At 46.4% G+C, this 140,031-nt stretch overlaps 3 protein-coding genes across 5 annotated transcripts; 1 reads left to right on the top strand and 2 right to left on the bottom strand.

Annotated features, from left to right (window-relative positions):
* Positions 1 to 25,330: 25,330 nt before the first annotated feature.
* On the top strand, positions 25,331 to 101,243 carry pask (PAS domain containing serine/threonine kinase). Of its 2 annotated transcripts, XM_038816986.1 has the most exons (20): positions 25,331 to 25,459; positions 27,382 to 27,643; positions 29,367 to 29,578; positions 31,044 to 31,214; positions 32,437 to 32,577; positions 33,958 to 34,092; positions 37,814 to 37,955; positions 43,671 to 43,858; positions 52,147 to 52,318; positions 54,645 to 54,737; positions 56,821 to 56,989; positions 63,595 to 64,904; positions 74,882 to 75,054; positions 76,708 to 76,875; positions 78,213 to 78,338; positions 81,076 to 81,210; positions 82,412 to 82,611; positions 83,635 to 83,768; positions 93,612 to 93,755; positions 98,204 to 101,243. In XM_038816986.1, exons 2-20 carry the CDS (start codon positions 27,427 to 27,429, stop codon positions 98,446 to 98,448), a joined length of 4,275 nt encoding a protein of 1,424 aa, XP_038672914.1. In that variant the 5' UTR covers positions 25,331 to 25,459; positions 27,382 to 27,426; the 3' UTR covers positions 98,449 to 101,243. The 2 variants fall into 2 exon arrangements, with proteins under 2 accessions (XP_038672914.1, XP_038672915.1); XM_038816987.1 differs by lacking the exon at positions 54,645 to 54,737.
* A 4,155-nt stretch (positions 101,244 to 105,398) lies between these two features.
* On the bottom strand, positions 105,399 to 117,546 carry mterf4 (mitochondrial transcription termination factor 4). Of its 2 annotated transcripts, none has more exons than XM_038816989.1 (4): positions 117,465 to 117,546; positions 116,174 to 116,693; positions 110,002 to 110,186; positions 105,399 to 106,441 (listed from the first exon to the last, which is right to left on the bottom strand). In XM_038816989.1, the coding sequence occupies exons 1-4, from the start codon at positions 117,495 to 117,497 to the stop codon at positions 106,073 to 106,075; spliced, it is 1,107 nt and encodes a 368-aa protein (XP_038672917.1). In that variant the 5' UTR covers positions 117,498 to 117,546; the 3' UTR covers positions 105,399 to 106,072. The 2 variants fall into 2 exon arrangements, with proteins under 2 accessions (XP_038672917.1, XP_038672916.1); XM_038816988.1 differs by lacking the exon at positions 117,465 to 117,546 and adding an exon at positions 117,301 to 117,383.
* Positions 117,547 to 123,059: 5,513 nt separating this feature from the next.
* Positions 123,060 to 137,511, bottom strand: LOC119975775 (E3 ubiquitin-protein ligase TRIM11-like). The gene is made up of 6 exons (XM_038815617.1): positions 136,890 to 137,511; positions 133,680 to 133,775; positions 131,728 to 131,961; positions 128,274 to 128,296; positions 126,511 to 126,629; positions 123,060 to 124,649 (listed from the first exon to the last, which is right to left on the bottom strand). Exons 1-6 carry the CDS (start codon positions 137,457 to 137,459, stop codon positions 124,111 to 124,113), a joined length of 1,581 nt encoding a protein of 526 aa, XP_038671545.1. The 5' UTR covers positions 137,460 to 137,511; the 3' UTR covers positions 123,060 to 124,110.
* Positions 137,512 to 140,031: the final 2,520 nt, after the last annotated feature.

Here is a 140,031-nt window from a genome sequence, read left to right as displayed (position 1 = left end):
CCCCCCCCCCGTCTATCTTGCCCGGAACAAATCTATGATTATTCCGTATCCGGGTCCAAACTGAGGCCCCGTTCTCCTGCCTATGCCTTCTCCATTGACCCCAGACCCTCAGCTCCGCCGTCACCACCGGGCTTGTGGTGTATCGTGCCGGCGAGAACGGCAGCGGTGCCGTTACTAGTGCCCCTGGGCTGGTGCCTTTGCATGACGCCGCCTCTAGCCGCCCCCACGCCAACCCCTCCTCCATTACCCATTTCCTAATCATGGCTACATTAGCCGCCCAGTAGTAGCTACAGAAGTTCGGAAGCGCCAACCCCCCGACCGTCATTTTCACGGTCTGCACCCTTCCCTCCAGGGAAAGCGGGAGCATGTCCCACCTTTTAAAGTCTTCCTCCATCTGCTTTACAAGCCGAGACAGATTGAGCCTGTGTAGGGCATCCCAGTCCCTGGCCACCTGTATACCTAAATAACAAAAGCTCCTCTCCACCATCTTGAGCGGGAGCTCTCCCAGTCTCTACTCCTGACCCCTAGCCTGAATTACAAACAACTCACTTTTCCCCACGTTCAACTTGTACCCCAAAGTCTCTTAGGATCGCATGAACTCCCCCATCCCCTCTAGCAGGTCCGAGATGTACAATAGCAGGTTGTCTGTGTAGAGCGAAACCCGGTGCTCCCCCCCCCCCCCCCCCCCCCCCCCCCCCCACACCCCCCCCGGACCAGCCCCCTCCGTCCCTTGAACTCCTCAGCGCTCTGGCCAACGGCTCAATTACCAGGGCAAATAATAGCGGGGATAGGGGGCACCCCTGCCTCGTCCCTCGGTGCAGCCTAAAATACTCCGACCCCATCCGGTTCGTGGACACGTTCGCTACGGGGGCCTGATACAGTAGCTTGACCCACCCTATGAATCCTCACCAAATCCAAACCTACCTCGCGCTTCCCAGAGGTACTCCCATTCCACCTGGCCAAAGGCTTTCTCTGCATCCATTGCAGCCATTACTTCTGCATCCCCTCCTTCTGAGGGCATCATGATAATGTTTAGGAGCCTCCTCACATTTGCGTTCAATTGCCTGCCCTTGAATCATCAACCCTCATCAATCACTCCCGGGACACAGTCCTCTATTCTAGTAGCCAAAATTGTAGCAAGCAGTTTGGCATCTACGTTCAGGAGCGATATCGGCCTGTAGGACCCACATTGAAGCAGATCCTTCTCCCTCCTCAGGATGAGCGAGATAGAAGCCTGCAACATCATGGGGGGGAGGGTTCCTCTCTCCTTAGCCTCGTTAAAGGTTCTTAGCAGGAGTGGGCTCAGCAGCTCCGAGAATTTCTTGTAGAATTCTATAGGAAAGCCGTCCGGTCCCGGGGCCTTGCCCGACTGCATACTATCTAGGCCCTTAACTATCTCCTCCAACTCAATCGGGGCCCCCAGTCCCTCCACCAGGTCCTTGTCCACCCTTGGGAACCTCAATTGGTTCATAAATTGCTTCATCCCTTTCCCTCCCACCGGGGGCTCTGACACGTACAGTTTACAATAAAACTCCCTGAAGACTTTGTTGATCTTCTCTGGGCCCAAGACCGTGTTACCTACCTTATCCCTAACTCCCCCAATCTCCATGGCCGCCTCTCTCCTGCAAAGTTGGTGCACCAGCATTCTACTTGCTTTCTCCCCATAGTCGTAGACTGCCCCTTTCACCTTCCTCAGCTGTGCCTCCGCCTTCCCAGTGGTCAGCAGATCAAACTCCGCCTGCAAACAAATAAGAAATTGAACAGACATGAAGTGCATCTTCTGTGTGAAGGTCCAGGTTAACGCAAATTAAAATGACTCCCTCTGGGCGGCACAGTGGCACAGTGGTTAGCAGTGCTGCCTATGGTGCTGAGGATCCAGGTTTGGTCCCGGCCCTGGGTCACTGTTTGTGTGGAGTTTCCCACTCCATCACATTCTCCCCATGTCTGCATGGTTTTCACCCCCACAACCCAAATAAGTGCAGACTAGATGGATTGGCCACGCTAAATTGCCCATTTATTAGAAAAATATAATTGGGTACTCTAAATTTATCAAGGGGAAAAAAGTTAAAGTGACTTCCTAGAGGGGATCCCAAGCCCCGAGAGTCTTGCCTGAATGTACCGGCCAGAAGATCCAAACCATCTGGTGACTTCAGCACTCTGCATCCTGGGAAGATAGCTGGCTACAATGACCTCGATATCAGCACAAGGACACTTATCTCTCTTTCTTCCATTTTAACCCCTCTCATTTTACCCCTTTTCCTTTCCCTTCTGTGTGCGTGTCTGTCTTGTATATGTTTTGGTTGAAGATGGGATGATAAAGGGCGAGGGGTTAAGTAATAGATTAGCTGGCCATTATTCTATGATAATCATTGCATTTCTTATCTCTATTGATGTTACAAATAAACAGTTTTTGGTGTTTCACTTATAAATCTGGTGCCTGGAGCAGCACGGTGGCGCAGTGGGTTAGCCCTGTTGCCTCACGGCGCCGAGGTCCCAGGTTTGATCCCGGCTCTGGGTCACTGTCCATGTGGAGTTTGCACATTCTCCCCGTGTTTGCGTGGGTTTCGCCCTCGCAACCCAAAGATGTGCAGGGTAGGTGGATTGGCCACACTAAATTGCCCCTTAATTGGAAAAATGAATTGGGTACTCTAAATTTTTATTTTTTTTAATCTGGTACCTGTAAGTCACTGGAGCAGACAAGGTTCAAAGGTCTCAGGAACTATATATGAATTATTGGTTAATTCACTTATGTTGGGACTCCAGGGTCTGTGGGGCTAGAATTGACCATGCCCGAGCCCAGGGTGTGTAACAACAGTTCAAGAATAGAACCTGGAATCTTTTGATCTGAATAATTCACTAAAACACATGGCGGTAAACTTTTTTTGTATAAATTTAGAGTACACAATTATTATGTTTTCCCAATTAAGAGGCAGTTTAGCGTGCGCAATCCACCTAACCTGCACATAGAATCATAGAATTTACAGTGCAGAAGGGAGGCCATTTGGCCCATCGGGTCTGCACCGGCCCTTTGAAAGAGCACCCTACCTAAGCCCACACCTCCACCCTATTCCCGTAACCCAGTAACCCCACACAATCTTTTTGTACACTAAGGGCAATTTATCATGGGCCAATCCACCTAACCTGCACAACTTTGGGCTGTGTGAGGAAACCAGAGCACCCGGAGGAAACCCACGCAGACACGGGGAGAAAGTCCAAACTCCACACAGACAGTGACCCAAGCCGGGAATCGAACCTGGGACCCTGGAGCTGTGACGCAACTGTGGTAACCACTGTGCTGCTGTGCCCTCACATCTTTGGGTTGTGGGGGTGAAACCCACGCAGACACGGGGAGAATGTGCAAACTCCACATGGACAGTGACCCAGAGCCGGGATTCAAACCCAGGTCCTCAGTGCTGCAGTCCCAGTGCTAACCACTGCGCCATGTGCCGCCCCCACATGGGGGTAAACTTACCCAGAAAATGCTATGAAAGAAGTTAACACATAAACAAATGTCTTTGGGTATCAAGAACCCAAGAATATTTACCAGAAGCAGAGTATGTCTGTATAGAGAATTTGGGTCATCAATCTTAATATGCCACTCAGAGATCAGTATAATGGACACTAAATGGTTGTTTGATGCAAAAATAATCAGGGACATTTACTGCAATTTTTAAAAATGCAGACATTCATAGAAATCAATTAGAAATGTAATAAATCAAACTTCCAAAATGCATAACTCTGACAGGTTCTTAACTGATACGTACCCCTGGGAAGCTCCTAAACGCAGTGTGGAAAAAAGCTTCCAAGCAGATGGGTCACCAAGACTGTGATGCTGTTTGCATTAATAGAATGGTTCAAAGTAGATTCCTCATCCAATTCACATTGAATTAGCATTATCATAGAATTTACAGTGCAGAAGGAGGCCATTCGGCCCATCGAGTCTGCACCAGCTCTTGGAAAGAGGACCCTACCCAAGGTCAACACCTCCACCCTATCCCTATAACCCAGTAACCCCACCCAACACTAAGGGCAATTTTGGACACTAAGGGCAATTTATCATGGCCAATCTACCTAACCTGCACATCCTTGGACTGTGGGAGGAAACCGGAGCACCGGGAGGAAACCTACGCACACACGGGGAGGATGTGCAGACTCCGCATAGACGGTGACCCAAGCCGGAATCAAACCTGGGACCCTGGAGCTGTGAAGCAATTGTGCTATCCACAATGCTACCGTGCTGCCCCAAATGAAATGCTTATGGATACAGCTGAAAGAGAAGGTGATATTAACTACCTTATATGATAATCTCTGCATCCTCCACATGACACTCGTCCATAATAAGGAAAATATGAAAGCAATATTTGCTTTAATGTACAGAAAATGGCAGCATTGGGAGACCAGTGAAACCCATCAGCCTCTGCATTAAGTGCAAGCACTTTACCCGTATGAACAAGATGGGAGAAGAGGAACTGAACTATTGATATGTTTGGAAACCCTTTTGATGCTGTGACATTACAACTGCCTGGATGAAATATGGGGAGATGGTGTTGGCGTGGTATTGTCACTGGTCCCAGGCTAATCCTCTGGGGACAAGGATACCACCATGGTAGCTGGTGCATTCAAATTAAATTAATAAATCTGGAATATATAGCTAGCCTTGGTAATGGTGACCCGTGGAACTATCATCAATTGTTGTAAAATTTCATCTGGCTCACTAATGTTCTTTAGAGAAGATAATCCGCCATCTGGCCGGGTCTGGCCTGGATATGACTCCAAACCCACAGAATATGGTTGCTTCTTAGCTGCCCTCTAAAATAACCCAGCAAGCCACTCAAAGGAAATTAGGGATGGGAAACAAAAAGACTTGCCCACACCGCATGAAAGAAGAAAAACAGGTTTTGCTCACAAGATGTGTTCTAAGAGTACATTATCACCGGAGCAAGGCCTCAACAGAGTGCCTCAGGCAGGTAATGCACTTCCTGGGTATAACTAAGCCCCAGTGCCTCTTGAGGCTTAAACTTTCAAACCAGGCAGACGTTTGCAGACTCCTGGGGCAAGCCCTCCTTCCAAGGGGGCCAGGAACTCGCCAGCCATGATGAAAGTCACCAGACTCCTTGTTACGGTCGCCAGATCAGATCATTGGACTAGAACCGCAACGTTTTTTGACCACTTTTCACCCGTCTCTCTAACCTTACCTAACATAATGGCACACTACTGCTCTCACCACTAATCCCACATAGAATCCCTACAGTGCAGAAGGAGGCCCTTCGGCCCATCGAGTCTGTACCGGCCATTTGAAAGACCACCCTACATAGATCCAATCCCCGCCCTATCCCTGTAACTCCACCTGACCTTTGGACACTAAGGGACAATTTATCATGGCCAATCCACCTAATCTGCACATCTTTGCACTGTGGCAGGAAATATTACCACCTTTTCCAACAATGTTCCTTCCAAACCACATATCTCCTTATCTCTCACCATCAAAGACTGACTTGCTCCTGTATCCTATAAAATCTTAATCTCCTTACCTACGCCACATTGTACACATGAGTAAACTTAACCCTCACACTTTAAATCCTTAAAAAGTTCTTGCATCTGCTTATCCACCAGCCTCTGAACAGGTTGTACACTCTGTTACACCTCTTCTACTGGGACAATGATTTTTCCTGCCCCTTTAATTACCCCACAGGCTTATCCTGTTTTACCAAGTCTGTCTTCCCAGTATTTTTCTTAAGCCACCAACACTGACTTCACGTGTCCAACTTTATTACAATGAAAACACTTAAGTTTTCTTATTACTCCACCACTATCATTGGTTTCCTTCTTACACTGAGGCACACTCTCCTTAACATCACTAACTACAGCTCCTCTGCATGGACCCCCTGTCAATTTCTAATTTCCCCAGTTTATGTCCTTCACAGATTGAAATTGATGTTGAACACCAAATTTCATTTTGTGAACTGTGGTGAATGTATAATATAAATTCACACTGTGTATCACTGTGTCCCTGTGGGCTCCATCTGTGAGCCGTTGCGCGGCTCTGCCCACAGCGGGAGATGAGGAACATGTACAGGGCTCCACCCATGGCTCCGCCCATGGTCCCTCCCACAACCGGAAGTATAAAGTGCTGCGGTCTTGCGAGCCTGCCTTCAGTTCAACTAGTCGCAGGCAGGCTCAGTTGTAAGTCGATTAAAGCCACAGTTTACTCCTACTCGTGTCCTTGAGTGAATTGATGGTCGCATCATGAACCAATTCAAAATTGTCAGCGATTTCTGTGGCCTCTCTAGTCATTTTAACTCTTTGCTGTTCCACAGGAGCTCTGACTTCTGTGGGAATTGAATTTTAAAATTCTTCCAAAATAATGATTTCCCTACTAAGCTTTTGACAAGGAAGTATTTTTTCTTCCTCTAGACCTTCATCAGCTACTGCCTTTAACTTCAACCTTTTAAGTCATTGCTCTCCATGCAGTGCCAGTTTCTAAAGTTCAGATTCTCTCTTTTTTTTATGCCAAACATGTTCAACATAGTTCAACGGTAGCATTGTGGATAGCACAATCGCTTCACAGCTCCAGGGTCCCAGGTTTGATTCCGGCTTGGGTCACTGTCTGTGCGAACTCTGCACATCCTCCCCGTGTGTGCGTGGGTTTCCTCCGGGTGCTCCGGTTTCCTCCCACAGTCCAAAGATGTGCAAGTTAGGTGGATTGGACATGATAAATTGCCCTTAGTGTTCAAAATTGCCCTTAGTGTTGGGTAGGGTTACTGGGTTATGGGGTTATGGAGATAGGGTGCACGTGTTGACCTTGGGTAGGGTGCTCTTTTCAGGAGCCGGTGCAGACTCGATGGGCCGAACGGCCTCCTTCTGTACTGTAAATTCTATGATCTATGAACCTTAACCTCCAACAGAGTATACAGTTTGTATATTTTTCCCCATTTACTCCCACTCCTCCCCCCAACGATAAATAGCTCCTCAAATAAAGTAATAAATGGCCTCCACCATACCTCAAAGGCCTCCTCCGACCCCCTTATCGAAAATTTGATTTTCTCTAATCTGTAAAACCCGTACAAGTCTCCAAACCAAGCCGCAATCCCCGTTGGCGTAGCCGGCCTCCTATTCAAAGGTATCCGTCACCGGGCAATCAGAGAGACAAAGGCCACGCCATTGGCCTCCTTCCCCTCCAGCAGTTCCAGCAGCTCTGACACCCCAAAGATCCATAGGGTCCAGCTTCATCTCAAACACTACAATCCTCGATAGGTTCCTAAACGCCGCCTCCTAAAAGTTCTCCATCTCACACTCCCAAAACAGATGGGCATAGTTCGCTGGCCCCCTGCCACACCTCTCACGCCTGCCCACTACCTCCGAGAGAAACCCACTCATCCGGATTTGTATTTCTGGAAGATAGGAATAAGCTATAACTTTAAGCTTAAGTTTTAGCTTTATGTTTAAGCTTAATTTATATTTCTGTACTTGTTCATTAAGGAAGGGGTTCTGTTTTTTCTTTAAAAAGGTTGCTTGTTTAACTGTTTAAGACTGGAGGTTTGTTTGAAGACCTGCATTTGAATGAGGTTTTATAATCGTTTTTGTGAGGGCCACAAAGAATCCAGTATGAGTTTGTCGATTCAAACAGAAAGTAACTTTATTTACAATTGTATATACACAGCAGCAGTAGTACACCACTGCTTCTCACTCTAGCTGGTGCCATACTGGCCAACTCTTTTTAGGTGTAACTGCTAATGATTTCACCCCCCCCCCCCCCCCCCCCCCCCCCCCTTGTTGGAGGAGCTTACACTCCACCAGAGCAGCTCACACTCTGAGGTGTTGGAGGGGAATCTGTCTCTGAGCTCCAGCTGCTTCTGGCTGTAACCCTGCTCCCTGACCTGGTGTTTTGTTCTGTATGCTGGCTGCCTTTTCTAGACTTTGAAGCCTGGACTATGGCAAGGGTGAATGGTGCTCCTCCGGATGGAGGAGAAGTTGCTCGTAGGGGAAAGAGAGGTTGGAATTGCCTGCCTGCAGTTGCCATGCCCGGGACTCGCACTTGTTACTGACTGCCTTTCTGCTTACTGGCTGGGAGTGGAGCATGGGTGGATTTTGGTTGCCCTGCTGTTGGGTTGAAAATGGAGGAGAATGGACTTGTTTTTGCAGTTTTGGACCGGATAGTGTCTGGAGACCGGATATGAGAACTATGAAAGCAGCAGAGCAATTGCCCAATTAATTATGTGTACCGGTAGCATGGTGGCGCAGTAGGTTAGCCCCGTTGCCTCACGGCGCTGAGGTCCCAGGTTCGATCCTGGCTCTGGGTCACTGTCCGTGTGGAGTTTGCACATTCTCCCCGTGTTTGTGTGGGTTTCGTCCCCACAACCCAAAGATGTGCAGGTAGGTGGATTGGCCACACTAAATTGCCTCTTAATTGGAAAAAATTAATTGGGTACTCTAAACGTGTACTGTTTGTATTGATGTTGATTTTGTTTTATTGTTGGGGGATTGTATGGTTATTATTGTACTTTTGTTGTGTATTGTTATTTTGGGCCTCTCTCTCTATCTCTTCAACCGCTTGCTGCCTTTCCTTTTTGGGGCTGTTGCTGGAGTCGGGGGAGGGTGGGGGAGGGGAGTGTGCATTGGCTTGAGTGCTGGCGGCTTTGCCTTGAACTTAATTGTTTATTGCTTTTCTTGTGATTGCTCTGTATTTTGTCTTGTTTCTTTTTTGTAAAGGGAGTTCTCTCCCTCTCTCATTTGCCATGCCCCGTATCGGTGTGTTCTTTTCCGTTGGACTGTGCCGCTCATTTGGGTGCCTTTCCACCAATGTAGGGCTACCTTTGGGGAAGAGGGGGGGGGGGGGGCACAGAGGTGGCCATATGTTGGCTTTGCAGCTGGTGGTTTGTTTACAGGAACTGTTTTGGATTGAATTGTGCCTCCTCTGGGGAGGGGAGGGTATGTTTTCACTCTCTCTCTCTCACACCATGCTGTGTACCGGTGTGTCCTTTTCCCGTGGTCTGTGCTGCTAGTTTTGGCGCCTCTCCGCTGATTTGAGGCTACCATTGGGGCTGGGGGAGGGGGGGGGGGAACGGGCGGTGGTGGTCAGGTGGTGGTGGTGTGTGCTGGCTTGCGAGCTGGTGATTTTGTATTTTTGTGGTGTCTCGCAAATGCTTTTCACATATTTCTGATTTTCATGACTGTTTTTAGCATGTTGATGATTCTTTTGTAGTCTTGAGTTGTCAATAAACTTAAAATATTTCATGGGCTAGGCAATAGTCCCCAGCCAATAGGATTTAGGCAGGTTATAACAATCCTTGGTGGAGCCATGTTATAAAGGGGCCAGTGGCTTAGAGAAGTTAGAAAAAACACAAAAGTAGGTAAAATTGTGTGTTGCCAAGCACAGAAGGCTGACAGAGATAGAGACAAAAATAGAACAATAGTTTTAGTTCTGTTGGAAGCAGGTTCTCAGAAGAGCAGGACACAGGAGAGGGAACTGCAGAAAGCAGATTTCCTAAAAGAATAGGGAGTTGGACAAAAAAAGCCCAGGATGATACTGAAGTCAAAGAACAAGAGCAGGAAGCTGACTAAGATCCTGTTCAGCGAAGTTAAAGCAAGGAGCAGAGGAAAATAGACTCTGAATTAAAGAGAGAAAGCTGCAAGGAGCAGAATCAAGGCAAAATGGGCTTGCGAGAAGCCAGAAGATCCAGGAATCAGCTTTTTGGTGACTGTTTATTGTGAGCCTGTGAATCAGTAAGGTTGATAAGTCGCTTTAGTCCCAGATGACCATAGGCTGCTTTCTCCTTTGAGGGAGAGGGCTGACTGGTGCTTTGACCTAAGGATTACCAGGCCTCAGGTGAGGGACAAGGTTGAGGTGGGACTTCATGAGTAACCTCAGCCAGCACACAAATAGAACCCGCGCTGCTGGCCTTGTTCTGCATCACAAACAACTGTCTACCGCACTGAACTAAACCACACCCCCGAGCAGCTGTGTTCTGTTGGCACAGCTGAGTATCTGAGAGTGTGCATGGAAGGCGATGCTTGAATGTACATGGTGATCTAGGGGAGAGGAATATTAGGAGAAGTTGAAACCCTGGAGGTGGATCCTTGTTGAAGATGTCCAAGTGAAAATGTACTTTGGAAGGAAATTACTCGGTAAATTCTTTGCGAATGGAGGTTGGAATCTGAAGTTAAAAGACAGAGCTTCTATAAGACCAGTTGGCTCTGACAGTAATACGCCTCTGGGGAATTTTGATGAGAAATTCATAGAAGTAGCTTTTGGATGGTATCTGTCACCTGATTTCAGAGTGTGGTGCGTCTGACCACAGTTGCTGATTGGTTCACATGGACTGTACCTACTGTGAACATTAGAGTATAAAATAGATTTTGTAACTCACGTAATTCTTACAAATCTGTACATATCTGTAAAAGTTGTTGGTTTAGCACAGAGCTAAATCGCTGGCTTTGAAAGCAGACCAAGGCAGGCCAGCAGCATGGTTCAATTCCCGTACTAGCCACCCCGAACAGGCGCCGGAATGTGGCAACTAGTGGCTTTTCACAGTAACTTCATTTGAAGCCTACTTGTGACAATAAATGATTTTCATTTCATTTCAAGTGTATTTGGCGTGAGGGAGTAGAGTAATTTAATTCATCTTTGCTAGTTCAATAAATGATCATTCTTTTGTTAAAACCTCATTAGCTGACTCCTGTGATTATGTTCAGTAGCCGCCCTCCATGTTTCTGAGCAAAAATAAAAGTTTTGATCAAGCCATCTGACTTATCTAATACTAAAAGAAGCTGGGATTATAAGAACAATCCTTCTCAATGACACCGTTTGCTCCTATTTTACTCTCATTCTGCCATGTTCCTCTAGGTTGAAGGCTGTTTGGCAGGCGACAGCTGGAAATGGGGGTAACTGGACAATAGAGCTTTGAAATAAAGTTTAAGATCCACAAACAATAAAAGTTGTTGTAGTGTGTTAGTTACAGTTCAGAAAGTCTTTTTTTTTCTGGAGTAGGGGAGAGTTATAGAAGAAGGAAATCTAGGAGTACAGGTTCATAGGTCCTTGAAAATGGAGTCACAGGTGGACAGGGTGGCGAAGAAGGTATTTGGCATGCTTGGTTTCATTGGTCAGAACATTAAATTCAGGGGTTGGGACGTCTCAAAAGCTGGTACCCACGTCCTAACTCACCACCCCATCACCCATGTCCTTGCTGACCTACTCATTAATCTATGCTGGCTTCCGGTTAAGCAACATCTTAATTTCAAAATTCCCATCCTTATTATCATGGCTCTCGTCGCTCTTCATCTCTGTTAATCTCCTTCAGACCAACAATGCTTTGCTAATTATGGCCTCTTGGGCATCCCTGATTTTAGTCACTGCTCCTTTCAGCTACCTGAACTGAGGATTTCCCTACCTGAGCCTCTTTAAGATAGTTTTCTCTTTTAAGACACTCCTTAAAACCTACCTCTTTGACCAAGCTTTTGGCAATATGCCAAATGTCACCTTATGTGGCTGGATGCTATGATGGCTATCTAAAGAAAGGATGCTTTATTATATGTTAAAGATTCTATACAAGTTGGCAGGGTGTGGTTAGTGGAGTCATACAGTTTTACGGCACAGCAAGAGGCCCATCATGTTTGCGCTGGCTATGAAGCACCTATCCATTCTAATCCTATTATCCAGCACTTGATCCATAGCCTTGTCCAAAGGCGGACTTACACGTTATAAAAAATGTACTTTTTTCAAATATGTGTAAAAACAGCAACATATAAAATACACACTCCATACAATCCTAGTCCACAGTTTGTACAAGTTTTCCCCTTTTATTCCCTCCATCCTCCTCTCCCCTCCACCCCTCCCCACGTTGAAAAATTCCTTAAACAGTGTCATGAACAACACCCATGCATCTCGAAGCCCTCCACTGACCCCGTCAACTCTAAACATTAATCTTCTCCAACCAGAGAAAGCCGTACATGTTCTCCGGCCAAGCTCCAATTTAACAGGATCCTTCGCTAGGCAATCAGATGGCTCCTCTCGCACTGCTACCTCATGGCGCCGAGGACCCCGGTTCGATCCTGGCCCCGGGTCATTGGTCGGATGGAGTTTATACATTCTCCCAGTCTCATCCCCACAACCCAAAGATTTTCAGGGTAGATGGATTTTTCATGCTAAATTGCCCCTTAATTGGAATTTATTTTTAAAGAAACGGCTCCTCTCTTCAATCCCCCCATCCCTCCACCTTTCACACCATCTAGGCACGACGATGCCTGACTGCCCAGGTTTGACCATCTGCAGCCCCTACCCCACCTCGCTCCCGTTCACTAGTCAAATCCAGTTTGCTAGTGAGGTGGTCCCGCCCAAGCCCCCACTCCCCACATCCACAATAAAGGAACTGCCTTTATTGAATCAAGCTGAGTCTGGCGCATGTTGCGGTCGAGTTGACTCTGTTCAACGCGTGCGCTCATAAGCCATCCTCCATCTCACCACCAAGTTCCTCCTCTCACTTACGCTTCAGCTCTTCGGTCTGCGTCTCCTCCGCCTCCATGGGTTCTTTGTAGATGTCCGAGATGCTCCCCTCTCCCACCCATCTCCTAGACACTACCCTATCCTGGATCCCCTTTAGTGGCTGGAGTGGGAAGGATGATACCTGCCTGCGCAGAAAGTCCTGCACCTATAAATATCTAAATTTGTTCCCCCTTGCCAACCCAAACTTCTCCTCCAGCGCTCTCTAGCTAGGGAAGCTCCCCTCTAAAAACAAGGACCCCATCCTCTCAATTCCCGCCCTTCGCCATACTCGGAACCTCCCCATCCAAGCTCCCCGGGGCAAACCGGTGATTGTCACATATTGGGGATCAGACCGATGCTCCCACTGCTCCAGCGTACCTCCTCCACTGACCCCAGATTTTTCAGGGCCGCCACCACCACGATGCTGGTGGAGTACCTCGCTGGCGGGAACGGCAGAGGTGCCGTTATCAATGGCCCCAGACTGGTGCCCCTACTCAAGGCTGCCTCCATCTGGTCCCAAACCGACCCCGCCCCCACCACCCACTTCCTTATCATGGATATGTTAGCCACCCAGTAATAATTACTGAAATTTGGCAGTGCAAGCCCCCCCCCTCCCCCCCGGTTCCGTTTGAGCATCACCGTCGTCACTCGTGGGGACTTACCTGCCCACACAAAGCCTAGGATGATTTTATTAACCCTCTTAAAAAAGGACCCCAGGATGAAAATTGGGAGACACTGAAGTACGGACAGAAATCTCGGTAGGACCGTCACTTTGACCGTCTGCACTCTCCCAGCTAATGACAGTGGGAGCACATCCCATCTCCGAAACTCACCCCTTATCTGTTCAACCAACCGGAACAATTTCAACTTGTGTAACCGGCCCCAGTTGCGCGCCACTTGTATCCCTAAGTAACTGAAACTGTCCCCTACCAACCTAAATGGCAACTCCCTCAGCCGGAACCCTCCTGACCCCTCGCCTGGACTACAAACATCTCACTCTTTGTCAAATTCAGTTTATACCCCAAAAACCGGGCAAATTGCCCCAAAATCACCATAATTTTGTCCATCCCTGCCCCTGGATCCGATACGTATAAGAGCAGGTCGTCTGCATACAGCGAGGCTCTATGTTCCACAATGTCCCCCCCCCCAATCAGCCCCTTCCAGCCCCTTGAAGCTCTCAGAGCAATTGCCAGCGGCTCTATAGCTAACGCAAACAACAGTGGGGTACCCGGTACAGTCTGAAATAATCCGAGGTCGTCCTATTCGTCCTTACACTAGCCTCCGTGCCTGGTACAACAGCCTGTTGATAAAGCCCTTATCGAACCCAAATCGTCCCAGCACCTCCCATAGATAGTCCCATTCCACCTGGTCGAATGCCTTTTCCGCATCCATTGCCACAACTACCTCAGCCTCCCTACTCTCCGAGGGCATCATGATCACATTGAGCAGCTGTGGTAGTATGACTAGGGGTATTACGGTACCTGGGAGTGTGAGCTGCCAGTGATGCAGAGTACTCGCTGCCCATTGGCCCAGGTATGTCATGTGCCTCTCAGCCGATTGGCTGAGAGGTAGGTAGCTCCGCCTACGAGGCGGGGTATAAGAACCCATGTTTCGCGGCAGCCAGCCATTCTTCTGTACGTCTGCTGCCGGGTCTTGCGTATCAAAGCCTATCGTTCGGACTTCATCTACGTTTTGTGTCCATTGATTGTGCATCAATTGAATACGCAAGATTTTAAAGGATGGAGCTTCGCATCAAGCCGGAGTGTCTTCGACACAGCCCGCACGCAGCAAATGCAACAGCAGCATTTAAGCACTGGCTGGCTTGCTCCAATAGTTACCTGAGCACAGCAGAAAACGTCCCGACGAGGGAGCAGAAATTGCACATCCTCCACTCGTACGTTGGCAGCGCCGTGCACACGCTCATTGAGGACACGACAGACTACGACGCAGCTATGGACTTACTTAAAGGACATTTCATACGGCTGGTGAACCAGGTCTACGCTTGGCACTTACTAGCCACAAGGCAGCAGATACCTGGTGAGTCTCTGGACGAATTTTACCGTGCCCTCCTCGTGCTGGGGAGGAACTGCGGCTGCCCACAGGTGTCTGCTGCCGAGCATACCGAACTTCTGATCGGAGACGCCTTTGTTGCAGGTATGCAGTCCTCGCAGATCCGCCAAAGACTGTTAGAGTGAGAGACTTTAAGCCTCACGGAGGCACGGGCCCTCGCCTCCTCCCTGGATGTTGCAAGTTGGAACGCTAGCATGTATGCCCCCGAACGCGCGGCGGACCCCTGGGCAGCGTGGAACGTGACCTCCCTCACCCCCACGGACTCGGTTCCCCCCCCCCCACCCCCAGGCCTGCGCTGCAGGGCGCCCCGAAAAACCGTCAGCACTGCCCGGCCCACTCCGCAACCTGCAAGGGCTGCGGCAAGAAGGGCCACTTTGTGGCCGTTTGCCAATCTAAAGTGGTCGCTGCGGTCCCGAGCAATGACCGCGGGTCCTCCTCCCCGCTCTCCACAGGGGCCCCGTGAGGCCCGCGGACCTCGCTGCCCCCACCCCCCACCGCCACGTGCGATCCCTGTGCGCCGCCATTTTGGGCCGACGACGCCACGTGCGATCCCTGGGCGCCGCCATTTTGGACCGCCGACGCCACGTGCGATCCCCGGGCGCCGCCATTTTGGGCCCCCGATCCACGTGCGGGGAACGGGTGCTACCATTTTGTCCACCCTCCACCATGTGCGGCCGACGGGCACTGCCATCTTGGATCAGAACCGAGGACCCCACAGGTGACTACTCTCTGCCTGAGTAGTATGGTAGCATTGTGAATAGCACAATTGCTTCACATCTCCAGGGTCCCAGGTTCGATTCCGGCTTAGGTCACTATCTGTGCGGAGTCTGCACATCCTCCCTGTGTGTGCGTGGGTTTCCTCCGGGTGCTCCGGTTTCCTCCCACAGTCCAAAGATGTGCAGGTTAGGTGGATTGGCCATGATAAATTGCCCTTAGTGTCCAAAATTGCCCTTAGTGTTGGGTGGGGTTACTGGGTTATGGGGATAGGGTGGAGGTGTTAACCTTGGGTGGGATGCTCTTTCCAAGAGCCGGTGCAGACTCGATGGGCCGAATGGCCTCCTTCTGCACTGTAGATTCTATGAAATGACGACTCGGAGTTTCTGCTACGATTTGCCTCAGTCACATTGGACCAGTCGCTGACTCGCACCCTATCACAGCGACCACGAAGATCCTCCTCAACGGCCATGAGACAAGCTGCCTGATGGTCTCCGGGAGCACAGAGTTTCGTCCACCCCGCCACGGTAAGACGCTGTGCTCTTCCTGTTTACCCGGTCAAACAAAAAATCGCTCTGGCCTTCGGTTCTCACTCGGTACAGATCATGGGGTGCTGCATAGCGGACCTCACGGTCCAGGGGAGGGAGTTTAAAAACTACAATCTATTCGTCCTTCCTCACCTCTGCGCGGCAGCACTCCTGGAGTTAGACTTCCAGTGCAACCTCCAGAGCTTAATATTCAAATTCGGCGGCCCTATGCCCCCCCTTACTGTCTGCAGCCTCGCGTCCCTCAAGGTCGATCCCCCGTCCTTGTTTGCGAACCTCACCCCGGATTGCAAACCCGTCGCCACCAGGAGCAGACGGTACAGTGCCCAGGACCGGACCTTCATCAGGTCCGAAGTCCAACAGCTTCTGAAGGAAGGGGTCATCGAGGCTAGCAACAGCCCCTGGCGAGCACAAGTGCTGGTGGTAAAGACCGGGGAGAAAAATAGGATGGTCATAGACTATAGTCAGACCATCAACAGATTTACGCAGCTGGACGTGTATCCTTTCCCACGTATCTCCGACCTGGTCAACAGGATCATGCAGTATCTTCTCCACGGTGGACTTCAAGTCTGCCTACCATCAGCTCCCCATCCGCGCGAGTGACCGAAAGTACACTGCGTTCGAAGCAGATGGGCGACTTTACCACTTTTTAAGGGTTCCCTTCGGTGTCACAAACGGGATCTCGGTCTTCCAACGAGAGATGGAGCGAATGGTCGACCAATACGGTTTGCGAGCAACCTTCCCATATCTCGTTAACGTCACCATCTGCGGCCACGATCAGCAGCACCATGACACCAACCTCCGAAAATTCCTCCGAACCGCAAAACTCCTGAATCTGACCTACAACAAGGACAAATGCGTGTTTAGCACCGACCATCTAGCCATCCTCGTCTACGTAGTACGTAACGGAGTAATAGGCCCCGACCCGGAACGCATGCGTCCCCTGATGGAGCTCCCCCTCCTCCACTGCCCCAAAGCCCTCAAGCGCTGTTTGGGCTTCTTTTCATATTACGCCCAGTGGGTCCCCAATTACGCCGACAAAGCCCGTCCCCTCATCCAATCAGCCACATTTCCCCTGTCGATGGAGGCCTTTAGCCCTATCAAAGCAGACGTTGCAAAGGCCACGATGCGAGCTATCGATGAGTCCCTCCCCTTCCAAGTCGAGTGCGACGCGTCTGATATAGCTCTTGCAGCCACCCTCAAACAGGCGGGCAGACCCATGGCCTTCTTCTCCCGTACCCTCCATGCTTCCGAAATCAGCCACTCCTCGGTCGAAAAGGAAGCACAGGCCATAGTAGAAGCTGTGAGACATTGGAGGCACTATCTGGCCGGCAGGAGGTTCACCCTCCTCACAGACCAACGGTCAGTTGCCTTCATGTTCGACAACGCACAGAGGGGCAAGATAAAGAATGACAAGATCTTGTGGTGGAGGATTGAACTGTCCACCTACAACTACGACATCTTGTATCGTCCTGGGAAGCTAAACGAGCCTCCCGATGCCCTGTCCCGCGGCACCTGTGCCAACGCAAAGTGCACCACTTCCGAACCCTCCACGCGGACCTCTTCTACCCGGGGATCACCCGCTTTTTCCACTTTATAAAGACCCGCAACCTGCCCTACTCCGTCGAGGAGGTCAGGACAGTGACCAGGGAATGGCATATCTGCATGGAGTGCAAACCGCACTTCTACCGCCCCGAGCAAGCGCATCTGATAAAGGCTTCCCGCCCCTTTGAACGTCTCAGCATGGACTTCAAAGGTCCCCTCCCTTCCAGCAACCGCAGCACGTACTTCCTCAACGTGATTGACGAGTACTCCCGCTTCCCGTTCGCCATCCCCTGCCCTGACATGACCACACCCACCATCATTAAAGCCCTCCACTCCATTTTCTCCCTGTTCGGATTCCCAGCTTACATTCATAGCGATCGGGGGTCCTCATTTATGAGTGACGAGCTGCGTCAATTCCTGCTCAGCAGGGGCATCGCCTCCAGCAGGACGACCAGCTACAACCCCAGGGGTAACGGACAGGTCGAGAGGGAAAACGACACGGTCTGGGAGACCGTCCTGCTGGCCCTGCGGTCCAGAAATCTCCCAGTCTCCCACTGGCAAGAGGTCCTCCCAGACAACCTCCATTCTATCCGGTCACTCCTCTGTACATCCACTAACCAAACGCTTCATGAACGTCTTATTGTTTTTCCCAGGAAGTCTTCCTCAGGGACCCTGCTCCCGACCTGGCTGGCTACCCCCGGGCCCATCCTGCTCCGGAAAGACGAGCAGGTGCACAAGTCGGACCCGTTGGTCGAAAGAGTCCACCTACTCCAAGCGAACCCGCAGTACGCGTATGTGGAGTATCCCGACGGCGGACAGGACACGGTCTCCCTCCGGGACCTGGCACCCGGCGGATCCCGGCCACACCACCCCCCCCACCGGCGCCAGCCCCGCCCAACCCCAACTGCCCCTGGCAGGTGCCCCCGCTCCACCCACATCTTTACACGCTGTAGCCACCTGGGGTGGCCACTGCCCAACACAAAATGGAAGATTGCAAGGAATGCAGGGAAAATGGACATGTTGTAAAGCAAGCAGCTTGCAAAGCGCTTGTATATTTGGATTGCTGCAGAAACCAGTTTTGACTGTTGCAGAAACCAGACAGCACTGTGAAAAGAAACCAATTAACATACTAATGAGGCGATACCGGGCGATCCCCAGATACAATGGAAACAAGTTAAACACAGATCGATACATTGAATGGAAGGCCAAACCTTTCGGCGCCAGAGAAGCCCAAAACAATAAGTCCCAAGAACCGCCCCAGTGACCGAGGAACTGCCCCATTATTGGGGGATTCAAACATATCGATTGGGAAGAGACCCAATCGATTCCAAGCAGGTAAGGGAGTCCGCCCAAAGGGGCGTGGATCCCCTGGGACCTATAAAAGACAGGTCCCACACATGGTTCAGTCTTCTGATCCAGCCCTCCAGCCCTTCTCTCTCTTTGACCAACACTCCTCCGTGGACCAGCTTTTGCCAAGAAGATCTTGAACGAGAGAGAGGAGAGGGTTCGGACAGCAGCCGCCAACAAGTAAGTGCCTCACAACGATCGCTACCAGAGATAGGCACTCCTGACCCCTTTTTACTTATACCAACCTGAAGTCTGCAGACCAGAGCAGAGCAAGAGGCCTTGTTCCCTGACCCAGCAGTTCCTTCAAGATGTGTTAGTTTATTTAGCGGTAGGAATAAGTTTAATCCTTTTAGCGTGTTATAATAATTATATTATAATAAACTCAGTTGTTTGAACTTACTAATTGGTGTATGGTTTTATTGCTTTGAACATCACCTTGAAGCTTGTGGCGGTGTCTTAACGACACCAGGCGACTCCAGAGCTAAGTACAGAAACAGAGCCAAATTGAGTGTTAAGCACACTCACCCAGAACGACCAACAACGCGCTGCCTAGTGGACAGGGCGACCCTCCCCCGGCCTGGCCCCCGCTAGCTCCGACTAGGGGTCCGGACGCAGTCGCAAGAACAGGATCATCGCTCCCGGAGTCACGGATGACCACCACTCCAATGTCGCCGGCACAGCTCCGCAGGTCGCACAGGACATCCAAGGCACCCGATCGGCTGATCGAATCCATGTGAACTGCTGATGGACTCTTGTTTTTGCTTGTTTTCTATTTTTTTCCTCCCCATTTCCCAAACTGTACATAGTTACTGTGTTCTGTATTTTGTAAATAGTTGCGGGCCAGTGGGCAGCCATCAATGAAATGGTACGATCTAACATCTCTAGTCATACTACCAGTCTCTCACATGCTCACGGGGCACGCCCCCCCCTCCATGTCCGCATTCCCTGTACACACAACCCCCCCCCCCCGGTTCCTTTCTCAACAGGGGGTGAATGTGGTAGTATGACTAGGGGTATTACGGTACCTGGGAGTGTGAGCTGCCATTGGTGCAGAGGACTCGCTGCCCATTGGTCCAGGTATGTCATATGCCTCTCATCCGATGGGCTGAGAGGAAGGTAGCTCCGCCTACGAGACGGGGTATAAGAACCCGTGTTCCCCGGCAGCAAGCCATTCTTCTGTACGTCTGCTGCCGGGTCCACTTCTTGCGTAGTAAAGCCTATCGTTCGGACTTCATCTACGTTTTGTGTCCATTGATTGTGCATCAGCAGTCTTCTTATATTGGCCACCAATCGCCTGCCCTTAACAAACCCAGTTTGATCTTCCATAATTACATCCGGCACACAATCCTCAATCCTAAAATTTTGGCGAGCAGCTTGGCGTCCACATTAAGCAGGGAGATCGGCCTATATGACCCGCATAGCTCCAGGTTCTTGTCCCGCTTCAATATCAACAAAATAGTGGCCTGCGACATCGTCAGGAGCAGCACCCCTCTGTCCCTTGCCTCATTGAAAACCTTGACCAGCAACGGCCCTAAAATCCCCGAGAACCTTTTATAGAACTCCACCGGGTACCTGTCCGGCCCCGGGGCTTTACCCGGCTGCATTGCCTTCAAGCCCTCAACTATTTCTTCGCCCCTAATTGGGTCCCCCAACCCATCTACCATCTCCCTGCCCACCCTTGGGAAGGTCAGTCTGTCCAAAAGGCGTCTCATCACCTCCGGCCCTGTCGGGGGTTCCGAGCGGTAAAGCCTACTGTAAAAGTCATGAATGCCCTGTTTAGCCCTGCTGACTCCCCTACCAAGTTCCCATTCCCATCAACCGCCCTCTCTATTTCCCTGGCCGCCTTCCTCTTCCTAAGCTGCTGTGCAAGCATTCTGCTGGCCTTCTCCCCATTTTCGCCTTAACCAGTCGGTCTGTTTCTGCCCTATCCGTACTGTCCCTATGAGCTCGGATCAAAATCTGCTCCCCTCTCACCACTTCCTTCAGCGCCTCCCAGACCTCCGCTGCTGAGATGTCCCCCGTGTCATGCATGCACTTCCTCAGCCTCTCGCACACCACCTCGTCCACCAACAACCCCGCCTCTAACCTCCATTGTGGGCGCTGGAAGCTCTCCTCAGTAATTGCAGTTCCACCCAGTGTGGGGCATGATCAGAAATAGCGAAGGCCGAATACCCTGTGTCCACCCCCCCCCCCCCCCCCCCCCCCCCCCCATCTGCCCCATGAACCCTATCAGTTCCTTTGCTGGCACCCTCCCCGTTTTTGAACACGGCCAGTCCAGGCCGGGGTCGATGGCTGTATTAAAATCCCCTCCCATAACCAGCTTGTGCGAGTCCAGGTCAGGTATCCTCCCCAGCAACCGCTTTATAAATTCCACGTCATCCCAATTTGGCGCATACACATTAACCAAGACTACCTTCCTCTCCTCCAGCTTACCGCTAACCATGGCATACCGCCCCCCCCACCCCCGAGACTATACTGCCCACCTGAAATTGCACCCGCTTGTTGATCAATATCACCACCCCTCTAGTCTTGGTGTCCAGCCCTGAATTAAAGACCTGACTGACCCAATCCTTCCTTAGCCTGACTTGATCCGTCACTTTCAGGTGTGTCTCCTGCAACATTACCACATCCGCCTTCAGAGCCCTCAGATACGCGAACACACGTGCCCTCTTGACTGGCCCGCTCAACCCTCTAACATTTCAGGTAATCAGCCTAGTTAGGGGGTACCTTGCCCCCCCTCCCTCCGCCGATCAACCATCCTCTTTCCTGGGCCTGCCACCAGCCCAAGCGTCGCGCCTCCATCGGCCCGCCTCCTGGCAGCCCCCACCACCGACCTCCTCTCTGTCCCAAAACCTAAGTCCCTCCCTCATCAGCAGAGTAACTTCCGCCTTCTCCCCCATCAACAACCCCTTGTAACCTAAGCCCTGCCACAGATTAATCACATGCACACCCCCCACTTTCCTTCCGTAGACTAGCTCACCCAGCTAGCCTGGTGGCCCTTGCCTCTGGCGCCAAGAAGTCTCCCACCTAATGTTCCCTCACTCCCCTCCCCCCCCCACCCACCGAAACCACTTCCCTCATCAAACCAACCCTAAACAATCGCCCAATTAACATAAGAGACAACCCAAAAAGAAAACACACAGAAAACCCCCCCAAATAGTGTAAATCAAAGTAATACAAAGTAAAACGCCCCACCAGCCACCCCTACCAAAACACCGAAAACCCGCAGAAACCGAATACCTTTTACTTTCCCCTTCTTCAACCAAACTCAAATACAGAGGAGAAACGACAATAGAAACATAAAATCATCACTCAAAATGTTGCAACTTAAAACAAAAAGTTCTCAGTTCAGCACCAGCCCTTTCCTCTTGGCAAAGTCCATCGTGTCTTCGGCGACTCAAAATAATGGTGCTGGTCCTCGTGCGTAACCCAAAGACGTGCCGGGTATAACAGTCCAAATTTCACCCGCTTCTTGAACAGGATCACCCTAACTTGGTTAAAGCTGGCCCTCCTTCTGGCCACCTCCACGCTCAGATCCTAGTAAACATGCAAAATGCTGTTGTCCCATTTGCAGCTCCGTGTAAGCTTGGCCAACTGGATAACACACTCCTTTTCCAGGAACCTGTGGAACCAGACCACCATTGCCCTTGGCGGGTCCCCCGGCCACGGTTTCTTCGCCAGCGCTCTGTACGCCCTGTCCACCTCCAACAGTCGGGGAAAAGCCACCTCCCCAGAAGCTTCTGAAACATACTTGCCACAAATGCGCCAGCACAGCACCCTCCGGGAGACCGACAATTCTTAAGTTCTGCCAGTGAGCTCTATTCTCCAGGTCTTCTACCTTCTCCAGCAGCCTTTTGTGCTGATTCTTCAGTATCACCACTCCAGCTCAACCACCGTTTGGTGCTCCTCCTGATCCACCAGCGCTTTCTCCAGCTTCTGAATGGTCTGATCCTGGGCATCCAGCCTGCGCTCCAGCCGATCGATCGATTCCTTTATCGGATCAAGACAGTCCCGTTTCTGCCTAGCGAAGCCCTCTTGAATGACCCGCATCAACTCCTCCGTTGATGGTTGATGAACATCAGCCATATTGTCTTCTGCCGCAACCTCCACCCAGCCCATGCTTATCTTCTTGTTTCTCCCTTTTCGAGCCCTCAGGGTTCTTTGTTCCATGTGTGGAACCAGTGTCAGGTTGACTTCGTCTTCAAAGCCAACGCTCAAAAACACAAAAAAGTCAGGGGGGAAAGGTTCAAATGTTCGGCCAGAGCGGGAGCCACCAAATGAGCGACTTACTCCCTCATAGCCGCCACCAGAAGTCCTCCACCGATTTCTAAAGAGTGTCCTTTAACTTCCTCCCGTGCAGCTCAAAATCTTGACAAATTGCCGCTCAAACTCCACAGCCATCATCTCGGTGTATCCACCGTAATGGGCGCTGTCATGATATGCAGACATGCAGATAATGATATACAGACAGGCACAGACAGGCATTTAATGAACACAGAGAACAGGACATAACCAATGAGCAGGCAGGACACTCAGGGGTGGTATCTCACTATAAAAGACACGAGGTGCTCACACTCTGCCTCTTTCCATTGATGAACATCTACAGAGTGAGTCAGGGTGTATGTACAGTATCACACCTCCAGCACGTGGCTAAGAGCTAGTCTGGTTCAGTCAGACAGAGTAACCACACTTAGGTTAGCAGAGAGTCAAACTCATAGAGAACTGTGCTAACTGTGATACTGGTTCAATAAATCAGATTGAATTAACTTCAAGGTCTGGAGTATCTTTTGGTTAAAGCTGCATCCAGTTGCAGCCTGTATTATCCCAGAGGACATAACACATCAGGCACAGCCCCACCTGGCGAGCCTGCTCCTGCCATCTTTCCTCCAACAGAACTCTGCACTGTGGTCGACTCTGCCGGCGGATTAGCGTTTGTTCACTTTCTTCCAATATTCTTTCTTTGGAATTTCAACATCTTCTAGTGCCCACAACTCTTTTAGAAGAAGTTTACATTCAAGTACACCCAAAAAAAACTGGGTGAAAAGGGGCAAAAACCGAGGACTCTAGGGTGAGCCACCCAAAGTGCGACATCCACCTACATGTCGCCATCAGATGTCTCCAGGGACAGATCTTTTAGATGTCCTTGCTTCACAAGTTGTTTGCAATCCATGGCGACTTAGATGCCTTTTCTTCTGCACTTTTTCTTCACAAGATCATCAATAACATCATGATAGGTAAAATCTTGTATGGATGAATTTATAATTGTCGATTTTGCTAAATTTGTCAATTGTTCCTGACTCATCAAAATTCTACCTAGGCCCGCTCTCCCACCCTCCTCTTTAACCCTGTAACCCCAACTAACCTTTGGACACTAATGTACATTTTTAGCATGGCTTGTTGTTTTCTTGTATTGCTTTACACAGAACACAGAACAGGCCCTTTGGCCCTTGATGTTGTGCCGAGCAATGATCACCCTACTCAAACCCACCCTATACCCGTAACCCAACAACCCCCCCCCCCCCCCCCCCAACCTTACTTTTTAAGATACTACGGGCAATTTAGCATGGCCAATCCACCTAACCCGCACATCTTTGGACTGTGGGATAAAACCGAAGCACCCGGAGGAAACCCACGCACACACGGGGAGGACGTGCAGACTCCGCACAGACAGTTTACTGTTGTACTGTTTTTGTATTTTATAACAAATGACTTAGAATAAAAAAAACATAAGTTTGTTGACACAGTAAGTAGTACATCTGGGAACAGATGTACTAAAGTACGTTCTGTTACTAAAGTATCACAGTGGTTACCACAGTTGCTTCACAGCTCCAGGATCCCAAGTTCAATTCCCAACTTGGGTCACTGTCTGTGCGGAGTTTGCACGTTCTCCCCATGTCTGTGAGGGTTTCCTCCGGGTGCTCCGGTTTCCTCCCACAGTACAAATATGTGCAGGTTAGGTAGATTGACCATGATAAATTGCCCTTAGTGTCCACAAAGGTTAGCTGGGGTTACTGGGTTACGGGGATAGGGCGGAGGCGTGGGCTTAAGTAGGGTACGCTTTCCGAGAGCCAGTGCAGGCATGATGGGCCGAATGGCCTCCTTCTGCACTGTAAATTATTTTTAAAAATAAATTTAGAGTACCCAATTATTTTTTTCCAATTAAGGGGCAATTTAATGTGGCCAATCCGAGTAACCTGCACATCTTTGGGTTCTGGGGGTGAAACCCATGCAGACACGGAGAGAATGTGCAAACTCCACAAGAACAGTGATCCAGAGCCGGGATTCGAACCGAGTCCTCAGCGCCGCAGTCCCAGTGCTAGCCACTATGCCACCCCAGCACTGTAAATTCTATGAATATTGATGTATGAAGTGAGTGGACAAAACTGTGGCAGATGGAGTTCAGTGTGGGGAGGTCATGTATCTTGGGAAGGTGGATTAGAGTATGTGTTAATGATGAGAGGCGAGCAGCAGACACATTCAGAGGTTCCAAGCGCAGGTGGCCCTCGACTTCCCTCCTTGCGCTCTCATGGTAACCGGCACCGCGCCACCGTCTCCAAGGAAACCAATCAGCCCCGCCCCGCCCAGCCTCCAGGCGCGGCCCATTGGTCCAAGGCACCGCGGGTGGCACGCTCAACCGGTGATTGGCCAGCCCGGCCGTCAGTCAGGCCGCGGCGCCGACGGTTTGAGTTGGAATTTGGCGGCGAGGCGCGTGCCTGAGGTGGAGAAGATGGCGGCGCCGAGGAGGGAGTAACGGCAGCAGGTAGGCCGGTACCGGGTGGACACACCCGAACGGGCAGCCAGAGGCTTCATACTGCAAAACCGGGTCAGGGCTCCAGCTTGTCTCTGGAACAGAGGGACGGAGTGGGAACTTTCCCAGCCTGCCACGGGACCCAGCTCTCCCATCCCCACCTCTGCTGTCTGTGTTGATGAACCCCCCCTCAAGACTGTTGCCCCCTCCACTTCCCTGGACCCTTACCTACCCTGGAAAAGCTCCCCTGGCCACTGAGACTCATCTAGGCTCGGAACGTGAGCTCCCTTCTCTCTTCACAGATGCTGTCAGATCTGCTGAGATTGTCCAGCATTTTCTGTTTTTGTCACAGATACCAGTTGATTAACTTCATCCACTTGATGTCAGGACAGGCCGTTCCTTTGGGTCAAAATCCTGGAACTCCTTCCCTGTGGGTGTACTTACATGTCAGAGACTACAACGGTTCAAGAATGCAGCTCACTGCCATCTTCTCAAGGGCAGCTACCTCACATAAATGAATTTTCAAAAATATGACTCCACACACCTGCCTTTAGCCCATATCCTGTAATGTCTTTGGTTAACAAAAATCTATCAGTCTCATTAAAATAGCTGCTGACCTAGTGTCAATTGTCATTTCCATAATATGAATTAATATTCATTTAATACCATTTGAATTGATTTTAACCAATAGTTCAGTTTCTAAATAGAACAGTTGTAATATGAGGAAACACTTACCAGGTTGTCCTTGTTTAATCACCAGTCTGTGATCAGTTGGCCAGTCTTGGGGTACTGGTAGCAGTGCTGTTAATTAATGTCTGTGTCCTTGAGCATTGAGAACAAAACTGAGTCAGGATTTTGCTTTCTCATGAGCTGCACTACAAATATGTGTGTGCATATGGGTGGCAACTTAGTTGTGCTGACTGTGATGGATCTGCTATGGTCAAAAAGCAGCCATGTAAAATGTTAGTTCATATATGATGACTGGCCACTTGGCAAGGGCAGAGGGCTGCTATTTCCTGTGGCATCTTGTACTGCTTTATAATGCTTCAGGATGAAGGGAGCAAGAGGTAGGAATGGAAAAATGGTTTGATTTGATGTTAGGATATTGAGAAATGTTCCATCTATTTGCATCTTAATGCTATTTTATCTCTTGAGCATTTTTTCTTCCTGTAGGCTGTGGCTGGGAGCATTTTATTTTGTTATACACCGGTGGTAAAAGGAAAGACGAGTCTAAAGTTAAACTTTTACCAATTGTGAGATTTAAGGAAGAGGGAAAAATCAGTGTGAAACAGTCTGCAATGTTAATTGTAAGGAATGGTGGAGAGTTTATTAATAGACAGATCGAATTTGAGAGTTGGGTTTATTTTCACTTTTAAGAGATGCACATTAACAGGTTAAATTGTTCCTCACATGGCTGGTCTGCTGTCATTCCACTTCCTTCCCTAAAGCTAATCCTTTACTGTTGCTACAACAGAGCTGAAATCTTTCCGGGTACGTTGAAGTCCAAAGTTATCATTGTTTATCATTGTTCATCTGAACAGCTGTACATATTTTCTAAAGTTTTGATGATGCTTATTCAACAAAGATGTGCCAGAGCACAAGTTCTATTTTTGCTGGTGGCTCACCTCCTGAAAGTTTTGTGCCAATGGTTGACAAAGGATTTTCCATCAGGGTGTATGTAGACACCTGATCAGGAGGATTAATTTAGTTCTGTTCGGTTCTTGCAGTTGTACTAACAGTTTCCAATATTTCTGTTCTTTTTAAGGAAAATACATGAGCAATTTTTTCAAGTGGGAAAAATTGCATCTCTTTTCCCTTGCCCTTTCGTTGCCAGCTAATTATTTGGTTTAGCTGACTTGGAATAATGCCCAAAACTTTGTATACAGTATTGTATTTCTATTATTTTTTCTGACTGCCCTTTATTCGTACTTTAGGTGAATGATTACATAGCATTTACTGTAAAAGTGCCAGTGCTAAAGATGGAGTCACAACTCCTGGGCTCCTTGGATAGCAGATACAGAGCTTTATCTCCATGTGACAGTTTGGGGAACGGTAAGAGGACAAGGGCGGCTCTGTTTGGCCTTGAAAAGAAGTTGAACGATTCATTCGACCTCAGCAAAACATTTCCTCGGATAACAAAGCCTGCGCTCCGGAAGGTGGCTCCAGGCACTCATTGGAACCTGGAGTCTTTTACAGGTGGGTTTTTCTTGTGTTGAGTGTGTAGGACGAACTCTCTGTTTAGGAACACATAAATTTAATTGCAGTTTGCAACAAATTGAAAATAATTGAAATGCAGATTGATCAGTTAATAAATGTGCACAGCACTGCAGGATTCTATTGTAGAACTGTACAGTGTCATTTGTAAATTCAGGTAATATATCAGAATTCAATTTTGAACTTCACAGCAAAGTTTGATACATTTATATTTGTATGATTTTCTCTCCTTAACCCAGAGTCTGATAATTTTGCCATTTAACTTCAGAAGTCAGCACACTTGTAATTTAACTATTTTATAATATATGTGCGGTAAAACTATGCTGAGCTTTACTCAACCTCAAGTCAGATTCTGAACTAGTGCTGAGAAATCTCTATCCCCACTTATTAGATCACCATACCTGCAGTATTCCAAACACTTTCTCTCATCCCAATTCTTGTCATTCCATTACAATAATCCTATTCGCAGTGCTACCCCCTTTACACAGCTTAGCATCATCTCTCACTATCCCAAACGTCTTGACTGTACTCTATTTCCCAGTGCCACACTAGATTTGATTTGATTTATTATCATGTGTACCAAGGTACAGTGAAAAGTATTGTTCTGCATACAGTCCAGATAGTTCATTCCATGCTTGAAAAAACTTAGGATATATGGTAAATACACAAACATTGGGTGAAGAATACAGAGTGTACTACTAATCAATAGAGAAGATGTGTGGCAAGATCAGCCAGTCCATCAGAGGGTCATTCAGGAGTCTGGTAACAGTGAGGAAGGAGCTGTTTTTGAACTTAATAGTGCGTGTTCACAGCCTTTTGTATCTCCTGGCCAATGGAAGAGGTTGGAAGAGAGACTAACCTGGATGGGAGGGGTCTTTGATTATGCTGCCCACTGCCCAAGGCAGCGGGAGGTGTAGACAGAGTCAATGGATGGGGCGGTTTCATGTGATGGACTGGGCTGTATTCACGACTCTGTACAAGAACGGTCTTGAGCCGAGCAGTTGCCATACCAGCCAGATAGGATGATGCAGCCAGATAGGATATGTTCTATGGTGCATCTGTAAAAATTGGTAAGAGTCAATGTGAACATGCCAAATTTCCTTAGTTTCCTTAGGAAGTAGAGGCACTGTTGTGCTTTCTTGGTCTTAGCGTCAACGTGGATGGACCAGGGCAGGTTGTTTGTGATGTGCATGCCTAGGAACGTGAAGCTGTCAACCATCTCCACCTCGGCACCATTGATGCAGACAGGGGAGAGTGCAGTACTTTGCTTCCTGAAGTACCCAGGTTGCCAGCATTTATTGCCCATCCCTAACTGCCCTTGAGGGGGCATTTATTGCCCATCCCTAGTTGCCCTTGAGGGCCAACCACATCGCTGTGGGTCTGGAATCACATGTAGGCCAGACCGGGTAAGGACGACAAATTTCCTTCCCTAAAGGCCTTCGTGAACCAGATGGGTTTTTGTGACAATCGACAATGGTTTCAGGGTCATCATTATACTTTTAATTCCAGATTTTTATTGAATTCAAATTTCACCATCTGCAGTGGCGGGATTTGAACCTGGGTCCACAGAATATTCTGGGTTTCTGGCTTACTAGTTCAGTGACAATACCAATCTGCATTGTATGGGGAGACAAAGATTAGAAAATATGATGACATAATGACCAAAATTGACATGGCCTTACCAATTATTCCTTGCTTCCAACAGGTGAATCACTGAACTCCTACAGTTACTCCTCTGTGGCCTCTCGAAACCTTCTCTTGTCGGATCTCAGTGGTTCCTTTTCCTGCCCTGGGTCAACCTCTAATGTATCAAGCAACTTTTGGAGTCTTCTAGCGGGTGATGGCTGCTCTACTGTCCCAGCTGCAGTGCGCAATCCTAACAAAGCCATCCTTACAATAGATGGCCTGACTACAGAGGTACACTATAAATTTGGAACTGTCAGCTTTTTCTGTGCAGCTTTAGCGTAGACTTACTACATATAGCTTTGGAGAAATCTAGTTCATACCATAGCTAATAAAATAGTGGTTTGGGTGAGGGAAGGGAAGAGTTAGAGCCCCTGTGCGCTTGTGTAAAGTTAACTGTCTATAATCTTGGGAAGACTCTGGAAAGAATGGAATACTGAAAAGGACCCTAATATTTACATAGTCCTATTGGACCTTTCTGTACTAATACTGCATACTGAGGCAGGATGGTATTGACAGCGTTTACTTTATCTGAGGGTTTGAATGCTTTGGTAACCTTTCTTCATAATATAGCATACCCAATTATTTTTTCTTTTCCAAATAAGGAGCAATTTAGTGTGACCAATCCACCTAACCTGCACATCTTTGGGTTGTGGAGGGTGAAACCCAAGCAGACACTGGGAGAATGTCTGCTTTTGACCAGTTTCTGCATAAAAGAAGTTGAAAATAGTGATGCATCTTTGTGGGTGTTTAATGGTTAGAATTCTCTCATGCTCAATCACACTGTTTAATTTGGTGGTATATTTTTAAATTATTTGTAGTAAATGTTTAAAACTGCAAATTCACAGCTGATCTACCATCTTGGGCTAAAGCCTGTTTGTGCAACATAGTGTATTTTGACTATATTAAATCAGATCTTGCATTCATACTCTTGACAAATGGAAATAGTGGCATTGCGGTAATCCCGAGGCCCCGGCCAATGCCCTGGGGACGTGGGTTCAAATCCCAGCACAGCGACTGATGGAATTTAAATTCAATAGATTTTTCAAGAAAATTTGGAATTGAAAACTCATGTCAAGATTGATGGCCATGAAACTATCATCGATTGTTGTAAAAACCATCTGGTTCACTAATGCCCTTTTTAAGTAAGGAGACTTGCTGGTCTGCATGTGACTCCAGACCCACATCATTGTAGTTGACTCTTAGTTGCCCTCTGAAATGGATGAGCAGGCCACTCAGTCGAATGGCAAATGTCGTGGTTATGTCCACAGCCTATGAAAGAATACATTTTTAAAAAAAAAAATCTTCGTTGTGCAGACTGAGCTGGGGATATTTGCTACAGTGTGCCACATCTGAGTAGATAGCACTTCCCCTGAAATTCTGACAAAAATTCCCTTGCCCATGTGAATGCTGTACATTGGTAACCTCAGACCCTCTTCCTTGATAAAAGTCCAGACAGGAAAAGTTTACCTTTTTTGGATGAATATGCTGCTCTCTCTTCCTTTCCCTTAATGTCCCCTTTTATTCCCCATTTATTTTTTGTTGTGTTAGAATAATAGTTTGAGGATAAGGGAAAAGAATCCTGTCACCTAGGTTCATCTATCCCTGTTTCCCATGACAGTGTGAATTCTTAATGCGATGTTAGTGATTTTCTAGTTTGCACAGATCATAATGATGCCCTTTCTGTATGCTCCAACAGATATTAGTGGCCAATGACATGGCTTGTAAGCTGCTTTGTTACAGCAGCAAAGAGCTAATTGGTCAGAAGTTGTCTTTACTTGTATCGAAGTCCAGCCACATGTTGGAAGAGGTGCTGTATGAAGAACATCCGGAAGTTGATGGACAAGTTGTGACCATCTCTGGAAAAGTGGTATGTGACCAATTAAGCACATTCACTGGATGCCTCCTCATGTTTTTTATTGCGGTGCTCTCAGTAATGAGTTATTTCCCTGTCGAAAGTTCATGATTGACTAAATTTGGTATGGACTAGGCTTTACAAAAGGAAGTATTGTTTGGATGGAACCTTGCACAGAGGTAGGAGCTAAAAGTTTTAAGGGCCACTCTGAGAGCAGGAGAATCAATCTGTATTAAACACTGTACTAGCAAAGAGAGGTTAACGTACCAGGCCGTGCTCTCGCACAGGGTGGCATGGGGAAAGTGGAGCATCATTCTGAACTTACTTTGTACATCTATTAGTTGATTGTGGAATAGCATTAATCAAACTGCCACTTCCTTGTGTATAGTTTGAGATCCAAAATCAAAGAGAGGAGAAAATATCTATTTCTGTAGATAATTTCCCCAGCTCAACGGATTAAATAAACCAGTAATTTGATGTAGTATTGCACCTTTAAATTCCTGTAAAACAGTAAAATCCTGATGAGTAGAATCCTAGGGGATCTGCCCCAAATTTGTTAAGTGCAGCATCGTGATCAGCAAGGAAGCCTGATTTCCACATGCATTTGTAATCCAATGTGTCTGCAAATACCAGATTCAATTGACAAAATAGTGAAGCAGTAAAAGTGTGAAGAAGTTTGTTCACCCTTTACAATGGCCTAACCTTATAAAGGACAGAGGTTTGCATTGGAAAATGTTGGAATTAGTTCTGGGAAATTCCATAATCTTTTTCTGATTACTGTGCTGGCTCGGATGGGGATGAGAAAATAAATGGCGGAGCAGACTCGATGGGCCGAGTGGCCTAATTCTGCTACTGTGCCTTATGGTTTTATGGTCACAGTCCACCATGATGTCCAGTGTGGTCGAGCGTGCTTTTGGTGTTCTTGAGCTGCAGTGTAAAGTCCTGCTGCGTTGTTACAGACTTTGGCCAGGAAAAAGGGTGGACAGGCAGCCTAATTCTTCTGGTTGGTGCAGTCATATGACAAGCTTAGACAAGTTTGGCTCATCTGGAGTTATCAGTGCAAAATTTTGGTTTACGGCTGGCATCCTTCTGTGGGATTTGCTGTTCTGCCGACTGGAATGGTTGTCAAATTTGACACAACCAAAATTTTGTGTCACCTGAGTTTGACTCATCATTTTGCTGTATATTCCAGTAATATTTATAATTTTTCCATCATGGTTTGTGTTCTTGTTTCCAGATTGATGTAATTAGCAATGGTGGTGTGGAGATTCCTGTGTCAGTCTGGATGAAGCGCATGACTGGTGAAGACAGGCAGTGCTGTGTTGTGGTGATGGAACCTGTAGAGCGACTTACTGCCTCTGTCACATTCACTGGCAACGTGAGTTCAAATATACAAAATGCAGGCTACTTCAACAACTTGCATTTATATTACTCCCTTTAAAATAGTAATAAAAAATCAAGGTACTTCGTAAGACAATTATCAAACAAAATTTGACAATGAGTCACTTAAGACGATATTGGGACAGATGTCCAAGAGTTTAAGGGGCGTGTTCAAGGAGGAAACGGAGACTGAGAAGTTTCAGGAGGATATTCCAGAGTTTAGGGCTGTGGTAGTTGAAGGCATGACCATGGTGGAGCATATAAAATCAGGATGTACAAGATCCCGGAATTGAAGAAATGCAGATATCTTGGAATCTTGTATGGCTGGAAGATGTTACAGAGATAGAATCGTAGAATCCTTACAGTGCAGAAGCAGCTCATCGTGTCCCCACCGACCCTTTGAAAGAGCACCATATCTAGGTCCACACCCTACCCTATCCCCGTAAACAGTAACCCCATCTATCCTTTCAGACATTAAAGGGAAATTGAGCATGGCCAATCCACCTAACCTGCACATCTTTGACTGTGGGAGGAAACCGGAGCACCCGGAAATCTGGAACTCCTGGGAGAATATATAAACTCCACACAGTCACCCAAGTCCGGAATTGAACCCGGGTAACCACTGATGGAAGGGTTCTGACGAAAGGTGTCTGACTCGTAACTTTTGCTCTGTTTCTCTTCTGATGGATGCTGACAGCTGCTGTGTTTTTCCAGCGCTCTCTGTTCTTGATTGCTAATGCAGATTTTCTGCCTACATAAGTGACTACGCAATGAATTACTTGGAAAGTGGTTTGAGACACTGAGTGTAATAAAGAGCTATATAATTTTCTAACTCTCCTGTTCCATGGGGAGCTGAAAAGAGAAGGGTAGGATTTTGCATAGTTTACTTCTAATTGATAACTCTAGTTACCTGTAGGTTGAGGTGTATAAGTTGACCGTTGAAGCCTCAATGTCCCTCAAAACACTTAAATCCTGTATAAAAATTAGCTGTTGGTGTGCAATTATGGGTGGTTGCCATTTTGAAATGTCATTAGCATCTGATGCAAAAAGTGGCCGTGACTTTAATTCCCAACTATTTTCACAACACAGTTTGTTCTCTTCTGTTGATCCTTGCACCCTGTTATAAGAAACAGTAAACCATGTGTTTGTGTGGTGTGGTGAAAAATTAAGACTGACTGCAAATGTGAGTATAGTATTTCATAGCTGAGTATTTGCAAAAACATGACTTTTGGATCTAGATAGATGGTGTTGTCTTAGATACCAGGTCAACTTCACACCATGAATTATGATATTTTAATGTCTTCCATCTACACTGTATAATCCAGTTCCACTCATACTTTCATTATTTCACATTAAAAATTATTGTTTCTTTCTTTAGGGAAGAATTGTATCCTGTGATGCATCATTTGCCTATCTCCATGGATACACAGCAGCAGATGAAGTTGCAGGCTTTTCAATAACTGATGTTATTCCTTCAGTGAAGATACCCTCCCCTCACATGAAGATACCAAAGGTTTGAAATTGCTGAATGTGAATGTTGCAAGATAAGACCGGAAGGATGGAGGGTAGCTCACAACATCCTTCAACTATGGGGAATGCACATTAGTTTCATTAAGTAAAAGTTTATTTTCAAGATGTTAAAGATGCATTTCCTGACTTTTGTTTTTTTTAACAGACAATTTTATTGAGGTATTTTTGGCATTATAAACAGTAACAATATACATTAGTGTGCAGATACCAATTACAAAAAACATAGTGCAAATAACAGTACCACTCTCGCAGATAGACCCGCCTATTCTTCCCCCCTACTCTACACTATTCTACCCCTCCCCCGCTGACGATTAGTTCCCCGCGAAGAAGTCGATGAATGGTTGCCACCTCCGGGCGAACCCCGATAGTGATCCTTGTATGGCGAACTTGATTTTTTTCCAAGCCGAGAAAGCTTGTCATGTCCGAATTCCATACTTCGGTCTTTGGGGGCTTTGAGTCCCTCCAGGCCAACAGTATTCGTCGCCGGGCTATCAGGGAAGCAAAGGCCACAACGTCGGCCTCTATCCCCTCCTGTACTCCCGGGTCTTCCGACACCCCAAAAATCGCCACCTCTGGACTCATCGCCACCCTTGTTTTCAGTACCCAGGATATGACGTCTGCAAATCCCTCCCAGTATCCCCTGAGTTTTGGACACGCCCAGAACATGTGGACATGGTTCGCTGGTCCTCCCCCACATCTAGCACACTTGTCCTCCAGCCCAAAGAATTTGCTCATCCGGGCCACTGACTTTTGTTTTACTGGCATGGTGTTATTTGCAGTCTGTTCAGATTGACATCTCAATTAGGTATAGGCAGGCAGGTTGAATGCTACTTCTTTGTTTCTACAGCCAGACAGCTTTTCAAGATCTTGGAAAGCTGTCCAGTTTATTACAGTGTAATCTGAAAGAATTTTGAATAGTCCATCTGTAGCTGACTTTCTTCCATTCAGCAGTTCTTCTGAAGGAAACAGTGATAGGCCACTTAAGGGGTGAAGGGCTGCGTATTATGGGGTGGTGGAGGGGGAGTGTGCAGTTGCCCCCCAAATTCTCCTCCCTGGTAGCTGGCTCACTCCATGTCATTCCGTCTCACAGCCATGATGTGCTGCGGGACAGCTAAATTGCTTGACAGTGGAACTTTTGGCTTGTAAGTGGGGACGACATCCCACCCTCGGGAGCTTCTAGCCAATCCGATTAACCCACAGTTCCTGCAGCTCTGGCTATGCTAATATCTCATTAAGATGCGCTGCTGTAGGGCAGCGCGGTGGCGCAGTGGGTTAGCACTGCTGCCTCATGGCGCCGAGGTTCGATCCCGGCTCTGGGTCACTATCTGTGTGGAGTTTGCACATTCACCCCGCCCGTGTTTGCGTGGATTTCGTTCCCACAACCCAAAGATGTGCAGGATGGGTGGATTGGCCATGGTAAATTGGCCCTTGGAAAAAATGAATTGGGTACACACAATTTTTTTTGTAAAATATTTTTATTCTCCATTTTCACATTTTCTCCAGAGTTTACACTCCACCCACAAGCAGTAAATGGTAACAAATACAAAGTCAGTTTCCTTATCAACAACAACGATCCCATCCTCCCACCACCCCAAGCAACGACCCACATGACAATATAAACATCAAGTAGAACAAACCCTCCCACAGTGGGACAAACAAAGGAGAAAAGAAAAGAGAAAAGGAATTAGGAATCGCCTATGGTCACCATTAACCTATAGAGTACCCCCCCCCCCCCCAAACATTCAATGCCATCCAATCCCCGAAAGAGTACCACAGATGACACCCATGCATTGCAAGACATCCCCCCCCCCCCTTCCAGCTCCTCCCCTCCATTTCCTCTTACAAAAATCCTTCCCCCAACCTCCGTTCCTTCCCCCCCATCTTTCCACCCTGGCTAGCCTCAACGGGACCTATTCTGCCAGGCTCCGATGGCCCCCCACCTCACTCCCGTTCACTGGCCAGCTTAAACCGGCCAGGGTGGAGGCCCCCGCCTGGGTCTCTTTCCCCCTTGCCCGGCCCCAGGAAAACCCAAGAAATCCCCTTTAGCACACAAACCCGGCATACACACCCAAGCTCCAAAGAACCATCATTGTAAGTGAAAGTCCGCTCTCTTCTCTTGGCCAAGTATATACAACGCTGGCTCATTTAGCACATACACCTGCCGCAGTGAAAAAAATACAGTTACATGAGGCTACATCAGTTCATGACCACTTCTCAATTCTCCCATAGTCCTTCTGCCTTCGCAAACTCCTCCGCTGCTTCCGCCGTCCCGAAATAAAAGTCCTCGGATTTGAAGGTCACCCTCAACTTAGCTGGGTGTACTATGCTGCACCGCACCTTACTGATGTACAGTGCCTTCTTCACCCGGCTGAAGGCAACCTGCCTCCTCGCCAGCTCCACCGTAAAGTCCTGATATATGCGTATACCAGCTCCAGCCCACTGCACCACCCGCTTCTGCTTTGCTCAGCACAAAACCTTCTCCTTCACACTGTACCTACGAAAACACAGAGTCACTACTCTTGGCGGCTCACTCTCCTTTGGTACAGGCCTCCATGACCGATGTGCCCGATCCAGTTCATATCGGGAGGGATCATTACCCTCCCCCTATAGCTTCGCCAACATCGTGGCAAAATTCTCAGTCGGCTTGGGCTTTCCACACCTTCGGGAAGACCCACAATCCTCAGATTCTGTCGCCTGGATCTGTTTTCTAAGTCGTCCATTTTGGCTCGCAGACCCTCGTTGATCTCTATCACCTTCCACATCTCCTTCTCCATTGAGGTAAGTTGATCGCTGTGCTGTAACGATGCCTCTTCTACTTCCTTCAGTGCCTTGCCTTGCTCCCGTACGTCCGCCACTGCGTTCAATACCGCTGCCCTCACCGGGGCAGTCGCCTCCTCCACCAGCAGTTTCAATACTGCCCCCATCTACTTCCTCATCGCCTCCATGTGTTTCGTGAACGCCTTTCGAGTTCCACGGCCATCACCGTAGTTATTTCTTCAGCAGTGGCCAATGCGGCCTCCCCTGGTCCCCCGGCCTTCATTTTTCTCGCCGTCCCCGCGGTGACCTTTCCACTCCCTGACGGACTTTCAGCTGCTTTTTTCACAGCTGCTTTTTAATTGTTCTTGACATCTTCCACTTATGATCCTGACCAGCCATGACCTAATCGAATGCTGGAATGGACTTGAGAGCCTGAGTAGCCTAATCCTGTTCCTATAATCTCTGGCCTTACTTCATTTACCTAAAATGAAGACATTGTAGGGCACACAGGTTCACTTGTTTACTGTGCTCTGGTTCTGCTGAACATGAAAATATCCAGTTTAAAAATACAAAAACCAAATCATGGAGAGAAAGAGGAAAGTGAAAAGTAAATGAAGAAGCATAGAATGGAAGGCTACTAGAGAGATAAGTACAGGAAAAACTGCATTCTATTTATTATTATTTCTATTTCTAAACAATGTTGTTATTAAATTGTAGTTAATGAAAGAAATACCAAACCAAATTTCAGGCTCCATCATTTTTGTCACAGCTGTGAAAGATCAATTAGTATTTCATAACAGCTACATTATTGGGGGGTGAAATGGGGCAATAGAGAACAACTGTTTAATAACGGTTAAAAACCTGTGATAGAGGCACTTCAGAAGTGCATGATTTGAAGTGCTTGCTAGGAGTTTTGTTCCTTTTCTAAAATTTGCCTCCTTTTTCAGAACTTGAAAATTCAGCGTGCAGCTGGCAGAGCAAAAGATGGTACTACATTTCCTCTCAGCATTAAACTCAGCATTAAAGTCCTGGAGGATCAGAGCACTGAGGGCCATCGTCAGTTTCAGCCACCAGATCTCGGTTATCTAGGTACAGTATATCACTTCCTTGTATGTACCATGTTAGATAGCCTTAAAGTGAACAGTAGATGGCAAGCAAAACCTTCAATTTGTGTGACTTATGGTTGAGTATGTTGTTTGTAACACATTATTTTATGGTTGAGGAAACCCTGGTTTTATATTTGAATTTTCTCAAGTAGAAATTATGGCAAAAACACACAAACTGCTTATGCACAGTGCAAAAGAAGATCTTTCGGCCCATTGTGGCTGTACTGGCTCTCTAAACGATTGTCACGGCTTAGTGCCATTCTTCTGCCTTTTTCACTTCAACACCTGCACATTGCTTCTATTCAAACAATCATCTAATGCCCTCTTTAATGCCTCGATTGAACCTGCTCTCCACCGCACTTCCAGGCAGTGCATTCCGGACCCGAATCACTGTGTAAGAAAGTTTTTTTTTTCCTCGCATTACATTTGCTTCTTTTGCAAAATTACTTTAAACCTCTGCCATCGCTCTCAACTGCCCCGGGGAAATACTCAAAGTCTGGTAGTAATCGCTTTGTTGAGAATTTGGAGGCAGTTTCGTCAGCACTTCGGGTTGGGGGCAGGGTCAAGGGAAATGCCGATTCGGGGGAACTGTAGATTTGAGCCAGGGAAGTGGGATGGAAATTTTCGGAGATGTGAGGAGAAAGGAATTAGGACACTAAAAGATTTGTTTCTTGGTTGTCGGTTTCCAGGATTGAAGATGCTGGGAGCGAAGTATGGGCTGGAACAGGGGGAAATATTTAGAAACATGCAGGTTTGAGATTTTGTCAGAAAGGAGATACAGAGCTTCCCGGTAGAGCTGGCTTCCACATTGCTGGAGGAGGTGCTGACGACAGGGGGACTGGAGAAGTGGGTAGTGTTGGCGGTTTACGGGGCTATTTTGGAAGATGAGAAGCTGGAAGGGATTAAGGCAAAGTGGGAGGAAGAGTTGGGAGAGAGTATGGAGGAGGAATGCCTGGAGGTTTACCTCGTGAGCAAGGTTGGGGCTGATACAGCTGAAGGTGGTATATAGAGCACACCTCACAAGAACGAGGATGACCCGGATCTTTGAGGGGGTAGAAGATGTGTGTGAACGTTGCGGGGTGGGGGGGTCCAGCAAACCACGTTCATATGTTTTGGTCCTGTCCAAAGCTCGAGGATTATTGGAAGGAGGATTTTAGGGTAATCTATAAAATGGTGCACGTGAAACTGACCGGGCCCTCGGGAGGCCATATTTGGTGTGTCAGACTATCCGGGGTTGGAAACAGGTGCGGAGGCAGATGTTGTAGTCTTCGCCTCATTGATGGCCCGAAGGTGGATCCTGTTGGAATGGAGATCAACATCTCCACCCTGTGTGGCGGGGAGACCTGCTGGAATTCTTTAGCATAACTTCCTTGTTTAGCATAACTTCCTTGCCCTAGAACTCTATGCTACTGTTAATAAAGCCTAGGATACTGTATACTTTAACTGCTCTCTTCAGCTGCCCTGCCACATTTAATGACTTGTGCACATATGCACTTGCTGCCCCTCTACTCCTTGACGGTTCACAACTGACACATCACAGAAGCAATACAAGACTAATAGTATTCTTTATTTGTACTAATATATCACATAGACTTTAAACTCTAAATGTCGCACAGACTATTTTGTCACCCCGACGACGAGTTCGTCGGATTGGGGAATCTTCAGCCCAGCATATGTGACATCCCGACTCGTGAGTGCAGGATTATGCTGCGGCCTGATGCCAAGAGACAGAGAGCGGTACAAGACCACAGATAATGGCCTACTGCCACACGGACAGTGGTCCGTGCACCGCGAAGAGTCCCTGACTCCACACACAAAGCAATGAAAGACTCCACAGCAAGACTAATGCACGATTCCACACAGGGAACGCTGCAAGACTCCACAGAGGGAGTGACACAAGCCTCCACAGTGAGCTCGTGGACTGACTCCACGATGGAAGGAATGCAAGACTCCAGAGCGCAGTGCTTGCATGAGCAAGACCATGAGGGTCTAGCAACCTCCTCCTGAGCAACCAGCAGCAGACGACGCAGGTCTGCCATGCTCAAGTGCACAGCAAGAAGACTATGACAGTCTGCCACGCTCACATGAACAACAAAGCAACTATGACAGTCCACCCAGATTCTTTGAGCCACCAGAAGAAGACTCTGACAGTCTACCCAGCTCAAGTGAATGACAAGAAGACACTGAGGCTCTACCCACTGTATGTGCGACAAGTGACGACGGCATCCCACTTCCCGCACCAGATGTGCAACGTGACAGACCTCAGCTAGTGTGTACAGAGGCACATGACAATCACAGTGAGACTACTGGTGACTCCAGGGACACCACGTTACTTCAAACCTCATTTGCTCGAGCCTCTCCACAAGCAAATGTATTCCTGAACGTTTTGACTCATGTGAACCTGCAATGACTCCGGACGGGAAGCGGCAAGAAACCAAAGCTGATTCCGGTGAACCAGAAAGGACTCCAGACGGGGAGCATCGACAAGCCAAAACCGACTCGGGTGAAACAGACCAGACTCCAGACGGGGAGAATCGACAAGCCAAAGCTGATTCAAGTAAGCTGGACATGACTCCAGACGGGGAGCGCTGCGAACTCAGTGATGACACTCTCAAGGAAACAGAAGATGCCACAAAGGACGCTGACATGAGTAACTGTGTGAAGGACTCGTATTATCTACAGAGTGTGGTCCTTGAGCGCAGCCAATACGACAACAAAACCAACCAACACAACAACATCCAGAAGTGTACCAGAGGCAACAACGTCGCCAACAAGCACGACAAAGACAACAACAATGGAACTATGACTGGTACGGCATGGTACAACTCTGCCCATGAGGGACAGTGTTACTGCTCAGCTCAGTACAATGATATACCATAGCAGGACAACACAGATTGCATACATCGCTACCACAAACATCGGAAGAAAAAAAGACTCCAAATCAGACAACAAAGTAATTTGACCACTTCTTGGTTCCTTACGCGGAGGGACACTGACGCCGTTTACAAAGCAATGCCACCATCAACATCACCACCTCACCAACCAAACAAGAAAGACACTCGACCATAATAATTAATGAATTTTGGACTCGTGCATATAATTTGGACTTGTTGTTTAATGATCACTTATCATGATTTGTACATATCATCACTTATCTACCTAGTTTGTTCAATTTTCTTTAACACTGTACAGAAAATATGTAACACGAAAAAAGGGGGGAATGTGGTGATATGCATCGCTGTAGATTACCAAGGGGTTAATGTAAATACACGTAGACTAGATAGACACTAGAGGGAGCACCAGAGACATGACACACAGACATTCAACCAATGGGTCAATAAGATAGGACATGACCAATGGGCATTCACGACACACAGGTGACACTACCACAGGGGGGCATTATACCAGCCCGTATATAAGGACACAGCACACATAATCTTCCTCTTTCCAGTGGAGACACTTAGTGAGTACACAGGGTTGATTGAAACACATCACACCCACGACCTGGATCGTCAGTCTGAGTAGCTATAGCAGGATTAACAGGAGAGTCGAATCTAGGTAGGAGAATCGTTAACAGTTCAATAAATGTGTTAAAGTTATCTCAAGTCTGAACCTTCCTTTGTCAGAGTGCACATCAAGGAAGCAGCTTGTGCTACGTCAAGAGCATAACAAAACAGTCACTATATCTTTAACTCAATGGATGTAGGGTAGCACGGTGGCACAGTGGTTAGCACTACTGCCTCATGCCCCCGAGGTCCCAGCTTCGATCCCAGCTCTGGGTCACTGCCCGTGTGGAGTTTGCACATTCTCCTTGTGTCTGCGTGGGTTTTGCCCCCACAACCCAAAGATGTGTTGGCTAGGTGAATTAGCCACGCTAAATTGTCCCTTAATTGGAAAAAATGAATTGGGTACTCAAAATTTATTTTAAAAAACAACTCAATGGATGTGACACAAACTCTTTCCATGGGGTATGGGGGGAAAGGCGGTATCAGAGTATTGAACTTGATCTGCCACGATCATAATGAATGGCGGAGTAGGCTCGAAGGGCCGAATGGCTTCCTGCTGCTTCTGTTTTCGATATTTCTATGTTAACTCCATGAACTAACTTTACTCAAACCTGTAGTGCAGCACTATCAAATGCCTTTTGGAAGTCCATATATATACAACATCAACATCATTGCCCTCTTAATTTTTCCTGTTATCTCTTCAAAGAAACTCCAGCAAGTTAGTTAAACATTATTTTCCCTTAAGAACTCCATGCTGGCTCTTCCCAATCAACCCACATTTTTCCTTGTGATTGTTAATTCTATCCAAAATAACTGTTTCTAAAAACCTCCCTACCACTGAAGTTAAACAGACTGGTTTGTAATTTCTGGGCTTATCCTTACATGCTTTTTTTGAACAAGAGTGCAATGTTTGCAATTCTCCAGTCCTCTTAGCACCTCCCCTGAGCCTACGCACGACTGAAAGATTATGCCCCTGCAATTTCCACTCACTCCCTTCAATATCCTTGCTTGCAGCTGGTTTGGTTCCGGTGCCTTGTCTTTTAAAAAAAAAAAAAAATTTAGAGTACCCAATTCGTTTTTTTTTCCAATTAAGGGGCAATTTAGCGTGGCCAATCCACCTAGCCTGCACATCTTTGGGTTGTGGGGGCGAAACCCACGCAGGCACGGGGAGAATGTGCAAACTCCATACGGACAGTGGCCCAGAGCCGGGATCGAACCTGGGACCTCGGCGCCGTGAGGCCGCAGGGCTAACCCACTGCACCACCGTGCTGCCCTTTTCCGGTGCCAAAAAGATGCACTTTTCCGGTGCCTTGTCAACAGATCATGACAGTCTACCCAATACCTCCTCATTATCAATTTTGCCTCCTCTCTAGACAGAGATTGCTCCTCTGTCACCATGGTCTGGGTAACATCCACTTCCTGGGTAAAGACAGATGTGACATTCATTTAACATTTCAGCCATGCCCCCCCCCCCCCCCCCCCCCCCCCCCCCCGGGGGTTGCTGCTGCTGTCGGCCTATTTCCCTACCGTTCCGCCAGGAAGTCCAGATAAGGCTGCCACCGCCTGAAAAACTCTTGTACTGATCCCCTCAGGGCAAATTTCACCCTCTCCAATTTAATGCCCACCCACCCCTCATGTGTACTTTCCAAACTCCCCTTCCACCACTACCTACTGAAGGGTAGCATGTTTTTCTTCGTCACTCGTTCCCCCCCCCCCTCCCCCAGTGTGCATGTCCACTATCAATAAGTGAAAGCATGAGTTTGATGCATAGTAATGATTGTCCCACTCTGTGCCTTCAAGCATTCTTTAACTACAGCCACTGCAGCAATGCTAACTTTTCAACTTCTCAAAACAACCATCCTGTGGCTTCTCGGAATGAAATTGTCAGTTTGGGTTCCAATTATGGTCCGCTTTGGTTGCCTAACCAGGGGACGGGATGAAAGTGTTCCAGATTCAATTCACATGATCTTGATCTGTTAGACCAGAGAGAATGCACTTCTTTAGCATCAAGCAATAGAAAGCAGATAGCGTGGCAATACAGTCGCCACTGAATAAACTGGTGGATTTTGTCCAGAGACCGGATGCTTTGATACTTTTTTGTTGGGTCCTCAAATACTTGACGACTCCTGTAATGTTTTTGTAAAACAAGTTTACTTTGTATGAAAGGTTTGCTTAATTTTTTTTCCCCCCAGCTGAATCTGAGGAAGATGATGCGAGTCAGTTAATCACTGGCACAGAGGCGGTTTTCTCAGGAGTTGTGTGGGTTTTCACAACCATCAGTGGACTCATCACTCTCCTGCCAGATGGAGCAGTCCACAGTTTGAATAATAACTTTTCTCTGATGTTGTTTGGCTATGAGAACAGAGAATTACTGGGCAAGGTAAGATTATGAAAGGCTGTTAGTGAGGCATTGATTGTCTCTGCTTCCACACCCTCTTAGGCTATGAGTTCCAGGTCATTAGCGCTTGCTGTGTTAAAAAAAGTTCTTCCTTGCATTCACCCTGCCTTAAATCAGTGTCTTCCTAGTCCTTATACCATCAGCTAATGGGGGACACCTTTTCTTTGTCTACCGTAACTATACCTGTCATAATCTTGTACATCTCTATCACATCACCCCCATAATCTCCTCTGCTCCAAGGAGAACAATCCACTCAGCATCTCCAACCTAACCTTGGAGCTAAAAACTTCCATCCCGGGAAACAATCGGTGAAATCAACTCTCCACCCTCCCAAGGACCGTCACATCCTTCCTGAAGAGTGGTAACCAGAACTGGATGCAATACTCTAGTTGTGGCCTAACCAAAGCTTTATTGAGGATAACTTCCCTGTTTCATACTCTGTATCTATTTATGAAGCCCAATATCCCATTTGCTTTGCTAACGACTTTCTCAATGTGTCTTTCCCTATCTTTTCTGAACACTTCATATTCTTGCATATTAAGAGCCTAGTCACCAGCATTTTTCAGCCACGTTTCTGTTGCCATAATATCATATTCCTACCCAATTATTTGTCTTTATAACTCCTCAACCTTATCCACTACACTTTGTATGTTTACATGCATGCATTGTAAACATGACTTTGCATTCCTCGTAGTCCTTCTTTGCTGCTCCGATTGAATATGGAACTATTCCCTTCTCTGATACTGTCCAACGCTCTCAGTTTACGCACCTTCGTCTTTTCTACTTCCATTTGCTGGTGCCCATCTCCCTGACAATTTAGTTTAAATCATACTAGCGAACCTTCCTGTGAAGACATTTGTCCATGTCCTATTGAGGTGCAACCATTCCTTTTGAATATGTGCCTTCTTCCCCAGAACTGCTGCTTATGTCCCCAGAATCTGAAGCCCCCAGGCCTCAAGCCATGCATTGATCCACCCTATCTTCCTGTTTCTACTCTTGCTTGGCACATGGTACTAGGGGTAATCCAGAGATTACTATCTTTGGGGTCCTACTTTTTAACTTCCTCCCTATAGCTTCTGAAAATCTGACCCTAGGACCTCAATACCTGCCCTATCTGTGCCATTGGTACCAACATGTACCATAACTTCTGGCTCACTCCTTTTGTCCTGCAGCATATTCTACATCTTCTCTTTATTGTTCTTTACTCTGGCACTGGGGAAGTAACACACTATCCAAGATGCATAAGTTATAGAAATGCCAATTTGCCCCCTAGACCATGGAATCTCCTGTAACGACTGCATTTCTACTGTTTGCTGTTCTCTCCTGTGCAGTCCCTTGTTTATGGTTGCCATAGCCTGGACCGCATCCTTTCAAGCTTTTGTCGCCCCTGGCAGTCTCCAATGCTGAGTACCTGTTTCAGATTGCCACACACCCCTGTACTTCTTGCCTCTTCCTACTCTTCCTGATGACCACCTATCTACTATCCTGAACTCTTGCTGCCTGAGGGGTGGCCACCTCCTGGAATGTACAATCCAGGCTGATTCATCGTGATGCTCCACCTGCCCCATAAGCTTGGAAATACCAAGCTCAAACTGAAGCAGTTGGGCACACTTCTTATATGAAGTATCCTGAAGTTCCCACATAATGCAGGAACTGCAAACAACAGGTCCGTCCATGATCTGAAGAAAAGGCCCTCTGGTCCTGCTCTGTATACTTGTACTCTTATTAATTCACCCACTGTTCTACTTACCCCGATTGAAAATTTTAATTTCCCAGCTCCTAATTTGAAAGAAATGGTCTAGTTTAGAGACTGAGTTGTTTTCATTGTTTACCTGCTAAAAAAGTTCTTGATTTGAAACTGCTTTTAAGTTCCCATTTACTCTTCCATGTCTCATGGAAAATACCCCTTTTTTATTTCAAACTGTTCTCATAAGTGTAAGATGTCCAGAACTCTATATTTCGACATGACTCCCTCATCTATTCAACTTCACTATGTACAAAACCTCATAATATTTACCTTTTGGCACAGCATTACTCATGGTCAGTTAGATCCTCTTCATTCGTTCTGCATTGTTGAGATGATCCCTTGCAGAATAGTGTGAACTAGTGGAAAGATCTGCAGGCTGATTAACAGTCTAGCAGGTCCTTCTATGACTGTAACTGTCTTTATATCAGTAAATAGTCCTTGTACAGTTCAAGGGTTTTGTGGGCTCTCACAACTCATTGGGTGTGAGTATCCCACTGGACGGCAACCTGAATCAGGAGCCTGAACTCTAGTCTCTTTTTATTTGAAATGCTTTTGTGCTTTAATACAACCAACTCTTTCTCCACTTTTATACTGATATCTTACAAGTTTGTTTCCCCCGTGACATTGCTCATATGTCTGTATTTCTCTCCCACTGTGTGGTGCTTTCTATTTGCCTTTGTTTCTCACCATGTTTCCCTCTGTTCCAGTATCTATCTACCTTGCGCATTGCTTAATCACATTTCCTTTTTTCTCTCTAACTCATTCTTAATTTCTCTCCCATCATATACCTTTGATGTTCTCTGTATTCTCTTTTTTTAATAAACATTTTATTGAGGTAGTAATGGTATAGTAACAATAAAATAAACAATATACATGAAACCATAAACATAGTGCAAAAGCCATTTACCTCTCGTACAGGTCCCACCCTTATTGACCCCCCACCCCGCCTGGGTCTGCTGACGATTAATTTTCAGCGAAGAAGTCGATGAACGGTTGCCACCTCCGGGTGAACCCTAACAGTGACCCTCTCAAGGCGAACTTAATTTTCTCCCAACAGAGAAAGCTAGCCATGTCCGATAGCCAGGTCTCCGACTTTAGGGGCTTTGAGTCCCTCCATGCTAATAGTATCTGTCTCCGGGCTACCAGGAAGCAAAGGCCAGAGCATCTGCCTCTTTCTCCTCCTGGATTCCCGGGTCTTCTGAATCCCCGAAAATTGCCACCTCTGGACTCAGCATGACATCCGCAAACTCCTGCCAAAATCCCCTAAGCATTGGACATGTCCAAAACATGTGGACATGGTTCGCCGGTCCTACCGCACATTTTGCGCACCTGTCCTCCACCCTAAAGAATCTGCTCATCCGGGCCACTGTCATGTGAGCCCGGTGAACAACCTTAAATTGTATCAGGCTGAGTCTGGCACATGTTGCGGACGTGTTGACTCTACTCAACGTGTCTGCCCATAGACAATCCTCTATCTCACCTCCCAGCTCCTCCTCCCACTTGCGCTTCAGTTCCTCGGTCTGCATCTCCTCCGACCCCATAAGCTCCTTATAATGTCCAGGATGCTCCCTTCTCCTCTGGAAACTACCCTGTCCTGAATCTCCCTTAGCAGTAGGAGTGGGAAAGTTGACACCTGTTTACCTGACACCTGGAACGAAGTCCCGCACCTATAGATACCTGAATTTGTTTCCCCTCGCCAGCCCAAACTTTTCTTCCAACGCCCTCCTACTCGAAAGCTCCCCTCTATGAACATATCCCCCATTCTCTCAATCCCCGCTCTCCGCCATAACCGGAACCCCCCATCTATACTCCCAGAGGCGAATTTCACAGATTGGGGCCAAGACTGATGCTCCCACATGCCCCCTCCACTGACCCAAGCTCTCAGGGCCGCCACCACCACTGGATTGGTGGAGTATTGTGCCGGCGGGAACGGCAGAGGCGCAGTTACCAACACCCCCAAATTGGTGCCCTTGCATGAAGCCGCCTCCATATGCACCCGTGCCAACCCCTCCCCCACCACCCATTTCCTGATCATGGCTATATTAGCCACCCAGTAATAGTTGCTAAAATTTGGCAGTGCCAGCCCACCCTCCCTGACTCCGCTCAAGCATTACCTTCCTTACTCGCGGGGTCTTGCCCGCCCAGATGAAGCCTGTGATCACTCTGTTGACCCGCTTAAAAAAGGACCGCGGAATAAAAATGGGTAGACACTGAAATGCAAATAGGAATCTCGGGAGGACCGTAACCTTCACCATTTGCAGCCTCCCAGCCAGAGACAACGGAAGCGCGTCCCATCTCCGAAAAACGTCCTTTATTTGGTCCACCAGCCGGGCCAGATTCAATTTTTGCAGCCGGTCCCATTTCCGCGCCACCTGGATGCCTAGGTACCTAAAGCTTCCGTCTACTAACCTAAACGGCAGCTCTCCTGTCCCCTCGCCTGGACCACAAACCTCTCACTGTTTCCCATATTCAGCTTATACCCTGAAAATTGGCCAACAGAAACAGGTCATCCGCAGAGACGAAACCCTGTGCCCCCCCCTCCCCCCGGGACCAGTCCTCTCCAGCCCCTTGAGGCTCTCGGAGCACTTTGCCAACGGCTCTCTAGCCAGCGCAAACAACAGTGGGGAGAGGGGCATCCCTGATTCGTCCCCCGGTGCAGTCATAAATAGTCTGATGTCCTATTCGTCCGTACACTTGCCACAGGAGCCTGATACAGTAACCTGACCCAGTCAATGAAGCCCTGCCCGAATCCAAACCGTCCCAGTATCTCCCACAGATAGTCCCATTCTACCCGATCAAAAACCTTTTCTGCATCCATTGCGATCACTACCTCCACCTCCCTACATTCCAGGGGCATCATGATCACATTTAACTGCCTTCTTACGTTGGCCACAAACTGCCTGCCCTTAACAACCCCGTCTGGTCCTCCCCAATAACGTCTGTAACACAATTCTCGATCCTGGAGGACAAGATTTTGGCCAGCAACTTGGAATCTACGTTCAACAGGGAGATCGGCCTGTAGGACCCGCACAGTTCCGGGTTCTTGTCCCACTTGAGAATCAGCGAAATCGTTGCCTGTGATATCGTCGGGGGCAACACCCCTCTTTCCCTTGCCTCATTGAACATCGATTGATCCTTAACAACACTGGCCCCAATATTCCCGAGAGCGTTTTATAAAACTCCACTGGGTACCCGTTCGGACCCAGGGCCTTACCCGCCTGCATGACCTTCAAGCCCTCCACTATCTTTTCCAGCCCGTTTGGGGCCCCCAGCCCTTCTACCCGCTCCCGTCCACCTTTGGGAAATTCAGCCCCTCCATAAAATGCCTCATCCCCTCCGGCCCCATAGTGGGTTCCGACCTGCACAGCCTGCTGTAGAAATCCCTAAACGCCTTATTCACCCCTACTGAATCATTAACCAGATTCCCATCTCCATATTTTACTTTCCCTATCTCCTTAGCTGTCTCCCTCTTCCTAAGCTGCTGTGCAAGCATTCTGCTAGCCTTCTCTCCATGTTTATAGATCGCTGCCCTCTCCTTTCTCAGCTGCTCCACCGCCCTCCCTGTGGTCAGCAAGCTAAACTCCACCTCTAACCTCCGCTGTTCCCTCAAAAGCCCTGCCTCTGGGGTCTCCGCATACCTCTTATCAATCTGTAGTATCTCCTTACCAGTCAGTCTGTTTCTGCCCTGTCCACCTTCTCCCTATGGGCCTGGATCGAGATCAGCTCCCCCCAACCACCGCCTTCCATGCTTCCCACACCACCGCTGCTGAAATTTCCACCGAGTCATTGACCTGCAGGTAGCTCTGAATACATTTCCTCAGCCGCTCGCACACCCCTTCATCTGCCAAAAGTCCCACATCCAACCTCCAGTGCCGGCGCTGGTTACTGTCTTTTGTAACCTGCAGATCAACCCAGTGCGGAGCATGGTCTGAGATTGTAATCGCCGAGTACCCCATGTCCACCACCCCAGCCAGCAAGGCCCTGCTCAAAATAAAGAGATCAATCCGGAAAAACACTTTATGCACGTGTGAGTAGAAAGAGAACTCCTTCATCCTCGGCTGCCCAAATCTCCATGGATCCACACCCTCATCAGCTCCATGAACCCTCTTAGTTCCTTTGCCATTGCTGGCATCCTGCCTGTTTTCGAGCTTGACCGGTCTAAACCAGGGTCCATAACTGTGTTGAAGTCCCCTCCCATGACCAACCTGTGCGAGTCCAGGTCTGGTATCTTCCCTCACATCCTCTTTTTAAACTCAACATCATCCCAATTTGGCGCATACACATTTACTAATACCACCTGCACCCCCTCTAGCTTCCCACTGACCATAAGGTACCGACCTCACACGTCCGAGACTATTCTACCCGCCTCAAACACCACCCGCTTATTGGTCAGGATCGCGATCCCTCTATTCTTTGAATCTAGTCGAGTGAAAGACCTGGCTGACCCAGACTTTCCTCAGTCTAACCTGGTCTGCTACTCTAAGGTGCATCTCCTGCAGCATTACCACGTCCACCTTCAATCCCCTAAGATGCGCGAACACCTGTGCCCTTTTGACCGGCCCATTTAACCCTCGAACATTCCAGGTGATCAGCCTAGTTGGGGGGCTCATTGCACCCTCCTCCGCTGATCAGCCATCCCCTTTTTTGGCCCGCCTCCAGCCCATGCTGGATCCTCCACCGATCCTCCCCAGGCAGCCCCCAACCTCCTCTCTGTCCCTCAGCCCAAGTCCCTCCCTCGTTAGCAGAACATTCACCCCCTCCCCTCCCCCAGTAACAACACCCTGTAACCCAACCCATTACTAAACCAAACATATGCACACCCCGCACTGCGCTTCCGAGAGCTATCTCGCCCAGCTAATTTGGTGGCCCCCAACCCCAGCGCCAGGTAGTCTCCCACCTATTTCCCCCCCCCCCCCCCCCCCCCCCCCCCCCCGCTCATACAAACAAACTCCAACATCAAACAATTCCCACACAATTGCCCAACAGAAAAACACCAAGATCAAAACAAGCACATCTCCATGCCCCAACAGTGCAAATTAAAATATTTAACTCAGTCAGCTGTTCGCTGTATTCTCCCCTGCTTTTTGTTGTCTATCCATTCATTGCCAGTTACCCACACTTTCATTCCTTTATTAGTGTTTTGTTTGATCCTTTGTACTTCACGAAATAACTCACCAAACACTTCGACTTGTCCAAACCAGAATCTTTTATTGAGTCTTGTGTGGTAAGATAGCAATCTGGTACAGAGCACGTTATCACGGAGTCTGCTAACTACTCTGGAACTTGCACCTAGCACTGACCATTCACATGTACGTCTTATTACCCTCTTAATCTTCTTTTGAAGATGGCTGGATATGGCTCCCTTTATATCCGAGTCACAGGTGGTTTAAAGACTGCGTGGTGTGTCTGTGCCGCCACCTGCTGGTTGGAGGTCACACACCATCCAACTGCGAGGCAAGTTTTTTTACAGAGGGTGGTTAAATATATGGAACGCGCTGCCTGGGGAGGTGGTGGGAGCAGGTACGATAGTGGCATTTAAGGGGCATCGACACAAATATATGAATAGGGTGGGAATGGAAGGATACAGACTCTAAGTGCATATATGGTTATAGTTTAGGCAGGTACCATGGTCGGCGCAGGCTTGGCAGGCTGAAGGGCCTGTTCATGTGCTGCATTGTTCTTTGTTCTGTGATATGGCCCATAGGCATATCACCACAATTAGGTTCTGCCTTTTTTTCATATTTTCTCTGGGGCTAGAGTTTGCGAATTAGGGGAACTGATGCTGATTGACGCACAAATTGGCCTGAAAAGTTGTGGAGGCACAGAGTGGCAAAAAATCAGCAGGAAAGTGCCAGCTGAAAGATCCTAAATTGGGGACTGAAGCGAAAAGGCAAGCCTGAGGCCCCGATTGAGGAATGGCACTACAATGACAATAGGCAAAAAGCAGTCATCCATAAGTCAAACTGTGTACTTAACATGAGGGGAGTAGCTTTTTTATTAGCTTTCATGCTTGATTCAAAAGATGCATGAACTAAAAAGCAAGTAGATTCCATGCTCAAAGGGTATCTCCTTATATCTGCAGCAACAAAATATTTAATTTTAAATGTCCTGACTAGTACATGTATGTTCTGTCTGAAATATTAGAATGCCTTCAATATAACCAAATAACCCCTCAGGATTAATTAGAGTCATCACCAGGGAGTTATTTTGCAACGGAATTGAGAATCTCCTCTTCTAACAATTGTGCCTTGTTTTGAGAGTGGACATTTTGAATATTAATATAAAATAATATTCAAAATATTAATTTTAAGTGATTTTAAAATTAGTGAATGAGATTTGCCTGAATTTATTTTTATCTGCTATTTGCAGCAGAGGAATTAACTTAAATTGGATTAATATTTATGTCAAAAAAGGACTCTCTCAAGGTGTGTTGTTTTGTATGTGGGGTATGTAAAGAATCTGATTTTAATACATTTCATCACCATTTGAATTATTCTGAGATGGAAGTATTTTTATTTTCTAGAATATTACGTTTCTAATCCCTGGTTTCTATGACTACATGGATCCAATTGATGATGGTTTTCTTCCATTACCACCCCTGGACGATGGTACCGACGAGGTAGAAGTGTGTCGTAATGGAGAGGCGAGTGAAGGAGGGTGTCATAGTTATTCAGTGCTTTCTGACAATACGGAGGGTATGTGAACACCACAAAATAAACTTTTTACTTGCCTTCACCTCTGTCTGAGTCTGTTAATGCTAGCATCTGCCCTCCTCCTGCTTTGCTGCTGTAGTTAGTTGTAATGTAAAGTAGATAGTGGAAGAAAGAAGGCACCAGCAGTAACCATCTGAATTGAACTGATTTTTGTAAAAGTAATAAGGAAATACCAACACTTGTATTCCAGGCAGATTAATTCGTAAACTCTTGATGTTTTTTATAGGTGTTAAGTAAATTGACATTCAAGTCACTGGCACAAACTGTGGTAGATTCCAAGCCAATGGATATTAGGAGTCTGGCCTCCTTAATAGATTAAAAGTATTACCATGACCAAATTATTAAATTAAGCTGAGTGAGGCGATGTGTACTGAGCCTAATGTGACACTACATCAGGTCTTCAGCGTCCTGAGAAAGGAGACTTCAACACATTGTTAAACACCGTGTTTGTACTCGGGGTTGGTTTAGCACAGTGGGCTAAACAACTGGCTTGTAATGCAGAACAATGCCAGCAGCGCGGGTTGAATTCCCATACCTGCCTCCCCGAACAGGCGCCGGAATGTGCTGACTCGGGGCTTTTCACAGTAACTTCATTGAAGCCTACTTGTGACAATAAGCGATTATTATTATTCCTCAATAATGAAAGATTTAAAACGGGCCCACTCATTCTTTGGGACTACGGTTTGCCAGTTCCTGAGAACGCTATTCACTGCATATTTTGATGTTATTCTTGCTGTTGGTTATGTACCAATTGCAATAGACCAACAACATGTCATCTTGCTGGATTCATCTGTGTACCTAATTTGCAAGCCCAATCTTTTATTATGAATTTTATAATTAGGCCCACTGATTTATAATTTCATACGCAAATGCTTTTTAAAAAAAGTTAATGCATGGGATTTTTATCATGCTTTTCAAATTGTATTCTAATGTTCTATCTATTTCTTTGAAAACTGCATGTTAGTGGCCTGTTTTCAGATGAATTAACAGCTTGGTCCATGGAGGGCACTGAGAGAAAAATGGTTTACTACTTGCAATTGCCACAACATGAATGGCCATCAGCAAGTGGGTAAGATCTTTGCCAGTATTGCAGTTAGGAGAAAAACAGTGAACCACAGTCAATCAGCCCTATGCAGTTTGAGGTCCCAGGTCAGATTTGAAATTATAAATTTATTTTTTATCTTGGGATGTGGCAGTATTTATTGCCTATTCCAGTTGACCAGAGGGCATTAAGTGTAAACCATATTGCATGACACTGAATCATGTGTAAAATAGACTGGGTAGGGGGGAGGATCACCTTTTGTGAAAGGCCTGCATGAATGAGATGTGATTTTTGCAACATTCTGATAACTCTCATAGTCTTTTTCTGTTGCCAGCCCAAAAATTATTACATTTATCAAATCCAACCTTTCAAGGGCATCACGGTGACACGGTGGTTAGCCTTGCTGCCTCACGCTGCCGAGGTCCCAGGTTCGATCCCGGACCTGGGTCACTGTCCGTGTGGAGTTTGCACATTCTCTCCGTGTTTGCGTGTGTCTCACCCCTACAACCCAAAAAGGTGTGGCTAGGTGAATTGGCCACGTTAAATTGCTCTTTAATTGTAAAAAAAAAGAATTGGGTGATCTAAATTTATTTTTTTTTAAAAACAAAAACGAGAAAAAAAAAGAATTGGCTGCATACATTTAATAGTGCATGGTGTAATATTTTTAAAAATAGAACTTTCGGGGACATGACAGAATTTAAAAGCCATTATCATGCTTGATGGTGCGAAACTGATTTTCTTTGAAGCGTGGTAAGGGTTCCACTCTTTGAACCTGGTCTGTGTGAACTTGGCCTTGATCTGATATGATCTCAGTAGCGTTAAACTCTGCAGTTAGTCTCCAGTATGGAGTTTGCTCTCTTATGTCAGAAGTGTCCTTGTACCTTTTATCATATGTGGACTTTGGGGGTGGGGAAGAAGAAAGTGATGATTTGGATTTTTTGAATTGTTTTGCAAAAATGTTATTGGTGGTGCTTTTGGCTAGTTTATGTTGGTGCTTTTTTCTCCTGTTTATCACAATGAGAGCATTAGCGAATCTTGCACTGAGCAGTCACTGAAAATCAAAGGTAAGACTGAATGTAAAAATCATAATGTCAATATTCAGTGACCTACCTGCTCACATTGTTTTCAATGGGTGAATATTTGTTATGGCTTATACTACGAGTAGGAATGCTTTTATTCCTTACTGACTGACATTCTCTTTTTCTCTTTTCGTGGTATTTCTTTCTTTCTTCTTGGCCTGTTTCTCTGGGTTGTGTTTGTGTTTAGATGACCAACATGGTGCAGGTAACATTAACCCACTGGGCAGTGACATCGAGGCACCTAACATACTCCCTATAGTATCTGCTACGATGAAAAAAGGTACAGTATGATGTATGGGATTAGGGGTGCGGAGTGGGGAGGTGAAAGGTAAACTTGAATGCATGTCGGAGGTGGAGGGGGGGGAATGAGCTGTACTGCAGATGACTAGTCATATTCTGGATTGAACCTGAGGATCTTGCTCTGTTTTATTAATTGGAAGTATCCCTGCAGTGCAGAAGGAGGCTATTCAGCCCATTAAGTCTGCACCAACCCTTCAAAAGACCACCCTACCTAGGCCCAATTTCCCACTCTTATCCTGAAACCTCACCCTAAGGGGCAATTTAGCATGGCCAATCTACCTAATCTGCACACCTTTGGACTGCGGGAGGAAACCGGAACACCCAGACGAAACCCACGTAGATATGGGGAGAATGTGCAAACTCCACACAGGCAGTCACCCGAGGTCAGAATTGAACCCAGGCCCCTGGCGCAGTGAGACAGTATTGCTAACCACTGTGCCACCCTAAATTTAAATTAACATTTGACCCAATACTTGTAATTTTTAGCAATGTTAAAATCCAGTCCCATTGAACATTTCCATTTTATCATGTTTTTAAAAAGTCAACATTAAAGTTGTTGTTTGTAGGTACAATGTACATTTGTCAACTGTGGTTTCAGTTTTGCCTTTGAGCAAGATATTTGTGGTTTCAAATCCTGCTCCATAGACCTGAGTACAAAATCTGGGCTAACACTTCAGTGCTGTATTGAGGGAGTGCTTCACTGTCGGAGCTACCATCTTTTGAATAAACTGGGGCTTCAGGTGAATATAAAAGATCATGGCATTATTCATAGAAGAGGAAGGGAATTCTCGGTATTCTGGCGAACATTTATCTCTCAGCCAACACATCTAAAAAAATGGATGGCCTGGTGATTATTATGTTGCCATTTGTGGAACCTTGCTGTGCATAAATGGAGTGGCACCTTTCCTACATTACAACCATATTTCATGAGCTGTAAAATTTTGGGGACATTTTGAAGTCAAAAGCCCTCTTTCTTTTTTGTTTACTAAATAAATTGCTGATAAAAGAGAAATACTGCCAAAGCTTTTTTCCTTGCACTCATCGGGACAGTTCACAAGAATACCAATTGTAAAGGAACAACAATTTAAATGCAAGAGAAGAGAAGGCTGATTCATTGGCAACTGGATTCTGATTGGTAGAGGCATTGCCATGGAGAATGCACCTTGGAACAGCTGCCAAGCTTTTCTTCAAATTCAAACTAGAAAAGTTAATAATTTGCACATCTGCATGTTGTGGAATGTGCACCTGATATTCGGTCAGGTTTTCCATCCAGATTCAGCAGACTTCTTTTGTTTAGCCATTCAAAGGAGAAGGCTATTGGCTGGTGCATTGTCCTCCGATATTGGCTATTTAGATTGTCTTTGGACGTAAAGCCTATAAAATGTGAAATAAAGATGTCAGTGGGTGCCATTTCAGAGAGATTAATCAATTGTCGTATGAGATATCCTGCATTTGTCCAATGTAAGTCTGAAGTCACGCTTTATGGGTTCATCCCCTCCTGTATTTTATCTTCACTTGGGGAATACGATCTTCTGCAAACCATGGAGCTTGGAAATTGTCTTTTTTTTCTTCTCCTTTTCCAATAAATGTACCCGCTTCTCCTATTCAATGTTTTGATTGTTTAGTTCAGTTATGGTAAAGAAGGTGCGAGAGGCCTTCTGGTATCTTGGCAATATGTGAACCTTGAGGATGAGTGTTGGTATGCAATTCGCCCAAAAGAGGCATTACAGTAGAGTTATTTCTGTCTTCCCTGAATGTTTGGACAAGTGCTCTTCCCACAATGTTGTTGGAGGCCAGCAGGAGTAGGAAACCTGGCTGTTTTCTCCCCTCCACTAATCCCAATAAGATCCGACTAATTATTCTACCCAGGTGCTCCTATTTTATGTTGGAAATAATGTTGTTCACAGGGCAGTGCAATTATACATCTTCCCAATTTCCTCAGTTACGCAGTGCACAATGAAGGAGAACCCACTTTGTTTGCCAACCTCTTTATTAGCTGTTAGTGTAGCTACTAACCTAGAATTGTAACTGAAGTGCTTACGATGTATGGATTTCTAATTTAGATCCAAGCCCGTTGCTTGCTGGAGATACATCTTTTATACAGCAGGAAAAAACAAGATGTGGCAATGGTCCTAGCGTCCCAATTTTTACCGGAACCAGCTCAAGGTTACTTGCTGACAGTCTTCTTTCCACTATGTCGTCTCCCAAAGTCACCTCTACTCCTTTCAGCAGGTAAATAAACACAAATGTGTGAAGAGAAGCACGAGTTGCCAGAATTAGCTTAATAGATGCACTCGTTTGTGAAACTGTTGGTCGCATTCTACTGAAGTACCTCTTCTTGAGTCATTCACTCTGAGATGTATCACTGGAGCCTTTCAATAATTGCGGTTGTCCCTGAACATTTGATAGACAATCTCATTCTTGAAGCTGTGCAGACTGGATTTAGATGGAGAGAGTGACTTTAGTCTGAAATTTATACAAAGTAATAAATTAATTAACTAATCAGAGATGGCTGTGCAGGTGATGTGCTGTAGCTGTATGATGTGGGAGCTGGCTGTTCCCCTTGTGAATGGCAATGACCACATCTGCAGCAAGTGTTGGTTGCTGGAAGAACTCCGGCTCAGAGTTGATGATCTGGAATCTGAGCTTCAAACACTGCGGCACATCGGGAGGGGGAGAGTTACCTGGACACTTTGTTTCAGGAGGCAGTCACACCTGGGAGATTAAGTAATTCACATCCAGTAAGTGATCAGGGACTTCAGAGTGTGACTGTTAGTGAGGCAGGCAGGGGGAACCTGAGTTCAGGAGTGCAGGAGCCTCAGCCCTTGACCTTGTCCAACAGGTATGAGACTCTTGCTCCCTGTATGGATGAGGAAAAGGGCTCTGGACAGGATGAGCCAGCTGACCACGGTACCATGGTGCAAAAGGCCATTCAAGAGGGGGGAGTAAAAAGACAAGTAGTTGTTATAGGGGATTCTATAATTAGGGGGACAGATAGTATCCTATGCAAGCCGGATCGGGAGTCTCGCATGGTGTGTTGCCTGCCCGGTGCCAGGGTGCGGGACATCTCTGACCGGCTTGAAAGGATATTGGAGCGGGAGGGGGAGGATCCAGTTGTTGTGGTCCACGTTGGGACTAACAACATAGGTAAAGCTAGGGTGGAGGACCTGTTCGGGGACTATCAAGCACTAGGAAGAAAATTGAAATACAGGTCCTCAAGGGTCATAATCTCCGGATTACTGCCCGAGCCACGTGCCAATTGGCACAGGGACAAGAAAATTAGGGAAGTAAACACGTGGCTAAGGGATTGGTGTGGGAAAGAGGGATTCCACTTCATGGGACATTGGCATCAGTTTTGGAATCGGGGGGATCTGTACCGTTGGGACGGTCTCCACCTGAACCGATCTGGAACCAGTGTTCTAGCGAAGAGGATAAATAGGGTGGTCAGTAGGACTTTAAACTTCTGAGTTGGGGGGAAGGGAAAGTGAAAGCGACAGGGAGCATGGAGTTAAATGGCAAGATACGCAGGAGGATAACATGTAGGCAGGTGGATTTAAGCTTGAGGCAGACTAGGAATTCAACAAAAAGGAAGGATAACTTTGGACATCTTAGGACTTCCAATATCTGTAATGATAAGATAGTTAGCATTAAGGCACTTTACCTGAATGCTCGTAGCATTTGTAACAAAGTAGACGAACTAATGTCACAGATCATCGTGAATGATTATGATGTGGTAGGCATCACAGAGACATAGCTGCAGGGGGTTCAGGACTGGCAGTTAAACATCCAAGGATATACAACCTATCGAAAAGACAGGGAGGTGGGCCGAGGGGGTGGGGTTGCCTTGTTAGTTAAGACCAAAATTAAATCTATGGCACTAAACGACATAGGGTCGGATGATGTGGAGTCTGTGTGGGTAGAATTGAGGAACCACAAAGGCAAAAAAACCATAATGGGAGTTAAGTACAGACCTCCTAACAGTGGTCAGGACCAGGGGCGCAACATGTACCGGGAAATAGAAAAGGCATGTCAGAAAGGCAAGGTCACGGTGATCATGGGGGACTTCAATATGCAGGTGGATTGGGTAAATAACGTAGCCAGTGGATCCAAAGAAAAGGAATTCATGGAATGCTTACAAGATGGCTTTTTGGAACAGCTTGTCATGGAGCCCACAAGGGAGCAGGCTATTCTGGACCTAGTGCTATGTAATGAACCAGACTTTATAAAAGATCTTAAAGTAAGGGAACACTTAGGAAGCAGCGATCATAATATGGTTGAGTTCAGTCTGCAGTTTGAAAGAGAGAAGGCAAAATCGGATGTAATGGTGTTACAGTTAAATAAAGGTAATTACAAGGGCATGAGAGAGGAACTGGCGAAAATCGACTGGAAGCAGACCCTAGTGGGGAAGACAGCAGAGCAAAAATGGCAGGAGTTTGTATGCATAATTGAGGACACTGTACAGAGGTTCATCCCCAAGAAAAGAAAGATTATCCGGGGAGGGATTAGACAGCCATGGCTGACAAAGGAGGTCAGGAAATGTATCAAAGAAAAAGAGAGATCCTATAAAGTGGCCAAAAGCACTGGGAAATCAGAAGATTGGGAAGGCTACAAAAACAAACAGAGGTTAACAAAGAGACAAATAAGGAAGGAGAGGATCAAATATGAAGGCAGGCTAGCCAGTAATATAAGAAATGATAGTAAAAGTTTCTTTCAATACATAAGAAACAAACGACAGGCCAAAGTAGACATTGGGCCAATTCAAACTGATTCCGGAAGGCTAGTGATGGGAGACGAGGAAATGGCTGGAGAACTTAATAAGTACTTTGCGATTGTCTTCACAGTGGAAGACATGAGTAATATCCCAAAAATTATAGAGGGTCAGGGGGCTGAGTTGAGTATGGTTGCCATTACAAAAGAGATGGTGCTAAAAAAGCTAAAAGGTCTTAAAATTGACAAATCTCCTGGCCCCGATGGGCTACACCCTAGAGTTCTGAGGGAGGTGGCTGAAGAAATAGCAGAAGCGTTGGTTGAGATCTTTCAAAAATCACTGGAGTCAGGGAAAGTCCCGAACGATTGGAAGATCGCTGTTGTAACCCCCTTGTTCAAGAAAGGATCAAGACAAAAGATGGAAAATTATAGGCCAATTAGCCTAACCTCGGTTGTTGGTAAAATTCTAGAATCGATCGTTAAGGATGAGATTTCTAAATTCTTGGAAGAGCAGGGTCGGATTAGAACAAGTCAACATGGATTTAGTAAGGGGAGGTCGTGCCTGACGAACCTGTTAGAATTCTTTGAGGAGGTGACAAGTAGGTTAGACCAGGGAAACCCAGTGGATGTGGTCTATCTGGATTTCCAAAAGGCCTTTGATAAGGTGCCACACAGGAGGCTGCTGAGTAAGGTGAGGGCCCATGGTGTTTGAGGTGAGCTACTGGCATGGGTTGAGGATTGGCTGTCTGACAGAAGGCAGAGAGTTGGGATAAAAGGTTCTTTTTCGGAATGGCAGCCGGTGACCAGCGGTGTCCCACAGGGTTCAGTGTTGGGGCCGCAGCTGTTCACCATATATATTAATGATCTGGATGAAGGGACTGGGGGCATTCTAGCGAAGTTTGCCGATGATACGAAGTTAGGTGGTCATGCAGGTAGTGCTGAGGAAGTGGGGAGGCTGCAGAAGGATCTAGACAGTTTGGGAGAGTGGTGCAGGAAATGGCTGATGCAATTCAACGTGAGAAAATGTGAGGTCTTGCACTTTGGAAAAAAGAATCCAAGGATAGACTACTTTCTAAACGGTGAGAAAATTCATAATGCCAAAGTACAAAGGGATCTGGGAGTGCTAGTCGAGGATTCCCTAAAGGTAAACATGCAGGTTGAATCTGTGATTAAGAAAGCAAATGCAATGTTGTCATTTATCTCAAGAGGGTTGGAATATAAAAGCAGCGATGTGCTACTGAGCCTTTATAAGGCTCTGGTTAGGCCCCATTTGGAGTACTGTGTCCAGTTTTGGGCCCCACATCTCAGGAAGGACATACTGGCACTGGAGCGTGTCCAGCGGAGATTCACACGGATGATCCCTGGAATGGCGGGTCTAACATATGATGAACGGCTGAGGATCCTGGGATTGTATTCATTGGAGTTTAGAAGGTTAAGGGGAGATCTAATAGAAACTTACAAGATAATACATGGCTTAGAAAGGGTGGACGCAAAGAAACTGTTTCCGTTAGGCGAGGAGACGAGGACCCGTGGGCACAGCCTTAGAATTAGAGGGGGTAAATTCAGAACAGAAATGCGGAGACATTTCTTCAGCCAGAGAGTGGTGGGCCTGTGGAATTCATTGCCGCGGAGTGCAGTGGAGGCCGGGACGCTAAATGGCTTCAAGGCAGAGATAGATAAATTCTTGATGTCGCGAGGAATTAAGGGCTACGGGGAGAATGCTGGTAGGTGGAGTTGAAATGCCCATCAGCCATGATTGAATGGCGGAGTGGACTCGATGGGCCGAATGGCCTTACTTCCACTCCTATGTCTTATGGTCTTATGGTCTTAGGATTGTTCCATGCAGCAGAGAGATATCAGTACTATTTAGGCACCCAGTACCAGCAATCATGGCATAGACTGCAAGTAGAGTAAAATTCCCTCTACACTGATGGCAACACATCCTTTAACATCCAGGAGAGGTGCAAGTGGACTGGGGAATTGCAAACGTTACACCCTAATTCAAAAAGGGTGTGTAAGGATAAACCCAGCAAAGACAGGCCAGTCATTTTCACCTCCGTGGTGGGAAAGCATTTAGAAATCATAATCTGGAACAAAGGTAACAGTCACTTCGACAAATGCGGATTAATTAAGGAAAGCCAGCACTGATTTGTTATGGACGGGTCATGTCTAATTAATTTGCTTGAATTTTCCAGTGAGGTGATGGAGAGGATTGATGAGAGTAATGCCGTTGATGTGGTTAGTATAGATGGACTTACAAAAACCATTTAATCATACGCTATGTAATGTGCTTGTCAGAAAAGTTAAAGCCCATAGGATGCAAGGGAACGTGGAAGCCAGAGTGCAAAGTGACAGAAAAGAGAGTAATGATGAATGGTTGTTTTTCAGACTGGAGGACGGTATGTAGTGGGATTCCTCGGGGATCAGTTGGGATCCCCAGGGGCCCCTGCTTTTCTTGATTTATATTAATGACCTAGACTTGAATGTACAGGCAAAAGATAAAAATTTGGAGTAAAAAATGTGAACGGTGGGGGGGGGGGAAGTAGTGAAGGACTTCAAGAGGACATAGACTAGTCGAATGGGCAGACTCGTGGCAGAGAATTAATGCAGACAAGTGTGAAGTGATTCATTTTGGTAGGAAGAATGAGGAAAGGCAATATCAAAATAAAGGGCACAATTCTAAAGTGGGTGGAGAAGCAGAGGAGCTGAATACATGTGTAAGTGGCTGAAAGCTTGCAAAAGCAGTTAATCAGACATACAGGATTCTGCGCTTTGTGAATGGGACAGAGAACGCAAAAGGATGGAAATTATGGTGAACCTTTAGAAAACTCTGGTTCAACCTTAACTGGAGTGCTGTGTCCAATTGTGCGGAGAACACTTGGAAGGAGGATGTGAAGGCATTGGAGAGGCTGCAGAGAAGACTTAGGAGAATGGTTCCAGGGATGAGGATGGATTGGCAAAGCTGAGACTGCTGTTCCTCATGAAGACCAGATTGAGAGATTTGATATAAGGGTTTGGGCAGAATAGATAGAAACCGTTCCCATTGACACCTGGTTTGAGAACCATAGGACACTGATTTACAATGATTGGCAAAGAACGAGAAGCAGTAAGATGAAAATCTGAGAGTGTTGGCGGCGGATTTAGTTGTGGCTTTCAAAAGAGAATGAGCTAATTATCGGAAGAAGAAATGTGTAGGGCTAAGGGGAAAAGGCAGTGAGTGAGACTAGCTGAGTTGCTCTTGCAGAAAACCAACAGGGACACAACAGGCTGGATGGCCTCTTGTGCTATTAGCATTCTATAATTCCAAGATAAATCGCAATCTTTGAACTTCTTACAGAAATGACAGATTATGTTCTGGGATGCACTTTTTGAGGTGTTTAATTATTTTATCTCCATATATCTCTTTATTCAGGCCACATTTAAAAGAAAGTGTGTATTTTCAGGTAATGCATTTTATATAGGAAAGAGGTCAGGCACCCTCGAAACACACTCTCACCCCACCTCTTTAGGACACCTGGCACCAGGGCACCTTCGCGCTGTCTTGCAGTGCCCCTGTGACGGTGCCTGGGTGCCACTGCCTGGGTGCCCAACTGGCAGTAGGTGGCAGGTGCACCCTTTATTTATAAATATTTTTTTGGGGTTTTTGAACAAAGTATATTTACTGTTATGTTGTGTGTGTGTGTGTGGCAGACATTTAAATGAGCCTAATAGCTGCGTCACGCATGATAAGGCCATTCGATTGTGCCCTATGGTTTTTTTTATATCCACTTGAGATTGATCTATACTGTTCCATAGGTTTTACATCCACATTTTCCACATAAGCCTTGCATTTTGCCTACTGAACAAGACTGTTGTGTAGGAATAGTTTAGTGTTGTGAGAATTATTTTTGGAATCTGGGACAGTAATATCTAAACCCATCTCTCACAACTGGCAGACACACTATACTTATACCCCATCTCTTTGACTTAAACACATTTCCAGCTCCCAGAAATCAAAGGATAATGTTTAACTTCCATTATTAATGCTTCCATTATTTCATGTTAATATGTGTCATAATTTAAAATGCTTTGTTTGAGCTTTCCTTGTGTCTAGACAATGTGTCCTATTATGCTGCACTTTGTCATTTCAGGCCAGGGAGTGATAACACAAATGGACTTATTGCCCAGGCTGAACAACATTACCCTCTGGGCCAGAACAATAATTCCGTGCCACTTTTGGACAGTACTGGTACACAGGATCTTCTCATGGTTCCGTCCACTATGTCTCACCGAGCAAAACTGACGGAGAGCTGTCCATCTCAATTTGATGAAGTTGATCGTGAGGAAAGCCTAGAACAATTAGTTCCAAAGGACTTTAAGGAGACATTGTACTGTACTGGTGTAAGTGGGTATTGTCCAATTTCAGTGGCATCAGCAGCTGTCTGTGACAGAGTGGGCGCATTACCAGATTCACCCATGATAAATCCGCTCTTGTCCACTTTTGTTACCTCAACCTGTCTGCCAGGAGATGAGACGAGTAGTTTGAATGGGAACGACAGCTTTATGAGACAGCAATGTAGCAATGTCTGTGATTCTCCAGGGACTCCAACCCTGGATGAAGTGTGGCCAGGAAATAGAATCTGCACCCACAGTACCCACTTGGAAACTTCAGAGAAGAAATATAATGGTGATAAAGTTGCGCCTTTCAAGTGTCTCAGTAGTAAATGCAATGCTGTAGATACAGCCAACGAAGGAAATTTTTGGCACTCTCACGCACTTACTCTGCCATCTGGTGACTACAAAGAACAAGTGAATGCCTCCAATAGAAAGCAAACTGGAGTTTCTCTGGAAGGGCTAAATGTTCAAGTGAAATTATCTGCGAGTCAATGTATTCAAAGTGGCACAGAGGCTGAAAATGTAACTGAACCTGATGTTGACCAGATGCTGTGTGGTTTCAAAGAGCTGGAGCTCAGCAGTGATTCTGAGCTGGTTTCTATAGATCAGTCAGGCACTTCTTGTGCTACCTCGGAACTTCTCAGGACCCCATCTCCCTACATGATAGATTCAGACCTTGAGTCAGAACCTGAGAGGAGTACGACAGATTCCCCTGCAGCTGGTATGGAAGAACCAATGAGTACTGGTACCTCCAGCTGCAGTGACCAAAGTGGAAAGTTAACCAGCCAATGTGCTCATGCTTTGGTGGCTGGTGATTTGCCTGAAGAATCAATTTACAGCCAGGGCGATCGTTATAATAGTGAGATGCTGCGTGCCAGTGACCTTCCACTGTGTCACAGTCCTTGTCTGGAAGTGTCCGAAAATAAGGGTGTGTTAGAAGAACATGTGACATCAACACCCATAGCCCAGAAGCACTTAAAAAGTCAGGTTTCTTCAAGGCCCAACTGTGAAATTAGTGAAGGGAACTACACTGGAAACTGCTATCACAGGGATGGTTCCAGGCTATGTAAGTTATTTTAATATCGTGTAATCAAAGATATTGTAACTGAAATTTGGTGTGTTAAAATCTTTACGACTTGCTGTATCACTTGATCCCTTCATCAGTATTCCATTGCTGAGTATATTGACACTAGTGACCTTCAGCAGTAGCTGTCAAACCTTGAAATTTTTGATGCAGTCACACGTTAGACTGTTCTCCTGATATTGGGTGTGGTGGAGTTTTCTTTCCCTGAAATTTATGATATTTTTATCTGAATAAGAGGGTTAGCGGATGTGTGGGCTTCATGTTTCCAAGTGTCATCAGAATTTTTTGCAGAAGGAGACCGTCATTCCATGTCCTTTTTCAGACCTGGAATTTTGAAGCAATTTCCAAACAGCAATTAAACTGGTCTATCCTGGACTAATGAGATTTTGGGGCATTAAAGGAACATTAAAAACAAAGTTCAGTTTAGGTACCCTAATGATTCCTGCCATTATTTAAACCTGGTGTCACTATGAAACAGTGCTACTTGTGATTTACCTGAAATCTGCCAGTATGTGTACATAAACGTCTTGTCCAGTCTGCAAGCATTGCTTACATCGAACTGGCTCACATTGTTTTCATAAAACACTTGACAAAACACAACTGAGCACGCACAACACACAAAACAACACGAATGGCAACTGAACAGCAACACAAATCGCAACTGAACAGGCACAGTCCACAAAACATCACAAATCGCAACTGAACAGGCACAGTCCACAAAACATCGCAAATCGCAACTGAACAGGCACAGTCCACAAAACATCACAAATCGCAACTGAACAGGCACAGTCCACAAAACATCGCAAATCGCAACTGCACAGGCACAGTCCACAAAACATTACAAATCGCAACTGAACAGGCACAGTCCACAAAACATCACGAATTGCAAGTGAACAGACACAGCCCACAAAACATCACCAGATGAACAAGCAATAATATTCACTCGGTTCTGAAACCACCAATTTAGAATTGGCAGTCAGCAAGAAGCAGACATTGTCTGAAGATTTGGTCCACCATATTGGCTGCCAGTTAGCTTGAGAGTCAGAAAAGCCAAGTTCTCTGATGTAAGAGAGTGATTCACAATACCATTGTTGTCATTCAGTTGTGCATTATTTTCTGGAAGTCTGACCTGTGTTCACAGCTTTGGCTCCTGAGAATTGCTGTTGTTCAGGTCTCCAAATTAAGTGGAAGTCAGACTCCCTGGCTGAAAGTTGATGATTCACACTGGTGAACTCAATAGGCTGGGGATTATTATTATTATTGTTATTCATCATGGCATCTGACCTTGCTGAGGTGTCTCTGCAGAGGTATACAAGAAACTTACTGGTTGAATTAATCTGAAATGATATTTTTGGACCTATCAGGGTAGTAGAACTAGGGGATAGTAGAACTAGGAGGGCGAGGACAGACTGAAAGGCAAATTTAGGATGCATTGCTATATGCAGAGGATGATCAATTGGCACCAACAATGGTTTCACTTGAGAAACATATGGGTATGCAATAGGAAATGGTAGAGTTGCTGTTCTGGGAGGATAGTATTAAGTGGGCTCGGTTGGGCGGTGGGGGTCTCCTTTATCCAAACCTATCTTGCAAATAGCTTTGCATTGCTCTGTGGGTAGGACACACAATGAGCTGCAGAAGCTTGCACTTTGCCCCAAGGATCCATATCTACTGTTGACCCACTCACTACCTCCTCCAACCCCAACCATCTCCCACGCCTTGGAACAAGAACGAGTTAATAAATTCTGTAATTGTCATTTGAAGCCTCACTTATGTTAACACCTAAGAAATAACACACAAAATCGATAACAAAAGCACACCTGCCCATATTGATGACCTGAAGATCAATCTCTTATGGCTGCCCAAATTTAATATGGACTAAAAACAAAAATTGCTGAAAGTACTCAGCTGGTCAAGCATCATTTGTAGAGTGAGAAACATAATTTAAAAAAAATATATTTTTTTAAAATTTAGAGTACCCAATTCATTATTTCCAATTAAGGGGCAATTTAGAGTGGCCAATCCACCCAGCTTGCACATTTTCTGGGTTGTGGGGCGAAACCCACGCAAACACGGGAAGAATGTGCAAACTCCACATGGACAGTGACCCAGAGCTGGGATCGAACCTGGGAACCTGCGCTATGAGGCAGCAGTGCTAACCCACTGCGCCACCGTGCTGCCCTATGAGAAACATAGTTTTTTAAAAAAATAATTTTTATTGGAATTTTTTTACAGAAAATATAAAATATAACAACAAACAATGAAATGCAACAAAATAACCCATAACAACTGTAACACCCCCCAGACCGTATCAACGCATGTATCATATCCCCCCACCCCCCCCAACCCCAACAAGAGAACTTAAAAATAAATTAAAGTTAAATAAACAAACATAGTCATCGTCTTTCCCCCCCCCCGGGTTGCTGCTGCTACTGTCCCAGTACCCTATCGGTGAGCCAGAAAGTCGAGGAAAGGTTGCCACCGCCTAAAGAACCCTTGTACCGATCCTCTCAGGGCAAATTTGACCGTCTCTAGCTTAATAAAACCTGCCATGTCATTGATCCAGGTCTCCACGCTTGGGGGCCTCGCATCCTTCCATTGTAGCAAAATCCTTCGCCGGGCTACTAGGGACGCAACGGCCAGCACACCGGCCTCTTTCGCCTCCTGCACTCCCGGCTCCACCCCAACCCCAAAAATCACGAGTCCTCATCCTGGCTTGACCCTGGATCCCACCACCCTTGACACCGTCCTCGCCACCCCCTTCCAGAACTCCTCCAGTGCCGGGCATGCCCAGAACATATGGGCATGGTTCGCTGGACTCCCCGAGCACCTGACACACCTGTCTTCACCCCCAAAGAACCTACTCATCCTCGTCCCAGTCATGTGGGCCCGGTGCAGCACCTTGAATTGGATGAGGCTAAGCCGCGCACACGAGGAGGAAGAATTAACCCTCTCCAGGGCATCAGCCCATGTCCCGTCCTCGATCTGTTCCCCCAGTTCCCCCTCCCACTTAGTTTTCAGCTCCTATACTGACGCCTCCTCCACCTCCTGCATAACCTTGTAGATATCAGATATCTTCCCCTCTCCGACCCAGACCCCCGAAAGCACCCTGTCACTCACCCCCCTCGCGGGAAGCGAAAGGAATCCCTCCACCTGCCGTCTAGCAAATGCCTTTACCTGCAGATACCTGAACATGTTTCCCGGGGGAGCCCAAATTTCTCCTCCAACTCCCCCAGGCTCGCAAACCTCCCATCAATAAACAGGTCCCTCAGCTGTCTGATGCCCGCTCTGTGCCAACCCTGAAATCCCCCATCAATGTTCCCCGGGACGAACCCATGGTTCCCCCTTAACGGAGCCTCCATCGAGCCCCCCACTTCTCCCCTATGTCGCCTCCACTGCCCCTCAAATCTTGAGGGTAGCCGCCACTACCGGACTCGTGGTATACCTCGTAGGAGGGAGCGGCCACGGCGCCGTTACCAGGGCCCCCAGGCTTGTATCTCCACAGGACGCCCTCTCCATCCGTTTCCATGCTGCCCCCTCCCCCTCCATCACCCACTTGCGCACCATCGACACATTGGCTGCCCAGTAGTACCCTGAGAGATTGGGTAACGCCAGCCCCCCCCATCTCTACCCAGCTCCAAGAAGACCCTCTTCACCCTCTGGGTCCCATGCGCCCAAACAAAGCTCATGATGCTGCTAGTCACCCTTCTAAAAAAGGCCCTAGGGATAAAGATGGGCAAACACTGGAAGAGGAACAAGAACCACGGGAGAACCGTCATTTTGACGGACTGCACTCTACCCGCCAACGATAGCGGCACCATGTCCCACCTTTTAAATTCCTCTTCCATCTGCTCCACCAGCCTGGTAAAATTAAGCTTATGGAGAGTCCCCCAACTCCTGGCAACCTGCACCCCCAGGTATCTGAAACTCTTCACTGCCCTCTTAAACGGGAGTCTCCCAATTTCCTCCTCCTGATCTCCCGGGTGTACTACAAATACCTCGCTCCTGCCTAAATTTAACTTGTAGCCCGAGAAGCCTCCAAATTCCGCTAACAGCCCCATCACCCCCGGCATTCCCCCTTCTGGGTCCGCCACATACAACAGCAGGTTGTCCGCATACAGCGATACCCGATGTTCCTGCCCACCCCGTACCAGACCCCTCCATCTCCCTGACTCCCTCAACGCCATAGCCAGAGGTTCAATCGCCAGCGCAAAGAGCAAGGGGGGCAGGGGGCACCCCTGCCTGGTCCCACGGTACAGCCTAAAGTACTCCGATCTCCTTCCATTTGTAACTACCCTCGCCATCGGAGCCGCGTAGAGCAGCCTCACCCATTTGATGAATCCCTCCCCAAATCCGAACCGTTCCAACACCTCCCACAGGTACCCCCACTCAACTCTATCAAACGCTTTCTCTGCATCCAGCGTCACCACTATCTCCGCCTCCCCCTCCACTGCCGGCATCATGATAACATTTAGCAGTCTCCGCACATTCGTGTTGAGCTGCCGTCCCTTGACAAATCCTGTCTGATCTTCGTGTATCACCCCTGGCACACAATCCTCCATCCTGGTGGCCAGGATCTTCGCCAGAAACTTGGCGTCAACATTGAGGAGCGAGATAGGCCTGTACGATCCACACTGCAAGGGGTCCTTATCCCGCTTTAGGATCGGAGAGATCAGTGCCCGCGACATCGTCGGGGGCAAAACCCCCCCCCCCCCCTCCCATGCCTCATTGAAGGCTCGCACCAATAGGGGGCCTACCAGATCCGCATACTTTTTATAAAATTCCACCAGGAACCTGTCCGGCCCCGGGGCCTTACCTGACTGCATTTGTCCAATCCCCCTGACTAGCTCCTCCAACTCTATCGGCGCCCCCAGCCCCTCTACCAGCTCCTCTTGAACCCTTGGGAAACATAGCCTGTTCATGAAGCTCTCCATCCCCCCTCTCCCCATCGGAGGTTCCGACCAGTATAGTTCCTCGTAGAAGTCCTTAAAGACCCCGTTTACTTCTGTCCCCTTCTGCACTACATTCTCACCCCCATCTGTCACTCCACCAATTTCCCTAGCTGCATCTCGCCTACGGAGCTGATGCGCCAACATCCTGCTCGCCTTCTCCCCATACTCATATACCGCGCCCTGCGCCCTCCTCCACTGTGTCTCTGCCTTTCTGGTGGTCAACAAGTCAAATTTGGCCTGCAAACTACGCCGTTCCCCCAGCAACCCCTCCTCTGGTGCCTCCGCGTATCTCCTGTCCACATCCAGGAGCTCCCCCACCAGTCTCTCGCTCTCCTTCCTCTACCTCCTTTCCCTATGGGCCCGGATGGAGATCAGCTCCCCCCGGATCACTGCTTTCAGAGCCTCCCAGACCATCCCCACCCGGACCTCCCCCGTGCCATTGGTATCAAGATTCCCCTCAATACTTCTCCGGACCCTCCTACACACCTCATCAGCCAGCATCCCCACATCCAGGCGCCAGAGCGGGCGCTCGTCCCGCGCCTCCCCTATCTCCAGATCAACCCAGTGCGGAGCATGGTCTGAAATCGCCATGGCCGAATACTTGGCATCCTGCACCCTCGGGATCAATCCCCTGCTCGGGACAAAAAAATCTATTCGGGAATAAACCCTATGGACATGGGAGAAAAAGGAATACTCCCGCGCTCTCGGTCTTCCAAACCTCCAGGGATCCACCCCTCCCATCTGGTCCATGAATCCCCTCAGTACTTTGGCCGCCGCCGGTCTCCTACCCGTCCTTGAACTGGACCGGTCCAGTGGGGGATCCAGCACTGTGTTAAAGTCTCCCCCGGCCCAACAAGCGCCTCATGAAGCCAGCATCATCCCAATTCGGGGCATATACATTAACCAGCACCACCTTCTCTCCCTGCAGCCTACCCATCACCATAATATATCTGCCCTCCTTGTCCGACACCACCTCAGCCGCCTCGAACGCCACCCTCTTCCCCACCAGAATCGCCACCCCCCCCCCCCGGTTCTTCGCGTCCAATCCTGAGTGAAAAACCTGCCCCACCCATCTCTTCCTCAGATGAACCTGGTCCGCCACCTTCAAGTGGGTCTCCTGGAGCATAGCCACGTCCGCCTTCAACCCCTTCAGATGAGAAAATACCCTGGTTCTCTTAACCGGTCCATTCAGCCCCCTCACGTTCCAGGTAATCAGCCGGATCAGAGGGCAACCCGCCCTCCTCCGCCGGCTAGCCATAGCTTATCGACTGCTCGCCCCAGGCCAGCTCGCCCCGTCCGACCCGTTCCCCATGGCGATAACGCCTCTCCTCTACCCCCCCGGCCCACACCAGCTCCTTCCTGGCCATTCCAGCAGCAACCCGGTATCGTTTTTTTTAAAATATAATTTTTATTGGAATTTTTTACAGAAAATATAAAACATAACGACAAACAATGAAATGCAACAAAATAACCCATAATAACTGTAACACCCCCAGACCATATGTATCCCATCACCCCACCCCCCAACCCCAATGACCAACAAAAGAACTTAAAAATAAATTTAAATTAAATAAACAAACACAGTCATTGTCCGCCCCCCACCCCCCCTCCCCCTTTTCCCTCCCCCTCCCCCCCCGGGTTGCTGCTGCTACTGCCCCTGTACCCTATCGTTGAGCCAGAAAGTCAAGAAAAGGTTGCCACCGCCTAAAGAACCCTTGTACCGACCCTCTCGGGACGAATTTGACCTTCTCGAGCTTAATGAAACCCGCCATGTCATTGATCCAGGTCTCCACGCTTGGGGGCCTCGCATCCTTCCATTGTAGCAAGATCCTTCGCCGGGCTACTAGGGACGCAAAGGCCAGCACACCGGCCTCTTTCGCCTCCTGCACTCCCGGCTCCACCCCAACCCCACAAATCGCGAGTCCCCATCCTGGCTTGACCCTGGATCCCACCACCCTCGACACCGTCCTCGCCACCCCCTTCCAGAACTCCTCCAGTGCCGGGCATGCCCAGAACATATGGGCATGGTTCGCTGGACTCCCCGAGCACCTGACACACCTGTCTTCACCCCCAAAGAACCTACTCATCCTCGTCCCAGTCATGTGGGCCCGGTGCAGCACCTTGAATTGGATGAGGCTAAGCCGCGCACACGAGGAGGAAGAATTAACCCTCTCCAGAGCATCAGCCCATGTCCCGTCTTCGATCTGTTCCCCCAGTTCCCCCTCCCACTTAGCTTTCAGCTCCTCTACTGATGCCTCCTCCGCCTCCTGCATAACCTTGTAGATATCAGATATCTTCCCCTCTCCGACCCAGACCCCCGAAAGCACCCTGTCACTCACCCCCCTCGCAGGAAGCGAAGGGAATCCCTCCACCTGCCGCCTAGCAAATGCCTTTACCTGCAGATCCCTGAACATGTTCCCCGGGGGGAGCCCAAATTTCTCCTCCAACTCCCCCAGGCTCGCAAACCTCCCATCAATAACAGGTCCCTCAGCTGTCTGATGCCCGCTCTGTGCCAACTCTGAAATCCCCCATCAATGTTCCCCGGGACGAACCTATGGTTCCCCCTTAACGGAGCCTCCATCGAGCCCCCCACTTCTCCCCTATGTCGCCTCCACTGCCCCCAAATCTTGAGGGTAGCCGCCACCACCGGACTCGTGGTATACCTCGTAGGAGGGAGCGGCCACGGCGCCGTTACCAGGGCCCCCAGCTTGTATCTCCACAGGACGCCCTCTCCATCCGTTTCCATGCTGCCCCCTCCCCCTCCATTATCCACTTGCGCACCATCGACACATTGGCCGCCCAATAATACCCCGAGAGATTGGGTAACGCCAGCCCCCCCCCCCCCCCATCTCTACCCCGCTCCAAGAAGACCCTCTTCACCCTCGGGGTCCCATGCGCCCAAACAAAGCTCATGATGCTGCTAGTCACCCTTCTAAAAAAGGCCCTAGGGATAAAGATGGGCAAACACTGAAAAAGGAAAAACCTCGGGAGAACCGTCATTTTGACGGACTGCACTCTACCCGCCAACGATAGCGGTACCATGTCCCACCTTTTAAATTCCTGCTCCACCAGCCTGGTAAAATTAAGCTTATGGAGAGTCCCCCAACTCCTGGCCACCTGCACCCCCAGGTATCTGAAACTCTTCACTGCCCTCTTAAATGGGAGTCTCCCAATTCCCCCCTCCTGATCACCCGGGTGTACTACAAATACCTCACTCTTGCCTAAATTTAACTTGTAGCCCGAGAAGCCCCCAAATTCCGCTAACAGCTCCATCACCCCCGGCATTCCCCCTTCTGTATCCGCTAGGACCCCTCCTAACCGCGACGCACCCTCCATGGTACTTGCGTGAGTCAGCTGACTTCTACTGACCCCGGCAGCTCATGCCAAGACCCATCCCCTCCCGGCATGGGTCATCCCCCTCTTGCCACACCTCCTTGGCACCACTTCAGCGCGGGAAAGAAAACCAGTAGAGGCCACGCCAGCTCCGACCCCCCCTGCCAGAGGAAAGCCCGCGCTTTCACACTGCCACACCCCACCCTTCTGACGCAGCTCCCCAAAATCCAGTTTCACCCCAACCCCCAGCCCCGTACAGAAGAGAACATATAAAATACAAACCCCCAACATTCCCCACATACCCCACACCCATACCCAACAGACAGACCCACCCGGAAACAGAGCAAAAAGAAAACCAGCATAAAAAACACACATGTCAAAGTTAAAGAACAGCAACAGCGAAAACAGCAACGGCCATAGTGTGTCCCCAGGCCCTAGTTCGAGTCCAGCTTCTCCGCTTGTACAAAGGCCCACGCCTCCTCCGGGGACTCAAAGTAGTGGTGCCGGTCCTTGTATGTCACCCACAGGCGCGCAGGCTGCAGCATTCCAAATCTGACCTGCTTGGCATGCAGCACCGCCTTCGTCCGGTTGAACCCGGCCCGCCGCTTAGCCACCTCCGCACTCCAGTCCTGGTAGATTCTCACTACCGAATTCTCCCACTTGCTGCTCCTCTCTTTCTTGGCCCAGCGCAGCACACACTCCCGGTCGCTGAATCGATGGAACCGCACCAGCACCGCCCTCGGGGGCTCATTTGCCTTAGGCCTCCTGGCCATCACTCGATGAGCTCCCTCAAGCTCCAGGGGCAAATGGAAGGACCCCGACCCCATCAACGAGCTCAACATCGTGGTCACATACGACGGGAGATCCGACCCCTCCAGCCCCTCTGCCAGGCCCAGGATCCTCAAATTCTTTCGCCTCGTGCGAACGTCCAGCTCCTCCAAGCGGTCTTGCCACTTTTTGTGAAATGCCTCGTGCAACTCCACTTTCCCCACGAGGACCACGGCCTCCTCCTCCATCTCAGCGGCCTGCTGCTGCAACTCCCGAATGGACGCCTCCTGGGCCGCCTGGGTCCCAAGCAGCTTGTTGGTCGTCGCATTCAGGGAGTCCAGCAGCTCAGCCTTCAGCTCCGCAAAACAGCGCAGAAGAGAGACCTGCTGCTCCTGCGCCCACTTCCACCAGTCCTCGGGTGTTCCGCCGACCGCAATTTTGTCCTTCTTCCCCCGCTTTTCTTGGGGAGCTGCTGCAGCTTTTTCCTTTGCCCCACTCCGGGTGAGCACCATAAATTATGGGGAATGCTCCTCTAGACACCTTCCCCCACCGGGATTCGTCGAAACAGTGCCATTTGGGGCCCTCAAATCGGCCCAAAAGTCCTTAAGTAGCGGGAGCTGCCGAACGTGCGGCTTAGCTCCGCATAGCCGCAACCGGACCTATGAGAAACATAGTTACACTTCAGTCTGAAAGCATTCATCAGAACCTGAAATGTTGACTGTGACTCTCTGTATTGATGCTGCCGAAACCCAGGATTGTTGTTTTTGTATTAAGTAGGTGTTCATATGCTTGAGGTTAAAGGTTGAATGAAGGAATGTAGAATCATATTTGATGTGAATAGGATCTACTGTCTTTGCGATTCATTTATTCTCTGAATGTATTCAATCTGTATATTTTTTGTCCCAGGTATTGTGTTTCAGGTCAAATGTCTGGATTTGCGAGATGGAGGAAAGTTGTTTTGTGTGTGGGTGGTGCGTGATCATATTCAGAGCCGGAGAGAGGCTGCACTGAAAACTCTTTTAATGTCCACTCTGAACAGCACCTCCGTCTCTGTAGACCATTCCATCAGCTTGGGAGAGGTCAGTTAGCTTACCACACCTGCAATATAAATTTTGTTCTGGATTTATCATTTTAGTCTATGCTGCATGATTCTGTCCCAGAAAATTAATCAATTTCTGGTAAATTGGTGAGGTGAATACTCTGAAGATGGCTGTATTGAATCTGAGTGCTATATGAAACTGAGGAAGACTAAGATATAATGCAAATAGACTTTTGCTAGCCGAGGGTATTAAGGGGCATGAAGTCGGGGTGGTGTTTGGAGTTTGGATACAGATCAGCCTTGATCTCATTGATTGGTGGAACAGGCTGGAAGGAGTGAATGGCCTCCTCCTCATACCACATATCTTTAGTAGGTGGAGTTTCAAAGCAAATCCATGCTTGAACACTTAAAATAATTACTATATTTGCTTCCATTTTAAATAATTAGTTTGACCATTACTGTAGAGAGAGCAGTTTTCACTTGTGTATAACACCGATAGTCCTTTGGAGAGTTGCCTGCACTCTGAGGAGGGAAGAAAAGTAGTGAATAATTAGCATCCGGAGTATTGGTGCAAAATGCAGAGCATTTGTTGAAAGACACTAGCCACCAGCTGCTTAAACGTGGTTTCCTCCTAATAAGCAGTAACTTGGGTGTCAAACATGAACTCGTCCAACTTCTGTTTCCCTTTTGTGCCACCTCTCTGCAATGTCCAGGTTAGTAAGTTAAATGGCCACTATATAGAAACCAGTAATTGGGGCATTTAAAAAACATATATATTCGTTTCATGGGGCAGCACAGTGGTTAGCACAGTTGCTTCACAGCTCCAGAGTCCCAGGTTCGATTCCCGGCTTGGGTCACTGTCTGTGCAGAGTTTGCATATTCTCCCCGTGTCTGCGTGGGTTTCCTCCGGGCGTCCCAGTTTCCTCCCACAGACCAAAGATGTGCAGGTTAGGTGGATTGGCCATGCTAAATTGCCCTTAGTGTCCAAAAAGGTTAGCTGGGATTACGGGAATAGGGTGGAAGCGTGGGCTTGGTTGCACTTTCCAAGAGCCGGTGCGGACTCGATGGGCCGAATATCCTCCTTCTGCTCTGTAAATTCTATGATTCTATGACACGAGTGTCGCTGGCCAGGCCAGGATTTTTATTGTCCATTCCTAATTAACCCTGGGAAGGTGGTGGTGAACTGCCTTCTTGAACAGCAGTCCAAGTGCTGCTGGGAAGGGAGTTCCGAATTGTGACCCATGTTGAACTAGAGTTTGGATCTCTACAATGGGTGGCACTGCTGCCTCACAGCGCCATGCATCTGGGTTCAATTGTGTGGAGTTTGCATGTTCTCCCTGTGTCTGTGTGGGTTTCCTCCGGGTGCTCCGTTTTCCTCCCAAAGCACAAAGGTTATGTCGGTTGGCCATGCTAAATTGCTCCCAAGTGTCCAAAAGGTTAGGTCAGATTATGGGAATGGGGTGGGGGCATGGGTCTAGATAGGATGTTCTTTTGGACGGTCGTGCAGACTTGATGGGCTGAATGACCTCTGCACTGCAGTGATTCTATGATTCTAACTAAAAATCAAAATCTTTTGATGGGGAACTAAATGCTCTGTCCCTCTGCAAATCAAGGCTGCTACTTACGTTTAAGAGATTGCTCTGAGCAGTTCGTGGGATGTCGTGTCTGATATGTGCTTGGCAATCTTTTTTAGGCAATAATGGCAACTGCCAGATCGAATGGCTTGAAGAGTTCCGAGGATCTGGAAGCAGTGAAAGCTTGTGAAGGAGAATACTCCGAGTATTATAGCACGCTTAGCTCATTGGGGAAGGGAGCTTTTGGCTTTGTGTGGACAGCCAGTCAAAAACTCAGCAAGAAAGAGGTATACGCAGAGCTTAATTCCTGATTCGACACATGTAGCTCATTTAACAAAAAAAATCAAACAACGATAGAAACAGGCTGTTGTAAAAATAAACTCTAATATTAGCAAATCCATTGCAAGATGATTTTTACTATTGAGACATGTAGACTATTTTATTTTTACAGAAGAACCAGAGGAGAGATGAGATTTTGGGGATTCATTTTAGTGATTACAACATTTCATTGTTGTAATGATTTGGAATGTGCTGTGTGAAAGGGTAAAGGGAGTGGATTCAATAAAATGTTTCAAAAGAGAAATTGTAAAAATATTTGAAATGGAAAACATGTGAGGCTCTGAAGACAGAGCAGAGGAATCAAGTTGGTTGGATAGCTCTTTCAAAGAACCAACATGTACACAATTGGCCAAATGGCCTCCTACTCTGGTTAGTTTGATTAGATTATCTTGTTAGATTACACTCTACAACTAATGGGCAGCCAGATAATTTCAAGCAACGTTGTTGATGTTTAACCAATTGTGAGCTGCTTATAACTGGAACTGTTTACCAAGAAATGTGTATGGGGGTAGACTTGTGGATGAAAGGTCCCATTCATAAACTGTTCTGCTGGATCAACAGGTTAAAGTAGTGAGTAGCTGCACTTTATAGGCTAAGACGATTCTGGCCATGATTCCTGATGTGTTTTGAGTTAGTGATCTCAGCTAGAGTGAAGATATACAATTTACCTCATGGTCCTGGTTTGGAGAAATCTAGCTGGAATTGTCCCTTTTAATTCTTACTCATTGGTATCTGTGAGCACTCGTCAAGATTGAGTTTTAGTGTTGTGCCCCTGCAGTTAAATAGCCGTTTAAGTCTGGGCCAAGGAATTGAAAGGGCTATATATTGTTGAGGCCCTGGATCTCATTAAGGGATCGAAGCCTTCAGGAAAGAAGGGTGGGGGGGAAGAGAATTTTTGATGAAGGTCATTCATTTTCTATGCTTCTAGGAGCTGGTTTAGCACAGGGCTAAATCGCTGGCTTTGAAAGCAGACCAAGGCAGGCAGCAGCACGGTTCAATTCCCGTACCAGCCTCCCCGAACAGGTGCCGGAATGTGGCGACTAGGGGCTTTTCGCAGTAACTTCATTTGAAGCTTACTTGTGACAATAAGCGATTTTCATTTCATTTGACTTTGGCTCAGACATACGAGAAGAGCTTTGTTTGCTTCCCAAACCTCTGACTGAGAACATGTTGCATGGACATTTACAGCCTAGCTAGTTGCCAACAATGATTGCCAATGATGGTATGAAAAGTTTTCAGCCACCCTTGTATAGTTCCTACATGTGTTTTTGTTTTGTGTCTTCAGGTTGTGGTGAAATTTATTAGGAAGGACAAGATTGTGGAGGATTGCTGGGTGGATGATGGGGACCTAGGCAGAGTAAGTCAAGAGATTGCAATCCTTGCGAGACTCAACCATCCCAACATAATCAAGGTCAGTCGCATGCTGTTCGCACTAGCAATCGAACCGCTAGCAATCGCGCTCAGGGCAGCAAAAAATTGGAGGGGGATCCGAAGGGGAGGCAGAGAGCACAGAGTCTCACTCTATGCAGATGATCTGCTCCTCTACATCTCGGACCCACAAAGCAGCATGGACGGAATCATCGCGCTCCTTAAAGAGTTTGGAGCCTTCTCGGGCTACAAACTCAACATGAGCAAAAGCGAGATCTTCCCAGTACACCCGCAAGGGGGGTGGGGGAAGGGGGGGGGGGGGGCAGCCGTTCAAACAAGCCCGACACAAATTCCGCTACCTGGGGATCCAAATAGCCCATGACTGGAAAGGGATCCACAAATGGAACCTCACCAGCCTCACGGAGGAAGTAAAAAAGGACCTGCAAAGATGGAACACACTCCCACTCTCCCTCGCGGGGAGAGTCCAGATGATCAAAATGAACGTACTGCCCAGGTTCCTCTTCCTGTTTAGATCCATTCCGATCGACATCCCCAAGGCCTTTTTCAAAGTGCTGGACAAACTTATCATGGCATTCGTATTGGGGGGGCGGGGTAAAAATGCTAGGAGCCCAAAGAAGGTCCTACAAAAAACAAAATCCAGGGGGAGGCTAGCCCTCCCGAATCTACAATTCTACCACTGGGTGGCAACAGCCGAGCGAGTAAGGGGATGGATCAAGGAGCCAGAAGCCGAGTGGGTGCGTGCGGAGGAGGCCTCCTGCATGGGGACCTTCCTCCGGGCCCTCGCCACGGCAGCACTCTCATCCCCACCCAAAAAACACTCCAGCAGCCCAGTGGTGACAGCCACCCTCCAATCCTGGAACCAACTGCGGCAGCAATTTGGCCTGACCAAAATGTCGGACAAGGCTCCCATCTGCAACAACCATAGGTTCACACCAGCACTGACTGACGCCACCTTCAAAAGGTGGAGGCAGGACGGGGGGGACACTGACAGTCAGGGACCTATACACGGACGACAGGATCGCAACACTGGACGAACTAACAGAGGAATTTCGGCTAGCCAGGGGGAACGAGCTACGGTACCTGCAGCTCAAAAACTTCCTACGAAAGGAGACAAGGACGTACCCACAACCGCCACGACAGACACTACTGGAAGACCTACTGGACGCAAGTATCCTAGAGAAAGAGAACTGTAGCGACATGTATGACCGACTGGTAGAAAGGGACGACACCATACTGGACGCAACAAGAATGAAATGGGAGGACGACCTGGGGATTGAGATAGGGTGGGGACTCTGGAGCGAAGCACTGCATAGGGTCAACTCCACCTCCACGTGCGCAAGGCTCAGCCTGACGCAACTAAAAGTGGCACATAGAGCCCACTTAACAAGAAACTGTATGAGTAGGTTCTTCCCGGAGGTGGAGGACAGATGTGAACGGTGCCAAAGAGGCCCGGCCAACCACGCCCACATGTTCTGGTCTTGCCCCAGACTTGTGGAGTACTGGACAGCCTTCTTCGAGGCTATGTCCAAAGTGGTGAAGGTGGAGCCATGCCCGATAGTGGCGGTCTTCGGTGTTTCAGACCAGCCAGGTCTATTCCTGGGGAGGAGGGCGGACGCCCTTGCCTTTGCCTCCCTTATCGCCCGCCGTAGAATCCTGTTTGGCTGGCGGTCAGCAGCACCGCGCAGAGCTGCAGACTGGCTGTCCGACCTCTCGGAATCTCTCCAAATGGAGAAAATCAAATTCGCCATCCGAGGGTCAGACGACGGCTTCCACAGAACGTGGGAGCCATTCATGCAACTGTTCCGGGACCTGTTTGTGGCCAACGAACAAGAGGAAGAATAGTCGGGTGGCCAAGAATCGGGGGAAAATGGACGGGAATCGAGGGAAGGTAGCCGGGGCGGGGGGGGGGGGGGGGGGGGGGGGCTACGGGTTTGTTATGGGGGTTTGATGGCTAGCTAAGGCCCAAAACCAAACTGTAAATAATTGCCTATAAACATGTGCCTCGGCCATATTGGGGAATGTAAAATATGTATGCCGGCTAAAGGGGGCGGCCACAGTTGTTATTATGAAGATGCTTACCTGTAAATATACATGTTAATTTTTGCGTGTGTTTTTTTTCTCTAATAATTTGTAATTTGTTGGATATAAAATATGAAAACTCAATAAAAAAAACATTAAAAAAAAAAAAAAGGTCAGTCGCATTTCCTTCTGGTTCTACCTTTTTATACATCATTTTTTTCTCTCCTGTTTTTTCCTGCACCAGGATTTTACTGCTGATTCACAGTATACCATGCAAACAAATTTGCTTAATCCCAGCAGGGTAGTGGGATCCTTTCTGATGATTGATACTGACGGCGTTGCCTTCCAATTCACACCTTCCCCTATGATAGCAGGAGAGACTCTATTTTAGTTCCTCGATGTTCAGCGGCTTGTGATAAATGAACACGTTACTTTTATGGAAGGGCAAAATGTTTGTTAGTTGTGTGCATTCTTTTCCTGTGACTGAGCTACCACACACTTACATTTACCATTCTGAGCTGAGTGTTCTCGTACTACTTGGATGGGGACCCACAGTGAGCAAACTGGTTGGTGAAACTGGTCTCCAATCAATGATTCAGTTGGCAGCAATTTTGGAATAGGGTAGAACACAGTAGAGCCACACTCCATTAACTTAGCAGTTCTTTTCATTTTCTATTTGTGTTGTCCCTTACTGGAAGTACAGCTACAAATTCAAACAAGATGCTTTATAATCCCTGCAGGTACTTGATGTGTTTGAGAACCTGGATTTCTTTCAGCTTGTGATGGAGAAACATGGAGTTGGTTTGGACCTCTTTGAGTTTATTGATCAACAGCCAGACCTAGATGAGCCATTGGCAAGTTTCATATTTAGACAGGTAAAAAGGACAATAGTTTCATAATCAAATTTTTATCTTTAATGGAGTATATTGATTTTGAAAAAAATAGTCATTATGTTATATATAAGCCAGCATTTCTGGTCTTGTGCCATTAAAGATCCAGTTCATTTTCATTCTAAAATGTACAGATTCTCTATTCAGAATTTATTAACATGCTGTTTCTGCATTTTATGCAACAAAAATAATGTGTGATGTTTGGAAAGTGACCGCTTCAGCAACTGAAGGTAACATTTTGTTACTACAAGAGAGGCTTAAACTATATATTAAGCAGCAACCGTGAATTTGAAGACAGAAAATGATAGGACCCGGAGACAGATTAAATTCAGGGTTCTAATACGTGAGAGACTAGGAGAGATGGGATCTAGGAGAAGGGAGACTGCAGCAGAGAAAGTCATTAATTTCTTACAATAAAAACAGAAAATGCTGGAAAAACCCAGCAGGTCTGGCAGCATCTGTGGAGAGAGAAACAGGAGTTAATGTTTCGAATCCAGTATGACTCCTCTTCAGAACTCCTAAATCCCTATCTTGGTCGACGCAGCTGGTGCATATGATGATAATGGTGTGGGAATGAAAGAATGGTTTAAGGATGTAGATGCTCAGAAAAGGGGGCCTGGATTACTTGTCCAATTGGGGTTTCTGGAATAGTTGGTTGTTTTAGTTGGAAGCAACATAAATACTTGGTCATGCCAGATTTGACTCATGATTAGGTCGACTGTACTCTCGCTACGCAGTAGGCTACATCCCTCAAAGTTGAGAGAGTGACAGTATTGGTGGTGAGGGAATAATGTCAGTGAACAAGGGCACCTGCAATAGGAGAGGGAGCAGAGTTAGCAATCTGAGTGACCAGATTGAGTTGGAATTTAAGGTCAAAGTTGGAAGGATGGAGTTTTTTTTCATCTGTGGTGTGAGAAAGATGTGGAAGAGATCGGTCATAACCTTAGCTGAAATTGAGGCCACAGACACTGAGGAACTGTGATGGATAAGTAGAATTCTTTATGTTTGTGTCAGATAGCTTTAAACTCTCTGCCACTGCTGTCTGTACAATTCATGCTCGTTTTTTCCTCCCCCTCCCTCTACAACCTTAGCTACCCACCTGTCTTCTCTCCTATATCTTGGTCATTGTTCGCTTTTACATTTTCCCAGTTATGTACTGAGGTGGACAGACCTATGTGTGTTGCAGATTGTGGCCGCAGTAGACTATCTGCACAGTAAGTGCATTCTACACCGAGATATCAAGGACGAGAACGTGATTATTGATGAGGATTTCACTATTAAACTTATTGACTTTGGCTCAGCTGTGAACTTGGAGCCTGGGAAGGTTTTCCATACATTTTATGGAACGATTGAATACTGCTCCCCGGAGGTGCTAATGGGAAACCCGTGAGTATTATACCAGAGAAACCTACGGGTAGGAAGGGTTAGGTTTGTGAAATCCGCTACAGCTGCCATTAACGCCACTCCATTTTGACTCAATAGAACCCTGTATTTTTAAATGAAGGAATTTCCTTTTGATGCCACTCCCTCTCCTCTTGTTTCATTCACTCTGGGCATTCCTGTTGAGCAAACCTATAATCCAACTCTTAGCTGTTCTGATCTGAAACATTGTGGCCTCTAAAATCCTGGTTGATGTTGCATATTAAACATAATTTGTTATGATCCTTTTTAACAATATTTCCTCCTAACATGCTAATAAACCAGCGTTGCTTAAATGTCACAATGACCTAATGATTGCGAGTATTTTACAGTAACTAATGAACTCCAATTTATCATGTTAGTTTTCCTTTTGCTGGCAGGGCCAATAAACTGGAGCCCTTGCAGTCCCTACAGCATTCCCATTCCGCAGACATCCAATGCACCAACTCCATAACAATCAGCTTGTGCCACGTAGCTCTGACTGTCTCTTTGATAGAATCTACCACTGAAAATATATCACAAGAAAGGGAAAGTCATATTAACTAGTTTTATTTCAACTTTTGTGTGAAGTTAAGGTGCTTTTGGTAGTGCCAAACCTTGTTTGCTTGTGGTATAAATGCAGAGGAGTGCATGGAGTCTTCATGGGAGAAGAAATATCTTGCATTGTGCAATAATATCATAAAACTGTTTGCATACAATGCAATGGATATGCAAAAGGAATTTCTTGAAAAATATAGTGAATATATACTTTTGAGAATTTAATAAAATAGTGTAGAGGAGGGAGTGGGTTTTCTGTATCGTTACACACATCCCCATGTTATACAGTATTGTTTCAGTGGTGAGATGGATTAGAGCTCCAGTATTCTATGTCAGCCTGCTAATGTTTTTGAGAGTCTACATCCAACATTAGCAGGTCATTGATTTTGAAGTAGTGAAAGTTTTGCTCACTCGTGTGCATAAGATCTTTTCACCTTTTTTGTCTCTATCCAGGTACTCTGGGCCTGAATTAGAGATCTGGTCCCTGGGAGTGACCTTGTATACCCTAGTCTTCGCAGAGAATCCATTCAGTGATGTGGAGGAGACAGTGGCAGCTAAACTAAAACCGCCTTTTCAAGTGTCTGATGGTAAGATATATTCTTAACCGTTGAAATTTCACATAGTGAATAGTATCCATTTGTAATCTGGAGCATATGGATTGAGTCTGCTCAGTTTGCAGTTTCTGGGATTGAAGCAGTACCTGTTGTACGGGTTGGATTAGTAGTGTCATTGCATCTGCAATGGGAGTTTGAAGTACTGTTGGTTAAACTTTGTCTATTAATACCATTGCATTTGTGGCTCAAAGCCAGTGCAGCTTTTTTGGGGGGTTAGTTTTAGTGAATCTGTTCTGGTTTAGAGCATGTCAAGGCAAGGGAAAGGTGCAATATGTTGCATTTGTAGTACTAGAATGAGGGCGATGCCTTGATTTTGTTGGAAACATCCACTTCATTGTCTATTTTATATTTTTGTTAATGTACCGCGTTTACTACCCTGTTAACCCCTTTTCCACAGAAAATCAAGGTGGAGATGACCGTGTCTATAACCTGGGGTGTTTGGGAGGGTTTCAGTGGATAGCTAGGTAACTGTTGAGACCGATCTGCATGCATATGGTTCCACTGCAGACCGGGGAAGAGACCGCAGACGATTGGGTTTTTGTTGGGCTGCTGTCTCAGGATTTTCTCCTTGTGCTTTTTATTTGGTTAGGTGCAGCGATGCTGGGTGAGTTTTCCCAGGGGTTTATATCAAAACTCCTAAGCAAAGCCTTCAAAGTCCTTGTTGCACTTCCTTTGACCCCCATATGGTCCACTCTTGACTCGAGCTCTCCATTGAGGATTCACGGGTAAGCAATATCAGGCAATCTGGCTACGTGACCAGCCCAACACCATTGTGACTGTCTCAGTATGATATGGATGCATGGTATGCCAGCTCGGATGAACACCTCTGTTTGGTATTTTCTCCTGCCATATGATCTCCAAGCGTTTCCGAAGACAACGTCTTCAGCACGGTAGCATTGTGGATAGCACAATTGCTTCACAGCTCCAGGGTCCCAGGTTCGATTCCGGCTTGGGTCACTGTCTGTGTGGAGTCTGCACATCCTCCCCGTGTGTGCGTGGGTTTCCTCCGGGTGCTCCCGTTTCCTCCCACAGTCCAAAGATGTGCAGGTTAGGTGGATTGGCCATGATAAATTGCCCTTAGTGTCCAAAATTGCCCTTCATGTTGGGTGGGGTTACTGGGTTATGGGGATAGGGTGGAGGTGTTGACCTTGGGTAGGGTGCTCTTTCCAAGAACTGGTGCAGACTTGATGGGCCGAATGGCGGCCTCCTGCACTGTAAATTCTATGATAAACTATGATGACAGTACAAGTGATGCTGGTACACATGTTTCACATGTGTAGAACAGAGTAGGCAGGCTTATTGCTCTATAGACTTTCAGTTTGGTAAGGCGACTTCTCTTCATTCCAAGCTGATGTTCGAGGGTGTATGCTGCTGAGATAAATGATCTTATACACTGATAACAGGTTCTGGTCATGGACTGAAATCTTGGACTTGAGATTGGCCTTTCCTAGAGCAGGGAGAGACATTACATCGGTTTTCATAGTGCTGGTCATCAGACCAAAGCAGTTGTGTGCATTGGAGAACAGGTTCATGCTACATTATATGTCCTGTTCTGAACTGAAACTGGTACACAATCATTGGCAAATAGCAAAGTATGTCCTTGGATTCTTTGGTCTTTTCCTGGAGTTGTCTCAGATGCTGCTTCCCATCTATGTAGTATCTGTTTCGATGTCAGGATCACCACCGTGGAAGGTCTCGGAAAGCATGGTGGCGAATAACATGTTGAAGAGGATTGATGGAACCACACAGCTCGGCTTAACTCCATTAATGACTGGAAATGAATCAGAAGATGACCATCATGCAATCAATTGGTCTTCACTCATTCAAGAAGGACTCAACATGCTGCCACAGATTACCATCAATATTTTATTGATGACCCTCCCATTCTGTTAAAAGTTATCAAACTCTTGTCTGGCGGCAAAGTTCCAGGAACTGATGCTATCCCAGCTGAGGTCTCCAAGGCTTAGAGGTCAATGCCTGTCCAGCAGCTCACCCAACTCTTCCAGTTATCGTGTAGGAATACAAAAATTCCCTCATTGTCCACCTGTACAAGCAGTTTGGCACCTGTCAACCTCACAACAATAAGAGGGATCTCACTCCTCTTCGTCACCAGTACCCTTCTGAACTGTTTATTGCAACATCTCGACCATGATTTTCTGATATAGTCAGTGCGATTTCAGAAAAGGTTGAGGAACCACTGATAAAAGTTTTTGCAATTGAACATCTTCAGTTGAAATGCCAAGAACAGAACATGTACCTCTACACCACATTTGTTGACCTGATCAAGGCCTTCGACACAATCAGCCGTGAGGGCTATGAGGTAATGGAGGAATGTGGTTGCTGTGAGAACTTCATCACTGTTCCTCAAAGGCATGCTAACTAAACCTTTCTAGATCAATGCAGAGTAGGGTTAATCGATTAGCTCCTTTTTTTTTTCTTTTTAAAAAAAAATAATTTTTATTGAAAGATTTCGAATTTATACAACAACGAACCATAATAAAATACCAAAAAAAAATTATATTAGCAATCATAAACATTCGCCCCACCTCCATGAACAACACAGCATGTTAACAACAATGCAAATTAACACTATATTAAGTTACATAATAGAAACTACAAGAAGGAACCCCCCCCCCCCCCCTCCCTTCCCGGGTTGCTGCTGCTATTGACCAAGATACCTATCTTTGAGCAGGAAGTCCAGAAAAGGCTGCCATCGTTTATAGAACCCTTGTATTGATCCTCTCAGGGCAAATTTGGCCCTTTCCAATTTTATAAATCCCGCCATGTCACTGATCCAGGTCTCCACACTTGGGGGCCCCGCATCCTTCCACTGCAGCAAGATCCTCCGCCGGGCTACTAGGGACGCAAAGGCCAGGACACCGGCCTCTTTCGCCTCCTGCACTCCCGGCTCTACCGCAACTCCAAAAATCGCGAGTCCCCACCCTGGTTTGACCCTGGATCCAACCACCCTCGACACCGTCCTCGCCACCCCCTTCCAGAATTCTTCCAGTGCTGGGCATGCCCAGAACATATGGGCGTGGTTCGCTGGACTCCCCGAACATCTGGTGCACCTGTCCTCATCCCCAAAGAACCTACTCATCCTAGTCCCGGAGATGTGGGCCCGGTGCAGCACCTTAAATTGATGAGACTAAGCCTCGCACATGAAGAGGAAGAGTTGACTCTCTCCAAGGCATCCGCCCAAGTCCCGTCCTCTATCTGCTCCCCAAGTTCCCCCTCCCATTTAGCCTTCAGCTCCTCCACTGACGACTCCTCCACCTCCTGCATTACCTTATAAATGTCAGACACCTTCCCCTCTCCGACCCACACCCCCGAAAGCACTCTGTCCATCGTCCCTCGCGAGGGCAGCAAAGGGAATCCCTCTACCTGTCGCCTAGCAAACGCCTTTACCTGCAAGTATCTGAACATGTTCCCTTGGGGAAGCCCAAATTTATCTCCAGTTCCCCCAGGCACGCAAACCTCCCGCCAATAAACAGGTCCCTCAATTTACTGATGCCCACCCTTTGCCACCCCCTAAATCCCCCATCCCTGTTCCCTGGGATGAACCGATGATTGCCACCCAATGGAGCCTCCATCGAGCCCCCTGTTTCCCCCCTATGCCGTCTCCACTGTCCCCAGATTCTTAGGGTCGCCGCCACCACCGGGCTCGTGGTAAACCTCTTAGGGGAGAGCGGCAACGGCGCCGTTGCCATGGCACCCAGGCTCATACCTCTACATGACGCCATCTCCATTCTTTTCCACGCCGCCCCTCCCCCCTCCATCACCCATTTACGCACCATTGACACATTGGCCGCCCAATAGTACCCCAAAAGGTTGGGCAGAGCCAGCCCGCCTCTATCCCTCCCTCGCTCCAGGAACACCCTCTTCACTCTCGGAGTCCCATGTGCCCACACAAAGCTCAAAATACTGCTAGTCACTCTCCTAAAGAAGGCCCTGGGGATAAAGATGGGCAGGCACTGAAAGAGGAACAAGAACCTCGGAAGCACTGTCATTTTGACGGACTGTACCCTCCCCGCCAACGACAATGGCAGCATGTCTTACCTCTTAAACTCCTCCTCCATCTGATCTACAAGTCTGGTGAAATTATGTTTGTGAAGAGTCTCCCAGTCCCTGGCCACCTGCACCCCCAGGTACCTAAAACTCTCCCCTGTCCGCCTAAGCGGGAGCCTACCAATTCCTTCCTCCTGGTCTCCAGGGTGCACCACAAACACCTCACTCGTGCCTAAATTTTATTTATAACCTGAAAAGGTCCCAAACTCAGCTAGCAGCTCCATCACCCCCGGCATCCCTCCCACCGGGTCCGCCACACACAGTAACAGGTCATCGGCATACGACGACACCCTATGTTCCTCCCCACCTCGCACCAAACCTCTCCACCTCTCTGAATCCCTCAACGCCATCGCCAGCGGCTCGATTGCCAATGCAAACAACAAGGGGGACAGGGGGCAACCCTGCCTGGTCCCTCGGTAAAGCCGGAAGTACTCTGACCTCCTCCCATTCGTGGCCACGCAGGCCATCGGTGCCTCATATAGCAGCCTTACCCATCTAATAAACCCTTCACCAAATCCAAACCTCCCCAACACCTCCCATAAGTACCCCCACTCCACTCTATCGAAGGCCTTCTCCGCATCCAGCGCCACCACTATCGATGCCTCCCCCTCAATTGCTGGCATCATGATGACATTCAACAATCTCCGCACATTCGTGTTCAGCTGACTTCCCTTCACAAACCCTGTCTGGTCCTCGTGTACAACCCCTGGCACACAGTCCTCTATCCTGGTGGCCAGGATTTTTGCCAGCACCTTGGCATCTACGTTGAGGAGAGATATGGGCCTGTATGAACCACACTGCTGGGGGTCCTTGTCCCTCTTTAAAATTAACAAGATCTGCGCCCGCGACATCGTCGGGGGCAAAGTCCCCCCCTTCCCACGCTTCATTAAGTGTCCGCACCAGCAAGGGGCCCACTAGGTCCACAAACTTTTTATAAAATTCCATCGGGAACCCATCCGGCCCCGGTGCCTTCCCTGACTGCATCTGCCCGATCCCCTTAACTAGCTCCTCCAGCTCAATCGGCGCACCCAACCCCTCCACCTGCTCCTCCTGCACCTTCGGGAAAGAAAGCCCGTCGAGGAACCTCTCCATTCCCCTCCTCTCCCCCGTTGGCTGCTACCGGTACTGTTCCCCTTAAAAGTCCTTGAAGACCTCATTCACCTCTACCCCCTTCCGCACCACATTCCCACTCTTGTCTCTCACTCCAGCAATTTCCATAGCCGCATCCCAATTGCGGAGCTGATGAGCCAGCATCCTACTCGCCTTTTCACCATGTTCGTACACTGCCCCTTGTGCCTTCCTCCACTGTGCCTCCGCCTTTCTAGTGGTCAGCAAATCAAATTTAGCCTGCAGGCTGCGCCTCTCCCCCAACAGTCCCTCCTCTGGTGCCTCTGCGTACCTCCTGTCTACCTCCAGCATCTTTCCCACCAGTCTATCCCCCTCACTCCTCTCCCTGTGTGCCCGGATGGATGTCAGCTCCCTACGAATCACTACCTTCAGGGCTTCCCAGACCACCCCCATTTGAACCTCCCCCGTATCATTCACCTCTAGGTACCCCTCAATACTTGCCCGGACCCTCCTACACACCTCCTCCTCCGCTAACAACCCCACATCCAACCGCCACAATGGGCGCTGGTCCCGCACCTCCCCCATCTCCAACTCTATCCAATGTGGAGCGTGGTCGGAGATTGCAATGGCCGACTACTCGGCCTCCTCCACTCTCGGAATCAGTCCCCTACTCACCACGAAGAAGTCTATCCGCGAGTAGACCCTATGTAATCGATTAGCTCCTTCAAAGAGCCAGCACGAACATGATGGTCCAAATAGCTTCCTCCTGTGCTCATGATTTTAATGCTGATGGTATTTCACAAAATTCAAAAATGAAAGAACAGAAAATGATGGGAATGCTCAGCCGGTCAAGCAGCATATCCGTTCTCGTGTATCTGTTACCCTTGTCCTTCTAAAGGTCGTGGTTTGGAAGGTGTCACCTAAGGACCCTTGGTGAGTTCCTGCAGTGCATTTTGTAGATGGTACACGCTGCTGCCACTGTGTTTCAGCGGTGAAGGGATTGGATGTTTGTGGAAGGGATGTCAATCAATGGGGCTGCTTTGTCCTAGATGGTGTTGAGCTTCTCGAGTGTTTTTGGAGCTGCACTCATCCAGGCAAGTGGGGAGTATTCCTTCATAGTTCTGACGTGTAAATGGTGGACTGGCTTTGTGGAGTCACGAGATGAATTACTTGCCGTGGGATTCCTAGTCTCTGACCTGCTCCTGTAGCTACAGTATTTACATGGCTCGCCCAGTCCAGTTTGTGGTCAATAGTAACCCCCGGGATGTTGCTAGTGGGGAATTTGGTGATAGTAATGCTGGTGTAATTGCTGGTGTAAAGTATACAACAGCTTTTTACAGTCTGGATCCAGTCCAAAGCTGCAAGCCAATGGAAGCTGCTCCTAAGTTGCTCTACCTGCTGAAATTCAGTGTCTGCAAGTTTTCCTCAATGTCTGCCTGAAAAGTATTGCAAGAGACACCGGGATTTTGTCAGACTAGTGCCGAAAGACCAATCGTTTAACCCAGACTGCATTTCAAGGACTCCATTATCTATCCGTTTCTCTTGAACCGCTTAGCCTTGTGACAGAAACATAGAATAGTTACAACACACAAGGAGGCCATTTGGCCCCTCTTGTCCATACCAGCCCGAGGACACCCAGGTGCCTGTTCTGATCCCACCTTCCTGCACCCGGCCCATAGCCCTGCAGCTTACAGCACCTAAGGTGCAGATGCAGGTACTGTTTAAAGAGTTTAGGGTCTCTGCCTCCACCGCCATTTTTATTTATTTTTTGGTGTGAGGGTGGGTGTTAGGGTATTGAGAAAGAGTAATTAGCATACTTTCATATTTCATTCTGTATGTTAATAAGCTTGGCCTTCCACTTCAAGCCTGGTTTTACAATAAACTAATTAACTTGTTGAAGAAATCTGGGCATCAAGTGTCATTCCAAGATTCATGGGTAAAGCACATAATTTGACCATATAACTAGCTGGAGAAATCGTTTAAATTAATGTTGTGACCCACGATGTAGTGGAATTAGAGACCGTGCATCCCTCCCATCTTGGCAGTAATAATCCTCGTAAACTAGGGCAGCACGGTTATCACAGTTGCTTCACAGCTCCAGGGTCCCAGGTTCGATTCCCGGCTTGGGTTACTGTGTGTGCGGAGTCTGCATGTTCTCCCCGTGTCTGCGTGGGTTTCCTTCGGGTGCTCCGGTTTCCTACCACAGTCCAAAGGTTTGCTGGATTGGCCATGCTAAATTGCCCTTTATGTCTTTAAAAAAAAAAGGTTATGTGTGGTTACTGGGTTACGGGATAGGGTGGAGACGTGGGCTTGAGTAGGGTGCTCTTTCCAAGAGCCGGTGCAGACTTGATGTGCTGAATGGCCTCCTTCTGCACTGTAAATTCTATGATTCTACGAATTTTATGCACTTCAATTAGATTGCCCCTCGGTCTTCTCTGTTCCGAAGAAAACAATCATAGACTATCCACTCATTCCTCGTAACTAAAATTCTCCAGTCCGGGCAACATTCTCGTAAATCTCCTCTGAAACCTCTGTATTTTAATTATATTTTTCCTCAAGTCCAGTGACCACAACTGCACACACAACTCCAGCTGTGTTCTAACTAGTGTTTTATGTAGTCCAGCATAACCTCTCCGCTATTACTAGATGTGACCTAGAATAAAAAAGCAAGTATCCCGTATGCCACCATGACTATCTTGTTGACCTTTCTCACCACCTTCAGGTAGCTGTGTACATACACTCTATTTTTCTTCTCTTTGTCTCCAATCATCTATTGTGTATTCCATAGTCTTGTTACCCTTACCCACTGTATTTCTGCACTGTACTCTGGATTGAATTTCATTTGCCACTGTTTCACCCACCTGACTAATCCATTGATGTCTTTCTGCAGTCTATAGCTTTCTTCTTCATTATAAATTACACAGCCAGTTTTTCTATCCTCTGCAAACTTACTCATACCCCGACACTGAGGTCCAAATCATTGATGTATCTCTCAAAATCCAAGGGACCTTGTACTGAGCCCTGTGGAAACTGACAGATTAATGGGCTCTTGAAAATAGCACTTTTTGCTTGTCATACTCTATTGCTACACCCCAATCATTCGTCATCTGTGATCTGCCTAAGGCAGCTTCTGATTCCATTCTTGCTTCTCCCAAACCACTCTTTACTTCTCTTTTCAACGGTCCATGCAATCTCCCATTGTTCAGGTGGCCCAATCGCATCCTCCTTTTTCCTTCCATTTTCTCTTTTACAGCTCTTTCCACATCCTACTCCCTGTAAGAACCATCTCCGTTATCAACAAGCAGTGTATCGTCTGACTCTAAGTAAAGTTACAGGAGATCTATTCATTTATTATACAATGGAAATATGTAAAAATTACACTTTTACCATCCCAGTTGGTGTTACTACTGGACGGGAAGATCCCAGAATAGGACCCTGGCTCAAAAGGCCAAAACATTCAGGAACAGAATCATAGGACTGCTTGATTATAATACAATACTCCTTCACTCCCACTTATCATCACAATTGTACATTGATTTGAAGGATAATGCCGGTTATACAATATATCTGATGCTATAATGTTCTCAGTAAATACACAGTCTCTGTAACCCAACAGGCTAACTGTGGTCAGATAATACTCCACTCTGAAACCAAGTGGTGGATGTTACCAAATTGGACTTTTGTGGATTTCTTCTCAAACTGCACCTAGATGATTGTCACATCATTGTTTCCAAACTCCCCTCTCAAAAAGACATGCTTTACAATCTTCTAACAATCACTGTTTTCACGCAGCTGACTTCAGCAAGGATCTAACTCCCCTTTCAGTATTCCTGTGTCTTGAACAGCCACGTGCTTTCAACCTTTCACACAAGTTCTCCTATCTAGCCACCAATGGCTTCATAATTGCTTCACTTATTGTTTCATAGGCAGTAATGAAATATCACCAATCTTAGGCATGCTTCAGTTATCACTGGCTTTTTAGTAGCTAATTCCACCAGGCCTGCATTTTGCAGCTCTGACTTTAACTTCCCTGTTCCAATTCCTGTTTTCCTTTTTACTTCAGTATTCCTGGAATCTTCTCTTTTCATTCTCTAGTTTCCATATCTAGCTGTTCTTTAGTTTCTTGTGTTCTCTTTGGGGAGCCTGCTTTTGAAGCTTTTTGTCCTCTATCTGCAGCTGGCAGGGCTGAGAGTCGTTCTCTCTCTAGCCTCCTAGCTCCATCTGCTGTGAATTCAATTTAAACTAAAGCCAAAAAGCCTCTCTGCCCTAAAGATGGCCCTGGTTGCGAAGCAACAGCTCATTTTTTCTCCAATGCTTTTGTTTACCTTCCATGTCGTAAACACTGAGCACAATACAGATACAGTCTGAACCGAAACCAAAAATCGCCATAAATGCAAACACCTATGTATAACATTAATCTGACTAGAGTTTTAACCTTGCACAAAAGCGCTAAATGAAAATCAAATCTATACCTAATTTCTAATATTGAACAATACAAACATAGATTACTTACATCTACTTCTGCTTCCTGACAACACAAAATACAATACTTTCTCCGAACAAAGCAACAAGTGGTCAATCCATATATAACAAAGAACGACAAATGAGCACAGGGTCAAATATAATGCTCTTATTTTGAGGGCTGCTGAGCTCTTCCTTTTGTTTTTTTCCTTTCTGCAGAATTTATGTACCTGGTATCCTGGATGCTGCAGCCTGATCCTCACCAGCGTCTGAGTCTCGAGGAATTAATGAAGAACAAGTGGGTGACGCAACCAGTCAACCTGGCTCTCTACACCTGGGAGGAGGTGTATTCTAGCAAAGGAAGTGAGTATGTAACTTGTCCTTTTCATACAGCTGGGAATTGAGCAATGAATGGCGGAGCAGGCTTGAAGGGTCGGGTGGTCTACTCCTATTTTCTATGTTTCTAAGGAACACCTTTTGGGTTAAGGGAGCAGATCTGACCGAAACTAAGGTCACACTAAGCTCAGGAAAGATTAAGAAGATTTTATCCTCTGAGAATAGTAACATTATCTTATGGATTTTAAATAAATTCATCACCCTTGTCTCGATCACACCACCCTGACAACTTATTCCAACAGTGAATCCCCTCTAGTATTTTATTGTTTATACCTTATTGTTTACTTTAGAAGATTACTATATTTTCCCTGGTTATCCTGAAACTACAGTTGGATCCCAACGCGTCAAGCTCAGGTGACATGAAATACTGTTTGTGTCGAAGCTGTCAACCATTCCCGCTGGCAAAATAGCAAAAGCTATTTTTTTTAAAAAGTCTGGTTAGCCGAATTTCCGCAGTGCTCAATCCGGGTTAGTCGAACTTCTGTTTGGTGCTGGCAAGAGAAATAAGGCTGAAATAGTGGGTCATATGAACGCACAAATCAGAGTGCATTGGTTAGACCCAAGTGCGCTCAAATTTCCCTGTTAAGTGACTTGCAAAGTATACGACTGTGGCGAAACCCGTTAGGAAAGTTAAGTTGTCAATTGGAGAAATGGTGAAGTTGATGCGGCAAGTGGAAAACAGCGTGAAGAAGAAAACAGACATCGTGAAAGACAGGGAGATTCTGCCATCAAGTTTGTCCACCATTCTCAAACACAAAGCGAACATCTTGGAATAGTTCAACAAGTCGGCTTTCTCTTCAACAAGGAAGAGGTTGAGAACTGCTGTGTGGCACCACGTTGAAGAAGCTCTGCTTATTGTGGTTCAAGCCAGCCCAAACAGAGAACATTCCCACCCTGGCCCAGTGCTACAGGAAAGGGGCGTCACCCTGGCAAAGAAGCCAAGCCACATGGATGGCTGGACTGATTCAAGGGGACTACAAGGTTCAGTGGAAGAAAACATTTAGTGGCCATCATTGAAGACAACTGCCCCATGCACCCTGACATCAATGACTTGAAGAGCATAAAGCTGTTCTTGCCTCTCGACACCATGGCCAAGCTACAACCAATGAATTAGACGGTGATTTGGAACATGAAAACCCACTGACAACGGGGCTACAATCCCACACTGATGCTAAATAAGGTGTGGATAATGGTGAAGGAAGCCACAATAGCGAAATACTTCAATCACAACATGTCCAAACACCTGCACAAGGCTAGAAAGAGGAGCCGGGTGGTGCTGACCAACCCAATGATGAGGCACTTCATGCACACCTGTGGGTGCCAGTATGGAGAACCCACCTAAGGGGAGGTGGTTGATGCACAACGGGCCTTACAGATGATACTATCATGAATGGAGGAGGCAGATCACCCTGGAACTTTCCACTGAATGTCTGTCTACTCGCTCACCTATTTCCCAGGTTGATGCTGATATGGCTGCAAAGATACTGTGGGATTTCACACTGCAGCATGAAAACACCAAAACGTGTTTGACTGCATTGACAACATGGTGGACAGCATTGCACTCGCCCCAAATCAGCACACCAAGTAGAAAAAGATTATGGAGTTTATCCAGTGCTAAATCCCAAGGTCAACACAATGTAAACTCTGGGCAAATGGAATAAAGACTTTTCCACACTTAGTTTAAATTTGTTTTTTTTTTCTGCATTTGAATCTGAATAGCAAGGTAGTAAATGAAACATTTGGGTTGCATAGAGACCTGTTCATGTGGCTAAATGTGCCTCCTCGCCTATCACAAAAGTCTGCTTAACCCAGAGTTGAAGTTAGTCACCTGGGATTTGACTCTTTGAGAACTTGCTGTAATTCCCAATAAAGAATTTTGCACACCTAACAATTTATATTTGAGTTATTAATTACTACTTTACTCTTGGCATGAATTTGAATAAGGATGCTTAGCATTCAGACACCACAGCAACTTGTAATTTGTTGTATTTTTAAAAATAAATTTATAGTACCCAATTCATTTTATTCCAATTAAGGGGCAATTTAGCGTGTTCAATCCATCTACCTTGCACATCTTTGGGTTGTGGGGGCGAAACCCATGCAAACATGGGGAGAATGTGCAAACTCCACACGGACAGTGACCCAGAGACGGGATTGAACCTGGATTCTCGGCGCCGTGAGACTGCAGTGCGTCAGCGTGCTGCCCAATCTGTTGTATACTTAATGGATTTAAAGCTTAGGATTTCCAGTTAGCTCCTTTCCCCAAGTTTCAAATAATGATGTCTACACTTTGTGGAACTTGGCAAGTTACCGTGATCAGATCGGGAGCGGCCACTCTAGATACATAGGCTGTAACTATTGGCCTTCGAACATTATTCCAGCTTTAGAGATCCATACTTTGAGGTTAAAGACACTCATGAACTGGTGGCAGATAACTTGGTTACTCACGTTCACACTGTTCTGATGAGGAAAAGTTTGAAATGAAAAGAGAACGGCTTCCAGGCTACACTTGCCCTATCCCTGGCATTAGCTGAGAACGTTCCTAGTGGAGATTTAGAACAGTGCAGCACAGAACAGGCCCTTCGGCCCTCGATGTTGTGCCGAGCAATGACCACCCCACTCAAACTCACGTATCCACCCTATACCCATAACCCAACAACTCCCCCTTAACCTTACTTTTTAGGACACTACGGGCAATTTAGCATGGCCAATCCACCTAACCCGCACATCTTTGGACTGTGGGAGGAAACCGGAGCACCCGGAGGAAACCCACGCACACACTGGGAGGACGTGCAGACTCCGCACAGACAGTGACCCAGCCGGGAACCGAACCTGGGACCCTGGAGCTGTGAAGCATTGATGCTAACCACTATGCTACCGTGCTGCCCCGATCTGAGGAGGGTTTTTTTATAATTGGGAAGGTTTGGCTTTGGGCCAAAATTTATATCATAGACTTTTATACAGGATCCCCACCGCGGTTATGCATACTAATGCCCTGAGTTTGGGTTATTTCAACTGTGGGAATCATATCTTTATTTCTATTTATTCCTTGTAAAGTTTGCCTGCTCCCTCAAAGTCAGATGGTAAAATCCATGGCACAATGTGGTTTTGAGTTTTGGATTAAAGCACATTTAATTTAATTCAATAATCTTTATTGTCACAAGTAGGCTTACATTAACAGTGCAATGAAGTTACCATGAAAAGCCCCTAGTAGCCACCCTCCGGCACCTGTTCGGGTACACAGAAGGAGAATGCAGAATGTCCAAATGACCTAACAGCACGTCTTTCGGGATTTATGGGAGGAAACCGGAGCACCCGGAGGAAACCCACACAGACACAGGGAGAAGGTGCAGACTTTGCATAGACAGTGACCCAAGCCGGGAATCGAACCTGGGACCCTGGTGCTGTGAAATAACAGTGCTAACCACTGTGCTACCATGCCGCCCATTGGAAAAGAGGATTGTAATGTTAGTACTATATTCTGCCCTGTATATGATTAGGGGTTCATGAAACCAACTGTTAAATTCTGGCTCTTGGCTTAAATATCGTAACTCCCTGGAAGTAGTTTAAACGTCTTGCATTTAGGGGTGCCCAATTATAGTAGGTGTGTAACAATTGAACAACCTTGTGACCCGAACTGGATAGATGCATTTCGCTTGTACCCTTTCCAATTGTTTCAAGAGCAGACCCAGAAACCACTTGCTAAGACCCTGAACACAGTTATAATCAGACTAATTTACTTCAGTTAGCCTTCTTTCAAAATACAAAATGAGGACAAAACTACACATCTTGCATTCTTAAGTAATTATTGACAACCCTCCTGAAATTTCCTCCTGAGCTGCAAAAGGCTGTTCTTGCAGCTTTCAGTTCAAACACTTTGCAGTGAGCTTGCATCTCTCTTGATTGTTTTTCCATGCACCATTGTCCAGAGGCTGAGGTGGAAGAGCTGCCAACTCACTTCCTGGCAAGAGTCCAGATTCTCGTTTTCCCAACATAATGGATGTATAGGGTGTTTGTTCATTACCAACACAAGCTAACAAATTGCTTATTATTTACAATCTATGAAGATTCTACATCGAAAATTTGCTTTTTCAAATTTGTGTGAATACACATTGCTTTAAAAAAAATCTTTTTGTTTAAAATGTAATTTTACTTCCCACATCCTTTCAGGTACAATTGGCAAACATCTTGACATGACTCTGGTACTGGGTGGTAAAGTAGAAAAAGATTGTTCCTTTCCATGGCGCTAACAGTCATCACCTTAAAAAAGAAGCAGGAAGTATCCACTTCAGGACCTCCTGGAGGAAACCACTTAATTGATCTGCTTCCTGTATGCAATTGCAATAAGGTCAGGGAAAGGGGAACAATGTGCTCAATGATAACCAAATAATCTTTGCTTTTTGTTTTGTAAACAGGAATCTCTAGAAGCTGCTCTGCTGTGGCTGGAGAGAACAGCAGGGTATTAATTCCTTCTCTGAAGTTTGCAGGCAGTGAGAATAAAGTGTGTGCTGATGAGGATCACTGTCCGGATCACTTCTGGGGTGAACATGGATGTTATGAGCCATATGAGAGTGATGAAGAGGACACAGATCATAAAACACTGCCATCATCTGCAGAGCTCCAATCTGACCTCTTGGAATACCTGCTTAGCCAGGACTGAGGACATTTTTATGCTGCAAATCAAGTACAGGGTAACTGCACTCACTTGTTTGAAGTTATTTTCCCTAATTCATTTTATTTTAATCCTATAAGGTGCATACAGTGTCGTGGAAGTCAGTGGGGCCTGTTGCAGTTCTGTAAGTTGAGTAATGTGCTGTGCTCCTGTGAGCCTTGTCATATGCTGTGTGAGTCTACTGAGCTTCCGTCAACATGAAACCATGCTGTGGGGACTGCCGAATGTCTCAGTACTTTCAATCTGAAGGCAGAGAAGTCTTGCGTGGGTATGATTCCTGAGGCAGCTGCAGCCCACACTCAGCCCAAGCTATCCTTAATCGCTGAGTCTAAACTCCCAAGTGCCAGCAAATAAAATGGCCTCTAGGCCAAGTCAAAAGTAACTCCCTTACATGCACTTTGACTGAACAACAATTTTTAAAACCTGCTCAGCCTACCCACACTATACAGCTAAAGCTCAAAATATCCTATCCAAGAAGCTATGTGCCTAGTGGTAGGAATATGCAATGACCACAGTCCCCATCACAGGCGTGACCACTCACTGTACTTTGCTCATGACCTTGAATCAAGGGTGAGTGGTTTGTTAACAGTTCAATGCTATTAGTGTTTCACAGGAAGATGGGCTCTTGTCCTCCGATAATCACTTGATTCATTCAAAGTGATGCATGATGGTCTGAACCTTTAGTTTTATGGTAATTTTAATATTGCAAATCTTGATTGTAAAGATCCATGAAGATTTTCCTTCCAGTTTACTGCTTAATTAGGGAGTTATGTTTAACTTGTTATGGCAGATTAGCTGTCTGATGTGGAGATTAACATATAGTTATGGAAAACTGATCTCCCTAAAAAGTGCCTAGTGCAGAAATAAATATAAAGAGTTATTTACGGCACCCCAAAGCAATCCTGAAGCAGCTGATTACTGAATATGCTGTTAACCATGTTAACTGATACACAACGGTTGTAATGTTTTTTTAAGTTTAACACTCCTGTATTGATACTTAATAGTTCTATTACATTTCAGTAACATTGGATTTATACATATTACTATTACACAGAACACTCCTGCACAAGAATATTCAAACTGTTTAAGGTCAAATATCAAGGGTGCTGCGCACCAGTGAGATACATCCTTATCTCTGACCCCACCAACATCATTTTCACTCTCTGCAAGCATTGATGTAAATAGTCAATATGAAGGCATTGTCATCAGTATTCACTGATCATCACATTAGTGATCTTTTAGTTAGATTTCTGAGTTAAGCCCTTTCTTTTATTTTAACTTGCCCTGCCCAGCATGTGGTGCAGTTTGCCACCTGGAGTCTTTTTGTGTTCGATATAGGCTATCTGAATTACTGCTTGGTATCCACTTTTATGGAATAACTAAACAATTACTCACTGTGACTGCTATATGGCCCTGTGGTAGGTCTATACCCTGCATGATTCACAATCCGTAAAGTTTCTTTCATAGTACCTCTGTATAGAATTGGGCCAGAGTTTGTAGAAAGTGACATCCCTGAAACTACATGACCCTTGAAATTAAACAACTGCATTGATCTGAGATTGAGGAGCTAAGGTGAAGTCAGTTCATTTAGGTCAGAGTTCATTGAGGTCATCTGGGTACAGTACTGTACCTTCGATTTTCCAAGTACTTCATAAGAGATCGGTGCCAATCCTTAAAAGTGCAAGCTTTCAGCAATACTCGGGTACCAAAACTGGCCATTTTGCAATTATCAATTGCACGGTTCTATTTAATTATTAGTGTCACTTGCACCTATAAGGTGCACTTGTTTAAGATTTACAGTCACGGGGGACTAAATGCTTCTAATTGAGTAACTCAAACCTAATCCAGTAAATTTCTCCATTTGTGACTGATTTCTTGTTATAACTTTAGTATAAATGGAGGATTGAATGACATCAAAATTTAGTGATGGAGGCGATTGTATCTCTTCATTAAAGGTGGCAATCCCACTTTGTCCCAGATTAAAGATCTACAGTAAAGGGGCCACTAAAGCATTGCTTTAGGATGGAAATTAATGGATAACGTTATTTTAAATATGATATATTTTGTGCACTAATGTGACACTAATCTAGTACCTGACAACTAATTGTGTACTAGCAGCTGGTTTCACTTCTATTCCTTTTCTTTTAAGCAACTTGGCTAACAGATTGCTAAACTTTGCACTACACGTTTACCCAAGGAATTAAATGCTCATCTTTTCTTTAATTGTATGAACACAACCACCTCATGACCAAGGCAAAAGATGGACTATTGCAATCTTGTTTGTAATACAAGGTATTATGGGATAGAAAGATTCTTTGCATGTTGGGAGAATACCATGGACACAATATTTCACTTCTGATTTACATTACATTTCCATATTCGAAGTGTGACTACTTCATCCAGAATGTCCAGGATTTGCTGACCAACATTTCCATTCAAAGCGTGACACTAAATCCGACTTCTGGGTAGACCTGTGTTGATCCGCTGCTGCAAACTCTTGTGAATTTAAAAAGCTCAGTTGAAGTTTGTGGCGGCTCTGAGAGCTTTGGTGATGTTTCCTGGCAGACCCTGAACTATCTGCATGTCATGGAAACATCCCAAATAGTTTACTAAATACATTTGTGAAAATAACTAGGTAGCATATAATTGTACAGTAGAACAGCAGCTGCTATGGTCATGGGTTTGAATTGCATTGTCTGGCTCAAAGTGTGACTTGAAAGAGAAAATGCTGGAAAATCTCAGCAAGTCTGGCAGCATCTGTAGGGAGAGAAAAGAGCTAACGTTTCGAGCCCGATGACTCTGTCAAACCTTTGACAAAGAGTCATCGGACTTGAAACGTTAGCTCTTTTCTCTCCCTACAGATGCTGCCAGACTTGCTGAGATTTTTCAGCATTTTCTTTTGGTTCAGATTCCAGCATCCGCAGTAATTTGCTTTTTATCAAAGTGTGACTTGTTTTGTTCATGTGGTCCCTTCTGCCTCATGAAGGATTAACAGTGCTCACCTTGTCTGTGCCTGTGTGGAGGTAGTCACGATTGACATAGAGTTTGTGACAGCCAGTCTGGATACTGCCCTCTCATGTGCAACAGGGTGAATGTAATTAACCATGATGGGAGGAAGGAGAAATCCATCACTTCTCTCTTAAAACATCACAACAATGAGTGCAGCTTCCAAAGACATGGAGACTCGTGCTGGCAGTTTGACGGACCCTGACCAGGATAAAACATTATGAATTGTCAGTCCATCATTTGGTATGCACCATAAGCAATGTGAAGTTGCCACTGCATAAGGATAACTGCTTCTCTTCACTAGTCTCATATGTTGTGGCGTGGTATCTGAATACTGTGACGTGTACTTCAGGACCTACAAAGTCTAATTGTGCTCTAGTCTGATGTAAACTGTTTTAACCCCTTCACGCGAAACATCTGTTGGGATTATTATGTGGCATCAAAATTATATAAACTGAAATTTGTTCTGAAATCTATATTTCATAAAGATTCCAAGTGCCAGCATGGAGTATTTAAACTTTGTACCTCTTTAACCTTTACTCAAATTGCATATTTTTGTATTTATGCTTTGTGAATAGTAAAGCTTATTTTGAAAAAAATCTGCTTTGAAAACTATATATAATTGTATTAATGTTTTTTCCTCATTTGTGCAAGTAGTGGTCACCTATAGTAGCATCAATTTACTTCAAACACATTCCAGACACAACACAGCTACATCACAAGCATGTAGATGTTTACCGTATCCAGGTAAAACTAATGGGGAAATTGTTTGAAAGAGAAAGGGCTGGCATTAATATAAATCTCAAAGTAATTCTCAGTTACTTCAACTGCAGTCAGTGCTGTTATGGTGGAAAATATCGCAATTGTTGTGGCGCAGGTGTCAATCCAATGAAGCTGCAACACAGGACTACTTGTGTGCCGAACAGCATAAGCAGCAAGTAATAGATAGAGCTAAGCAATTCCACAATGAACGGATCAGATCTAAGCTCTGCAGTCCTGCCGCATCCAGCTGTGAATGGTGGTGGACAATTAATCAACTCACTGGAGGAGGAGGCTCCACAAATAACCGCATCCTCACTGATGGAGGAGCCCAGTACGTATGTGCAAAAGCTGAGGCAGTCACAAGCTTCAGCCTGAAATGCCAAGTGGATGATCCATCTCCGTCGGAGGTCTCCAGCATCTGACCACAGATGTCAGTCTTCAGCCAATACGATGCACGCCACGTGATATCAAGAAACAGCTGAAGGCACTGGACACTGCAAAGGCTATGGGCCCTGACAATATCCCAGCAATAGAACTGAAGACTTGTGTCCAGAACTTGCCGCACCCCTAGCCAAGCTGTTCCAGTACAGCTACAACACTAGCATCTACCCAGCAATGTGGAAAATTGACTAGGTGTGTCCAGTACACAAGAAACAGGACAAATCCAACCCAGCCAATTACCGCCCTATCAGTCTACTCTCCATCATTAGCAAAGTGATAGAGTCATCAACCAAGCTATCAAGCGGCACTTACTCAGTAATAACCTGCTCTCGGACGCTCAGTTTGGGTTCCGCCAGAGTCACTCAGCTCCTGACCTCATTGCAAACTTGGTTCAAACGTAGACAAAAGAGCTATGAGCTGAGGTGAGACTGACTACCCTTGACCTGAAGGCAGTATTTGACTAGTATGGCATCAAGGAGCCCTAGCTAAACTGGAGTCAATGGAAATAAGGGGGGAAACTTGCCGGGCAGCGCTGTCGGGGGTGATTTGACTGTCCACAGAAGTAGCATTTGGGTCCCCCGGGGTTGGTTGGCTGCCGTGCGGAGCAGGCGTGGGGTTGGCTGGGGACTGTCGCTGATGGGGTCCATTATGGGTGGCCGTCGGCGGGGCCCACGATGCACGGGGGGGGGGGGCTTGAACGTTGCGTGAGGCGGCCGTAAGTGAGAGCGCTAGTTTTTTGGTCGCCGCGAGGTCAAGCGTCGCCCCTTCTAAGAGGCGCTGGCGAATGTAGTCAGACCCTATCGTACCGAATGCGTCTCTCATCAGGAGGTTCGAGTGTTCAGTGGCTGAAACGGCCTGGCAGTCACAGTCTCTCACTAGGGCGAGCAGGGCATGCCAGAAATCTTCCACAGACTCACCGGGAAGTTGGCGCTGCGTGGAGAGGAGATGCCTGGCGTAGATTTTGTTAGTCCGCTGAGCGTAATTTTCCTTCAGTAGTGTCATGGCCTCTTCGTAGGTCGGCGCATCCTGGACGAGGGGAAAAACGTTGGAGCTCAGCTGCGTGTACAGAATCTGGAGCTTCTGTGCTTGCGTCTGGCACAGACCCGATGTACGCTTCAAAACAGGCTAGCCAATGTTCGAAGTCCTTTTTGGCGTTGTCTGCTTGAGGATGTAGCTGCAGGCGATCTGGCTTGATGCGGAAGTCCATCTCTGAAAATCTTCTGTGTAATAAATTGATGCACTATCAATTACGACGAGTCGAGCAGAATGTAATCGAGGCTTTATTACACAGAGATGTGTAGCCTCCTACAGCAGCTGACGGAATGGCCTTACCGTAAAACACGTATATACTGTATGTGTATATATACATCAGTGGTGACTACCACAAGCCACAAGGTTTTGTTGCAGCTTTATGAAACCCTGGTTAGATCACACTTGGAATATTATTCTGGATGCCTCATTATAGGAAGGATGTGAATGCTTTGGAGAACGTGCAGAGGAGATTTATTAGGTGTGCTGCCTGGACTGGAGGGCATGTCTTATGAAGGAAGGTTGAGGGAACTAGGGCTTTTCTCACTGGAGCGAAGAAGGGAGGTAACTTGATAGAGGTGTATATGGTGATGAGTGGCATGGATAGAGTTGTTAGCCAGAGACTTTTCCCCAGGGTGGAAATGGCTGTCACGAGGGGACATAATTTTAAGGTGATTGGAGGAAGGAACAGGGGAGATGTCAGAGGTAGGGTCTTTACACAGAGAGTGGTGGGTACGTGGAATGCACCGTCAGTGGAGGTGGTGGAGTAAGAGTCATTAGGGACATTAAACAGGCACATAGATAGTAGTAAATTGAAGGGGTGTAGGTTAGGTTGATCTTGGATTAGGATAAATGGTTGGCACGACATCGTGGACCAAAGGACCTGTACTGTGCTGTTTTATGTTCTATGTTCTCTGTTCTCTGGGTGGAGTCATAACTGGCACAAAGGAAGATGGTTGTGGTGGTTGGAGGTCAATCATCTTAACGCCAGGACATCACTGCAGGAGGGTAGTGTCCTAGGCCCAACCATCCTCAGTTGTTTCATCAATGACCTCCCTTCCATTATAAGGTCAGAAGTGGGGATGTTCACCATTTGTGACGACTCAGCTAATAAAGTTGTCCATGTCCAAATGCAGCAGGAGCTGGACAATATCCAGGCTTGGGCTGACAAGTTACATTCTCACCACACAAGTGCCAGTCATTGACAATCTCCTACAAGAGAGGACTGCCCCATGCCATTCAATGGCATCGCTGAATCCCCCACAATCAACATCCTGGGGGTTACCATTGATCAGAAACTGAACTGGACTAGCCACATTAACACGTAAATGAATTTAAAAAAATAAAAATAAAGCCCATAACATTAGATGCTTTAACTACTTTATTAAATATGGCAGCCAATCGGGTACAAGAAGGTCCTGCCAATGATGGTTGAGAGAAGAATGTATCCATGTATTCTCTTGCAGATGAGACTGGCACAGGATCTTTTTTGACCTGTGCAGATAAATCAGAGAAACAGCTTGACTCCCAAAAACAGGACTACTGCATTGGCATACAAACCTAGTTCTCAAAACCTCAAGTGGCGCTTGAACCTGTGACCTGATGCAGCGTCTCATCACCTTAGCCTAGCTGACTCTTTTTCTAAATTTCCATTTAAATATTGTTGCTCATCAAATCAGTCCATTTTTTCACAAATTCCCTTGCCTGGATTTCTGATCCTCATACTGTTTAATTATATAAATCGGGTGCATTTACATTTAATGAGTCAATGGTTCTCCCACAACATTGTTCGCTTCACTGCTGTTTACTTATTACAGGCTTGTTCCCACAGTTTGTGATGCTCCCACTAGAAAATTGATGGTGCTGCTCAGCTGCAGCAAAGATCTTGGTTCTGCTTGCTTCAAATTGTAGTTTGATGTACTCTTAAATGTAGAGAATAATACTCAGCACATAAACCTTGATAAGATTTAGAAATTCACTGAGAATTAGCCGGTGATTTTTAATGATAGTTGATCTCATTCAGTAACTCACTGATGTGGGGCCTTTCCTTCCAAATAAAGTAGTGAAAATATGGAGGCCAGTCAGCATCTGTGAAGAAACCCTTTTTCATTTTTATTACTTGCCCAACCTATGTTTATTCAATCAACAATAAATTCTTGTCACCATTTCTGTTTATAGTTACGTTATGTCATTTTTAAAACCAGTGATTAAAATAGGCTTAATCAGAGGACAGTGTTTTTTTTTCAAAAAGGGTAATGAATTCTGCTCATTTTCTTTCCATTCATGAGTTTTCAACTGCTTTCCTTCAAGCCCGAGCAGCAATATCCAATTTAATCACTAGTATCTCATCATATTCTGGAACGTAACCTTTTTATCACTGTCCCTTAAGCGTTTCCTCATCCTCCTCACTGCTGTACTCTTCCTCAGATTCTTCTTCGCCTTTCCATTCTGAGGACTCAACTTCTTCTTTCTCAATCTCCTCGCGAATCAGCAGCTGCTTAAAGATGTCAAACTCTTCCGAGGTCGACTTGGCCACTTTAGCCAGGAAATAGTCCTCGCTGGTGGTCAGTATGTCCTTCGGTTTAGGGTTTACAATCTGAGTCTGTCCCTTCTTATCTGGAGTCTGGTAAAGTCCTAGCCTCTCCAAGAAGATATGACGATGCTTCAGTTCTTCCAGTGACACCTGGAATAATCCCGATTTTGTTATTTCTGGCTGTTTCATTCCCATTCTGAAGTAGGCATACTGTGGGAGAAATATGGAAGTTAATGTAGCGGCAAAAATATGGGTTCATAATAAGTGCCACTATCTAGTCCAAAGATGTGCAAGTTAGGTGGGGTGTTCTTTCGGAGGGTCGGTGCAGACACGATGGATCAAATGGCCACTTTCTGCACTGTGGATTCTATGGACAATGTAGAAGTCAAACATTTTTGGAAGGGGAAAGATGGAATTTTGTGATAAGAGAACAATATCAGTAAAATATCTTTCTCCCTTCACCAGCATCTCTCATATGTATGCAGCCCAGAGTTCCGAATCTTGTCATATTGCTTGACTCTGAGTTTAGCATTTTCCCCCACGTTTAATTTTTCACCTGCATCATCCACCTCTGAGATATTTTAAGCCCTGTTATCCCCTCCCAACTGATCATTTCCATAATTTCACTTGCTGGCTTCACTGTTTATATAATTCATGATTTTACAACCATAATTCCACAGCCACCTGCCACAATTCAGTAGTTTCCCAGGAATTAGAGCAGCCTGACCAGGCTTTCAAACACTTCATTGCTTTTCCCCGCCCTAGCCCTGTGCTCTCCAGCCTATGTCCCTGCGCACACTATCCAGTGCTCTACAGCTTTGCCTCTTCAATGCTCCTCCATCTGTTCCACCAAGGGCTGCTCCCTCCTTTTGGTACTCCTGTGAATTCTGCACCTTGTCACCTACCTCTTTAAGAACCTCAACGCCCACTCATTATCCAATGTCCTGTAAAAGTATGTTCAAATATAATTAACACTAATTCAAGTTGTTACTTGTAGGATCCTGCTCCAGCTGCACTGTCACAAGTTCACATGTAGGTGCTAGTTTAGCACAGTGGGCTAAACAGCTGGCTGGTAATGCAGAACAATGCCAGCAGCGTGGGTTCAATTCCCGTACCGGCCTCCCCGAACAGGCACCGGAATGTGGCGACTAGGGGCTTTTCACAGTAACTTCATTGAAGCCTACTTGTGACAATAAGTTATTATTATTACTTCAGAAAAGTACATCCTGCTGTACCTCAGAATTTTATACGGCAGAATAAAGGCATCTGGGTCAATGCGCAGGTGCAGACTCTGAAAGATCTCCCCTCTGTTTAACTGTCCTCAAAATCTGTATTTAAAATCTCATTCTCTTTATTGTTTTCTGTTGATGCATTTATGCGCATTATGAACGGACGCCTTAGAATTCTGCAATCGTTCTCTGTATAAGTGATATTCTGCTTTTGTATTCTTCCTGCCAAAGTGAACAACTTGACGTTTTCCCACATTATACTCCATCTGCCAGATTTCTGCCCACTTCTCAAACTATCTATATGTCTGCAAACACCTTATGTCTGCTTCACAACAGAGGTCCAGTGCAGGCCAATGAAAGATAAACAGAGAAAGTATACCAATCTCAGACAGGTTAGAGATTGTTCTATTTACCCATCTGTCCAAGACCTGGCCATGATTTTAGTTGAGGAATATTTGTGTGCAATTATAAAATTGGAATGGATTTTGTTACTGGGGGGGGGGGGGGGGGGAAAGAGAGAGAGGAAATGTAAAGCCTGGTATTAGTAATGTAAATATTAATAAGAAAGTAAGAAATAGGAGCAGGGGAGTACACCATTCGGTTCCACTAGCCTTCTCTGCCATTCAGTAAGTTCATGGTTGATTGGATTGTGGCCGCCTGAACTCTACTTTCCTGTCTGTCCCCTATAATCCTAGTCTCTTGTCAATCAAAATCTGTCCAATTCAGTCTGGAGTATATTAAAAATTCCAAAGATTAAGGACCCTCTGAGGGAAGAAATTCTTCCTCATTGCTGTCTTAAATGGGCTACCCTTACTCAAACTATGCCCTCTCGATCTAGTTTTTCCCACAAGAGGAAACATCCTCTCAGCCCTATCAAGACCCCTCAGAATCTTACAAGATTCTTCAATAAGATTGCCCCTCATTCCTTTAAACTACAATAGGGAAAGGCCCAACCTGTTCAACGCTTCCTCATAAGACAACCCTTCAACCCCAGAATCAGCCTCCTGAACTTTCTCTGAACAGCTTCCCATGCAATTATATTCTCCCTTATTTAAGGAGACCAAAACAGTACTCCAGGTGTGGTCACAACAGTACCCTGCACAGTTGTAGCAAGACGTCCCTACTTACTCCACCCCCTTTGCAATAGACATCAACATTCCATTAGTCTTGCTAATTACTTGCTGTACCTGCCTGTTGATGTTTTGTGATTCGTGTTGCAGCATTCTGCAGTCATTCTACATCATTAAAAATTCATTTACAGGATGTGGGTGTCATTGGTTAGGCCAGCATTTATTGCCCATCTCTAGTTGCCTTTCAGCAGGTGGTGGTGAGACGCTGCCTTGAACCGCTGCAGACCCTGAGGTGCAGGTACACCCACAGTACTGTTAGGGAGGGAGTTTCAGGATTTTGCCCCAGCAACAATGAACGAACGGCGATATATTTCCAGGCTAGGGTGGTGAGTGATTTGGAGGGGAACCTCCTAGTGGTGGGGTTCCCAGGTATCTGGTGCTCTTGTCCTTCTAGATGGTAGTGGTTGTGGGTTTGGAAGGTGCTGCCTAAGAAGCATTGGTGAGTTTGGGCAGGCATCTTGTAGATAGTACACACGTCCGCCACTGTTTGTCGGTGGTGGAGGGTTTGAATGTTTGTGGAAGGGAGGGCCATAAAGTGGGCTGCTTTGACGTGGATGGTGTTGAGCTTGGTGAGTGTTGTTGGAGCTGTACTCATCCAGGCAAGTGGAGAATATCCACCATCTGACTTGTGCCTTTGTAGATGGTGGACAGGCTTTTGGGGGGGTGGGGAGAAGAAGAGAGTTACTCACCATAGGATTCCTAGCCTCTGACTAGCTCTTGTAGCCACAGTATTAATATGGCTAGTCCAGTTCAGTTTCGGATCAATGGTAACCCCCAGGATGTTGATTTAAGTTATATTCTGCTTTTCTATTCTTCCTGAATTATTCTTAAGAATAATTTCAACATAAAAATCAACTGAGAATTTGCCAAAAGGCTTGATCCAGAAAGAATTACATTGGCCAGTTATTGTTCGTGCAGAAGTATTTTCTCAATAAAATTTATTTCATTGCTCTCTATTGCATTAAGTATATGTATCCGGAAATTTGGTTTGATGGTGTTAGTTGAGGGATGAATGTTGACTGAGGTACCAGGAGACGACTCCTCTTCAATCTGCGCACTGTGATTTTTAACATTTTACAGGCTGAGGAACTAGAATTTTGAAAAATCCGCAAAACATAATGGTTGTAACAACCAAGCTTGCCGTTTAAATGTCATTTGCAATAGAGTTAGGTGTGAATGATTGAATCCCAGATGCTACAACGCTAAGACTTTTTAAATAGAGTTTTTAACTTCTCCCATTAAACATTTCCTGGTGAAAGTACAACTTTTAACAAACACCTAATCTGAAATCTATATAATGTCATAAAGAATTATCCATCCAGCTAATAAAGGAGAAAAGGGGGGCAAAAGAATACATAAATAAAGCAGGATGGTCTAACACAAGAAAGCCTGATGAGGATGCATCCGTTACCTGGAACTTATATTCCAATTCTTCCAATTTCTCAAAAAGTACATTAGGTGAAGTGCGGAGGATTGTTGTGATCTGCTGACCTGTGAAGATACACTTGTCTTTGAAGAAGCGCACTGTGTTGTTCACCTGCTTGGTAGAGAGATTCAGAATCTGTGGAGATTGCAGCAAGACACGTTGTAGACTGCCTAGAGAAAAGGAAATGCACACTGAGAATCTGTCCTAGGACCTGCAGACTGTCCCAGTACAACATATTTCTGCACTCTGACACCATCACTTCAATGCATATCAAACTTTCAAAAAAACTACTTCTATTCAAATTTTTCATTTTTTACAATACAAAATACCAAGAAAGAATAAACACATACATAAAAAAATCCCTAACATGCCACAATGCCTCGCAGTACCTAACCTCTCCACCCTTGACAACTAGCAGTGACCAATTCCATGAAATTAACAATAACTGGCAGCCATCTCCAAGATAGCCCCCTGATTGCTCTCCTCTCGGTGTACTTAACTTTCCCGAGGTATTAGGAACTCCATCAGGTCTCCCAGCCACACCAAGGCACTGGGTGGAGATGCCGATCTCCACCCAGCAGCATTCAGCTCTGGTCAATCAGCGAGGCAAAAGCCAGGACATCAGCCCCGAGCCCTTCTGTGACTCTGGCGAGTCTGACACCCTAAATATGGCCACTAAAGGACAGGGCTCCAACTCAATCATCAATGGTGCTAAAGGAGGAGAGCCAGAAACCCACGAGCTTGGGACACTTCACCTAATGTACGTTTTGAGGAATTGGAATATAAGTGTGGTTAGCCGGCCCACTTGAACAGGGCTTGCACCTATCCTCCACCCCTACAAAGAAGCGAGTCATTCTGGGCTTGGTCAGGTGTGCCCTAAAACCTACTTTAAGTTGGATCAAACCAAGCCTCGTGCATGAGGACCTGGAGTTCACCCTGCGAAAGGCCTCACTCCACAAGTTGAAACCCAGAATGGGCCCGAACTCCTCCTCCCACCTAACCTTAACCCCGCTACTGGCACCAAATGCTCTGACATCATCCGTCCATAAATGCTAGAAGCACCTTCCTCCGACCGAAAGAATTCTGTCCATTAACGAGGTTGGCTGTGCCACATAAATATCGGGCAAATCCACTTTGCAAGTGAACTTATCGCAAATCTTTCCAGCCCCTTCCCACCCCCCTGAACGTGACATCTAATCTCGCCGGCTCGAACAGATGATTGGCACAGATGGGAGCCAGCTTCGACTCTGACCCCAGTTTAAAATTGTCTCCATATCTTCAAAGTGGAAACAACCACTGGATTTGACGAATACTTTGTCGATGATTCTATCTGCACCCACGTAGCCCCTGATTATTACACCAACCCAACACCTTCTCTGCATTAGTTGCCCAGTAACAGAACATCAGGTTCGGCAACACCAGGCCGTCTATCCCTTTGAAGGACTGCCCTATGAGTCCCCAAGCTCTTACCCGCATATATAAAGGATGATATCGGTGGTGGGGAAAATGCTGGCGTCAATTATTTATTTATTTATTAATTAATTAATTTAGATTACCCAATTATTTTTTCCAATTAAGAGGCAATTTAGCATAGCCAATCAACCTACTCTGCACATCTTTGGGTTGTGGGGGTGAAACCCACGCAGACACGGGGAGAATGTGCAAACTCCACACGGACAGTGACCCAGAGCCGGGATTGAACCTGGGACCTCAGCGCCATGAGGCAGCTGTGCTAACCACTAGGCAAAATTGAAGTTCATGGTATTGGGGGTAATGTATTGATGTGGACAGAGAATTGGTTGACAGGCAGGAAGCAGAGAGTGGGAATAAACGGGGCCTTTTCAGAGTGGCAGGCAGTGACTAGTGGGGTACCGCAGGGTTCACAATATACATTAATGATTTGGACGAAGGAATTGCATGCAATATCTCCAAATTTGCAGACGACACTAAGCTGGGTGGCAATGTGTGCTGTGAGGACGATGCAAAGAGGCTGCAGGGTGACTTGGACAAGCTGGCTGAGTAGGAAAATACTTGGCAAATGCAACATAATGTGGGTAAATGTGAGGTCATCCAAAAACAGGCAGGCAGATTGGTATCAGTTTAGGAAAAGTGGAAGTGCAACGAGACCTGGGTGTCATGGTGGAAGAGTCTCTGAAGGTTGACATGCAGGTTCAGCAGGCGGTGAGGAAAGCTAATGGCATGCTAGCCTTCATAGAGAGAGGATTTGAGTATAGGTTTAGAGATGTCTTGCTGCAATTAATAAGGCCTTGGTGAGGCCACACCTCGAGTATTGTGTGCAGTTTTGGTCTCCTAGTTTGAGGAAGGACATTCTTGCTATTGAGGGTGTCCAACGAAGGTTCCCCAGACTAATTCCCGGGATGGCGGATGAAGAAAGACCGGATCGACTGGGCTTGTACTCACTGGAGTTTAGAAGAATGAGAGGGGACCTCATAGAAACATATAACATCCTGATGGGACTGGACTGGCTAGATATGGGAAGAATGTTCCCAAGAACATCCAGAACTAGGGGTCACAGCCTAAGAATGAGGGGTAAGCCATTCAGGACTGAGACGAGGAAGAACTGCTCTCAGAAAGTTGTGAACTTTGGAATCCTCTACCACAGAAAGCTATTGAGCCCAGTCCGTTGGATATATTCAAAAAGGAACTAGGCGAGGCCCTTGCGGCTAAAGGGATCAAGGGGTATGGAGAGAAAGCGGGAGTGGGATACTGAAATTGCATGATCAGCCACGATCATATGACTGAAAAATGAAATGAAAATCGCTTATTGTCACGAGTAGGCTTCAATGAAGTTACTGTGAAAAGCCCCTAATCGCCACATTCTGGCGCCTGTCCGGGGAGGCTGGTACGGGAATATTGAATGGTGCTGCAGGCTCGAAGTGCCGAATGGCCTCCCCCTGCACTTATTTTCTATGTTTCTATGATATCAACTGGAACAGAAACAAAAATCGTGGCAGAATGTTCATCTCGATCGACTGCACCCTGCCCACCAAGCACAGGGGAAGGTTATCCCACCGTTGCAGATCGGTCTCGACTCTACCTACGAAACTAGAATGCATATCAAACTGGACCAACTTAAAGGAATTCTTCAAAGCTACAGAAAGGGCAGGTAAGTTTAGTGCAGGTCGCTGTGTCAAAATCCTGGAATTTCCTAACAGTAATGTGGGTGTACCTACACAACAAAAACTGCAGTGGTTCAAGAAGGCAGCTCGCCACCACCCTCTCAAGGGCAATTAGGGGTGGGCAATAATTGCTGGCCTAGCCAGTGACACCGATATCCACTAAAAATGAATTATAAAAATATATATCTGGCTTTTGAAAAGGTGTTCGATAAGGAACTGCATAGTAGACTCGTGACTAAAGTAAGGACATGTTGGCTCTGGAGATATGGAGCAGGATGGATAGTAAATTGGCTACAAAATAACTCAGGAATCCGAAGAATAATTGTGAAATTTGCAGATGACACCAATTGGGCTAGTGTCATGAATAGAGAAGGACTGGACTCCAACGCTGCCAACTCTATCCCTCTCCCTGAGAACAGCCTCAGATTAAATCAGTCCAATGCAACTTAGATGTCATAATTGACCCTGAAATGAGCCGCTGACCTCATATTCATGCCGATGCTAAGACCACCTATTCTCGTCTCTAACATCGCCCAACTCTGCCTATCTCAGCTCATCTGCTGCTGAAACTTTCATCCCTGCCTTCAATACCTCCAGACTTGGCTATTCCAACACGCTCCTGGTCGGTCTCCTTCATTCTACCTTCTGTAAACTTAACGTTCCACATCAAGTTCCATTCCCCTATCATCGCTGCGCTTGTTGACCTATACTGGCTCCCGGTAAAGCTATGTCTTCATTTGAAAATTCTCATCCTTATTTTCAAATCTTTCCCTGACCCCAGCCCCTCCCATCTCTACAATATCCTCCAGTCCCACAATCCGCTGAGATATCTACACTCCTCTAATTCTGCCCACTTGAGCATTCCCAATTATGATGCTCCACCTGGGCCCCAAGTTCTGGAATTCCTTCCTTACATCTCTCTGCCTTCACTTTGCTTTCCTCCTTTAAGATACTCATTGAAACCCACCTCATGAAGCCCGCATACTGTAGATGTCAGCATATAAATTGCCCTAGGAAGCCTCAAAAAAATCCATCCAAATATGGGGTCCGACTTTTATGCCCAGTATAAAAGTGAACTGCAGGCATGGGTGTGGGGATCGTCGCCATTTTGAAATGTCATCAGACTCCAAGATAAAAGGTGGATATGCCCCACATACCTTCCCAGCACAACCAGTAACGCCTGCTTGATCTACACCCAGATATAAGGTGCTAGAAAGTACAAACATTTGGGGGGAGTGGCAAAAGATTGAGACAAAATTGCTAATGTGGGTATAGTATATCACCACTGAAAAGTGGGATTACGGCCATACACCATGCAAAAACATGACGTTTGGGGGCAGAAAAACAGGGTTGTCTTATATGTCGGGTCAACTTCTATCCCACGATGTCAGTACTCTTTGGAAAATAAGTGGCGAAATGGGGTAGAGAAGCAGATGAATCTGGGGGACGTGTACACAAATCAGTAGCGATGCAGAAATGAGAAGCGATACCTATCAGGAAAGATATATACCTGAGCTCTTTTCCCAACAAAAGAGAACACTTGAGGGGTAGCCTGATAGAAGGCTCCAAAATCATGAAAGGTTTTGATAGGGGGGAGGTAAAGATGTTTCCATTTGTATGGGATATCAGAAGCAGGGGCTTAGATATACGAGTTACTAATAATGAAGCAAAGAGAGATTTCTTCATCCAGAGTGGTTAGAACATGGAACGCAATGCCACTCGGAGTGGTTGAGGAAAATAGCATTGATACATTTTAGAGGGCACTTGGTAAACAGGAGTAGAAAAGAATAAAGGGCATGTTGATGGAGCTCTAGGAAGAAGGGTGGGAGAGAGCTCGTGTAGGAATGGCCTGTTTCGAAGCTGTAAGTCCTATGCAAATTGTGTTATTCTCACAGAATAACAATATCACACACAGATGGATCGTAACAAGGCAATCACAAATACATTGTTATTCAATACACTTTCAAATGAACAGTGTTATTTAACAGAGTGTCGCAATTCAACGCAGTGTCGCAGGGAGTCACACACCAATGCAATACACCATTCCTGTGAGCCAACCAACCATCTGTACAATCCATCCAAACATATGAATTAGAAGTAGGTCACTTGGTCCCTCGTGCCTGCTCTGCTATTCAATAAGATTATGGCTGATTTGGTTGTAGCCTAAACTCCAGATTCCCAAATATCTCCCATAACCTTTACTTATCCACCTCTGCCTTAAAAATATTCAAAGATTCTGCTTCCACCACCTTTTGAGAAGAGTTCCAAAGACACTCAACCCTCAAGAGAAAGAAAAAACCCTTTTCATTTCTGTCTTAAATGGGTGACCCTTTTATTTTTAAACACTGACCCCCAGTTCTAGATTCTCCCACAAAAGAAAACATTCCAGGGGCAGCACGGTGGCCTAGTGGTTAGCACAACCGCCTCACGGCGCTGAGGTCCCAGGTTCGATCCCGGCTCTGGGTCACTGTCCGTGTGGAGTTTGCACGTTCTCCCCGTGTCTGCGTGGGTTTCGCCCCCACAACCCAAAAATGTGCAGAGTAGGTGGATTGGCCACGCTAAATTGCCCCTTAATTGGAAAAAATAATTGGCTAATCTAAATTTATAAAAAAAACAAAAAAAAAAAAAAAAGAAAACATTCCTCCACATCCACCTTGCCAAAAGCCCTCAGGATCTTATAATCCAAGTCATTTAGTATGTCAAACATAACAATCATGTATTCTAATAAGTTTTGTTCCATTAATCTCTCATTAATAAAAGGACTCCTGTGTATAGAGACTCGCCTCAGACAACTGGAGAAGTCCAATGCCCCAGAGGCAACAGACAGCAATAGTTATGATAAAGTGAAGCCAGTGCAGAATGGGCTGCAAGACAAGACACACAGAAAGTGATCCCCACCATTCTGCTGTAAATGCAGCAGGCTTACTATATCGAGGTTACCATCTTCATATGATTTATACTTCCCACAGAACATACTCAATTAAAACCAGCCAGATCTGCAATCACCATTACCGTACCTTCTCCCAGACCGTGCTTCTGCAGGTTGTCAATGCGTGACTGAAGTTGAGGCTCCTTCACTCCAAACAGTTCTGGACATTTCTCCAGGACCTTAATGATGCTGTTTTGGTTTAGGCCAATGAGGTTGAGCATGTAAAGGGCAGCAAGACTCTTTTGTGGAGGCTGTACAGCAATACTGGGATTCAAAGCAAGCAGCTGTTTCACTTGAACCTGGCTGAAACCCAGCTTCAGAATAGATTTGGCCACACTTTCAAACCCAGAGGCATCGATGTCTGACTTTCCAACACGTTTCGCAACAGTTTGGCGGAGACCTTCCAGAAACTCAGATTTGATCTTTGTAGATAAAAGGGAGTCAGGTGAAGTTTTCTCAGGCTGACGGAGAGTCCTGGCTGTGGAGAACCTACAAGAGATGTATCTCCAAGATCTTGAATTTTGAGTGCTGTATTTATGTGTAGAGGGAGGCTGCCAATACCCGACCGGGGGCTGGATCTGCTGGAGGAGGAAGTGCAAGCGCACAGCCTGAAAGATAACAGGGACCAGGGTGAGGAAATAAGGGAAATAGTCCACATGTCATTTTAACAAAAACAAACAGCACTGTTTGGACTCGAAGCCTAAACCATTGAAATTCTACTGTGTCCTATAGTGAGGCAGTGGAGAGACCCAGCAGGTTACACTCGGGGGCTGACTAAATTTCATTTATCCATCACAATAGCATTCATCAGGGCAGCACGGTGGCGCAGTGGTTAGCACTGCTGTCTCACGGCACCAAGGTTCCAGGTTCGATCCCGGCTCTGGGTCACTGTTTGAGTGGAGTTTGCACATTCTCCCCGTGTTTGCGTGGGTTTCTCCCCCTCAACCCAAAGATGTGAAAGTTAGGTGGATTGGCCAGGCTAAATTGCCCTTTAATTGGAAAAAATGAATTGGGCGCTCTAAATTTATAAAAAGCAAAAAAAAAAACAATATACATCTATCAAGCACTATAGGATTCACCTCTTCTTTTCCAAAGTATTTATTAAATACCCTCCTCCTCCCCTCATGTCTTGATTACCCCCCCCCCCAGTCACCCCGTCACACGGGCTCCCGGAATCAATATTTTTGTCACAATTCTAGATTATGGATTCAGCACCTTCAGTGTCTCTTCTCCTCCTCCCTCTCCCTCAGCCCAACTCTGCTCATCCCTCATCCGTTACCCTCTCTCTATCCCTCCCTTATCCCCCTCCCCTTTACCACCGTCCCCCCTCACCCTCCATTCTCCCCCCCTCCCCCTGTTTTCCCTCTCATTCCCCCGACCTGCTGTGCCACCCCGTTCAGCCTCCGCCTCATTGTCGCCCCAGTTCTGTCTGTGTGTCCGTCGGTAACTCGGACTCTCCAACAACGCGTTCCCCGGAAGAATGTTCCGACCCAGGTGCCAAGGTTCCCCCTGCTGGCAGGTCCAATTTGTGTGGTTGTAGTGCGAGGCCAAGGTTAGTTTTGGCTCGGCTGCCTGGATTGTACGATGATCTATTGACAGTGGAGTTGTTCCACAATTATGTAACTACCCAGATTAATGTCTTTTGGGGAAGGTGGGATGAGGAGGAAAGAAAACTGATTTTTTTGCTTAAAGTTGCACTTTCGCTGAAACTGATAGAGCATTAACCATAAAGAAATCTGATGAACAGCAATAATAAAATTTGCGCTTTCATAGAATTTACAGTGCTGAAGGAGGCCATTCGGCCCATCAAGTCTCCACCGGCCCCTGAAAGGGCACCTACCTAAACCCACACCGATGTGTTGGGCAGGTTGGTTCGATGTTGACTGCAACTGGATGCAGTGAAGCTAGAAACAGACGTCTGACACAGGAGATGATTCAACATTTTTATTTAACTAGTGGACTGCTGTACATGTTCAGCTGTGGGTTGACACTCTACTAATCTGATGACCTCTTACTGGCTCGACCAGACTTACTAGCTACCGCATAGTGATAGTGCTCACTAGCTTGTGCACTCTGACTGTCTCAGTAGCTGGGTCCTGAGAGAGGGAGAGTCTTAATGCCCTGTGGGCTTTATAGTGGTGGTGTCCTGTCTGGTGGGTGTTCTGTGTTGTGTGTTCATTGGTCATCCTCTGTGTCAATCACTGCCTGTCTGCATCTCATTATATACATGAGTGGATATTATGACATCTCCCCTTTTTAAAAATAAATTTTGGAATGTGGAGGTATATACATGCCTGACTATGTACAAGTGGTGAGTTAATGAACATATGTACATGGGAAGGTGTCTATCGTGTAGATACAGAGCAAACTGAACAAAATTTACAAGAGTTAAGTTTATAGATTCAGTCTTTGAGGCGGGTGACGAATTCTTGACGATCGCCGCAGAGGTGGCGCAGGAGACGCCGGTACTTGGACAGGCGGGATTGCTGCCATTGCGGTGGCCTCGTGGCAGGAGACTTCCGGAGGAAGCATGGTAACCGGCAGAGCAATGCAGTCAGGTGGTGGGTGGGGAACTCTTCGCAGCGCCCTCCTGTTGCGCCAGAGAATGGAGCCGTAAGACATTTGAACAATGAAAGACCTTGGGGCGACCTTCCTGACAACTACGGCTGGGGCTGACCAACCTCCCTCAGGCAGGATGCAAACAACATCTGCTGGGGCCAGCGTAGGCAGGTCCGTGGCATGAGCATCATACGTGATCTGCTGGTCCCTGGATCGCTGCACTTTTTGCAGCACCGTGAGGTGGTCAAGGTCTGGAATATGGATGGCTGGAACAGTCGTCGTCAGGTTGCGGTTCATGAGCAGCTGCGCCGGAGACAAACCAGTCGACAGAGGGGTTGCCCTGTATGCCAGCAGCGCCAAGTTGAAATCGGAGGCTGAGTCTGCAGCCTTGCACAACAACCGCTTGACAATATGGACCACTTTCTCGGCCTTCCCGTTTGATTGCGGGTAATGGGGACTGGAGGTGATGTGACTGAAGTTGTAGGATTGTGCAAAGTCAGACCACTCTTGGCTGTAGAAATATGGACCGTTGTCACTCATTACTGTGTGTAGTATCCGGTTCCTGGCAAATGTCTCTTTGCAGGCTTTGATGACTGACATGGACGTGAGGTCCGAAAGTTTCACCACTTCCGGGTAACTGGAGAAGTAGTCGACCAAGAGCATGTAGTCACGCCCATTGGCGTGAAAGAGGTCTATCCCCACTTTAGACCACGGAGAGGTCACGATCTCGTGCTGTTGCAGTGTTTCCGTGGGCTGAGCCGGTTTCAAACTTCTAGCAGGTCTCCATAATTCCAGCCATCCTCCCCTACGGGTCTGTGATATAAAGGAGTAAACCGTCTGCGTAGAGCGAGACCCTATGCTCCACCCTACCCCCCCTCTCTATCCCCCGCCAGACATTCGATGACCTAAAAGCCATTGCCAAGGACTCTATGGCCAGGGCAAAAAGCAGTGGGGAGAGCAGACACCCTTGTCTTGTCCCCCTACACGGATTAAAATATTTTGACTGGACCCGGTTGGTTCTTACATTCGCCAGCGGAGCCTGGTATAGCAACTGGACCCAATCCACAAATCCCTGCCCGAACCTAAACCTGCCTAGAATATCCCATTGGTATTTCCACTCCACCCAGTCAAAGGCCTTTTCTGCATCCATGGCTACTACCACCTCAACCTCGCGCCCCTCTTAAATAACATTTAAGAGCCGTCTAATGTTGGACATCAGGCGCCTACCCTTCACAAATCCCATCTGATCCTCCCCGATTACTTCCGGCACACAGTCCTCTATATGTGTGGCCAAGATCTTTGCCAGCAATTTCACGTCTACATTCAAAAGGGAGATCGGCCTGTTTGATCCACAGCTCTCTGGGTCCTTATCGCGCTTCAAAATGAGAGATCGATGCTTGTTATAACGTTGGGGGGAGCATTCCCAATGACTCCTTAAGCCTTAACCAGGAGCGGCCCCAGTAACCCAGAAAACGTTTTGTAGAACTCTACCGGGTATCCATCAGGTCCCGGGGCCTTACCCGATCCATCGCCCCCTCAATCCGTCTATCACCTCCCCGAGCCTCATCTGGCCCCCAGGCCTTCCACCAGCTCCTCATCTACCTTCAGGAACTTTAGCCTCCCCAGAAATCACTTCATACCCTCCTCCCTGGCTGGGGGTTCCAATTTATAAAGTCAACTATAGAATTCACAAAACACATCATTTACTGTCCCCAGGTGCACCACCACCTTCCCCCTCATATCCTTTACCATCCCAATTTCTCTTGCCGCCTCCTGTTTCCTCAGCTGATGTGCTAACATCCTACTAGCTTTCGTCCCCATATTCGTACATCGCCCCTTTTACCCTGGTAAGCTGCCCCTCTGCCTTACCTGTGGACAGGAGCCCAAATTCCTTTTGAAGTCTCTGACGGTCCTTTAGGAGCTCCTCATCTGGAGACTCCGCATATCTCCTGTCCACTGTTATATTTTAAATAATGACTTATCTAAAATATATATGTTACTCTTGAATCCACCAGGATGATAAAATTACCAATAGTCTTCTTGCTGAAAGATGAACTATTTAATGAGTAATAAAATACTGTGAGTCCTTTTACTCAATAATAAACTAACAATAAGGAATTAAAGTACAATACAGATAACTATATAACTATACACTACTGGAACAAACTAGTTCTAACTCCTCTCACTCTAGCTATTCTATGCCTTGCTTGATCACTGTTCTGAATCATATGTTATCATCATCTGCATCATCTGACTTAGAAAAGGAGGGAAACCAGTTCTTATAGTACCTGACTGTGAGCCATCTAGTGTTGAAATGACTACTACATTTACACACTGATGCGACCATCAATTCATTCAGAGACACGAGTTGAAGTAAACTGTGGCTTTAATCGGCTTACAACTGAGGCTGCCTGCGACTAAACTGAACTGAGAGCGGACTCGTAGGACCTCAGCACTTATACTTCCTGCTGGGGGCGGAGCCAAGGGCGGAGCCCTGTACATGCTCCTCATCTCCTCCTGTGGGCAGAGCCGTGCAACGGCTCACAGATGGAGCCCACAGGGGCACAGTAAGGTACAGTGTGATATTATAGTGGTTACACATTCACCGCATTCATCCCGTTAAAAAAATCAAGTCCGGCGGGGGTGACGGGTCTATAAGTACAGTCGGTCCGGCGCTCGAATCGTGCGTTGAGACCGACGGAGCACTGGAGTTGCAGCCGCTTTGGATGGCTGTGGACAAATGTTCGGTGCGAATCCGAGGGTGGACTCCGGGGGGTGGTTCTTCCAGAGCTTCGTTCTTGCGGACCGGTGTGACGGGTCGAAGGGGGCACGAGAAACAAGTAGGTGCAGGGGCGCAGGGCATGGGAGGTCAGGTGGGGTGTAGTGTGAGGGGTACCTCGGCGGTAGTGGTAGTAGTAGATCCTGCAGGTGCCAGGTCCCAGAGGGAAACGGTATCCTGTCGGCCATCAGGGTGTTCGACAAACGCGTAGTGGGGGTTTGAGTGCAGGAGCAGGACCCTCTCTACCGGGGGGGTTTGTTTTATGTGTCTGGACGTGTTTCCGAAGGAGGACAGGGCCCGGTGTCCTCAGCCAGGATGGAAGCGAGGCCCCCGTGGTAGTGCTCCTAGGGAAGACAAATAATCGACCGTGAGGAATCTGATTTGTGGCCACTGAGCTGGCGAGGTCAGACCCTGCAATTGCCTCCCTCGAACTCTGGTCCTCACTTCCAACCAACTTTTGATTTCTCCTTTTTCGATTTTTCCCTGGCCGCAGCTCCATAAACTAGGGGGGCAACCACCTTCTCTTCTCGCTTTTACACCTTTATTTTGAAAAATTCCAGTAGAAACCACAAAAAGACTGAGAGGGAGCTGCCAACTATGACCTTTCACTCCATAGTCGCCACCAGAAGTCAATAATAATCTTTATTGTCACAAGTAAACTTACATTGCAATGAAGTTACTGTGACCTAGTCGCCACATTCCTGCACCTGTTCGGTACACAGAGGGAGAATTCAGAATGTCCAATTCACCCAACAGCACGTCTTTCGGGTCTAGCGGGAGGAAACCAGAGTACCCGGGAGGAAACCCACACAGAGAACGTGCAGACTCCGCAGTCAGTGACCTAGCTGGAAATCGAACCTGGGACCCTGGCGCTGTGAAGCCACAGTACTAACCACCGAGCTACCGTGCTGCCCTTTATACTGAGATTTTCTGTTGTGTCAGCAGTAAGCCAAACCACTTTGTTTTGTCCACCCTGCCTCACAGCACCAGGGACCCGGGTTCAATTCTGACCTCAAGTGACTGTGTGGAGTTTGGACATTCTCCCTGTGTCAGCGTGGGTTTCCTCCGGGTGCTCAGGTTTCCTCCCACAGTCCAAAGACGTGCAGGTTAGGTGGATTGTCCATGCTAAATTGCCCTTTAGTGTTCAAAGTTTTGCTGGGGTAATGGGGATGGGGCAGAGGATTCGGCCTCAGTAGGACACTTGTTTGAAGGGTCGGTGCAGGCTCGCTGGGCTGAATAGCCTCCTTCTGCACTGTAGGGATTCTATAATTCATGTTCATGACAGCCCATACACTCAAAAAAGACTCCTCGTGAGAGTGAGGCTTATAACAGGAATAGGGTATTCATAAAACTACCCTTAATGTTGTGGTCATGCTTCTAATTGTAGAACAGACAAAGAGCTGTCAAAGAACAGGCAGAACCACACATCAGTTGGACAAACAACAGATTTTCCTCCATTTATTTAAAAGAATGTATTTATGGAAAAAATAATTTTGAGAACCAGACTCACATTTCACATGATTTGAAACCCATTCCTTTATATATGGTGTGAATGGGAGTAATTGCTACAAGATTAGCCATTACCCTTTACTGCAATGATTGTGCACTGAAGATCACATAGCCATGCACTCAAAGGTTGGCTCAAACCAGTAATCAAATTTATTTACAAAAATTACAACCATACAGAAGCAAACTTAAACAGAAAGTATCTAGCAGTATTACAGATATTAAACAAGTTTAAATATCTTGAGAATAAATTTCTTACATAGACTGATAACTTTGTGACTTCTTGGTTTGTGAGACCACATTCCTTTACTAGTCACATCGAGTTAACATAAACACCACTAGACTGGTAACGCAAACATTATGGCAAAAAAAATCATTTCACATGTTACAGATGTTATCACAGACATTATCATCTGTTCAAGGTAACAGACTGCCAATGGGTTAGACCAGAGAGAGAATTAATTTGGATCAAAGCTTAGATCTTTGACACTGGGGGGGGGGCAGTAATTATTATTATTCCCCTGTCGGATTAAAATTTACTAACAAAATGCTTACTGCAATTCGGAAGCTCGTCCATTTGGCTGGGTAAAGTTACAGGAACAACCCTGAAACATGCAACAGGCACCCCCGAGTTTTATATATATATTCACTATCTCAATATCTCAAAAAGGAATGAGCCCACTCTGATCTGACAATTACTCGATTCTGATCAGACAATCTTGGATAAATAGGCAGGCTGCAATCTCTGGTAATTATTCTTTATTAGCAGACAGTATCTGTTTCATCTTTCCCTCCTGAAGTAATTTGATTTTAACCAATTCAGCTTACAGTCCATTTTTAATTCACAACATATTGGTCTACGTAAGATCACATGATGTTTGAAGCAAAACCCTGGCTCTGCCACATTTGGATTGTACTTATTTAGATAGGATGTGAACCAGCAGGAATGGGGCCAGTTATGCAGCAAGTTTGTAGACAGAACATAGAACTCAGTTCAGACAGACAGTTGCCTCCATCCCGTCTCTCCCAGCTATGTGGATGCTGTGATCCAGTGTCCCCAATATAAGATTCTGCGAAGGCAGAAGGACCGGGGGGGGGTGTGCTGATATTTATGACAAAGACAGTTTTCTCAGTAAAAATTAAAGAAATGGTGGAATGCAGTGTAATCAAGTTATAACCAATCACTTCAGAACAGACAAGGATAGAGTCACCCCAATTCGAACGCGGAGTGCTGGGTGGAGAGGCTCAGTGAATGTTCCATGGAAGGTGTGTAACAAGGTTAGTTCATTCCCTGACACATTGTAGAAGGAGATTATCCCACCTTCAAAATCAATATAGATGCCCAACATGGAGGGCTTTTCTGCCTGCACGCCGATTCGCTTCCCATCATGAAGGCATGAAAGGGCATCTGGCCCAGAGTGAATGCACCACGATTTGTCGTTAAAACCCAGCAGACATTCATTGCCAGCTCCTCTCCTGCTCATACTCTTGTAGCAGGCACCAATGCTCCAGGCCCCATCACCCTCCTTAACCTCGACCTCCCAGTAAGATCGGCCACAACTCACAGCCTCAGCACCAAGGATCTGTGGCCACCGGTCAAAGATTTCTCCGCTTTTGGGAAACATCTGGATCTGACTTGATGCTGATACCGTTCTATTATTGTCTGTCAGAGCAAGGTACGGATTTGCTGTGTCTGGATCCAGAGTTGGCGCCTGTCCATCTGTCAGTAGAAAGGAGATAGTGAGGTAATTGACTTGTTCACTTGCAGAGGATCAAAGGCCTTTTTCTTACTGAACATGGCAGACACTTTTCACCCAATTTCACTATCTTGGAACAATTGGTTTCCAAGTCAGCCGTGGCTTATTGGTAACATGTACGCACACCTCTGATTTAGAGGGTCCCACTGCAGAACCTCAGCACATAATCCAGACTGATACTCCCAGTGCAGTGCCAAGAGAGCACTGCACTGTCAAAGATGCCATCTCTTTTGGACCAGATGTTAAACACATGGATATAAAAAATTCCCTACTCAAGATTCCCGATATCTACTTAAAGAGCAGGGGAATTCTCCCTGGCCAATGATTATTCTTCAAACAACAAAAAGATTACATACATATGAACTAGGAGCAGGAGTAAGCCACTCGGCTCTTGAGCCAACTCCGCCATTCATAAGATCATGGTTGATCAAACTGTAACCTCAAAACCATATTCTTGCCTGCCCCCATATCTAGCCATTTATTTATTTATTTATTGTGCGTAAATCAGCTGCCAAATTTCCTCATAAAAGAAGAAAGGGTTACAGCCGAGAAGACGGCAGGGGAAAACCACCAGATGCATTGCTCAGAGAGCCAACAGACACGATGGGCTGAATGGCCACTATTGTGCTGTAACCATTGTGGTTACACAATAACTAAAATTGTAAACCACTTTTGGACATGATGAGGTTACAAAGAGTGCTATAGAAATGCAAGCGTATTGTCCTTTCTTATAAAGATTTGTAATAAGTAAGTATTGTGTGCCTGAAGGGCAGACAAAATGGCCACGGTGACTTACATCTCTGACCCCACCACCTCTAACCTGGTCTTTTTGAGTAGGCAAATGGCACCTCCTTTAAATACGTAGATCAGGTGCTAAATAATTCAGCAGCAGCAAATGCTTTCTATGTTGAAAGTGTTATTATTGTTACCTATGTTCATTACATGCAATAAGGCATCAGCTCACTTCTTACATTGTTAGCAATAACATTCCCATTAGATATCCCAGCTTCAATCTGTCACAAGGTGATCACCAGCTTTGACAAAGGGCCATCTGGACTGAAAACTTTAGCTCTTTTCTCGTCCTATAGATGCTACCACACCTGCTGAGATTTTCCAGCATTTTGTCTTTGAGGGACAAGGTGATCATATACACACTGAATCTGGTTTAACCACAGCACTCCTCCTTGGGCATCGTCCAAATATTTTACTAGGAAGCCACAACGCGAGCATCTGAAAATTCCAATTCGTCATCACAAGATGCTGCTGGTCTCAGGTGTACAGTACTGTTACAAACAGTTTCCGGTGAGGTATATTCAATACTAAATTCTGCTGTCTGTCCGTAGAATCCCTACAGTGTAGAAGGCCATTTGGATCCTGAGCCTGCACCAAAAGAACCCCCACTCCCCTGTTCTATCTCTGTAACCCCGGGCAAATTAGCATGACCAATCCACCTAACCTGCACATCTTTGGACTGTCGGAGGAAACCGGAGCACCCGGAGGAAACTCATGCAGACACGGGGAGAATGTGCGCACTCCACACAGACCGTGACCCAAGGCTGGAAATGAACCTAGGTCCCTGGAGCTGTGAGACAGCAGTGCTAACCACTGAGCCGCCCAATTAATAAATATTCGATTAATATCAATATGATTTACAAAATGGCTCTAGCCAAGGGAGAATGATTATTACACAGAGATAATTGGTGGTTACAACTTATTGCGACAGCTGAAGCAGCAAAACTGCATGGGAAACACTGGCAGAAAAGTAAAGAAAGGTTTGTGAACAAGAAACAACCCATTAAAAATAAATTTCTGTCAGGTGCTTACAGAGTTTAACCATCATTTGTCTGTTCATCAGTTCTTCATTCCCCTCAACTGTCCATTTTATTTGCGTACTACCCAAAGTATAGGGTGTTGATGTAAGTGGTAGCGAGACATCTTTCAACCTGTAATAGTAAGACAATGCGTGGATTAAATAAAAAAGTGAAATAATACATTGCGGCTGAAGTCATAGAGGTTTACATGGAAACAGGCCCTTCGGCCCAACTTGTCCATGCCACCCTGTTTTTAACCACTAAGCTAGTCCCAATTGCCCGCATTTGCCCCACATCCCTCTAACCCATATAAGTGTTTACTGGAAAGTCATCTCATTTACAAAACATTTTTATAAAAAAAGGTACAAAAGTATGTTGACCAAATTTAAAAGTTAGATCCAAAACGTTAAACACCTCCTGTCAGTTCAAGAAGGGCTGCCTATTCGGGTCTTACCTTCACAAAGCTGCCGATATTGGTGGTAAGACACTCAGTTTCACGAAGTTTTACTCAAGAATCTCACCCACCTCACTGGTCCCGTGAAGCTAATGTGTCCTGAGAAACACTGCCCAATCATAAATATCCACAAAAGAGATGGACAGATCTCAAATATAGTGAGAAATATTGTTCATAAAATAATACCATTTGCACAGCAACTTGTCACACTGAAATGTCTCAAACCGAGTAGGGACTTGTTCCATTTACACAGCAGCCATTCTTCACCAGCAACGTCACAGAAATAGCATGCAGATAAGCAGATGTGGTTTTATGGCTACTTTGGTTGCAGGAATAATATTGTTCCGGATTCTAGGAGATCTGCCTACAGTTCTCAATTAATGCAGTGGGATCTTTATATCCAAAAGGAACATGAAGACAAAAGAGGTCTAAACTTCCCAGATGTGCCAATACATTTGGCGAATTTTAATGTTTGGACTGACTGGTGTAACGTTTACCCACTCTGGGCTCTCTGGCATCCCTATACCTCTATTAGCTCATAGAGGGGATGCGCCTGGATTGATTGTGAAGTGGGAGATAGGGCTGCTCCACTCAAATGTAAACCATGCATGCAAAAAGGTCAAACTGACCTTTTTGACTCTTTTGTGGGATGTGAGCGCCACTGGCAATGGCAGCATTTTTGCCCATCCTTAATGGTCATTTTAGAGGGTAGTTTAGAGTCAATCACACTGCTGTGGATCTGGACTCGGATGTCACATTCTGGGACAGTGAACCGGAATAAATCTGTCCCATTCACCACATGGATGCTTATTATAAAATCGGCCAATTTGGGGGTTGATTGTAGTGACCATGATAGATCACCAAGACCAAGCAGAGCCAGGCTCCACAAGCAGGGGGTCTGTCTGCATGTGCTTACTACTATAGTCCAGCATAAGTCAGAAAAATACAATTATATTTCAACAAGCGTGTGACTAGCTGTATTGCTACATTCCTCTTTAAACGGACAGATATGTGAAATGGTATAGAATTAAAGCAGAATACTGCAGATGCTGGAAGGTACTGGGAACACTCAGCAGATCTGGCAGCATCTGTGGAGAGAGACAGAGTTAACCTTTTGAGTCCAAAACTCAAGGAAGGTAGAAATGTGATGTGCTGTTTTGTGTGCGAGGGACAATGACAAAAGGGAAGGTTTATGATAGGGTAGATGGCGGAAGAGATTAGATGGCAAATAGTCAAAAAGTAAAGTGTAAAATTGGTAAAACAGCGTGTTTGCTTATTAAGGACTTTCAGTGACTGTAAGATGGGAGTTGGTTTTCACTTACCGTGCAGCAATGGAGTTAAATTCCTGCAACAAAATAAACACAACACTGGTGTTAAACAGAATGGCTAGAATACGAACAGGCTCAAACACACTGAAAGTGTTGTAGCCTCGACAGCCACTGAGCCATCATTATCATACATTTATCGACATTGGCTATGGGCAACCCAGGCTGATGTGTGGGCCGCAGGAGTGGCCCTCCTTCATCACAGTGTGCTGCAAGATTGGAATCGAACTTGTTCAATAATCACGGCCCCATGAATAAGATCAAATACATTTAATACACACCAAATATTTTGTAACAAGTTATAGAAAATGCTTAATCATTCACAGATATTAATAGAACTATCAACTTCCCGTGATTAGAAACATACATTTTTACGTTTTGATTGGGTGCAGATGGAGTACATGGCTTCACAGTCAATGTTGTGAGAAATCAGCACGCACCTCACTTCACTTGCCCTTACATTCTGTGCGGATTACTTCAGTCATACCGGTAGGAAATAAAACCACACTGATGGAAACAAATGGAATGTGGCAACAGGGAGCAACAAAACGGTCAACAAAATACCTTGTGGTACCACTCAATCTGGGAGCTGCATATGGCCCTCAGTTGCCCACCACTGATCTACATTGTACATTAACAAAAGTAATATCCTAGAAATGCATGTTGAGTCTCAATGGGAGAGATTAAAGGGTGTCTGATGTCTTAATTGAGAAAGAGGGGTATTTAAGCAGAGTATTTCAGCTAGGTAGCTGAAAGCACTGCAGCTCAAGTGGGATAGATGAGATGGGTAACAGCCCCAGCCACAATCATCCCTCAGAAGACAGAAACAGTATAGGTCAGGAACAGGAGGATTTTAAATTAATTGTGATAAGGGATGGGGAAAGACTATTGGTGAGGATAGAGGCAATAGTTGGGCAGAATTTAGTGCTGTAGAGGGCTCGTGCGGCAGAATTTAGAAAGGGAGAATGAGAGACCAGCCAGCAGAGCATTGAAACAGTAAAGTACAGAAATGATAATCAAACAGAAGGAATTCAGCAGTGACTGGTGGAAGTAGGTAACCCACCTGGTGGGAGCAATGCAGAGTCTGAAACAAACAAGCTGCTAAGTTTGCAAATAGTCAGTTAAGCCATTGGCCATGGAAAATTAGGGAATCCATGTCAAGGGATTGGTTTTTTTTAAAAAATGGGGCCAAGAAGTTGTTGGTTTTCCATTATCCCCAAAAATTGAGCTGGAAAAATCTGTGAATCACCTGAGTCTGGTTGCCAGACAAACAGCCTGGTAGACGGAACCTGTCCAGGGGCCAAGGGAAACAACTAAGACGGCGGTGGTCAGCTATGGAAGCTGTACACGCGATCATTGAAGAGCAACCTTCTGCACAACCATCCATACCTCCACTTTCTCATATCAGCTGACATTACAACAAGATTCAGAGAATATTATTGGAATTACTAAGGCAGGGAGTGCCTTACAGAAATTACCTTAAACATTAAATAGAACCACCTGGAGGCAATTCAAAGGGAAGCAGTGGATGTATCTCCCCAGGTGACTGAGTTATTTCTGAGCAGCAAAAACAGCCCACCGATTTTAGCTGGCCTCAGCCAGAGCGCCTCCAGGATAGCGATGGGGAGAAATGAGCCAGGGCTCCCATCCCCAATCACGTATGTGCTTCATCAGAAAGCAAACGTATTTGGAGATTGAGAGAGAATAGGAGTGAACTTGACCATGAGCCACTCTAAAATGTCACACTGCCCATACCTACAGCTCAACTGCCTTGCTAAACCTAGTGTAGTATTCTTTCCTGACTCTCTCGTACACGTGACTCTAGCATTCATACAGGAGCAATTTATACTAATAGAGGAAGTTAAACGAAGATAGACTGCCAGACTGATACCAAGACAAATAACACAAATTACAGATCTTGATTTGTAATTTTATGTTTATAAAAAATCATAAACAAAATTATACAAAAGAGTTAACAAAAGTTACGCAATGAAAGATCAAGAATAACAAGCAAAAACACAAACTTAACCCCAAAAAACAAAACTAAACCCTCTAACAGCTGACTGTTACTAGTGCCTTAAAAAAAGGAAATGAATGGCTGCCATCTTAGGTAGAACCCTTCTATTGACCGTCTAATGGTGTACCAGCCACTACCACAAGGGAGAGACCTATCCACCACATACACAAAGAAATATTGATACTAGAGTATACCTGATGAGAAAAGTGAAGAAACAACAAAGCAAATAGTCCTTTCCCTTCAAAGTCACTCTTAACCACGCCGGGTACACTCCAAAGTCATACTCCACTTATGTGCAGAACAACCCTGGTTTTGAGGAACACAGCCTCTTCTTCGCCAGCTCCGCTCCTGGGTCTTGGTAAAACTGATGATGTGGCCTTCCCATTTGACGTCATGATGCTCCCTCGTCCATCTCAGGACCTGCTCTTTCTCTTTAAAGCCATTACCGCATGTGGTGGACCCTTAGGACGAGGCCTCTGCCAGAGCGTACAGTGGGCTCAGTCCTACTCAGGAGGGGACACAAATTCACCTTCCCCCACCATATTACAGAACATCTCTGTAAAAGTACACCAGGGGCATTGGACCTTCCATGTCCACAATCCGGACGTCTTGCCTCCTGGACCAATTTTGTAAACCATTCACCTTGGTCTTCAGCGATTTATTCGCTAAGGTCACCAGAAACATCTCTGCTTCCAGCAATCTGATATCTATGTCTCAAAAGGGCCACTTCCATGTCTTTTATCATGGCTCCATGGGCTTTCATGGTTTTGTTGGACTTCTCCAGAGCCACTCGGATGGGGGCCATGGCCATCTCCATCGATTTACAGAGGTCTTCCGACACAACCCGCCAGTGCTTATCGAACTCTGTCGCCAGGGTACTCAAAAGCAACTCAGCCGCTAGTGGAATGGCTGGAGCCCCAGAGGCTGCCATCGCTATCATTTCTGCCAGCAAGCTCGGAGAGAGCTCAGATTCTGTCGACAAACTTCTACTGTCTGCCTCCTCCCCCCCTGAATTTTCTGGGCATGTCACCTATATCAGATCCATATCCCATTAAGTCAGCGGGTTTCAAAAGAAGGGGCAAAACATGCAGTACTCTAACAGGAGCCACCTCGTGCGCATCTTCCCCCCCAAATAATGTCACCAGAATCATAGATTTCCTACAGTGTAGTGGCCTGCACAGACCCTCTGAAAGAGCACTCTACCTAGGCCAACTTCCCCGCCCTATCTTCGTAACCCCATCAAATCTACACTTCTTGGACACCAAGGGGAAATTTAGAATGCCCAATCCACCTAACCTGCACATCTTTGGACTGTGGGAGGAAACTGGAGGAAAAGTCCATTTATAAAAATATATTCGGCAAACATTAATAATACATGTGGCTTATTGTAATTAATCATTTGATGCCCTCCAATTGCATTAAAATATTTATTACCTGGATAAAGAGGATGTCATCATACTTTTGTGAAAGGATGTTGAGATCAGTCAGAGATTTCTCAAATTCTTTTGCTGCATTCTGGAGGTTGAGGATCCTTGCGTCAATCTCTGCCGTTACACAAATCTGCTCCCTATCCACTGCTTCAAAGGCTTCTCTCTCTTCATTATCAATCTGTTGCCTGAGAGCCTCGTACTTCTCCTCAATGTTTATTTCCTTCTCCTTTATCGCTGCCTTCAGTAGAAAGGTTTTAGTGATTACACAACACAGATCTTGCACACTCACTTCATTAGTTAGCTATGGTTCAGGGGTAGCACTCTTAGCATTGGATCATAAGATTTTGGATTCAAGCCCCATTCCAGAAACAAGAGTTCTAGTCTAACCCTCCAGTGCTGTACTGAGAGTATTGCAATATTTGTCCTCTTAGTGGACATAGACATCAAAAACACTTTTTATGTTCTTTTTAAAAAAAATGTTTTTAATTTTTTTTTTAAAGAGTACCCAATTATTTTTTTTCCAATTAAGGGGCAATTTAGTGTGGCCAATTCTACCCTGCACATCTTTGGATTGTAGGGGTGAAACCCACGCAGGCACGGGGAGAATGTACAAACTCCAGACGGACAGTGACCCAGGGTTGGGATTCGAACCCAGATCCTCAGCACCATAGTTGCAGTGCTGGCCACTGCGCTGCCCCACATAACACTATTTGAAAAAGAACAGTGGGTGTTTCCTGGTCAATATTTATCCCTCCACCAACATTAAAAAAAAACAGATGATCTGCTCGTTGCTGTCGTGGATGTTTCTTGTGCACAAATTCCCTCAGTTGCAACAATGATTGGCTGTAAAGTGCCTTGAGGTATCCTGACGGCAGTAAAGGCACTATATAAATGCAAGTATTTTGCTCTTTTTTTGATATGCTTGGCAGCAATAGCAGGAATTAACAGCATGTAAGGAGTGATTCAACCTTGTTTCTGTCCCTGTCACGCTGAAAATATTTTTGAAAATCTCTCACAGAAATCGGGCTCAAGGTCCATTGCATTTGATTTTCATACGGGCCTCACGCGGGAGGAACTGGCCTGAGTGTTTTGGAACATTAAAGGAGGGCTGGCACCACTGATAGTCACGTCCAGTCTCTCTGGTTACCACCCAGTTCCATCTATTCACCCTGTGGATCAATTGCTCCATCCACCACCTGATGTGCGCAGAGGAAGGGCTTGGCTAAAGCTACCCTCAGTTAAATGATCACCATCTAGAAATCAGCAGACTGCAAATTAACCACAGGGAAAGAGTACAGCTCAGCATAATACTATCTTTCTCAATTATCTAGCCATGCGCTGCCAGTACAGGACAAGAATTGAAACATAGCTGATTTTTCTGATCTTTAGTCAGAAGAGGTCACATTCACCTGTTTCCAATGCTGACCTGGATTCTGCACACGCCAGGGATAAAATCTGATCTATTCTGAGTAAACGGCAAAGTATTAACTCATTGGACATCAAATAGGATTGACAAACAAAAGTGAAGAAGGACTTGTAATTTCTATAGCAACAAAGTATATCCCAAAGCACTTACACCCTGCAAAGTGTAGTTGCTCTTGGAATGCAAGAAAAGCAGCAGTTAAATTGTGCACAGCAAGAACCCACAAACAACAATCTGATTTGGTGCTGATTAAGGGATAAATGTTGTACAGGACAGCGGGAAGACCCTTCTGCTAGTCTTCAAACTAGTACCATGGGCTCTTAAACTGGGCCTCAGTTTAATGTCTCATCTGAAAGATGGCACTTCCAAAATCATTGCCTTCCCTCTGTACTGGACAGGAATGTCAAACTTGGATTGTGTGCTCAAGTCTCTGGAGTGGGATTTGCTGACTTCAGAAGGGAGTGTGCTATCCACTGACATCATGCAATGCTAAAGGTTTTTACTTAAATCCACCAACCGGTTGGTTTACTCACTAAAGCATTTTGCTTTTCTTTCTGAAGGTCTTTAAGAGCGACTTGTGAAGCTTCAGCATTGATCTTCAGTTTGTCCTGTTGATCTTTCAAATTATTCTATTAGGAAGCAGCAGAAAAAAAGTCATTCCAAGGTGTTGCTCTCCAGATCCATAGTCTGTAAATTAAGATGAACCCAACCTGACAACATAAAATCTATGGACTTCAATACAAAATGCAGCAGCCTTTCATTTTATATATTAAGGAGTCCTTCATTTTGCAACATAGTGTAATTATTTGTCTATTGTGCAATCCTTTGATTATTTTATACTTAATTTTTAGTTTAATTATTAACGAGAAACGTTATGAATCACAGTGGTCTTATTTGTATCGTCATCATAATTCCTTAGGCATCACCATCCAAAACCTCAACTTCTGTCACCCCTTACAAGGACAAGGTCAGCAGATGTACAGAACACTACCATCTGCAAATTCCCCTCCAAGCTACACACCATCCCAACTTGGAATGATGGGCGGTATCGTCCGAGCTCCTCATAATTGGATAAGAGCGGCTAACCCCAGAATGTGATTTATTTAGATTTCCAGAAGGCCTTTGACATGATGCTGCATATTGTTAAATAGGTTAAGAGCTCATGGTGCTCAGCAAGATCCTGGCATGGATAGAGGATTGGCTGACTGGCAGAAGGCAGAGAGTGGGGATATAGGGGTCTTTTTCCGTATGGCAGCTGATGACTAGTGGTGTGCCTCAGGGGTCTGTGCTGGGACCACAACTTTTCACAATATATATTAATGATCTGGAAAAAGGAACTGAAGGCACTGTTGCTAAGTTTGCAGATAATGCAAAGATCTGTAGAGGGACAGGTAGTATTGAGGGAGCAAGGGGACTGCAGAACGATTTGGATAAGCTAGGAAAATGGGCAATGAAGTGACAAATGAAATACAATGTGGAAAAGTGTACGGTTATGCACTTTGGAAGGAGGAATTTAAGCATAGACTATTTTCTAAATGGGGAAATGCTGAGGAAATCAAAAGCACAAAGAGACGTGGGCGTCCTTGTTCACGATTCTCTTAAGGTTAATGTGCAGGTTCAGTCGGGAGTTAAGAAGGCAAATGCAATGTTAGCATTCATGTCGAGAGGGCTAGAATACAAGACCAGAGATGTACTTCGGAGGTTGTATAAGGCTCTTGTCAGACCCCATTTGGAGTATTGAGCGCAGTTTTGGGCCCCGTATCTAAGGGAGGATGCGCTGGCCTTGGAAAGGGTCCAGATGAGGTTCACAAGAATGATCCCTGGAATGAAGAACTTGTTGGCTGAGGACTCTGGGTCTGTACTCATTGGAGTTTAGAAGGATGAGGTGGGATCTTATTGAAACTTACAGGATACTGCGAGGCCTGGATAGTGGACATGGAGAGGATGTTTCCACTTGTAGGAAAAACTAGAACCAGAGGACACCATCTCAGAGTAAAGGGATGATCCTTTGGAACAGAGATGAGGAGGAATTTCTTCAGGCAGAGGGTGGTGAATCTGTGGAACTCTTTGCCGCAGAAGACTGTGGAGGCCAAATCACTGAGTGTCTTTAAGACAGAGATAGATAGGTTCTTGATTAATAAAGGAGATCAGAGGTTATGGGGAGAAGGCAGGAGAATGGAGTTAAGAAAATATCAGCCATGATTGAATGGCAGAGCAGACTCGAGTGGCCTAATTCTCCTCCTATTCACAGAATAGAATTTACAGTGCAGGAGGCCATTCGGCCCATCGAGTCTGCACCGGCTCTTGGAAAGAGCACCCTACCCAAAGTCAACACCTCCACCCTATCCCCATAACCCAGTAACCCCACCCGACACTAAGGACAATTTTGGACACTAAGGGCAATTTATCATGGCCAATCCACCTAACCTGCACATCTTTGGACTGTGTGAGGAAACCGGAGCGCCCGGAGGAAACCCACGCACACACGGGGAGAACATGCAGACTCCGCACAGACTGTGACCCAAGCCGGAATCGAACCTGGGACCCTGGAGCTGTGAAGTAATTGTGCTAACCACAATGCTACCGTGCTGCCCGCTAAGGAGATGTCTTATGGTCATATGTGGTGGGGAATTCATTCCGAAACTTCCCAAGTAAGGGTTTCCATGGCAATTGCCCAGAAGTGCAAACTTCCTCTGGGCAATTAAATGTGATTTAAATCTCGAACGTTGGATGTTTCTGACTGTAGCTGTTACACAAATAGCGACCCAACAAAAGTTTGAAGAATTACAACCTCTTCTAACTTCTGAGGAACTGCAAGAAAGACCCAGACCCCAAAACACAGGGTTCTGGGGCAGCACAGTGGCACAGTGGGTTAGCCCTGTTGCCTCATGGCACTGAGGTCCCAGGTTCGATCCCAGCTCTGGGTCACTGTCCTTGTGGAGTTTGTACATTCTCCCCGTGTTTCGGTGGGTTTCACCCCCACAACCCAAAGATGTGCAGGGTAGATGGATTGAACATGAAAAAATGAATTGAGTATGCCAAATTAAAAAAAAACACAGGGTTCTTTCCAACCAAACCCCAGCTACCACCCCACCTGCAAGTCTGGCCCCACCCACCCTGTCAAGGTCTGATCACCCTCCCGACCTCCAAACCGCACCCCCACCAAACCAGGACCAACCATCCCTTACATCCAACCCCTACCCAAAAGCCCCCCCCACAACCACCTCCCACCCACCCAACCTCATTCGTCCACCCCAAAATCCTATCCACTTACCTTCTCCCTGGCCTGTCAATTTCAATGCAACCTTGAACTAACTAGCTACAGACGCAGTAAAAAAAATGGGGCATGTCCAACTGAGTTGGGCCTCGAGGACAGTTCTGCTGACTGGATTTTACCCAGCCTGGATCAGAAGGTCAGACGAGACAGGCACGAAATAAAATCCATGTAGGTAGGTGGGCACGGATTGCTATTTCAAGGAAGTTATAACCCTATACCAGTGCTCTTTCACTGTCATTTGGTCAAACGTCTGAACCTCCCTTCCTATCAGCACAGTGGGTAAACCTCCAACTGACAAGAGTGCGGCAGTTCAATAAAGTGGCTCTCCACCAGCTTCCCATGGGCAATTAGCACCAGCATAAACAACTTTTCTTTAAATCAGCAATGGTGATTTTTCATTAAACCTAATGTCTCTGTCTCTCCAATTGAAATAAAGAGCAATGTATTTTCGCCAGTGCACACATACCCTCAACTCCTTCACTGCTTCACTAATGCTGATTAAGTTGTGGCTCTTGTGGCTTCCTATTAAAGCGCAGAAGCTGCAGACACAGACAGCATCGTCCTTACAGTAAATCTCCAGCAACTTCTGGTGCTCTGTGCATTTGCCAATCGCCGTGTCTGCAGTGGGGTCAGTCAGGGGGTGGCACCTCAGCACCACATTCTCCTGGTGCAGCCGGAGGTGTATGGAGCACATGGACACCTCGCACTGGAGGCAGCTTTTCATGGCCGAGCGCCTTTTCTTGGTGCAGTAGGTGCAGGGGACCGCGCCCTTGGAGGGGTCCAGGGCCAGGTAACTGGCCACGATGTTGGCCAGCTGGAAATTATTCTCCAGGGGCGGCCTCAGACCGCAGCCTGCCCGGCACTGCGGGCAGCTGTAGGTGCCGGTCTCGGGCTCCCTCCACACCGCCTCCAGGCAGGCCCGGCAGAAACTGTGTTTACAGCCGAGGATCACCGGCTCCGTGTAAATCTCCAGGCAGACCGGGCAGGTCAACTCTTCCTCCAGAGGCTCTTGCTGAAGAGCCGCTGCTGCCGCCATGTCGCAGAATTGAGGCGCTCCGGAAGTGGCGGGGGAAGAGGGTGCAGGTTGTACAGCCCCTTGTGCACCGCAGAAAGCATCCCGGACAGAAACCGGGACCTCCACTCACATTCCATTTGGAAATAAATAGCTCATCACGCAAGTGGCTGCAGATTATTAACAACATGATATTATATAGTTTTATTTCACGGAACGTGGGCGTCGCCTGGCTATTGCCCATCCCTAACTGTCTTGCCAGTGATGCCCACATCCCGTGAAATAATATTTTTAAATGATTTTATGTATTTATGATTAACATTCATTATATTGTATTAATTCCTATTATATTATTGCTACTGCCCAGACAACATTTTTTTCTCATTTTCCCCCTCGCAATGAACAACAATATTCTATAGCTTAATTACTTACTGCGTGTGTATGCCAGCCTTTTGTGACTAGGACATCCAGATATCTCTGGACCTCAGAGCTCTGCAATCTCTCACCATTTAGACAATAAGCTTTTTATGCTTCCTACCAAAATGGACACTTTCACATTTGTCCACATTATACTCCATTTGCCAGAGTATCTATCTATCTTAACCTATCTATGTTCTTTTTAATGTCCTCTTCACAACATACTTTCTTGCCTATCTTTGTGTTGTCAGTAAATTTAGCAATCATACATTTGATCCCTTCATCTAAGTCATTTATATAATTGTAAAAGGTTGAGGCCCCAGCACAGATCCCTGTAGTACAACCTACATCCTGACAGGGTTTGGCTTTCATGTCCTCACTATTGCCCTTCTTTAAGTTTAAAATACTCACCTTGGACGAACTCTTATCTTCCTCAAGCTGAATGTAAAATTCAATCATATTATGGTCGCTGTAGTCATGTGGTGGAACTGAATGTCTCGGGATGTATGACGGTCCCAGGGGGTGCGAAGGTGTCTTCCGTACAAGATTTCAGCGGGGCTCAATCGAGTCTTTCCCGCAGGGGTGGTTCTGATCTGGAAAAGTGCAACAGGTAAAAGTTTGAGCCAGGTGGCTCCGGTCTCTGCTTGTAGCTTAGCAAGTTTGGTTTTCAGAGTCTGGTTAGCTCTTTCCACTATCCCAGCTGCCTGGGGTCTGTAGGCGCAGTGTAACTGCTGTTTAATTCCCAGTTGAGTGCTGAATTCTTTATTGATCTGTCCCACAAAGTGAGGTCCATTATCAGAGCTTAAACAATTGGGAATTCCAAATCTTGGTACAATTTCACGCATAAGAACTTTTACTACAGTTGAACCCTTATTATCTACAGTAGGATAGGCCTCTATCCATTTACTAAACACATCAACAATCACTAATACATGCTTATAACACTGGCATCTTTCCAACTCAATGTAGTCCAGTTGCAGGGTCTCAAAGGGACCCTCGGGCAATGGTGTTTTCCCCTGCTCGCAGGGGACAGCCTTCCCAGGGTTATACTGCTGACATATCAAGCAGCGACTGCTAATTCGTTGGGCTATCTCCTGCAGTCTGGGATGGCACCAGGTTTTTAACAATATATCACCTGTAGCGCGAGCACCACAGTGAGTTGCAAAGTTCTACACATTCGGCCACCCAGGCTGCCAAAGCATCGGGCATACATGTCTGCCCTGCTGGGGTGACCCACAGCTTACTTTCTTTATCATATGTACATCCCAATTCTTCCCATGACTTTTTATCGCTAGCAGGAGCGCCCTCCTGTAGCTGGATTACGTCAGTAATGGTCGGCATAGGTTTTTCAGAGGGAGACTTGCTCTTTGAGCTTTTTGTCTGGCTCATCATTTTGGGCACCACCATTGCCTTTGACTTTGAGGCTTCTTTTGCTTGGTGGTCTGCCTGCCTATTTCCTTCATCTACTGGAGTTTTTCCTTTCGTATGGGCAGTACGCTTTATCACTGCTACCTTTTCTGGGAGCATAAGAGCTTGGAGTAACTGGGTTACTAGCTGCTGATGGGAAATTGGGGTGCCAGCAGATGTTAAGAATCCTCTGTTCTTCCATAATTGTCCAAAATCATGTACGACTCCAAAGGCATATCTGGAGTCTGTATAAATATTTACTTTTTTGCCTCCTCCTAGTGCGCATGCGCGTATTAGTGCGAACAATTCTGCTTGCTGGGCCGAGAATGGAGTTTCAAATGCTGCTAATTTTACTGTCTCCCCACCCTGGTTGACTATAGCATATCCTGATAACCGCTTCCCCCTTTCACCGATGGAAGCACTTCCATCTGTGAACATGGTCAGGTCTGGGTCGTTAAGAGGGTGAAAATTCAAAACTTAAGATTTGTAAGTTCCAATTAAAATGCATCTTCAGCTGTGTGGACTGTTCATTACTTTATCAGAATTAAAAGGGCCAGAGCTCGCAGGCAAACGCAGCATGGGAGTGTCAAGACATCTTCTGGATTACACACAAAAGCTTGTTGAAAGGGTTAATTGTCTTGCAGAGACAAAAAGGGGCGTATAGTGGGTGGATAAATTGGAATGATGCCATTCGCATCTCGAAACGTTTTTTTATATTTTTCACTCAAATGGACTGGGAGTAAAAGTTGCAGTGCTGCCAAATTCCCGTTAT

This window comes from Scyliorhinus canicula, chromosome 13 (genome assembly GCF_902713615.1).
Source record: "Scyliorhinus canicula chromosome 13, sScyCan1.1, whole genome shotgun sequence".
NCBI lineage: Eukaryota > Metazoa > Chordata > Chondrichthyes > Carcharhiniformes > Scyliorhinidae > Scyliorhinus > Scyliorhinus canicula.
The sequence above is the reverse complement of the archived record's forward strand: the minus strand, read 5'-3'. Positions and strand labels throughout refer to the sequence as shown.

What these genes read in the sequence shown, in the direction of transcription:
- pask (XM_038816986.1), top strand. Translation starts at nt 27,427, where the DNA reads ATGGAGTCACAACTCCTGGGCTCCTTGGATAGCAGATACAGAGCTTTA. An exon ending in CAAGTTTCATATTTAGACAG is followed by an intron (nt 81,211 to 82,411) that starts GTAAAAAGGACA and finishes TGTGTGTTGCAG; the next exon opens with ATTGTGGCCGCAGTAGACTA. An exon ending in GCCTTTTCAAGTGTCTGATG is followed by an intron (nt 83,769 to 93,611) that starts GTAAGATATATT and finishes TCCTTTCTGCAG; the next exon opens with AATTTATGTACCTGGTATCC.
- mterf4 (XM_038816988.1), bottom strand. Translation starts at nt 117,357, where the DNA reads ATGAGGGATGAGCAGAGTTGGGCTGAGGGAGAGGGAGGAGGAGAAGAG. An exon ending in GAGGAGAAGAGACACTGAAG is followed by an intron (nt 116,694 to 117,300) that starts GTGCTGAATCCA and finishes GTTATCTTTCAG; the next exon opens with GCTGTGCGCTTGCACTTCCT. An exon ending in AATTGGAATATAAGTTCCAG is followed by an intron (nt 106,442 to 110,001) that starts GTAACGGATGCA and finishes TTTCTCCCACAG; the next exon opens with TATGCCTACTTCAGAATGGG.
- LOC119975775 (XM_038815617.1), bottom strand. Translation starts at nt 137,459, where the DNA reads ATGGCGGCAGCAGCGGCTCTTCAGCAAGAGCCTCTGGAGGAAGAGTTG. An exon ending in AAGAAAAGCAAAATGCTTTA is followed by an intron (nt 131,962 to 133,679) that starts GTGAGTAAACCA and finishes TTTCTACTGAAG; the next exon opens with GCAGCGATAAAGGAGAAGGA. An exon ending in ACAAATGATGGTTAAACTCT is followed by an intron (nt 124,650 to 126,510) that starts GTAAGCACCTGA and finishes TTCTACTGACAG; the next exon opens with ATGGACAGGCGCCAACTCTG.